At 42.2% G+C, this 120,994-nt stretch overlaps 4 protein-coding genes across 6 annotated transcripts; all 4 read right to left on the reverse strand.

The window, feature by feature from the left end:
- Positions 1-1,852: 1,852 nt before the first annotated feature.
- Positions 1,853-78,184, reverse strand: WTIP (WT1 interacting protein). Of its 2 annotated transcripts, XM_085234756.1 has the most exons (9): positions 75,595-78,184; positions 49,786-49,887; positions 22,670-22,737; positions 13,255-13,317; positions 10,747-10,877; positions 9,646-9,697; positions 7,701-7,769; positions 5,808-5,978; positions 1,853-5,652 (listed from the first exon to the last, which is right to left on the reverse strand). In XM_085234756.1, exons 1-8 carry the CDS (start codon positions 77,030-77,032, stop codon positions 5,826-5,828), a joined length of 2,076 nt encoding a protein of 691 aa, XP_085090882.1. In that variant the 5' UTR covers positions 77,033-78,184; the 3' UTR covers positions 1,853-5,652; positions 5,808-5,825. The 2 variants fall into 2 exon arrangements, with proteins under 2 accessions (XP_085090882.1, XP_085090881.1); XM_085234755.1 differs by having other exon boundaries at positions 1,853-5,978; positions 75,595-78,176.
- Positions 78,185-85,223: 7,039 nt separating this feature from the next.
- UBA2 (ubiquitin like modifier activating enzyme 2) lies at positions 85,224-103,375 on the reverse strand. Of its 2 annotated transcripts, XM_085234757.1 has the most exons (17): positions 103,116-103,375; positions 98,708-98,791; positions 98,372-98,442; positions 97,143-97,207; positions 96,569-96,669; positions 96,290-96,411; positions 95,710-95,777; positions 93,310-93,431; positions 92,393-92,492; positions 91,688-91,848; positions 90,747-90,840; positions 90,542-90,654; positions 89,914-90,069; positions 89,221-89,317; positions 88,527-88,632; positions 87,660-87,796; positions 85,224-86,300 (listed from the first exon to the last, which is right to left on the reverse strand). In XM_085234757.1, exons 1-17 carry the CDS (start codon positions 103,257-103,259, stop codon positions 86,122-86,124), a joined length of 1,920 nt encoding a protein of 639 aa, XP_085090883.1. In that variant the 5' UTR covers positions 103,260-103,375; the 3' UTR covers positions 85,224-86,121. The 2 variants fall into 2 exon arrangements, with proteins under 2 accessions (XP_085090883.1, XP_019475208.2); XM_019619663.3 differs by lacking the exons at positions 98,372-98,442; positions 103,116-103,375 and having other exon boundaries at positions 98,708-98,745.
- A 1,168-nt stretch (positions 103,376-104,543) lies between these two features.
- Positions 104,544-109,098, reverse strand: PDCD2L (programmed cell death 2 like). Its single transcript, XM_085234762.1, has 7 exons — positions 108,909-109,098; positions 108,649-108,812; positions 108,479-108,557; positions 107,389-107,783; positions 106,468-106,581; positions 105,298-105,446; positions 104,544-104,690 (listed from the first exon to the last, which is right to left on the reverse strand). Exons 1-7 carry the CDS (start codon positions 109,023-109,025, stop codon positions 104,560-104,562), a joined length of 1,149 nt encoding a protein of 382 aa, XP_085090888.1. The 5' UTR covers positions 109,026-109,098; the 3' UTR covers positions 104,544-104,559.
- A 1,747-nt stretch (positions 109,099-110,845) lies between these two features.
- Positions 110,846-119,349, reverse strand: LOC116217127 (fatty acyl-CoA hydrolase precursor, medium chain). Its single transcript, XM_031555425.2, has 13 exons — positions 119,124-119,349; positions 118,170-118,374; positions 117,283-117,427; positions 116,727-116,860; positions 116,237-116,390; positions 115,574-115,675; positions 114,520-114,624; positions 113,720-113,860; positions 113,548-113,634; positions 112,678-112,825; positions 112,323-112,454; positions 112,055-112,127; positions 110,846-111,656 (listed from the first exon to the last, which is right to left on the reverse strand). Exons 1-13 carry the CDS (start codon positions 119,191-119,193, stop codon positions 111,479-111,481), a joined length of 1,674 nt encoding a protein of 557 aa, XP_031411285.2. The 5' UTR covers positions 119,194-119,349; the 3' UTR covers positions 110,846-111,478.
- Between the last annotated feature and the right edge of the window lie 1,645 nt (positions 119,350-120,994).

Raw genomic sequence — 120,994 nt, forward strand, 5'->3', positions numbered from 1 at the left:
ATAAGTAAGTGTGTAATACTTAGTCTTTCTTTTGGGCCTTCTGGGAGGAATGCAAGTGTCACATCAGATGACTTCCTGATGTCTTGTCCAACCTCACTTATTTTGAGTCCTCGCTTATTTCTCAGCCTATGAATTAGCATGACTAAAAGTTGAGTAACAGTGACGTGAGATGAAGGCAGACACCAGACTAGTTCACACCGTGCCAGTGCTTCCCATCAGTAGCCAGTGTCCTTGGCTCAGTCTTGGGAGACCTGGAAAATCCTTGTTTACAGCTGCAAATTAAAGGTTGCAGACCTGGGAATGGCTGGTAAGGCGAAAAGCAGGGCTAGCAAAGCACTCTTGAATATTCTGCACGTCAGCAGATTAGCAGCCATGCATCATGTAGCAGTTTCCAGTGGTACACTGTCCTGTGGCTTAGATGCCAGAGAACTGCAGAGCTCTGTAGTGCTCCCCTCTGGGAACCAGGTCCTGACTCATGCGCTCTCTGCAGTGAATATATATTCATTTTCCAGCATGTGTTTCCTGCAAGGAGGCCCACAAGGGGCAGTAACTATTTTTTTAATGTTCTGTTCTTTTCAACCAGGCTAGTTAGGAGTTGGCATAAATACTTGCTGCATTATGAGTATGTCCTAGATTTTATTGACTACATTTGTGTCACTCGTGGTGATGTGCTGTTAAAATGCTTTATGAATTAGATGGTCTTTATATTTTTTATTTCTTCAAAGAGGGCGTGAATTGCTCACTTTGAATGATTTTTTAAGAATTGTGAGAAAACAGCATATATTTTCTAAGTCCTTATAGACATGCAGTACATCTGTTTCAAAGCGCAGAAGTGTAGACTGTGTCTCTAAAACATTTGTTTGTAACTCTTTCCATTCTGACTATGTGGAAGAAAAATTTACCAAAATAACTGTTGTATGAAACCCACCAATAAGTTTCATTTCTGAATTTGAAATCATTTGTATTTGGCAAAAGCCAACGTGGCTGAGCTGCAGCAGGCCTCCCTGGTGGACAGAGTGGCATCACACTTGAAGTAGCCACTTGTGAACACTTGATGCAAGTCACTGGAGGAAAGAGCATCCACAACGATGGGACCATGACAAGGTAAATTTAAAAGAAACTCAGTGAATGTAAGTATACAGAAACTAGGGAAAAAACCTCATTCTTCAATTCTTCCCCAGGCATCCACTCTTGGCCACAGTTGACAAGGAGATACCAGTGCTGACCGATCTTTTGCCTGACAGGTTGTAGCTGCTCTTGCAGGACTGCTCTGTGTGGTAAACATGCCCATCTGTGCTGTGAAGCTGGAGGCAGACCTTCGGAAAGGTAGAATGTGTACATACAGGCAAAAAAAAAAAAAAAAAAAAAATCTTTCTGATCCCATCAGAGCTTTGGCATGGATTCTTTGTTACTATGACTTTGCAAAAATTTGAGAAGCTTCCCAAAACCAGGGTGTTAGCACTTAAGACCTACACAAGTTCATTGCCCAGGACTGTACTACTCTTCTGGAATGCTCTGAGATCTCATGAAAGTCTTGAAAAGGAAGTGTTCCTTCATACTGACTGGCCTGCATGTGAGCTTTCCAGACTGGTTAAAGCTTAATTAAAAATTGCCAGAGTGGCTAAATTCTTTAAGTGCAGCTGCAAAATATTAGCTGTGGGCATGTTTTAGACCTTAATTAGTAACACTTGCACTAGAGGACCAAAATCTTTCATGCATGCATGCAGCTGCTATAAATTAATATCAGTTAGGCATTTCTTTAGGCAGTACAAAGGTCTCTTGAAAATGGTGGTAGAGCCCACCTAGATTAAGAAACATATATTACTTATGCAATGAACTGCAAAATCAAAGATAACTAGAAAATGTCTTTATTGAAAAAAGCAGATTATAGCATCTAAGGTTAAATGAAACGTCTGACTTTAATATTAAATAACTTAGGGTGATAGCAAGTAGCTTCTTCTTTAGATAAATAAATCTACATTTCCCAATTATTTTTCTTCAACAATCAAGGGAATCAAACACTGAAACACAAAACCACAAGTAATTCTAAAGACTAAAAGACAGAAGCACATTCAAAAGTTTTACAAGGATATATACAAAAATAGTTAAACTAATGTATATTTTCAGCATGTAAACTAGTTACATGATATACAAACAGGGAATTTATATATTTCCTACAAAATAAAAATCAATGTTGGTCCAAGTTCTTGGAAGAAAACTATATTCTTTTAAAGAAAATGAAAATATTTCTCAAATGAAAACTTAATTTAAGTCAAATTATACACTCTAGTTACGGCATTAGTTACAGGATGAATGACAAACTTTTATACTTTCCTTGAAACACAAGAAAGCAGCTTTTGTCTCCTTTAGAGCTTTGGTTTACTTAACTACTCCGGAATTTCTGGTCTTAAAGAGCTCCTCTAACCATGTTTTCTTTTTGAAGCTCCACCTTACAAAATATACATACACACACACGTGCACACAAGTGAAAAGAAACAGAAAGAAACCCAAACAAACTCCTTCTGAAAGCTCAATTATCTGATTGCATTCTTTTGTTTTGTTTTTCAGTTATTATTTTGGTCCTTTCTTTGGAACGCTTCCTCCAGCGCATGAGGGACTCTGAATCACCTAGAACAGCTCTGTGCTGCAGGGACTTGGTAAGACTACCTTACCAAAGAGGTAAGGTGCATTCCTGATGCAAATGAGAACAAGTTGGTATTGTTTTAACTTTATGGAAATATTCTGACAGTACAGAACATTAAAAGGCTGCTGATGAACAGCCACATCATAAAATGAGCTCCAGAAAGTTTACATCTGTACTGAACTGATTTAATTTAAGCGTATACTCCTTAAGAAAATAATTAAATGAAGTTTTCTCACTTACATAATTTGTCAGATAGGAGGTAAAATGTGCAGAAGCTGTTGCTAGCACTACAGCATGCATCATTATTTCAGATTAGCTTTTATTTTTTTCCTCTGTTCTTTGACTGAAAACTGGCAAATCTCACCCAACTGCCAGTTTTTATATTAAATGCTGGAAAAGCAAACTTTATTATCCAAAACCAAAATGCACCTGTCTCTAGGAAATGCTGGAACAACTGCTGCTTTCTGGTTTTAAACAAATCTCTTATTCTATACTGAAACTGTAACTTTCAACATAGCACTGTGAGGATACTTAACACATTGGTACTGAGCAGAACTACAAGCAGGACAAATTAACATGTGAAATTAAATATTATTCTGTTCTAAAGTACGATCATTAAAAAAAAAAAAAGGAAAAGGTAATGTTAAGTAATATGCTGACCCTTGAAAAGTAACGCTGAGCTGGAAACTTAGCCTTGCTGCTGACTGGAGGTGGAAGTGCTGGGGAAGGTGCTGGTGGATGGCCAAGCTAAATGCCAGAGTCACCTCCACCTCTGGCCACAGTGGTTTTTTAGGTTTTGCATCAGTGTACAGCATGTACTACTATGGGATGACTTGCTCACAGGAACAGACTCAAACATTCTCTGTATATTTTAATGATTGTTTTCTTAATTTGAATTCTTTAGTATGTAATTGTAAAGACAAGCAATTAGAAATACCTCAAAGATAGATGTGGGCCAAAGCAGCTTCCTTAAAAGGAAAAGTATTACATTGCAGCTCAGGCTAAAAGTTTATCCTGAAGCTCTATTTTCCATTTCCTATTGTTTGTAGTAACCTTAATGGAATTCACCTAGTTATATAACCCAACTGAAGACAATTTTTTCTTTTTCCAGAATTTGCTGTTTGGGCAAGAGGCACCTGTACTTCTGCTTCCCTCTTGAGGCTGGTTTGGTGGTGACTATGGGCACAGAGGTAATGCTTGTAAAGGCAAGTGTGCATGCAGCCAATGCCTATCCTTCTGCAAAGGAGGATTCCTAGCTCACACTGCAGAAACAGGACACTAGTTATACAGTAATTCCTACAAAACACGGCTCTCGCACTAACTCGTATATTAATTAGAAAATTACTTTTTAAAGGAGTATCTGACTTGCCAAAGAGCATTCAATACAACAGGTTCATCTAGGCCAGAGGAAGTTTGGTAGAAGTTCAGAAAACATAGCTTTTGTTCCTGCGTCCTTGCTCTTCCCCACCTCCCCTAGGTAATTCCAGACAGTCAAAAAATTCTGTTAAGGGAGTTAATTATTCCACTTAGGAATTAGTGTCCACTGAATGCCCTTTGTACTTTTTTCAAGAGCACCACAAATGGCTTTCAAAAAATCAGTGGAGCATAAGAAACTAAACTGCAATGGTGTTACCAAATAAGTCATTTCATCAGTCTGCATGCTGAATTTAACGTCATCATTTCTGAACGGACCAGTCAGATTCTTGCCATGTTGAGAGCTCGCACTGAAGTGTCCCAATTTACACATGCCGAGAATCTGGTCTGGTATTTCCGCTTCCTCTGGAGCAGAAGAGTTTTATTTTATTGTAATTTTGGATACAAAGACAGCAATGATGGATTTATTTAAAATATAAATTCAGGAAGGCTGGATAAATTCTCATGAGAATGCAAGGAATTTTTTAAACATACAGATGTGTGATTTGCATGTAAATCATCAACACATGGTCGAAAAACCATAAAAAAAAGATTCATCAAACTTCCTATATGGAAGACATACATTTCCCCAGAGCTCTGAGGTTACTGTAACAGCTTATGCAAAACATGAAAGTGTGTACATTCTATGTACATCTAATGCTTGTTATAAAATATCAGTGTTTCAATTGTCTGACTCTAGATTATTATTTCTGCTAAACTGTGTTTTGTTTTTCCAATGAAGATAACCACCATAATCTGTTGAAAAGTACATCTAGAAAAGAACACAAAGCTGAAAAGATAATACAAAAACCGCAGCCCCTGCATTTTAATAATTTTCAACATACACTCTTAAAGCAATTGGTAACAAATGAACAAATGGTAGCCTGCATAAAACAGGTAGTATAAAGACAAGTTTACCTTTGCACAGAAAGGGGCTGCTAACTCTATTAAACAAACAAAAAAATTTAAAGATGAATTGTTTACTAAGTGCCAAATCATCAATGTCATATGAATGCATTTTGAAGCTACAGCTACACTTGTACATAACAAGCAATTACAGAGCTCAGTACCTTCCTTCAATTGTTACAACCCTGCATGTACTGCTCTTTTGGATATACTCTTCTGTAACGTGTTTTTTATGAGACCCTTGACATTTTTCTTTAAAAAAGTTAGTCCTTAGATCACTGTGAAACCACGTAGGTTGAAAAGTTGTCCTGATATGTCTTCACAGAATGCCATTATCTAACCCATGCTGAAAGCTGTCATTGCTGAAGATGCTCGTTTGCTTCCTATTCACTAATTCTGGGAACATATGTTTTTCAAAATGTGAGACTTGTATTCTCTAAGACCAGATTTCAAGGAAACTAGTGAAAATGCTGGCATTTATCTTACCATGCCTGCTGCAATGTGAAAAAGGTGCTAAATTTTGGAAATTTATTCTGTACTCCTTACTTGGCCAAAACTTCCACTGAAGAAATGTGAGCAAGGAGTGCGGAACAGCCCTTTGTACCACTGTTTTTAAAAATGCTGCCACTTACAGTTATGACTTGATGGCGCATTATTTGTTCAAGTAGACAGTGCCTCAGTGAAAATGTCTAAATAAAAGAACACATATATACAAGATTAGAAAGAACCCCTTACCTCTGATTTAAAAAATAAATAGCTGGTTTAGATGGTTATTACTGGAATATCATCTTTAAAGGAACAGGAAAGTCACTTTTAAATCTGTCTTCTTTTTTAAATGGCTTACTGGCAATGGAAGTGTCTTTCAGAGTTCTGTGACGTGCATTGGATAGCTTGGTGGTGGATGCGATGGCAATTTAATATTAAGGCGCCTGATATGACAGCCGTGACAGAGCAAGTGGCCCTCTAATGGGTAACAACGATGGCCTTCCTCATCATTGAGCTGCAAGCCACAATCCTAGAAGAAAAATATACATCCCAGTTTTATGAGTGATTCAGGTAGGTCATCTTATATCAACATTGATTAACCCTGCAAGCTCCCTTTCATGCCACAAAAGACAGCAACATAGAGAGTTTATGGTAGATGGATCCTGTCTATCCTGCATTAAACAAAATGACATCACTAAAATCTACTAGAACTAGTAATTCTAGCCCAATTCTAACATTTTTTCCCCTCTCCTCTTCATCCTTTCAATGTTGATGCAAATCAAACAAAAACTCTCTAAAACCATATTCCTTTTTCTTTAATAAGAAAGTCCATTTCTTCAGTGGATTTCAGTTTTAGATTGAGAATCTATTGAGGTTTCACTGCAGCTGTTAAGCTGTCATACCAGGAAGAGACAACACAGAAAAGTAGAAAAGTTTCCAAGCTTGACTACTGACTTTGCCTGATGAACAGATGGTGGATGACAATTAAATGACATTTCATAGAAACTGGACATTTGCAAAGTGTCTGTGTACGCACCTCAGAATACTGCTACTGACTGAACTAGCATAGCTGGAGACAGCAGTGACCCAGTGTGTACAGTTTGAGAGCCTAATTTGAGGCTATTAGGCAGTAACCTAACCCTGCTAACACATAGCTAACCCCCTGATTACTGTACATAAGTATTCTCTGCCGTTCTCAGCAGATGTGGAAGCAGCTTAATTTGCCTCAAACTGGAAAGAGAATGGGGAAATGAATAATGAAACAGAACAGAAAATAAACCCCTATTGGGACATTCTAATATAATGTCAATAGGCTGAGAAAGAAGGGGAGGGAGCTGTCATCTTAAGTGAAGCCTGCACAAAGCAATAGTTGAGGGAAGAAGGGAGGGAAATACAGCTCTCCACATGCTGAAATGTTGTATGCCAATTTATCTTGAGTATCAACTACCTCTTTTGGAAGGAGCTGGCTAAGTGCATAGGCTCAGATGTAGGTTCACATACATTTCAGGATGCCCTGAATTTTGCTATCCTTCTCCCTCAGTTGGAAACCTCTCTGTAAAACCATTTTTGAGCTGGATTGCATGAAAGGTTGATCTCAAATTAAAGAGTTTGTCTCCTTCCTTGTATTCCTGGGCTGCACAGATGATAACGCTCAACTGAGCTCTCCTCCCTGTGAAGCAAGAGCACTAGTCCTAGATCTTGATCTGCTCCAATAAATGTTTAAATGTTCTGCACAAAAACAATGTCAGTGATACCGTCCTCTCTTACGTAGTAAACAAGTGTTCATCCAGCATGGAAATACACAAATCCCCCGGAAGAGCTTTCCAGTGCAGGATGAAGGTCTTTCCCTGCATAAGCAGATGTATTCAAACCTCCTCTTATCACAACCACCCAACCTGTATCCAAAAAGATCAGGAAAAAGAGACCCAGAACTTCTTCTATGCTCTCTCCCCATCTACAAGTTCAGAGGGAATTCCACCACAATGAAACTCAGCCTTTTAAATTAATATACTGAAGGAAAAAAAAGGAACCTTATTTGGTACTACTGGAAATAGCAGCACCACTTGCAGCCCAGCTAGCACTCATTTCTCTGACTCCCTTCAGGAGCCATGGTGCAGAGCCCTACCTGCCCAGGCATGCAGTAGTCAGTAAATGCACCCTGGGTTGCAAGTCATGCACCTACTGAGAGGAGAATGTTTGGTATAAGCAATCCTTGTCCAGTGCCTCTGCCCAGCTCCTCTGTGACACTCACCTCACAGTGATAACATTCCACATGGTAGTCTTTGTCCATTGACACTACTCTGATGGTTTCTTCAGATCCCTGTTGGAGAAGCACAGAAAAGGTAAGAGTGGGCTTTTAAGTGGTGTTTTCTCAATCTTCTTTCAGTGCCCAACATACAGCTTTGGAAAAGTGCTTCTGTGTGGGATATCCCTTCTCCTTTTGTAGAACAGAGCTCTGTAACTGCTGAGGGTCTTCCCCTTCATGCACTGCACTGCAGTACCAGTTTTCCTGTTAAGCAGCCCTGTGGATGTCTGAAATAGATCGTAAAGGTAATTTGGGAAGCATAGCTAAAATTTCATGCTCAAAGGAGAGTTTCCTCTTGAAATAAAATCATTTTCCAAGGGCACCCAGAATTTGAACAAATTGTAAGCCAAACACTATGACATAATGACTAGGTCACTGTTCCTAGTAGACATCCCAGCCTGACTTTTCTACGACTCAAACTAGCTGGTGCACAGCTATTCTGCATGTGCACATGGCAGTGTATGTACCCTACGGCCATTTACATAGCTGCCCAGCATGTAATTATGCACACAGACCAAAGCCTCAGTGTGATGGTGGATGCAGTGGAGCTGTGTAATACCTGGCAGAGCCCCAGGCTCTGCCAAGCTGCCCATACTCTTCCTGTAACCTCACAGCTTACAGGAACCTTTCCCTGAGCCACTTCCATGCCTCTGAAGACAGAGCTCATTAAATTTGCTGACCCACATTGTTTCCAGTTCCAGGTGTGGTTAGAGCATCAGATATGACGTAGACTATGTCTGAGAGAAGCCGCGAGCAGGTTAGCACCTGCACTGCTGGATTTGAACTAACCTATGAAACCTCCGTGGGAAAGAACATGGAGTCTATCCTGCTAACCATCAGATGAGTCAGCAGTAGGACTGCTTTTTTACCTTCTTTTAATTATTATTAATTTTTTAATCATTTTGTAAGACATAAAACTAGAAAAGCTCTATGGAAACTTCACTCCTTATACCACCATCAGCAGGGCATGAGGTTCTGGCTCCACTTCCATAAGGTTTTTAATTTTGTGAGACCTGGTCATTTAGCAAAAATAATAATGACAAGCGTAGGATAACATCGCATGGTAAAGGTGGGTACAAGAGGCTCCACTCACAGACTTTACTAGGGCACAGCAGCTTACAGGAGGCACGCTTTGGCTATATGCACCTGATGAGAGGACAAACAAGGTGCTAAGGGCCTTCCTTGTGATCAGGCTGGCCAGTGACATGAGCAGTGAGAACTCGGAGAGTCCTGCAGCTGCTCGAGTTTAATGGAACATCACTGTGGGCAGGCAGAAAGGGCTCGTCTTTTCCAGAGTCTTACTGTGCTAACAGTACCATCACAATGGTCTGAGGTTGCAAGCAGCAGTCATTCATCTGGCTTTCCTTTTAGGCAACTTTTCTACCTCCTTTTCCACTCTTTAACCACTTCATTTTCCTTTTCCTCCTTTTCCTTCATTAACCATTTCCAGGACAACAAGCTGTGTGGCCTTCTGAGGGTCAGGGTAACCCCTCAGCTGTCTTTTCAAGCTTGGGTATCATAACAGATGCACATCAGAAAAGCAAACATAGCGGACAAGGAAAATTGCTACTTGAGCTAATGGGAAATTCTAAAAATAAACAGAGCTTTACTCCTTGGATTGTTCTTGGAGCCCCAGTTAGGGCTTTCAATTAAACGAGATTTATAACAGCGCAATTAAGACCTGGAAAGCACCCTAATGATACAAAGTAATATGCTACATAAGCACTATGACTATTACAACCTCTGGGAATGTTTGGGAGTGACATTACTGCTGAAATGTATTTAATTTAATATCTGACATACATTGTGGAAGAAGGAGGAAAAGTTCTTGGAAAGTGTTCTTACGCCAACAGCTGTTTTCTGTAAAGAGTCTGTGCACATTAACACGTACCTGTGCTGGTAGAATCGGCTGGTTACAGGAAGCACATTTTGGTGCAAAAACCCTAGGGTGCAAGAAGAAATTTTCAAATTACATTTAAAGTTTCTTCAAAAAGTAGAACCAGGAGAACTATTCTAACCATGCCTTCTTTTAGTAAAATGTAAACCTGGGTTTGAAGGCATCTCTATGTTGTTGTTGTTGGTTTTTTTTACAATATTCAGGGAAAAGGAGATTTAGAAAGGCATATCTACCCCAGCTTTATTGCTTAGGTCTTCTTGACCTCTAAGTATTATCAATCCAACCCTCTTCTTATACGTGCCCTTTCTCTCACCTTTCTTTATTCATTAGGCCATTCAAATTCTGCAAAGTAGCTCCTGACCTGGGGCCTGTCACCAGCTCACATGCTAAATGGGAGAGGGACTGATCTCAGCTAGGATCTATGTAAACCAAATACATCAGCTGATTTTACCTGCAGCTGCATTTTATGGTAGTCACTGGGCCAACATCACTCCATCTCCACAATACAGTCAGACCAATACAAATGAATTTAAAGTGATTTCCTCTTGCTCCATGAGCTGAGTTACTAGTCGGCTGGAGCAAAGAGAGCATTTACATTGCCGTTGAGCAAGTGTAGAAAAGAGTCCAAAAGCAATCACTTAAACAGTAAAACTTCATCAGGTGAAGGTCAGATCATTCTAACACTGGCTGCTAATTCTATATCTACTGTCCCACCTAACTTGATGTAACTTATATTCCCAAGTATCACGCACCACTAGCATCTGGACACTAGCAGAACCTACCACCACTTGCAGAATTATCCACGTCTAATTCGTAATGGAAGTCCTGAAAGAAGTAGAGAAGCAGCCAGCAGAGAAATATATCCTCTGATACAACCTCACTTTCAACCTCGCTTAGCCCTTGAATTCCCCACAGGACCCACCAAGTGAGTTTTGGGATAACTTTAAAACACTTTACAAATGCAGCGTATGAGAAGAGCCCTAAGGGACAGCTGAACAAATAGGAATAACTCTTCATCTACTGCAAGACTCACAGCTATACCAGTAACTTAACCAGTATAAATCTTCCAAGCATGCAATAGATTTGTTTACTTACGTATGGTAGTCTTTGACACAGTAAATATTGTTCTCCACATCTACAGTGAAGGGGACTCCATCCAAACACTCATTACATACCACACAGCGGAAGCAGCCAGGGTGGTATGACTTCCCAAGGGCCTGTAAGATCTTAAGAAGCAAAGAGCAAAATAAATGGGTGTACAATTACATGAAATCCTTCCTCATATACTGCTGTGTCTGACTTTTAAAAATGACGCTTTGGGATGAAATTACCAATCTGGAGTTCTGTCAGCAAGGGGCCTTTTAAAACAACAAAGTTCCTGATTTCTGTGGGTTTCTATCAGGCTCCCAATAATTACAGAGATCTGTGAAAATCAGATTAAGTCCATCAGTATTAGCTCTGCATGGCTAATACTGTCCCACAGAAATTAAGAACAGCTTCAGAGACTACTTGGAAAATCTGTTGCAGTCAAATACAAGTGTGGGATATGGAGTTAATTCACAAAATGCATCAGACCATGACAGAAGGAGTCCAAACTAGCCATTGCTCACACCTACAACTGTAAAATAACAAAACTCCTGTTCCACCACACTTACTGACCAGTTATTACTCAGTTATAGGGGCCCATCAATTTTTGCTAAAATCTGTATCAACGGGTAATCAAAACTGCCCATGCTTCTGCCATGCTGACCTTCCCTACTGCCTATCTCCTATGGAGATACTCAAGACCTGCCTGAACATCTGCCTGTGTGTAGGGTACCTGCTTTAGCAGGGCTTTGGACTCAGTGATCTCTTGAGATCCCTTCTAATGCCTGTGATTCCGTTATTTTAAAGGCTTCACAGAAAGCCTTTATTATGCAGTCTTCTCAATACTGTTATAAAATCCCTTCCACTTAGTGGAGGTGGCATGGCACAGGGCCATCAAAGATAGCACACCAACTTCTGGGAAGGGCTAGAGAAGGTTCCATGTTCAGGCAACTCTCAAGAAGTTGTAGCACCAATTGTATACGTTTCACGTGCAACCACCACCTTTGGGAGGCAATTTCAAAAAGTTTCTGCTAGCAGTATCACTCAGCTACTAACAGACTGTAAGGCGAGAATCTCCACTGACAAAGCTCATGTGGCCTTGCAGCTCTTTCTACAGGTAAAGTTCAACAGGAACTAAGACATGAAGCATAGCTTTCTGTTCTGTGACTGGTATCAGACACTTTGATTTGCAAGACTGCTCCTACCCAGATGCAACTTGTCTTTAGGCATGCATTGGAATCCAAACAGCTACATAACGAGCACCATTAGCCTGGTGTGGTTGTGCACAGAACAACTGCACTTTCAGCCCTTGAAAGCTTCAGGCTGCACCCAAGCCTGTGGAGCTGCAGCACTATTCCTCAGTTGCACACCAGTAATGTGACTGTGCAGACATGTTTGCTGTCTGTGCACTCCTAAGGAGGAACACAAAGCAATTAGCCAAATAAGACTGCTTAATTCCTGGAGCTCCCAAAGCAGGCTCCTTTTTTTTTTTTTTTTTTTTCTTTTGGAGCATACTTGCTGATGGGAGAAAGGCAGACTTGCCAAGCTTCCGGCCACTGAACTCCACCAACAAGATATTATAGACTCTTGCCTGGCATCCTGCAATTAAAGGCCAGTTCAAAGTATGCAAGTTGTGATACCCTTCCCCCTCCCAGCATGACACAACTCTAGAAGTTTGCTCTTGGGCTAAAACGAACAATATCCTTGTCCAACCAGTGGTGCCAGGATATGCGCCAGAATTCTCATTAGTGAAGTCTCTGTTCCAGCTCCTACTGCACCTTTGTGTTTGCAGTGTAATTGCTACTTCTATTATGTGCACTGATAAACGTTCATATACACTTTAGAACAAGAGAAAAACACTGACATACATGTGATCTGCACTTCTTCAGTGTGCAAGCCATTTTACTTGGAATTCTGCTTAGAAAGAACAGATGAAATTTATCCTGTTTTCACCTAGAGAAGGATGCCAGCAGTATCTGGCTCAAACCACAGCTCTTTGTTTTCTTATAAAAGTAACTGACCACTGTCACCCTACAAATCACAGTAGCAAATAACAGATTTTAACAGATGTAGAGCAAGTGGCAGAAGGTAAATAAAGCAAGAAGCAACTCACGGAGCTGGCAACAAACCTCAAGACTATTGCTAGTGTTTCTCTCTTTTCTAGCCCAGACCTCGACCCCACTGAACGAGCTCTTGTCTTACAGAGCACAACCTGTTTTCCTTTACCATGCTCATACAAAGCTGTGGCCTATATTCTCCCTTTGTTATTTCTTTTTTTAACTGGCATGTGGAAGAAAAATAGCATCTCATGATCTCAGGTAGAAGAGAAGCCCAACTTCATGTACTTCAGAGCAATTAAGAAAGAATATACTTCAGGTTACAATACTGTCTCAATTTGAAAAATTACAGTAGTGGAAACACAATGATATTCTGACTAGGGAATAAGCATGATGTCTAACAGACCGCTATCCAAAATACATCAAAAAAGATATAAAACAGTTAGTTTAGGTCTCTTACCATTTCCATTATGAGGTGTCCACAAACAAAGCACTTATCTGCTGTTTGCTGGAAACCCGAATACTGTTGAAATAACAGAAAGAATGGAGTTATAAGTAGCCATTCTTTTAGCTGCAGAAATAGATAAACATCATGCTGTTTTCTATCCTGTGCTGTGTATGACAGCAAACTATACAATAGACCTGCTGCCATATGTTTTCTTTTTATTAGCATGAGGGGATTACATGTTATTTCAGATCAAGAGGTTGGAGGCAAAATTATTGCTGTTATGCAACAAAGTGATCATGAAGAAAAGGGTCTTGCAGACACTTCGATGGGCCTGAAAAAGTCACCAAATGATGCTGTGGCAGCTGTCACAGCTCCACACTAAGGAATATAGCTTATGCAATCTTCAACTTTGAAACTTGGCAAAAGAGACTGGAGTGTTGAGGAACACATACAGAGGTGGCTCTTTCTGCAAGATATTGCTCTGAATTGTGCAGTGAAACTGATGTGCAAGTCTGGATGAAACAGCTGAGTTCACCTCCCCACTTTCAAGTAGCAGCCTTTGTATCAAAATGCTTGCTTTTTTCTTCTGAGGTAGAAAAGGCCTCGCTGCTCGGGATGCTTCTTGGCTGTGCTGCATCTCAGTAACCATCTGGGTAGACTATTTCCTAAGGTTGCAAACTCAAGGGTTACTGGAAACAGGTGGGTAGGTCCTGGCAGCACAGACAGCAGAGGATTAACAATAATTCAAACCCAGCTAATTCTAAAATCCTGCTGGAATGAATTTACCAGTACCATCTGGCTGTTGTTCGATAAGGAATGCAAAGGAGCATTTACCCAACTATTGATTAAGAAATAACGGTATCCCTCAGGGAGAGAATGGCTTAATGGTCATGTTAATGTCATTTAGTGCTAACTAGATTGTCATAAATTACACTGTTTATCAGAAAGAAAGGTTTTGCTGACACAAGACCACTCTTTACTTACCCTACTGTATTAAAACCATGATTTGTTTTTAACAAGAGAATTGTTATTTGCCACATTCAGAACTACATTACTCTATTAAGAGAACTTCATAAAATGATAATAAGTCTAATATCAGTGATAAAATATTTCACAGGCTTGGGAAACTGTCCCTTTGCCACTACACTATTCTTTCTTTCTGATCACAGCATTGATCTCAGACAAATCTGAAACCTGACTGACTGACAGCTGGTAGATTAGGCTTTGCTTGTGCTTTACCTCTCTTTGGACTGGAAAACAATAATAGGCAGGGAAACCAGCAGCACCATTTTTCCATCTAATGGCAGTGCTGTTTAGAAGTAAACAATATATCATCATCTCTAAATTTTTTGTATCTCACCTATCAGTCAACTTCAGCTCTGCAGTTTGTTCTTAACTTTGAGAATTCAGACATGGCTGTTGTGCTAAGTTTACAATTTTAGAAGCAGAGCTTAAAATATTAATTAAAATTGTCAGCCTCTGTCTTTGGAACAGTTGATTACTATTAAGCTTCACAAGCCTTGTGTGTACAGGACAGAAATTGTGACTTGCTCCAGACAGCAGACAAGGGAGAATGGCTTCGTTATCATCTGTCAGCACACTAAGAAGTCTCCCAGATGACGGGTTCCCAGTCTGGCTGGTGGAAGCAACACTGGTCCCTCAGAGCTTGTAAATGATTTAACTCCATGAGAAGAGGGGTTTGGTTGTACAGAGTTGTACTCTTTTTCATTACTGCCATAGCTGGAGGTGGGAAAAGAAATTTTGGGTATACCAGCCCTTCCTCATAATCTAGAGACGTGAAAAGCAGATTGAGACAAGACAGTGAAATAATTAATGGATTGACAGGCAAGATCCTAGCTGAGAAACCCATATCCTAGCTATGTTTCTTGTACACAAAGTAGTTTATACATACAGTTTCATTCTAGATGCAGATAGAACAAGGCTTACTTTATGAAGTTCTGAAGTGTATTTTTTTTCTGAAGGTAACAAGTACAGACCAGCCTCAAACTAGACAAATGCATTCAAAAGGCTACAGAAGTACGAACCCAGGACAAGTAAGTGTATTTTTGAACTTTCCCAAATATTCACTATAGATGCTCATTAAGAATATACAAAAATATTCAAAGAATTTGTTATAAAATAATTGCTCTGAAATTCAAAGCTCAAAATGAAGCCTTATCCTTTACTGTCCCATCTGTGGATTAGAAGTAATATGCTAATTACCAAAATGCAAAGAAAACAAGTAAATGCTAAAGAGCTGGTAAAATATTTTTCCCGATTCCTTGGTTTGCTCCCAGATGTCTTCTCCCATATTTACCTTGTCCTTGATTTCTCACTCAGGATAACAAAATCTCAGTTTATGTGCAAGAATCAAGACCTTCATAATCCAACTCCCCAGTGATATTTATACTACAATAAGACTCTAGAAAACCTTGAGATATGATTAGTGTATACCAGAACGGAAGAGTGAAAATAAAGTAGAAGACTCAGCTGGCTGAACTTTTCTTTTGTTCGCTGTCCACTATACTTTGATTATCAAACAGACAAAAAGTGCCTAATCATCAAGCGCCTTTGTGTCAATGAAGAGAAAAACAAGTCCCCTTCTGTCTCAAATACTTAGGACTGATACTGTTCTTCTATGAAAATCTGACGGTTTATGAACCGTTCTGTCTAATATGCAAGAATTTAACAATGAATTTTGGACATATAATGGACAATTATGCATGGAGGTTAATCCCACCAAGTACTGTAGGAAAACATTTCTCCTGTCTGCCCTGAATCCTTCAACCAATGTTGGTTGTGTAGCCAGGGCCTTTTAAAGTTCAATATTCTCATCAGGATTTTCAGAAGCACAAACAAACAAAACAAAACAAAGCACGCCCAACAGAGGCATCAGGATCGTAAGTTTCTACCTTAGGCAACATCAGATCTTGGAAGGGCCATGTCGCTTCTACTCCTTCACGTGCCTAACCATGCCCAAGGAGAGACTTCCCTGCTGTTACGTACTCAATAAAACAAAACCCTCCTCCTGGAAACAGACCCTGGAATCTCATTCAGAGCCATTTTCTTCTGTGATGGGGATGTTCAAAATTGCTAAAGGTTTGTGCAAACAGATCCGTGAGTCACATTTCAGTAGGTGTGGCAGTTACTGCCAATGGTATGAAGCTGTAAAAACTCTTACAGCACTGCGAAGTCACTGAATGTGAATGTTAAGCCTAGAATTGAGATTCTTACCCTTTTATACTTCAAGGGCTTTTGAGAGGGATGATCAGGAGCTTTTGCCAAAATGCTGTAGGCATTTAATTTGGAAAACTAATTTCTGAATTGGGTGCCATGCTAATAATGTATTCCAACCCCAGGCTGCCTGTAATCCCTCACAGACTCTCTTCTCCTTGGTTTCCCATTAGCAGAGCATCTGTCTTCTCACTGCTCTATTGTTTACGCTCTGCATGGGACCCTTAGTACATGGGATACAACAATGCAAGAAATTCATGGGGTCACATTAAAAGAGGGAGAGAATATCAAATTTGGTTTCATGCAGATGGTTGGTTTTTTTTTTTGTTTAGTTTCTTTCTTTTTTTTTTGTTTTGTTTTGTTTTGCACACACATTTAAATGCAGCGATTAAACTGAACTGAACAAAATGGAGCCTTCACAGACTATCAAAGATACTGGAGCCTCAGAGCAGGTGGCAGAGATTAAAGCAAAATAGTCCAGAACTTTACCCTTCATCTTGCCGAAAAACCTTTCATATACCCTGTTGTTGTGCTCTGTCTTACTGCCAGTATGGAAACACTACCACAGCAGCATATCTTAGTGTTTCTGCATTTCCACTTAGTTGCAGCTGAAGGACATAGATTGGGCAAGGATGGACTTTACGTTCAGCACAGAGTTTGTTGGACTGTGAAAAACATTGACAAAACCCAGGAATTCAGCTGGTAACTAACTGCCTTTCAATGCACATGACTTGGATTTGTCCACTTCAGATTAATGGTATCAGCGTTATGGAACTTGAAAGTCCCTCCTGTCCCAACCTACAGCAGTCAGCACCTTGAAAATACAGACTTCCTCAAGCTTACATCTACCAGAAATACTGCACAGCAAATTCCTTTCCAAGCTTTCATTCCATTACTCTGTTAAACATATCGATAAACAGTGTTTGTTTGTTCTCTGACTGGAGAATGCATTTTAATCGCAAGTCTTCTAAATGCAACATCCTAGCAATTGTCTAGAATTACATTTGCTCTGTGACTTCCATTAGATATCAAATGGGCACAAGCTACAACTTAAATTGTTTACCTTTCAGCTGGATTCTCTTTTTTCTGAGACTCTCCGTCAGCAGCGATGGGCTCTCAGACTAACGCACTAGTCCCAGTGCTCATCTCCCAAACATTTATACTCTCTGAGATGGAAAATCAAACTTCAGACTCCAGCTGACACCAGCTTCCATGACACTAAATAAAAACAATCTTCCTAAGGATGCAGCAAGTGGAACAGGCTATTTCCCACACTGCCAGGTTTGGAAAACAGCATGTGTGCAAACTGAAAATAGCCTCATTATCATTAATATTTATATTTCAGCCATGTACGTTAGAGGCCCAAATTAAGGTCAGGGTCTCATTTTACTTGGTTCTACAGGAGATGAAGGTGCACATCACCCAGTTAGCCCTCCATTAATATCCCACTTCTTGCTCCTATGATCTTTGTCTCCTCCTTGCCAGTCTTGCACTCATTGCCCCTTTCATACCTTTAAAATTATTTAGTGTTTTACAGTTGTGGATATAAGATGAGGCCCAGTATGTTCTCTGTAACCAACTTCTGTGTTCAGTGGTCAGTTACAGAGCAGAGGCTAGGGCTGTGGCAAGGAAGAGGGTGTAAAGAAGAGGTGCCAGTTGCTGGTGGGAAGGAATGATTAGAAACCCTGGAGAACTAGAATGAGGGGGAGATCTGAGAGGCAGCACAGTTTCAAGGCACAGCTCTGTTAGCACTATAGGCTGATTACCCTCCATCTGCTCAGCCCTTGTGCCTCTGGAGTAGAAAGGCTGCAGGCAGCCAGGGCAGGAGCACACCATCATGGTGGGGCTGGCCATACTCGGGGACACAAAGGGCAGAAAGAGGACACCTTAAGGCCTCCCAACATCTTATGTCTCTCTGGTTGGTTGGCATCTGTAAAATGACATTTTTAGAGCTTTCTTTGAGGATTTATAGGCAAGGTGACAGATTTTCCTCCAATCTCATTCACTGAAATGGATGAACAGATTTAGATGAAACCTTCAGCAAAAACTGACAGCAAAGTTAGCCAGAGGCAAATCCCAGCACACAGAAGTTCAGCCTAAAAGATTAAACTTGGCAAAGTTGTAAGATGGGGGAAAAAAATCATCTTAAAAAGGGAAATTTTGTATGACCTTAATGCTATGCAGTGCAGCATGTAGTGTCTGTAATAGGTTATTTCCATAGCATCTGAGTGTCTTCCAGTAGTACATTAAGCAATGTAACTAACAGCTGTCACAAGGTTCATTTTCCCTCTGATTTCCTCTCTAGAGGGAAGTTCTCTCATTTCTTAACCTCTGCTGGACTCCCACTCAATAATGTTCATTACCTCAAGAGAAAAAATAAGAGTCCATAAAAAGTTTTTAAAAATGCAGTAACAGATCTAAGATTCAGGCCGCTTTGTGACATTTTAAAAGTTTTTTTCTCCAAGAAAAACAGTAATTTATTTTAGATTTCTTTACGTGATATTTAAGCATTGAACAGGAAAGACAAAATTATTGAGCTGTTTTTCCTTCATCAGTGATTAGGTAGCAATTTATCAACAAAATGGCAGACGCCATCTGACTGGGATTATTTACTATACTGTAAGGAATTTATTTTTTGTTCACCAGGAACAGTGTCCCTGTTATGGCTAGTTAGCCATCTGTGTCCTAAGAGCTTTCAGGGAAGGATTAAACTGTCATTTGTTTTCTTTCCTTTCATGAAATAAGTATCCTAACAGGGCTGAGGAAAGAGCTGGAAACTGCTGGACTTGCTACCTTAAGGTGGCATGAAGAAGAGTAACTGTATCTTCCCCGGAGCCCTAGCAAGCCAGTGAAAAGCTAGGGCTTTCTAGTTTTGTTCTTCTTACTGCTTCTATTCAGTACCGCCATCATAGTGCTCCTACCAGAAACTGTAGATGAGGAAATTTCTTCAGCGCACCAAGGCAGGATCAGCATTATCTGTCACTGTGATTTTTTTTTCCTAAATCTGATTCTTTCATTATATTTAGTCCATGTGGCTTGGATCTACACACTGGCAGAATTTGCAGCTGATCAGGACCAGGAGGCTGACAACAAATAAAAAGGAAGAGTAATGCCACGTCCCCTCCTTTAGGTGCGGTTCACCAGCCCTAACACTGATTCAGAATCGCTCGCACATCAAGGTTAGCACTATTGTCCAAGGATGATCCCAACAGCGCCATGTGGCATCTTCCCTCCGTCTACAATTCCACAAGTATGTCTAAAAACGTCTAGCATCTCTTTCTTGGAAAGAATGAGCAAAATAAACTGCCTGATTTGGAGAAAGATAATCTGTGCCCTCAATAAGAGCAAACATGTGGGAAAACTATTTGTTAGAAGAATGTACCTTGTGGCTACTGCCAAAGGTTTTTGATGGGTGTATCTGTGTTTTGGATAGTTTTATGGCTGCACAGTGGAAATTGCTCATAATGCAATTTTACAGTGCAGACAACATCTGCACTTCTATAACACCTCTGTCCAAAAATTAAAAGCACCTTTCAAAGAAAGGGTCAGATTTATATAATAAATAACCAGGTCACCAGCTGCAAGGTTGCAACTGTGATGACACTCCCATACATACAGGACCATGTAACTCATCCTCATCAGTTCTCAGGGAAACAAAAGCCAAGGGGGTAAGGACACCAACAGGAGACAGTATTTTCTTAACAGGAATACAATCACAATGTAGGTTAATTGCTATTATTTTCGTCTCCAATATTTATTTATTTTTCCATGTTCCATACCTAAGAATGAGACCAGAATCTGACCCAACTTGCATCTGACTGCATTTAATAGTCAGAAAGAAGCTGCAGTGAGACAAGAAGTCGCACAGAGCAACAGACGTAGGTAGGAGTATGTACTCTTCTTGCAGCTGCTATTGGCCAGGAGATGTTTGTGGGGGGAAGGCAGGTCTCTGTGGGGACTTGTGGATTCAGGACTACGGAGCCACTCCAGAGACTGTTACAATGCATAGCAGCTCCTATAGTTCTTCCAGCTTTCTTCTCATGTTCTCATGGTAGTGCTCACAGAACTGAGTGTAAGATTAGCCTAATACACCCTGAAGCAATTTTTTTTTTCTTTTTCTTTTTTTTTTTTTTTTTTACACAATCCACCTCCCCACCTCTTTGGCTAACATCATACTGTGGCACTGTCAGCAGCTCATCTATATATAAAGCTGTAATAAAGTTTGGAGTTTTAAATTTTCACTTATATTGAAAAAAATAATTGGCTCTCTGTTTTGGACAGAGAAACCTCTTTTTAGACAGCACTAGGGTTCTGCACTGCTTAGGAGCAAGATCTGGAGGCAAGAAGTAGTTAAAGTGATTTCCTTTTTGAATGCTGCTATGCAGCCTTTTCTTCTGACTGCTCTGTTCTGAGCTTGCTCAGTCCACAGGACTCTGAAGTCGGCAAAGTTGTTTTAATTAGAGAAACAAGGCAATTTCTGGTATTCTTGCTATGAGGTTTGCTCAAGGGAAAATGAAAGAGAGCAAAATCACTTTCTGAGAAGCAGCCAGTTTAATGCTGGCAGGATAACTTCAGAATTTCTTTTACTGCATTTTGCTGCAGTCCTTCAGTCTGTTTCTCCCTCATCTCCCCATGGTAGGAGAAATCTGTTACAAAGTGCCCACAGCAGGATTAGGCTTAAATATCTACACCTTAAACGTCCAAACAGCTCCCATTGTTGCAGAAAATGTATTCCTATCAGATCCATAACCTGTTTTATTGGGAAAATCACTGCATCTCCCTACAGAAGCCTACTACAGAACATGTCAATTCCTTTACTCAAGCTCTGAATGTTCTCCATAAAGATGTAGATTTTCAGATTTAAAATTGCCTGGTTTAGGCTGAGATTACAAGCTAATAGCAACAATCATGTCCACTGAGTCTCTAGGAAAGGTTTTGGTCGTGGAAAAAGTATATTCTGAAACAGTACAAAATAAAAATCTCAAAGGGTCAAAAGCCCCTCTATCTCACAGTCTATTTTTCCTCTGTCTTTCTACATTTCTCCGAAGCAGGGGCAAGGAGGAGTTGAAAAAAGCATGTTAGAAAATAACATTTTCACTGCAAAATACAGGCAAAGCAGTAACATATTTCAGTTACAACAAGTAACTTTTCTGCACAAAATATGACTAGCTCTTCTCGGGAGTTTCCAGCTGTGGTATGCTGAGAGTACAGGTACAACACAAAGGCAAACATGGCTTACATTCTAAGAATTTCCTTAGTTTTCATGGATTGCACTGATGAGAAACGCATTTGTGCAGTCTGAACTACCAGTAATACTTCTGCTGTGGGATATACTCTGAGTAATTCCCTTGCAAAAAGGATGGACATATTTTCATTAGAAATGGAAAGCTGTTCTGAAGACCCATGATTCTAAATGAACGTATTTCAGTGAACAACAAAGGTGCTGTAAATTCAACATACTGGTTTCTCCAATTCATCATCCTATAAGCTGAAATGCAGCAGTTCAATTCCCAGCCACACTGTTCACTCATTCTTAATTATAAATGGTGTGCCACTTATGAAATCAGTCTCTGTGTACTGCACAATCTGCACACTTAATTGCACAAATACTTTATTTTTGGAACAACGCAACCCAGCAATAAGCTTCCTTTTCCTTTTCATGACTCAGTTTCTATTAACATACAGCATTTATAAAAACTCTGGGTGCACGGAGAGAAAACTAGTTGCCCCTCTACAGCTCATGGTTTTTAGCTAATCACAGTAAAGCTCCACATCACTCCTAGCAGAGCTGTGATATTAAAACTGCACCTGCAACAAGGCAACAATGAACACAGCAATGATGTGCTCCAGACAGAAATGTCTTCCCTCTTGTTGTGACTTGCATTCCCCAGATATTTAACGTTGAGTTTGACAGGCTTTGTAGATGCAGTAAGACCCAAGCTTAAGCAGCTCCATTGTTTATTCTTGTAATTTATACTTTGTAATGCTTATGAACAGTTACATACTTGGTTTCATACTCACCTCTTCGAACTATGGGCCCAATCCTGTTATGGAATTAGTAGTAAAATGTTTCCCAATTACAGCACTGGCAGAAGGGTACTCCAGAAGACAAAATCAACTCTCAAAGCAAACACAATATAAAAGAACAACTTGGTCTAGAAACAATGAAAAAAATGCCTGAAGTCTTACTTACTAGGAAGTCTTCTTCACAGTACACCTTGCCATTGACATTGTAGAATGCTTTTCCTCGTAGTCTTCTCCCTGTTAAAATATTGCATTGTCAGAATTTTGTACTTTGTTCAGGATACGAAGTACAAAGCACATCCTGCTGCATGTGTTATCGTGGCCAGCTCCTGGTGTCTTTCCTCTTGGCAGCATCCACCCAGGTACATCCTGCATTAACAAACTCCTTATCAACCAAACATTAGTTTTGAGTGATAGAACCCAGCTGATACCAGTCCCTGGAAAATTTGAAATCTAAAACCAAAGAGAATTATTCTGTGGGGAAAGGCTCATTTGCAAATTGATACAATTTCCTTAGCAAGTGAAACCACACCACTCGAATCCACTGGATCACATTCACTGGAATCAACATCAGCAACACATTTGTTTCTGAAGGACTACAAACACAGAATACAGCATATGGCTGTTCCTGTCACTAAAGCATCCATCAATGTCAAAACAACTATGCACTGAACTACCTGTGATACTAAGGCAGTACTGGTCACATGTGAAGGCGCATACAGAAAATCACATTGAAAACACGAGATTTCATTAAATCTTACAGAACTCTACTGACAAAGCCTGTGATCATCATGAACTGACAGCACCTCTTACAGTCAAGAAGTACACAACAGACTATAGTGAGTCCCAACAAAATGGATACAAAAAAATGAACTCAGAAATAACTGAGCCCAGCCAGATTTTAGGTACCACACACAAGATCTCTGCCATACACCAGAACTGCTACACCAAATGGGAAGAAATTTTATCAGTGTAAAACCACCTAGTGGATGGAAACCAAACCAGTGCTGACTCACCTTATTTCCACTCCCTGTCAGGTTCCGAGTGGCCAAAGCTCCCAAATACTTGGATGTCTCACAAGCCACTTGCAGCTTAGGCAGGCAGATGGCACAGTACGTACTGCAGGCTGCATACCAGCTGCGGATGGGAATGCACAGCAGCAATACTGTCAGGCACACAAGAGTAATGAAGAGGGCAAAAGACTCTGTACTACAGGTCAATAGAAAACCTCTCCCAGGCCACTGTTGAAGCTTCTATTCCACAGAACAAGCTTGGACTTCTCCAAGACAGAGCAGCTGCCCCATAAACACCGCCTATCCGTGGTGGGTTCAACTCTCAGGGCCAGAGAGCTGAGCCAGTTGGCCAAGCACAGAGGGGCAGAAGCGTTCTTCACGGTTTCCATAAACAGTGTTGAGGAAAATGTGATTAATTTTCATTGCTTAAAAGTGCCTTTTACACATTGCCCCTGTGATCCAATCCTGGGAAACAGTGTGTGGCACAAAAAACTTAGGATCTGGACTGAAGCTTTTGGGAAATCACATGCTGCATGTGGTTGTCTGGCGGTTTTACTGTCGTGGCAGAGGGAAATGCTTCTTTTGTGTGCACATTCTTGGGCTGTTGATCTCACAGGCTGCTGTCTCCATACTGCTGGTAGGTGGAGTCAGCTCTTGTTTGTCTTTCCAGCTGCCTGGTAGCTCTGGTGGGGACCAGGAGCCTGGCGGCATGGACAATGCACTGAGACCATCAATCTTCTTTGAGACTCTTTGGTAAAACGGCTCTGTGCCATATATCACAGAAAAAAGACATGGGGCCAGGATAGCTCTCAGGGGGGTCACAGAGCCTCTCTAGGCTGGATCACGAGCAACCAGCTCTTGATCTCTGCTGCTTTGCCACTGTTCTTAAACCTCTCCACCAAAAGATTTGTCACTGCCCTTCCCAGTCCATTCCTGCTCTTAACTGCAGCACTGTTGTCATCTTTCAGAACACCTCTGAGTACAGAGCTTGTGCCAGCTTGCTGACGAGGTGTAGGGCCAACCAGGCACAGGATTGGGCAAGAGAACATTTGGCCAAGAAATAGACCTACTCCAGAAAAGAAACCAAGGACTGCTGTCCTTTGCCCTGATGTACTTACCTAAATGAAAATAAAGGAGCTAACAATAAAATTATGAGAAAGAGAAGGAGGAAAAGGACAGAGGTCAGAATAGCTTTTTGAAGGACATCTTGGCCTTTGTATGGGAAATGAAGGGGCCACACTCTGGCCACAGACTTGTCTTTGATGTGCTGATGCACTTCCAACTTGCTCACACACTGCCTTCACCAGTACAGAAAGAGGGCATTGGCTTCATGTGGTAGAGCTCTGTCCATCACCCTCACTGCACACCCATTATGATCAGAAGCAGCACAGATAATTAGGGGCAAATCCTGAACTATGTTGATTTCTCTACGAGAAATCAGTGCCCTCAGTGAGGGCAGGCACTGGCATATCCTGAGGCACTACAGAAGACACATGAGGGCTTGTACATCCTGCTTCTTGTTGTGGCGTGCAGACCCTGGCAGCTCTCAAGTTGGCAGAAGAGCCTCAAATTCTAATCCTGTGATTTCCTCAGCACAGCATCCTGGCAGAAGTCAATCAGGCCTGACTCTGCCCTGAATGAGAAGGGTGCAAAGTAAACATGGCAAAAAGGATGTTTTAGACTGACTCTCAGTGATGCTCATAATATCAAGGGTGTTTGGCAGCTGACTGCCCTAAGACATGAAACAACCTTACCTCACCCAAGCACAGCAAATCTACAAGCCCCAATCCCAGTCACTGCACAGCTTATGAGCTGCTGCTCCTCGATTCCTCATGGCTCTGTACCAGCTGGCAAACACAGGTAACTGACCTCCCTTCCTATACAGCTGATGCAGTCTGTTTCATACTGTTTTAGTTTCAGCTGAAACAGAGTTGTTTTTCTTCATAGTGTCTGGTACAATGCTTTGTTTTGGTTCTAGGAGAAATACAATGTTGATAACACTCTGATGCTTCCAGTTGTTGCTGAGCAGTGCTGTACAAAGCCAAGGACACTTCAGTTTTCCCAATTTCTTCTGCTGTCCTACCAACAAGAGGAGCAAAAGGAGCAGGGAGCCAGGCCTTATGGCCTCAAGTTGCACCAGGGAAGGTTCAGGTTGGATGTTAGGAAATATTTCTTCTCTGAGAGAGCGGTCAGGTGCAGGAACAGGATGCCCAGGGAGGTCATGGAGTTACCAACCCTGGAGGTGTTCAAAAAGCATTTAGATATTGTACTGAGGGACATAGTGGGAAATACTGGTGATAGGTGGACGATTGGACTGGATGATCTTACAGGTCTTTTCCAACCTTGGTGATTCTATGATTCTAAGGGGCCCAAGGTGCTGTGAAGAGACAGAATCAGGACAACTGACTTAAATTGGCCGACGAGATATTCCATACCATATGACATCACGTGGAAGGAAAGTTTAGAAAAGTTTAGTTTCTGCATGCTGGGGGGCTCGCCTGGGCATTGGTCGTGGGTAGTAAACAATTGCTTGTGCATCACTTGTTATAGACATTCATATACATACATACAGTCCTAACTATTATCCTTTACCTTTTCTCTATTTTAGTAGATAAGTTTTTGTTTTTTTTCTAATTCTTTCTCCCATCCCACTGGAAAAGAGGGAGTGAGCGAATGACTGTGTGGTGCTGAGCCACCTGCTAATTAAACCACAACACATGCAACACTCACACTGCATGCAAAACTGAGGAAAACTACTATTTTCCCTATTTCATAGCTGAAAAAAAAAAACAAGCTATTAAGAAAGTGACTTGCCTAAACTCACAAAACAAGCAAATAGCTTACTCACATGCTAATTACTATTATTAGCAATAATTAATATGATTGATATGTCTTCTACCTTAGAGGACATTCATTCAGGGATAGTACAATAATTATCTCATAAACAAGCAGCAGCAAGTTATCACACAAATAGTGCAGACTGCACTGCATTGGTTTCTACACACTGCATTTTAGAAATAAAGGCAAAAACCTAATTTCCACTTGCCTACTAGGAACAGCTGCTAAATGGCTGCATTGAGCACAGTCAAACGCCCAGTTCTGAGAGTGCCTGGCATCAAGTGAGCACCATCATCGACCCAAATCCTCCAGCAATTGCCACAGGGACACAAAGCAGAAGAGCCACAGCATGCTGTGTGACTGGCCAGCCAGCCAAGGATGCCCTGCACCAGGGTACAAGGCTTTGCAGGCTGGGACAGCTGACAGAGCTGCTGTCAGGGCAGCTTCTTCTCTTGAGGTACTGGAGCAGCTCTGGAGCCCACAGAGCACTAACCTGTCCCATGCAGCTGTAACCTGGTACTGTCAAGTAAAGTTTAAGAAAAGCTTTAGCCAAATTTGTTTTAGCCAGCCGAGTCAAGCATCTGGTCAAATAACCAGGTACATCTCCTGTCCACTGATAAAATGGGCCTGCTGCTCGGTTTTCCTTTAAGTGTCTGAGTGCAGCCAAGTCCAGGCTACTATTCGCTTTCATAATATTGAAGCAAATATCAGAATTTCTAACAAAACTTGAAGCAACCCGCAGATAGCTCATTATAATAATAATAAGCACTTATAATGAGCAGCCTAGCAGAGAGTTCACAAGTACAAGGTTTCACAAACACTGTGCTTCTTTCCTCTTTTAGCTGGATACCCACCTTGGCACATCCACCCCGTCAGACCAGTTTTCAACAGCAGCAAGGAAGAGGCTCAGTTTCATATCTGACCCAAATAGCAGCAGGTCAGCCAAGACCGTGTGAGGGGACCATGCAGGTCCAAAGACAAGGGCAGAACACTGTCCAGCCCGTAACCCAGGTGCAGACATGTAACATCAGCTGTTACAGGAAGCTCTTTTTTTAACTTGAGTGCTCTTTAGCCTTGTTTACTATAGAAAAAGCTTATGTACACAAAGTGACAATATATGCCCATCTACTGAGTTTTAAACTGACATCCACATGTTGATAAGGTAGAGAGGCTCCAGGATAAAAAGGTTCTGCTATATTAGGCCGAAGACAGACAGCTTGTAAATGTTCCAATTAAGAATGAGGCATTTCATATAGATATCTAAGCATTTAATAAAAAGTAAGCTAGAAATGAAGTTATCGCAAGGAATGATCACAACTGGTATTTGCAGCCAAGACAACAAATGCCCAAAGGAAAGCAGGCCCTTTGGAACTTTCTTTTAATACATAAGGTCAGAATCAGCTCTAGGTTTTTAACATCAATTTTTCATTTAACCAATTTGTGTGTTTCCTCTGTTTAAATGTATCTAATAATTACTTCCTGCAACATTTTTATGTTCTATGTGCCTCAAACGAAAAGGAAGGCATAAGAGAATGGTTCCTTTAGCAAAGGACTCAACTTCCAAAAGGAAAAATGACCCACCACTGACACATGCTGTCCACAACTATTCTCTCCAGTCTCCAAACACTTTGCCTGGTGGTGAAAATACATCAGTCAGGAAGCCAAGACGGGGTAGAACTTTTCCCAACAGTTTCAAAAGCTGCTCTGAGCCCTTATGGAACAAAATCGAATCAGATCAGGTTTTACAGTCTCAAGAAGGAGCTCCAAGTCCTGCCCCCTTCCCCAGGAGCACTGAAAACATCTTCAAAGCCCTTCTGGATGCTGTTAGCAGGAGGATGTTTGCCTATGGAGAGGTGAGTTTATCAAGTCACAGCCTTCAGTGGTAAATTTCCAGCCCCACACAGGATGATGCAACCAAATCAGGGACTGACCCCCCTCCTCTCCTTTGTAAAACAAGAGATAGCAATGTCTCACTGCCACAGCATGGTTATTAGACCTAATTACTGCTTGCAGCGCACTTTGAAGTTGAAAAGTGCCAAGCATTATTATAATATTTTAAGGACTTTGATGATTAAAAACATGCAACCGTTGGGTAATAACAATGATTTACTACCACTGTAGAGTAACCAAGTTCATGTGAGAAGTCTGTGTTGTCTCAGAGGCTACCGGTACTTAAAAACAAACAGCTCCCCACTGACATAATGGGAATGCTGCAGCCTCAGTCTGTAAGATAATGCCCGGCACAGCCCTGAGACTACTCGCGTGCTGCAAAATACACTGGCAAAGTTCCTCATCATCATTATCTCTGTCAGGATATTTTCAATACATGTGCCCCTTCTCATAACGTCATGCTGGAAGGTTTCAGTGGGAACAACAACCAAGATAACTAGTAATATCATTTTTATTTCTCATGTTACAGCTGTGTGGAACAAGAAGCCCATATTTTAGTCAGAAAATATAATGAAAACCTCCCAGTATGGACTGCAATTGAAGAGTTCGGCTGCACTGCTGCTAAAGATAAGGATGCTTCCTTCGATAAAGCAGAGCTAATTAAAAGCCTGCACAGCCAGAGCTATTGCCACGGAATACTATTTGAGTACCTGCCATTCCTGTTCGCTAGAAACATGCCTGGGTAGGTCTGACCACACACGAGCACAGACCTCAGCTTTGCCACTGCATCTCCCATGGAGGTGCGGCTCCTCCAGGGCTCTGCTCAGGCAGAAAAGGGTGGTTGTGTGAGGGCAGGTGGGATGGCTGGTGCTGCCCTGCTGCAGCACCTCTCCTCCAACTACAGGCACAGAGATGTGCCTGAGCCCCCAGCACAGCCCAGTGCTGCTCCAGGGGCACTTAGTGTGCATTTCCACACTCTCCAAGTTTTGGTCCAGAACTCATGCAGCTTTCTGAGCACGTCAGCCCCTGGCTCTTCATGCCTGACTGACCAACAAATTGTGCATATCTGTTTTATTTAGCAGTGTTAAACATGGACCTAATTGCTTGCTAACAGATTCAGATGCCAACTCTGCAGCAACTGATGCAGCAGCAGCATCATTACCAGTCTCATGCTAGTATCTTAAGCAAGTCTCTCAGAGAGTTGGACTAAAAGTGGCATGTAAATATACAGGAAGGATTCATTATACAGCAACATTTGCTTAAGTACTTCACAGCTATCAAAAGAGAGAAGGAAAATGCCTGTATGTTGCCCCAGAACCCCATTCAAGTGAAATCAGGCTAATCACAAGGTAGCCTGGACTGAGCAGAAGTTGCATTTGCTCGCCTGCTGTCCTGCAGCTGGAGCCAATGCTGCTTCAGGAAACTCAAAATTTAGCAGGGCGGACTCGGTAACTTAGTTTTACAAAAGCTCTTGACTGGGGATTTCTGTTTTAGAGCCATTCTGCAAAGATCATCTACAGGCTGCCCTTGTTCCCTGCACAGACAGAACCCCATGTGCACCATTCTATCCCACGTGCCACCCATGGCTGTGCCCTAGATGCCCATCACTGAGCCTGTGCCAGGCTGACTGGTACCCAAAGGATTGCAACAGGGGCTGCAGATACCACACAACAGTACAGAGCATCACAATAGAGACCAGCATCCCTAGTATTAAATTCTCCAGCATGGATGCTGCAGTTCTTCTTGCCATGCAATGTGCCAGATGTGTGCCATTGGAAAGCACAGAACCACTTAGTCTGCCTTCTGATAGCATGAGACAGATCCAGATTTCAAAAAACATTAGGTTAAAAATGTAGATACACATTTCAGCAGTTGAGAAGCAGCGACTAAGATAACTCAAACACTAAAAAGTGAATGCTATATTTGGAATACAATCTGCCAAACTAGAGGTCAGAACATCAGTATGTCTGAGAAGCAGAAGCTAAAACTGAAGTTAGAGGTTGATACTTTAAGGGAAATACCAAGTTTACAAACACAGAAGAAATCATTGAAAATGTTAAATTACAACTTGTTTCTGTTACCTCCTCTACCCACTTAGCACAGGACAAAACGGATGCTGAATTTCATCCAGATCTATTTTCTTTCACTACAGAGGGGACACTCGCTCGCCAGGCATTAAAGATGTGCCAAAAGAAAACAAAAGCTTCCAATGCTTTTAACTTATTTGTTATCATTTCTCCTCGACTGACACGTGAGTTTGAACCTTCAGTTCTCCACCCCTCACTCTGGCTTCTGACTGCATATCTGCAGAAAGGTTTCCTTTACTTGGGGTTTCTGTTACTCTGTTGAAAACAAGGAGCACCAAGGCTGCTCAGCCCCTCAATTAACAGTTGTTAATTACATTTTTCTTCTCCATCCCCTCCACAGGAGTGTAATTCCCTCGAGTAAGGTGGGACTGTCCATGTGGTGTCCGCAGCAGCAGGGTGCAGCCGTGCAGCATCTCATTGTACAGGGCAAGGAGCCACCGACAGACCTGCGGCCCAACCCCACGTCCCACAGCCGGAGTGGGTGACATTTCCATCCCCCACCACCACTGCCCGGTCCCCATCTCACAATGCTCAGCGCTGTGGCTTTGTGAGAGGAGGGATGAATTTCTAGGGCTTCCAGGGTTTTGAAGATAGAAAAAAAAATCAATGCCAAATTCCTTTGAATAGAAGATACTGCACGTTGGCAGAAGCCACTTTTCACAGACTGCAGCCGTTTGAAATCTGAAACACTAAAAAGTAGCTACTGTGGATGTGCTGTATTCTTCTTTTCAAAGCAATCTGGCACACAATTTTGGTTCCCCGTTTCAGGACCCAATCCTGCATTCCTTTCACGCTCAGACTCCCATTGACTTTAAGGAATGCAGGATTGGATCCTAAATGTGTGCTTTACTCACACAATAGCTCCTCATGGTTACGATCTATTGAGAAAGGCACACTTTTAAAAACCATTTGAAATTGCAGGCTCATCCACCGGGCCAGAATGCTTGTAAAGATCTTCCATTATTTCAGGAAAAATGCTCGGTGTGTGAATTACACACACACATACACTCACACATTTTTCTGGTTTCAAGCTGCGGGCACAGCTTAGCTTGAGATGCATCAAAATATTTTGAGCGGTGGCCCAATAGCTAATAAAGAAACCACACTAAATTTAGTTTCTGAAAACAAGCAAAACTCCAGAGAAAAACAAAACGCTGAGGCAAATACATAAGCTGCTGAATCTTTAGGATGGTTTTTCAGAGAACTCTTGTGAAAGCCTTTAAAAGACCAGCACCGGCTAAGACAAAACAGAGTCCAGCACTGCTATTTTTGAGGATGCCGTATATTGAGTTACGAGGCCATTACAATGCAAATCTCAAATGTACAAGCTTTTTACTTGGCCGTAAACACAAAACAGTATACATTGTCCTTTCAGAAGAAAAGGTTTGCTGCTAAAATAGCAGAAGCCCTACGTAAATAACCAACATTCTTTCTGACTGAGGTCACTGACTTGGCCTATTCAATTCCGGGCTAGTCTGGGATTTGACAATCTAAGCAGGGGAGAGGCCCTTTCCTTTTTTTCAAAAGAATGCTGGGATTTTATTTGAAATTTAAACTCTTGCAAACAAAAGGTGGCATCGTACGCTAGAGGCCTATGAAGGTGGAGTACAGGATGTGTATTGTTTTCTCCCTTTACATAGATTCTTTCAGGAAAGAGTATTCAGAGTCTCTGAACAAATTCTAATCGAATATTATTGTCAGATAGGTAGAAGTGGTACAACATGAATGGACGGTTTTAAGGATTAGGAAATTTACTCTTAAAAAATTTTGATCCACTGTATCTATTAAAATGTTTGTGCGATAACTTAAAATATCTTTTAAAAAAACATTAACTGAACGTTCCTCCACAGTTTAAGTTCCTATACTAACTCTTATTTGCATGTTAAAAAATACCCTCTCAATACAAATCAGGTGTGGCTGCAAAGCAGCATTCATTTTCAATCTCAAGTCTCAAGTTGATCTGTCCCGAAGAGGCAGATGGCAGCTTGCTGTTTTCCTCCCAGTTCCTGTTGCTCTACCGGGGCACTCGCTGACCCACCCTCTTCATAAAACAGTGGCCAATTCTTCGTCTGTGCTGCCACACCAAAGTACTGTACCCACACCTCGCATCACATACAACTGTATTAAGCTGAATTTGCAGCTGGTAGAAACTGCTCTGCCCCAACATACTGCGTCATTGCTGTGCGCTAGCTAAATGGTAAAATCCAGATGAAAACAAGGCACTTTATTAGTTTGACACATCCGTAGCTCAAGGTAAACTCTAGACTCTCCTCTGCAGTTTACCTTAATCTGCCACGACATCAAAATTTAAAGTTCATTACCTTCTCCTGGATTTTGCCTTGCGTCAACTAGTACACTGAAGAGATCACCTATCCAGAAAGTATGCCCTTGTTGCCAAGAAGCAGCTGCCCTTGCTGACCTTTGGTACTTGAGCAAAGCATTCCTGTGCAGACCATATTATAAACTCTGCAGATACTTTCAAGCTTCCATACAAATTGCAAAAAGTTAAAATCCAGCAGATGTTTCCGTTCTTTCCCCACTTATGTATTTATTCTATCCCATCACCCATCAATTCCAGGATAAAGGCATAAATTATTTCCATCGAGCTCTGATAGACAAACTTGCATTTAAAAGGAGTTTGTAAAAATGTATGCTAAGTATGTATTTAAAAACAGAAACACGAGAGCCTGCATTGATCTAATAGCTGTTTTTGACCTACATATATTAAGATTTCTCTTAAAATATAGTTTTTATGAGCTAGCAAACAGATGTACTAACAGGGAAATATAAAATAAAGCTCCAAATGTATTTGAATTAAGATTCCTTTTTTTTCCTGCAAAAAATTATAAAAAACAAAGGCAGAATAACACAAATAACCAAGTAGAAGCTGTAAGAGGACTTCCAACCGCTCAGCAAGCTGGAAGGGAAATAGGTATATCTCTCTCACCCCAAGGTAGCTTCCGCTGTGAGAGGCTTTCATGGCTCCATCACAGACCCAGCTTGTTATCAACAAAGAATGCAGCTTTCCCAGCTGCTGCCTGTGAGCTAGGATGTAAAAGAGGACTTGTCTTATCATACTCTCCCAGGGGTCCCAGCATCAGCCCATTCCATGGCAAAATACATCCATCACCAAACTGCAGTCAGTTCCAGCCCAAGCCTTCCTGACTCCACAGGACACAGCCTTCCCAAGCAGCCTCACTAGCTGTTACCTGTGGAACATGGTGGGTGGTTTTTATTCAAGCTCTATTAAGAACTACTGCAATGGCAGCACACCATTTAGCACAGTATCCTGTCTCCAGCTCCAGCCAAGAGTTGAAACTGAATGGGAAAGTGCATTAGAAATAGGGCTTGCACAGGCTGATGTGTTCCCAAGAACAACCTCTCTGCTTCCAGCAAGCAGCACTTTAGGCCTTCCTGCACTGCAGGTTGCATCAGAACTATTATGTTTTATAGCCTCGCTGGACCAATCCTTCTTTAATTTGTCTAATTCCTCTATGAGCTCATTTATACTTCTGGCATCCACACCGTCCCTATGGCAGCGAGTTCCACAGTTTCATTATGCATTGTATGAAGTGTTCCCCTTTTGTTTGTTTTAAACCTCTGCTGATCTCAGTTTCTGTTGCTTCCTACAGAATAAGGCAGCCTCTCCAGCCATCACCACAAGACTAGAGAAGAGTGTTGTAAATCAAAGCCTAAAACTTCATTCTTGAGCTGCACATGGCAATGAAAAAGATGCAGGTCACAGACACAGTTGGTGTTTTTAGTGAGTAGCTTTTTGACACTCTGCTCAGGTCTTTGCTGTATAACACAGAAGTGGACACCTACACATGACTCAAAAACTCCTTGCTCTCCATGTGAGCTCCCTATAGGGGCTGTAACAAAGCCACCAAACTCTGCACTGCCCCAACTTAACAAGCAGTCTTCATGAGAAGTGAAGTGCTATACTTCACACAGGATGTAATTCCTCTGAGAATACATTCAAAAGAAGCAGTTACTGTGTTCCAGTAAAATTGAAGGTGTGGGATTTTTGTTTGTTTAAGAAGGTCATTTAATTCTGACTGCTATTTGGACGTTTAGGACAAGAATCTCTGTGTCCACCAGAAACTCCACCTGACAAACTTAACTCGCAATTAGTTAGATGCTTTGGGCACTGAAAGTTGGCTGAGGGCACTGCATATCCCTCACCATTGCCACCAGTTCTTTTCTGCAAGTCATTGTTCTCCTTTCAAGTTCAGACTCAGCTCAAAATCATAGCTTAGTCTGAATGGAAACTTGATTAAAAGCTGGCACAGAGAAACAAGTCAGACTGCCAAATGTCACCTCTGCATAGAGTTAGCGGTAGCATCATCACCTTCTTTCCTAATACTTTGTACATAAAAGTACGTTGAACACAAGGAGTGGACACAGCCCAAACCTGTGGCAACATGCAGGAGTGCCTTAAGGGCAATGAGCAATTTCCCTAAACCATCTTCTGAGTTATCTCAGAGAAACAAGAATGGATTTGCACAGGAACAGCTTACTTTCTTCCTCCTAGCAGGACTGTATGCGTCAGCACCTCACTGTGAGTAGCATCAAAGGATGCTGCTGCTGAACCTAAACACGCTGGCAGTGCTTGAACTGAGTCACATCCAGAAAGTGTTGAGCAGCCAACACCAATGCACCCATGCATTTATGAAATCAAGCTCACAGTGCTAAGATTCTCATTCTGAGATAAACCTTTGCATTAACATGAGATTATTGAGAATTACAGTGCCTAGAAAGCAACAGCGAAGCTCTGAATTTGGTAATGCAAGTTCACCCTCTGGAAAAGGAGGTCTAAAATATGTTCTCTTTCAGCACCTACAATGCAAAAAAAAAAAAAAAAAACACCAACAAATTAGGTTAGGTTAGTAGTATACTGTGTGAAAAGTCTCAGGATGGCGAAGCACTACAATGTTCTGCCAGTTTTGAAGCAGAGTCTTTGGGTTTAGATCACTTAGCAAGAAACTCAAAAGAACTGAGATAACTCTTCTCTTATTCATGCTAGCAAATGATTACACTGATGTTAATAATGTTACTCTAGGTTTATTCCACACAGCTCCAAATAAACCTTGCTAGGATCTTAGATGTGTTTTAGCCGATAATCTAATATACTTTGCTGCTGATAAAATACAACTCAAAATTACAACTGTACTGAATTACTGAAATGAACTGAGGCTTGCTGACCCAACTCAAAATACAGTCAGAAAACAGCCCTGCCAAACAGTCCTTGGTATTTTGTGGCAGACTGACCACCGCTTCCTGCACCAGGTCCTTTTAAAACTAAAAGCACAAGCAGCTTCCAAGACATGGAGCTGAATAGGTAGGGCTTCTGATAGTTCACTCACTCCTCTTGGCACTCAGGTACAATAAGGATATTGTTCCTTTAGTGCTCAGCTTTCCTTTTAAGAAGTATGTGAGATTTCAGCCAATTCTCCCCAACGATTAGTTCAGGATGAATGTACTTAACTCAGGATTCAGCTGGAAAGAGCCCAAGTAGATGCAATCAATTTTCCACTAAGTCCACTTCCTTCTCCTCTTCCCTAACCAGCATGAGACATCAGCTTGCCACTAGAGCCAGTGGTGACTAAAACAATGTAAACCACTGCCTTCAGCCATGCTTATATCTAACCTAGTTATTCCTTCTTTTGGATTATTTCCCTGATGCTTTTTTTTTTTCCCCTCATATCCCATTCACAAAACTTTGGGCTAGAAAAACCTTCATGGAAAAGCAGCTGTACAGCAAACCACAAACACCAAATGCATTGGTTGCTATAAACTCCAAGGTTAACCATTCAAAACCGTACAGAATCAGTTGCAGAATTTCACTGATAAATTATAATTTCCCCTTCACGTATTTGAGTGGAACCTCCCCAAGACTCTAATGTGCTGATTCTGCACACCTGCACCTGCTAGCTTCTGAGCTGTACCATCTCTGTGTCCAACACCAAATTATCTTCACCATCATCATCATCTGAGCACCACAGTACTTCTTAGATACCAGCCACAGGTTGTTTTACTTGAGCCAACCCCACACACTGTTGCTTGAAAATCAACTTTTCTAACAGCAGAGATGATTTACTTCTCAAATTTAGCCAGGGTAATAAAGAAGTAACAATTTTTCCTTTTTCAAAAGACAAGGCTTAGAAAACGTGATCTCTGACTCTCACCTACATGTCGTCTTAATAATTTTAGTAGACAATTTCCAACCTAACTTCCCCAAATGTATGAACTCTTCTCTCTCAAATAACTTGTGGTGACAGCAAAACAAATCCTGGTGACTAGGAATTCTTTAGGCTTTCTTCCTCTAGAACAACCATCCTCAAACTTTTTTTTTTTATCACACTCCCCTCCCACTTGAATTTTTACAGCATCCTCAATATGCATACACTTGTTTATAAGTTACATATACATGTGCTATTGAAAATATTAAAGGTTTCTTCCTGCAGCCAATCATCAGTAGCATCCCCTGGGATACACACACCCTACTTTGCAGTTCACTGCTCTGAAAACCAGGGGGTTGTTAATACCAATCCAGCAAATTGTTTCCGTAAGTCTGAATTTACACTGCTGAAGTTCCCACTGTCAGAAACCCACTGACTCACTCTTAGCTACCTGCATTAATTCTAGGAAGAGCAACAGGGTAGAGTACCCAGGCAGCCAGCAATATAACTGAGGTCCAATAAATCTATCCAATTTAACATTAAGAAAATGCCATATTTATGATTTAAAATACATTGATAGGGAACAATTTAGACACAGCAGCCAGTAATAAAAACTGATTACTAAATACACACATGCTTTTATAGCAGTAATAAATCAGATCCCTCTAACTCCACACAGGTACAACTAAAGAGCTGGTAGACCTTGTTACCAACCATATTCTGCATGCATGCACACAAGCAATGTGAGTCATCAACATCAACACAGCCAGCTTTGCTGTCAGAAGCCAGCAGTATCTATTAGCTTTACTTCTTCCTACAGCAGATATTGTAAGAGTTTCTCTCGTCAGCTTCTTTGCCTATTATAAGCTAGTCAGCTCATCATTTGCTTTTACCGTTATTCTGAATGCTGTGGAAGTTTACAGGAGTGTGTCAAACTGAGTTGAGGTTTGATAGTTTCAGGCAAGAAAAATCAGTTTGAGGGCTGGTGTGGGAGGGAAGGGAGAAAGCAGCAAGCCTCAGGAGGAAACAGGGAACCAGAGTAAAGGGCAGTGCTGAAGACCAGGCTGCCTGCCCCACACCGAGTCTGGCCTGCAGGAGAGAGACAGAGAGTATGCAGAGAAGGGCAGTGCTAGGGACCAATCAGCAGATTGCAGGGGAAGCGGCAGTGAGAACAGATGGGGAAGTGAGCATGAAGTTATTTGTGGTCCTGAATATGAGAAGAAGGAATACAGCTGCTTTTGTGTATCAATAAAGAGAACTTGTGAAGATTAAACAGGGGAGTGCACAAAGCAGCAGAGGAACCCCTTCCAAGGTGTCCAACTCAGCTGCCTCCACACTACCTTCACTGCATGCAGTGAGCAGGCAGAAGGAAAACAGGACATCTGTGAGGCTTGCAACCTGTTTTTGTGAGCCCCCTGCTAACAGCATGAAACAGTGAGCACTCTCATAGGATTTCAGGAATGATTTCACAAGGACTCCGTAACCTCACTGACACTGAAGTTTACCAGGGGTGTGAACACATCTCAGAGGCCATGCCTGTCAGCAGCCTCTCCTACACTCTTCTCTCCCAACACACTCCTGGCACGAGACAACAGCAGTGCTTGCAAAACCACTTGGCAGAAAAAGCTCTGCAAGAATAACAATGCTTATATTCTGGTAGGAATCCACATCTCTGCCCCCGTCATACAAATTAAAGTTTAAATGCAAAAATCCAGAGCTACATCTTCACCTGTTATTTCACTTTGTAGGACAAAGTACAGAAAAGAGGGAACAGTCTTTGCCATTTCAGGTTGCAAAGCTGTCCTTTCATCGCCCAGAAACAGCAGTATCGCTGTCCCCACAGCAAAGGTAGCAGATTGTTCTGGCCGCAAATCTGTTCCTTGAGTACTAAACACCTGGAGGAAGAGGAGGACTAAGCATCCTGCAGATACTCAGTGATGTTCCCTAAGTAACACATCCTCACTCTTTGCATGCCCAAAGCCTGCCGGACATCTGTGCCAGGCAAGAAACACAGACTACACCTCAAACTATTGCATTTCCACTTCCTCCACTGCTTTAAGAAAATAATTCTCATTGACTTATTTTGAGCCAGGAGTGGTGGTGAGCTCTCATGAGAAAGAGCACCACTAAGGGATGACTGTCTGAAGAGACAGCACAGAGCAGTTCAGGAGCAGGTAATGGCCACAACCAAAATGCTTCCATCCTCAGCAGCCCCAGCACCACTTTCTAGACACACAGATACTGCAGTGTATCATGTTATCTCTGCTGGCTGCCAAAGCGCACTGGCTGTGCTCAATCAGATACCGGTCTTGAAAACTGCCAAATGGAGTCAATAATCCTACAAATGGAGGAATACTGAATACAGACTGGATGCTGGCCATGAGGGAGGCCACAGCGAGGTTCTGCTTCACGTCTATTTTTAGAAAGTATTTACCACACCTAATTCAACACCGTGGGATAGAGTTCGCAAGCATGAAGATTTCTTATTTTTGCATCAGTTCAATGCAGGGCACCCACACAGAGGGTCCACTCTAATAATATTTTTACTGAAAAAGTCCTATTTTAACTCATTATTTCTGGCATAGTGTTTGTAATCAAAATTCCTCGGTTTTCCCACAAGGACAGGGAATAGGCTCACCTAGGGAGAACCACACTGTAAAGCTGTTAGCATCAGTGTGATCAGAGCAGGCTCCTGCTGCTCAACAAAAAGCTCATGGCACTGCCCACAAAGTCAGAGGTATTTTAGACAGTAAATGGAAATGGATTTGGCCATGAACAATGACAGATCTAAAAAATCTCAGTAGAAGTTCTGGTCAAAGGAAGAATTTTCAGGAAATGAGATATTTATTGGAAGGGGAAAAATGTTTATTGCCTAAGATCTAATTTATTGATTTTATTCCTCATGTTTGGAGAAAAATAGATGAGCAGAGAAAAATTCCTACCTGCATATAACCAAGCTAAAATTTCCTGAGAAGTCTAAGAATGGAAGACAATATTCAGCCACTAGCAACTAAGTCTGGAAAGTGACCTGAAGAAGTCAGCATATCAGAACAAAATTGCTATTTTGTAACAGTAAGTTTATAGGGAAGCAAAACATTCAGCCCATGTCAAATACCAGAGGTCAGCAAAGCACTTTCCTTGGTCCCAAGGACAGCCCACTGCAGCTATAATCGGCCGATCCTCCCGAGTCCCATCATTTAAAGGAGGGAAAAAAAAAAAAGTATGGTTGTTTATGTGGGCTTTGCTCCAAGCCCATTTCTCTGATATGCTCCTCTGGTGTATTTGTGCCTCACATCCGATTTAGAGAGTTCTCTGAATACTGGAGACAGCATTCCTTGGATACTTAATATAAATTAAAAACACAACACTGGGCTTGGACAGAGGAATGGGAACATTATTCACATGGCCCATGCACTGAGGGCTCTAGGGAATGGTGCTGGGAAAGTAGTCTTTTAAAAATCTTACATTAGTCCATGTATTTAATGACATACAATCCTCAGAACGGTCCTTCGTAAACTGTAAATATACATTATTTGAGCAAGTAATTATTTTCAGTAGCATGCTGTAACAGCTGTAGGTCTTGACTGCCAGATACTGCTGTTTATTCCAGAAAATTCATCTATTTGTGATATAACAATTATTTAACGATTTACAAAACTTGTCACTCCTCTGGTACTTTCATCTCAGGATCTCTATTCTTTTCAAAATATTAGTGAAATCAGCACAGAATCACTTGTGTGAGGTAGGTGAGAATTAGCTGCATGGGAGAAGTCAGACTGGTTCAGTGATCTGCCACAATGACAAGTCCATAGCAGACTGAAGTAAAACCTCATCCTCTGATTCACAGGGCTGAGTTACCCCTTCAGGACCACCAGCTTAATAATTCATTCAGCTGAAAATGATTGTCTTTTGTTAATATTCTCAGCCAAAAGGAAACTGGAAAGACAATGTCAAACTTTTCCCGTCATTGTACATCCAGGGACAATACTACCAGGTCTGCTGCTGTTGTTTAATCAATTTCATAAATGTGAAGACAAAAGATCATCTATTTTGTTTCATATGTAGCTGAAGTCTTCAGACAAACAGCTTTCTTAGACCCATTTTTAAGGTGAGAAGTGATAGTGGAAGCCTTTGATCTGTAAAATTATTTTCAAATGTAAAACCCAGGCTGTTTTCTGGTGTGAAACATCAGTGAATTTTCAGACCATACAGATATCTCTCCCTTGAATTAAATACTAAACAAAAACTACCAGAGAGGATGAGTCAGTAATCTTGCTCAAGCAGGAGATATGGATGAAGTGCAAAGACAGACAGGCCTTTGTTATAAAGCACGTGAAGATAACAGAAGCAGTAAAAATACATTTTTGCTTCATACCATCTCTATCAACAGAAGCTTTACAAAACATTTCTCTGGTAGATGCTGTCCAACTTATGCAGGATTTGCAGGGCAGAAGAGAGAGGGGTGAGTGAGGCTAGAGAGGAGAGGTCCTGGCTCTGCAGTGCAGAGCATCACCAGGGGGATGGACAGCAAGAAGTCCATGTCTAGAAATGAAAAACAGGAAAACAGGCAAGAGGAACATGAACAAAACATGACTCAGTTGAAAAAGTACATGGAAGTCTGGAAGAGCAGTTTTGTTTGTGAGAAGGAACATACTGAAGCTTCCATGGCTGTGAACTGATATTAATTTTAACTCTGGTTAGGAAGATGATGGGCTGCCAACAGTCTCAAGTCGTATTCCCAGAGAATATACAGACCCAGGAAAAGCATAAATACACAACACTAGTCAAAACATGGAATGATCGGAGTACAATGAAATTTCAAGCAGAGCCAAGGACAAGCTGACAATTTTCAGGAGACAGTAACTGACAAGCAGCGAAGATCTCTACTAAAGAAATGCATTGTGCTGGTTTGAAATGGAGAACAAAAGATGCTCAAACAGAAATAGTGAAGTCTGAATTCTTCTGTTGCAGAGCAGACACATCAGAGCAAACATATTCAGAGAGAAGGAAGAGAATATTCAGAGAATCAAGGAAAAGTGAAAGTTGCTTTCCTTTTGAAAAAAAAACTATCCAAGAAAAACCACAGCCTGTTTCTTCAAAGACACTGGGGAAAGAATCGGGTAATGGTGGCTGCAGAGCACACCTCTAGTCAGCCCAGAGCAGGGGCAGTGAGGTCCACACATCCGAAGGGCAGGACAGAAGAATGAGAGATTCAGTTAAGCAATAGGAAAACATCTAGGAGACATACATTTAGAGAGAGATCAAACCCATGGATGTGGGTGTGTGTACATGGACAGGTTTGTAACTGAGGCCCACATTCACAGAAAAGAAACTGTCAGTCGTACTGGGTGCTGATGTGATCTAAGACAAAAATCAATTAACCGATATGTGTGAAGGTAAACCTCGCTTATTATGGAGTGACGATATATTGAGCTAGAAATGGTTTAAGAGAACTCCATGGCCTTTTGGGGCTTGGTTTTCAGACAGATTGATACTCTGAATGCTAAAGTAATGAAGAAGTATTTTGCAAAATACATAAGAACAACACATAGAAGAACCTGGACCAATAAAATTACATTCAGCAACTACTCTCCCCCCACATCTCCTTTTATCTGCTTTCTTTTACACTTTTTTTCCCTGTTTTTTCCTTTGTTTTTAGTTAATACTCAGAAATTATAGAACCTGGAAAAAGGAAGCAGAAACATCTGTCAATAATGTTGATGATTTCCCTGTGCTCTGTTCTGGATTATCTGGATATCTTCTCCTTTGAGAGATGATCTCAACAGTAGCACTAGGGAATAATCTTTTCTCTTGGAAAAGCAAGTATGTCTCCCAGAAAACATTTTAAAAGAACAGAGGAAGACAAGAAAGAAGGAGAGCAGAATAGGAAGATAGAAAAAATTGCAGCAGAGAGATGGATTACTAAGACAATCAAGAGTGGGATGTAATAGATATTGAGAAGGAAACTGGGATATTTTTGCAAACCTTGTTACAATAAACAAGACAAACACGGAATTACACAAGTGATTAGGCTTTCTGTAGTATTTACCATAGCTCTTAAAAATAAAAAACTAAGGCTGAGAGTATAATTTTTGCATTTTAGATTTCCAACCCCTGAAAAGATCACAAGTGCTGCCTATGATAGTTTCCATATTATTAATACAAAAATTTATTTGAAGAACTACATCTATAGTCAGTCAGTCAATACAGAAAAAGATTTGCATCATTAGTTGCCAAGCAACCTCCACCTATTAAAATAATGATCCAATGCATTTAATGCTAAAGTAATTAATGGGAGAATGCAATTAATACTTTCCAAGGAAACACAGATGAAGACAAACCACTGGGCAACTACTAATCACATGTTCTCTGCAAATCAGAAATAGAGGATGGTGGAAACATTTCTCATTTCTCTGCTGGACATTTGCTCAGAGAAGAGTGATATTCTTTGTTAAGATAATTAATAAGCACAAGTTTTTCTTTGCGCATCTGAGGTATCTCCCTGAAAGCAAGGGCGCAGGATTGGGATGTGTTGCCCCTAAAAAACAAATCGTACCACATCTCTTGACCAACTTGATTTAAAGCAGGCACAGAATTGAAAATCTTTCGTGACATAACATCTAGCAGAATTGTCTGCAGAGGGACACACATCTATACCTGAAACCAGTGCTGCATCAGACCACAGCATGGCTGGGCCTTAAAGCAATGCAGAATGCACTGCAAAACATCCTGAAAACCACAACCAAAAGACAAACAAGAGAACACACTATCAGCAACAAAAGAAAACAAGTCATAGCTAAATACACCTTGCATGAAGGAGTTTCCTTTGACAATTTCAACTCAGACATTTCTGACTACTCTTTCCCCATCCTTTCTCATTTTTCTGAAGCTAAGAATGCTATTGGATTCCAAATGGATTGAGATAAAGGAAATATTTTCTTACTAATTGGTACCTGAATGTACTTGGGCTCTTACCGGGGCTAGTATCCAAGTTTGACTTTTGAGAATCAAGAGACACGATTATATTCCTTTGCTAAGACACATTCATGCCAAATCTCAAGCCAGCTGTTATCTCTACAATCTGTCTCTTTTTAAAGCAAGTACCTCCCTTTTGGTGAGTTTCACATTTATAGATATTCCCGGGACTGCAGCTACACACATACCTTACATAACTTGTAATTGTCCATCTTGATAGGTGTTAAAACCAAAGATACAGAGCTAAGTGCAAGCTGTAGCTTTTCCCAAAGTCACAGAATGACTCAGGCAAAATTCTGCACTCCTGGAGCCGTGTTGCAAGTTAACTCAAATACACATCTCCACAGCCTTAGCTACCTATGCAGACACAGAGAGACCACTGCTTCACAAATCCTTCGGTACTTTTTCCTAACTGAACTTACACCTCTCTGAAGTGCTTAGGTTTTTCCATGAATCATTCGTCAAAATAACTGCCTTGCACACAGAGCATCAGGAGCTACTGCCAGCTCCATTTATGGCTTGGAAACCACCAAACATTCAGGTGGCCGTGAATTCAATCTGAACACAGGGTCTGAGTTGAGGATGAGTAACAGTCGCAGTTATGCAAGTTTGGGGCACCCAGCTCTCACGCTCCAGGCCACAGGGGTCAGCAAGGAATGTTCCCACATGTACAGTACTGAATCATCCGCCAGTTTGTCTTCCCCCAAGCACCAGGTATTAACCAATGGCTCTGACAGGATTACAGACCAAAAATCCCAAAATTCCAGTCTGCTCTAGTCTGACAGTACGTGGTTAAAAAACTGCAGAGGAAAGTGTGCAATGACGTGAACTACCTTTCACTGCTCAGCTCTGCACCCCTCAAAGCAGTATTCTTCTCTGCCTTCAGTGTTCTCACTGCGTTCCTCTGTGCTCAGAATAGTTGCACAAAACAGTGGTAGTCAGATGAACAGACACTGAAACTGAGTCACCTAAAACTTAGCCATGAAACACTAAAGAGTTAAAAGGTAACAACATGCACACACAAATTCACACCACCATGATTACCAACCCTACAGTAAGCGGACAAAGACCTCAGACTTGACACTGAATTTTATTTTACATGAACATGACTTTCATAGAGAATCTTGCTGAAGACTCTGAAGCAAACACTGGCAACATGCAATTTGGCAGTGACTCATACTAGACTTATGAATACGTGGGGACAGAACAAATATGAACTGGGAACAAATCTTTCACCAGGATTTTTATTTTATTCTATTAAAAACACAGCACAGCATCTAACCACCAAAACTCATCAACTGCTGATAAATATATGCTGAGGGGAAACATCCCCAAAGGGAAACATCCCTTAGGATGCTCTGTGCCTTACTACCATCAAGAGCAAACCAAAGTTCAACTCCAGGCAGCAAACATGGAAAAGAACTTTTCCAATGTCACAAGGAACTCATAGAAGTAGGGACAAAACCAGCTTCCTATTAATAGACATTTATATACAGCAGCACTCAGTGGCCTCAATAAGAAGGCAGTTGTTGCCTCTGAGACGTAATACAAGTCTACTGTCAAGTTGCAGATATAACTATGAATGGATTTCCCCTCTTAAACCAGTTGGAGGGCAGAGGCTAATACAGAACAGCACATCATACCTTCAGGGCAACAATACCTGCTGCTACAGTTGGCCCCCTTGGGCCTTTTAGAATGAATGTGCTGACAGCTTTCACTGTGATCTCTAAGAGATGCTTGAACCAATGAGCTTTGTACAGTCTGGACAAAGGCTAGAGCTGAGGCAGCAGCAGCACTGCCAGTAAGCAGCTGAACTGTGATACCTTTTTGTTCCATCCCTTGAAATGAAACAGTTGTACAAAACACCCAGTACTCCAGACTAATCAATACCTACTAGGTAAGAAATGAGCTGCATACCTTTGGGATTATACAGTTTACTTTAGACTTCTGATTGATCCTGCAGTGATTTCCTGTGCCTTAACACCAGTGGCAAAAGTGCAAATTAAAGACGAATGGCATGCTCAAACATTTCTCTTCATCAGGAACAGAATATGTCCCTGTTTTCCGTGGCAAAATACATCTCAGCTTTTAGAGTCTGGAGACTTCAAATCCCCCAGACTCTGCAAAGCTCACTCGCTACCACCTTCTACCACTCTGAAAGAAACAATGACCAAACTGATGTTTCTTCAGAGTAGAGATTTATTTTACTGTACTGCCTACAGCCAGTGGCATGGAATAAAATATTCAGCCTGAAAAGATGCTGTGGATGCAACTGTGACTTGAACACTATTGTGCCAACTGAAGCCTGGAGATGACAGGTAAGTTATTTTCTCCAAGAAGTAACAAACAGAGCCCATTTTTCCTCCAACCAATCACCTGCACTTACAGCACGCAACAGATTTGACATTATTGCAATTATCCTCCAAGACATCCTGTCATGTTCTGAAATACTATCAAGAGAGACTAGACGATGAGCTTTTCAGGCATACATTTTTTAGCAAAATTTGCAACTGAACTCTTGCCAAAATGAAAATCTTACACTTAACAGAAGGGACAGTATATGCTGTTGCCTAAATTAATCTCTTTGTTATCTGAGATTCAGCAAAGCGTGGTTACACATGAGTAACTGACATGTGCTTATATATAAGCATTTTGCTGAATCAAGGCCTAAAAGAAGTTTCAAAGGCATTACAGCTAACGGGGAATTTTAATCTACTGTTAAAAAGCATCCTAACAAACTTCGGTTGTTTTCTGTAAGAGACTGTGATGAAGATATGTGTTAACTATTGGATCCCAGCGAAACCAGACAGCTTGAACTTCTACATTACCTGAAAAGAATTATCTGACCTTTAAAAACTGCCTGTCTGAGGAACACGGCTTGTCAAAAAAGGCAATAGATATTTACAAAGAGAAATAAAAATGTAACTGAAAAAGCAAAGTTCTGAGATGCTGACATTGTTCAGGTACATACGTAAGGCTCAAATACCCAAAACTCACTGACGCATTTCTGCCTCTTTAATGTGTTCATTTTATTTTAAAACAGAATGTCTCTGCCTGCTGGATCATTGACTTTTCCTTTCCATTCTTCCTCTCATCTCTACTCACTAGAAACTTTTCAAACAATTCTGAATCAAGTCCTGCCCCAAAGTTCCTAGAAACAAGAAAGACAATGAAGAGACTTACCATATAAGCATATTAACAAAAATGTCTACAGGAGACAAATCACCACTTCTTTCCTGTTTATCTACTACACTTCTGAAGTATTTCCTAACCTTTCTGCACTCATGATCAGAAGAGATAAGCACGAGGGCTTCAGAAGAGTCCAAAGAGTCTATATCTGCATAACTGCTCACATTTCTGCTTCCTTGACAAGGGCACAGATAGTACTGGCCAGGAGAAGCATTAATCCGTGATGTATGACCTCTTGCTAAAAAAGGTCCTTAATTATTACCCAGGCACATATATAATAAAGCTTAACTTAATACACTTTCCAAAGGGACATTTGGTCTTAATCTGCAAACAGAAGAACAGACAATCTGCCACTTCTCTGTTGCTCTGTTCCAGTGATTAATGATCTTCATTGTATAAAAACTGTCTTTGATTCCCTACTTGAATTGCCTTGAGATCTGTCTTGTGTTTGTATCTCATACGTATGAAACCACTTTTTAATGCTGTTTCCTGGAAAAAGTTGATCACTAGTTCCAGCCAAGTCACATACTCCTGTCCCCACTATTTCTGATACTCAAAATACATTGGGCTCTAGTGATCATCTTTTCTCTAGTCTTCCATCATCCACATAATTCCTTCCAGATCCTTTCCAGATTCTCCTCACCTTTCTGGAGGCGTGCATCAAAACTAGAGCATGGAAGTCTAAACTGGGTATCACCAATGATATGGTAAAATGAACTCCCTGTTCATAAACTCCAGCACTGTGAGCAGTTTGTGTTCAGTTGCTCATACAAGATATCTGGTAAAGCTGTTTAAGCAGCACACTCCAGGATGCAACTCCCACACATTTGACCTGGATGCCTAAGGTCTGGATCTAGTGCATGAGATGCCCAAAATCAAATGTGCAGCTGAAAAACTAATGCAACATCTCTCTCGAGCTGTTCACTTTGATACTATTTAGAGGCTGAGTTGAGAGGGAAAGCTCTGCTTTTGCCTCATGTTTGCAGGCAACTGAATATAAATTTTGATCAAGTATTTCACTTGTACTTAGACCTGCTGCTGCATTACCAGCACAGACAGTTTTTCAGTGCCTAACATCAGAAAGGTCCAGACTACTCTCCTTTTGATAGGTTGTATCAGAAGCTGCAGGCAAAATCAAATCCAAGCACTTCTTGCTTGTGAAGTATCCTAGGAGATGGCATCTGGGCTCTCCAGCCCACCAACAGTACAGCAATAAGCTCAGATGGCAACTGTTTCCTCACACACATGGGCATGACTGACTCATGGAAAGTTGTACGAATCATGAAATTCTACAGCACAGTAGGGTGAGGCAAAACCACGCTCTGAAAGGACATGTCTCAAATTGCCCTCTGTTAGATGTACACTGGCCACACACACCTCACAGAATGGTCACAAAAGCTTGTTGTGCTTTTGGATAATTAAGCTGGGAGCGTGTTTCGCTGTTAATACGCTCTTCAACCCTTATATATATTCTTCGGAGGAACAAAGTAACTTGCATACTGACACCTGTGGTGACAAACGTGCATCTTAACTATTTAAATAAAAAGTCTGCCCCAAAGAGGAAGCTGGAACTCACCCATGCAATTAGGTTAGGTTAATGCTGGCGATGAGTGAATAGATATTATCCACTATCATATTTTGTAATCCTCTGCTAAGTGGGATGCTAGAGCACTTCATTCATTCTGGGAGCCAACAAGACAGCTACTTATTCACTGTCAGACTTGAACAAAGTTATGAGCAATCGCCTAAGATTTGAGACAAGTTTATTCTAGAGTCTGGTAATGGTTACAGTGATTTATAAAGGTCACTGAATTCTACATTCAGGTTGTAGGTTTCTTTAAACAAATATTTACTTATCTGTAGAAACCTCAAGAAAAAAGACAATACTTCTCCTTTCAGAAGTAAACTTCACAATGACTCTTTTCATTATCAATAATCCTTTCCTCTCTTTCTCTAATCCTTAATGATTATTTTAATAAACAATTTACACTCAGCATATTTTGTTCAATCTTTTGCTGTATATATGTATCACAAGATATTGATCTGGATATCGAATAAAAAAAAAAAAAAAAGCATGGATATATCAAGGAAAACTACCTGACTCCAGAAAACGAGTTCTCATCCTTCCCTTGAACTTGGTGGGAATTTGCGGGCACACAACAGTTTCAAACAAGACACCAAGGAAGCTTCCATCAAAAGTGCTTCACCCAGAGTGCAGTGAGACACTGGCACAGGCTGCCCAGAGAAGCTGTGGATGTCCTATCCCTGAAGGCTTTCAAGGTCAGACTGGATAAGACCATGGGCAGTGTGACCTACTGGGTGGCAAGCCTGCCATTGGCAGGGCATCGGCACCGGATGAGCTTTAACATCCCTTCCAACCCATGGCATCCTATGATTCCACAATACCTAGCTTCAAACAAACACAGTTGAAAGTGCTGTCTTGAATTTTCCAAAGCCTGTTATCCATGGCAAAGCCATGACTTCCCCAGGTGAAATACTAAGTGCATCACTGTTACATACATTCAGATTTAAAGAGAAACCTAAAGAATTTCTAAGAGTAGTAAGCAGATAGTGATTTACCTACAGTTCTTCTTTACAAAAGAGAAATATTGTGTAAGGTGTATCAACTTGTGATTTCTATTTGTTTTTATCACATTCAAGCAAAACAAAAACTGAGCACTACAAAAGCACAGAAGTGATTAATATATATATGCTTGGTTGGAGTTGCATTTACAAATAGTGAGGCAAAATGGCTTTGGCTACACAAATTTTATCATTTTTTTCCTGTAAAAACGCTAAATACACATTGCGGTTTCATAAACAAGTGATTTAAAGTTCATAGTGCTTATAAATGCCAAGCTGAAGCCATTTTATAAATGTAACCTTTAAAACAACCAAATACTATTTTTTGGGGCTGGTGCTTAAGAATAACACCATTGAAAACTTACATATGGCAAATTAAAAAAAACAAACTTCTGAAGCTGGAGTCTCACATAGGAATTTTGCCTCAGGAAACAAGCAAGATGAGGTCTCACTTTGCACGCTGGCTGCTATAGGACACAAAATTACAAAAGGAAGCCACTTGGAAAGGTTGCAGTAGGTCTGACTTACCACAAGAGCAACACGTGAAGCAGTTGGTATGATAGAGGTTACCCATTGCTTGGCAAGCTTGGCTCGCTCCATACACACCTTTTCCACATTTTATACAAATACCTACAAAGAAGAAAGAGAACGAATGTTAGAATTCCTTTCAGATCCTAAAATTAGCTCTGGGCCATTGAATCATAGCGCTCACAGTACCCCCAAATCAATGAGCTCCTCCACATCATTAGACTCAAATATGCAAGTCAGCAGCAGATAGTTTGTATGAAATAAATACACTGTAATTAACCCAAAATAAAAGGGTTGAAGCAGGCCTCTGCTGGCAATTCAACATATGGAGACTGAGGCTAACTAAAGACAGAAATTTTGCTCAAGAAACAATCTAATAAGACCTTGACCATTTTACATTCAGTAATCACAAATGACAACAATCACGTCTAAAATGAAATATTTTCTCTTTGCCTCTCTCCAGAAGCACAAACAGTACATCAGTAATGCTGGTCCAGGTGGAAGCAAGCACAGGGAAACAGGCCTTATTAGTTGCATTTCATAACTGTTTAACTGTCCACAATTAGCAATATGCAACCTAAAACATAACCTGGGAGCTCACGAAACAGAAGAGCAAAGCTTCCACCTTTCTTATGGTCTAAGGGCCAAACTCTGGCTAGCAGTTTCGCACTGGGGGCAGAAATTCACCTTCAATACCTAAAGCCTGCTCTTGGTGAAGCTGGGGATGTTTCTCATATACAGCCTGTATAAGATGAAAGTACAAAGAAGCACAGTGCCAGCAAACTCAGCTGTCAGTCTCACACAGCGCAGGCTCACTATGAAGTGGAAGCGAAACACTCACAAATCTGTATCCTTCTTTCATGTACTCCAGAGAACTGATTAAGTTCATCTGAGATGATCGCTGGTCTCTGACTGGAGCTGTACAGTGCATCTCAAAACTTCGAATTTGGAAACACTACAGTAGAAAATAGAAATAGAGTTTTCTACCTTGCACGGCTTTATAAGGAAGTTGTGATCTATGGGCTGTTTGACGCCCTATTTCTACAAATGCACGTACATTTGTAGAATGTAGTATTACTAGCATCAACAAAGCTTCTAATGTACTTAAAAGCCTAGGAACTCAAGAACAACAAAACCAATCTTTAATCACCCTGGTACACTATGAGCATTTTAATTTGTATACATATGCACACACAATAACTATAAATGCAAGCTGCTCAGAGAAAATTAGCATATTATGAATTAGTAGAAACCTACATAGCAGGAAAAAAAAAGGCTAACAAATCATTTGGTGCCTCAGTTCCCCTTCCACAAATTTTATACACTTCCAGCATATGAACTGGAAAGGAAAAAAAAATGCCACCTGTCTCTGGCAGATAGCAGCAAGGAGATGAGCAAAGTTGGCAGAAGAGCAGGACCTATCAACACAGCTGAGATTTAACCAGATCTCTCAGTAAAGAAACAATCAAACACAACAACCCAGAAATATTTCTGTCCCTTAAGCTACTCAAGACTTAAACACCACTTCTGAAACTGAACTGTGCATCTATATGGACTGTGAAGTATAAACTGTTTAAAAAGAGATATTTGAAAAAAAGCAACTTCCTATGCTACTAGTCCAAGTACTAAAATGGGAAGACCTTCCGTAAGTTATGGGTTTCTTGGTGTTTCTACATTTAACTACCTCTTTTCAAATCGTGAAAAGAAATGAGCTTTTCATTCATCTTGTTAAACAATGCTGTAATTTTGTACCATGAGAATATCTATCAATTGAGTGAAATTATAAACTTAGAGAAACCAGCAAATCTATTAACAGTAGTTTAAAAAAAAAAAATCTTGAACTTGAGCTTTGTGTTTCAGTGAAGCAGGAACTATGGTATTTAATATTATTAAAGCTAATGTCCTTAGGTAAACCTATAATACTGAACCAGATGCCACCTATATCCATCAGTTCACTATACTGCTGGTCCTTCCTTAGACAAGCTCAGTTCAGATACAGAAAATGGAAACTTCAGCGTATCTGTTGCCTTATCCAAGGCTGTTACATCTATTTATTTATGCACAGACAAAGGTTACGAAAAAAGTCTGCTATTAGCCACAAGTTAATGGTTAATTGCGGATAAAAGACCATTATTGATTACTGAGGACACTGATCAGAAAACAGGTCTGTCAGCCAGCAGCTGCAGGAGGAGCTAGCAGCAACAGCACTGCAACCAACAGCAGCCACAGCAACTCCCAAACCTGCTTGTTTCACCACAGGCTACAAGCCCTGAAATAACCGCTGTCCTTCCTGGCCTTTGGGGCAGAGGGGCTGCACACACAACAAAGAAAGCAACTGTTTCAGAAATCAGAAATCTTCTAACTTCAGCCTAAGACTGTTGTACCATATTTCAGTTTAACTCCAGGTAGAGGAGCCAGAGGAGAGCCCTCTGAGAGCTCCCCAGCTGCACTCTTCATTCCCATCTCTTCATGCCAATGGTGTACCTGAGGTGGATGGCTAACACTAGCCTGGTTGTGAGGTGACACACCTTTTTCTATTTATGCCTTCCTGTTTATCCAAAGAATAACAGAAATCCAGCCTGTAGTTCTGACATTACTGTCAATGAGCTCTCATATTCTCTACTACAGCTGTGAACTGCTCTGATAAATGAAGGTATTGGCTAATTTATTTGCCATTGCTCCAATGAAGCATTAACAGCAAAAGGATTTACTGTATGTGTTAATATTGGTCTCTGCAGCAAGTGATTTGTTAAGAGCAGCTGTCACTTTGTTAACTTATATTCTCTGAAAGAGCAGTCATTAGCTCCAGGAATAAATGACCACAGAGACCATCAGCATGCTAAAAAGGCATATGTATAATTCCAAAAGTGTATTTTGGAAAGTATATATGCAGCTGTGGTGTGAGCATAGTGTGAGCTCATAACTGCCTTGGAAAAGCACTGATCACATGGTTGTTCCAACATGTTTTCCACCAGTCACAGCCCAGACTGCACACTGCAAGCTTGTGTAAGCCCTGACATAACAGCTACATCACTTTTTCTTTTTCCAGATTTAATTTCAAAACTTGTTCAACTGCCTATGAAGAATGCACTGTTACAGAGCAAGCAGATCTCATTTCTGACTCCTCACTTTACCTGACTTCAGGTCAACTGTTTCAGCCCTCATTCAATTCCTTGTCCCTCCCAACACCTCTACACTAAGCTTCCGTCTGCACCTCCAGTTCTTCAACACATTAATGACTGCATTTTCACCCAGGTCCAAAGCTCTCCTACAGAGCTGCTCTCCCTCTTCAGCTAGGAAAAGATGTTACCAGATGTTGTATATAGGCTCAAAGTCTGCATGAAGTCTCCCTCAGCAGCAGCACGATTCCTGCATCCTTCCTTAGCTGAGGTAAAACAATGTCTGCATCTTTACACAGCATTTAATAGAACTGGGAGGAGAAACCACTCAACAAACGAGCTCTGTGGACCTCAGCTGAAGTCCATCATTAAAAGCAATGCTGGAAAGAGTCCCCTGAGAGGCTGCCAGAGTTAGCTGCAGCATGCTGCCAGCGCTCCCCCACTTTAACTTCATCGAGCTTGACAGCATCAGTCAGAATGGCATCTCCAGGTGTAGCCAGGGCAAGCTCCAGCACTGCACAGCAACAGACTATCAGAAAAGCAATGCTTCCCAGCTAACATGTGTATTAGTAAAATCTTAGTACAAGCATCACAGAAAATAGAAAAACTCTTATCAGCCTAGATATGTATTTTCTGTCATAGTCTGTTTTTGGTTTAGACCCAAGAAATCAAAGCAGACAGTGCGACAGAGCTACCAGCAGCTACCTAGAGAAGACATTAAAGCTATGCAGTGAAACTTGCTGTAACACTCCTGCAGTAGTCGTTGGAGTAAGGTCAGTTTGGGTCCTGTACATCCAGTTCTGGGATGATCTCTCTCCTGACAAGCCTGTGTCTTTTTGACCATGCAAGTACAAGCAGCAGACTGGTACTTCATCCAGATTTCACCAGTTATCCAGAATTAGGAAAAAGGTGGTAGTCAAAGATTAAATGCAGTAAGTATAACAGCAGATGTACGACCTTTTGGCCAGGCCTTGTCCTCAGGCACATGTGGAAATCAGCCTGCACCTAATTCTACCCTCACTTATCCTAAAGTCAATGGTTTAGCACGAATGCAAGAAAAATGGTACCATATGGCCTCAACTTCAGCAAGAAGCAGCTGTATGAGTCAGAATGAGAATCTGTCTATTGCACTTCTTGACAGCATGCCACAGCTCAGGGATGAGCTGCAGCTTTACTGTCTTACAGTCACACTGTATCTCCTGGATAACTGCTACATGCTGCCTACAGTAGGAAACAACCATGCCCTGTCGTCAAGAGTTATGGCAAAGCTAAAATTAACAACTAACACATGGCACAGATGATTCCCTCCCTGCCTCAGCAGTTCTGTTCACATTGCAGTGCAAGGAGGAGAGGGTGAGTGAATTTTACGTTAGGGTTACTGCAAAATCTCATTTTCTCTTCTCTGGCACAGAAAGACCATCTCCAGAAAACTCAATATCAAGCTTTCCACACCCCTTTGGTGTACTCAAGGTGCAGGGAATGAAAACCTACAGGCATGAAGCAAGAATTATAAAGGAGGAAGAAACTTTAGCTCAGAGAAAGTAAAATGCAGCATGAGGGGCTAACTGAGAAAGCACGAGGACTGCAGATGGGCTATGCCAGATCTCCACAAACAGGCCATACCACCAGAGGCATTCCTTCAGTGAAAGGTCTGCAGCCTCTTGCAGCTAAGCAAGTTTTAAACAGGGTGTTGTTACCACCTTTAAAAAATACTCTCCTAGGAAGCTGCATAAATAGGGAAGCAGCAAAGCTGTTTCAGGTGCAACCAATCAGGCTGTGCTGCAGCTGTACCTGCCTGAGCTGACAGCCGCTACTGTACTGACATCCTGGTCTGCAGCAGCTCCGGATGCTGTGACTTCAGGAGAGAAAAATGCTCCCCTCCTTCCAAAAAACACAGGAGGAGCAATGTTCTGATGTAAATGTCACGCCCCGGCAAGAGACTGTAGAAAAAAGCACTGCACCTATGAAGGACAAAGGAGCAGAGCCTTCTCCCAGCAGCCTCCTCCCAGGGAGGAGTGAGGGAACCCCTCTCAGCCCTTGTCACCACTGGTAGTTCTTACTGAATTTGTCACCTGACAGATACCTGGCAATTTTTCCAAGACTTCCGTACCCAACATAAAATGAAATCTGATACGTGCAAGTTATAAATAAGAAAAATATACTCTAGATGCTCTGAGCAGCAACATAACAACTGCAGTAAGAGTTGGCCATTGAGTTTTTGCAATAGGTACAACAAGGGGATCAGCTGGGTATGCTGCCTCCACTGCTCCCTCTCCCACTGGGAAGATGAAAAGACATCACAACTTTAAGATGAAAAATGACACTCAGAGAAGCAGACATGCTCCAATAAACACTTTAAACTCCCTCCCAAGACACAACCCATCCACACAGTCATGATTCCTGCTCTGGTGACAATGCTCTGGTTCACATGCACCCCACCTGAAGTAAGAGTAAGGTTAAACTGTGGGAAAGATAGGCACAACATCACATAACAGAAATAATGTCTTAAGCAAAGCAAGACCTGAAGATATTTTACCGTTATTAAATTTTTCTGACACACCACCCTGGCTTTCCTCCTCCTGGAGAGGCTAAAATGCCATCAATATACTACTTGGGCTACTCATCTGTCAATATGAAAAGATCTCAGTTGTTTCAGTGCCTGCATACTGAAGGAGGCATTATCACTCAATTAGCTTTAGCAAGGTTTGGAGGCATGCATGCTTAGAACTTACTCAGAAAACAGAAATTAAGCATGAATTTATGCAGCAAAGCTCACCTTCACTGAAAGTTTTGTAGAAGCAAGTTCTATGCTCAAACATTAACTCCTGAAAAAAACAAAAAAAACCAACCAACTATCTCGACTTTGTCTATTGCTAAACAAGGTCAAGGCTGCTGAAAGAAGATAAAGTCAGGAAAGGAGTCACTGGGACCAGTTCCAGGCATGGCACTGCTGATCAGGACACTGGAGCGGAGCTTTATCGGCCTGAAGAAATCTGTGCTGCCAACAAGCAGGTCAGCAGGGTTTGGCATCTGCCTATTCTGATTTGCTTAGTTGATACATGAGTTGTTTTGTTGGAAGCTTTCCAAAGTTTCAAATGTATTGTGAGACAACAGGTGCGAGTTTGAATAGACAGAAGGCTGTAGAAATGACACTCTGATACCACTTTCTCCTACTGTAATTTAGGAGCTATCAACTCAGCAAACATCTGTGCTGGTGAATTCAGGCAGCTTCAGGTCAGCATCACAGAGTGGGTAAAGTGGGAGCCAGTATCAGCTCTGATTAGCAGCTGCTGGACACTGGAAGGCTTTTGTTACTCTTAAAGTAGATTCACCCAATCACACACTGAAAGCCTGAAGCTAGAACAGAAAATGCTTATTGCTTCATACAGTAAGTGAAATTACTGCTCTGAACCATGAAATTACTGACACTATCTGCACAGAGTTCATCCTGCCTTGGCTACAGCCAGCGTGCCTCTACATAACTTTCTTTTGTGTGGATATCTAACTCTGCTGCAGAGCCTCACAACAGCACAAGGCATATCACAGGGCTATTGTTCTTCACAATATTTTAGTTACACTGACACTTGGTTTACAAATATTCATTCATTTCTCTGCTTCTTGATTTAGTGCATGGCAGTTCCAGGATGATTTATACTTCTCTCTTGGCATTTATAGAAAGATCTTTTGCTGCTGAGGCAATGAACTGGAAGACCGAATAGTTCTTGGGGGCTGCTCTATCGTCTTTGCTGCTTTGGGTTGCTTTGTTTGCGATTCACAGCTCAGCTGACTGCTCAAGCTTCATGACTAAGTTGACAATCACAGCTAGAAGCACAAGAGGACTTACAAATAACTTCAAAAACTGACTTGTTGGCAAAAAAAAAAAAAAAAAGAAAAAGACTAAGATCCTAAAAGCAACTCATTATTACTGAAATTATCAAAGGAAGGAAATGTACAACTGTTAGTAAAGCAGAGCACCAGTGAGAATTAATGACTTCTGGAGGGAAAAACAAGTCAATAAATGTCCATCCACATCGTACCCACCTTCCACTGCTGAACATCAGAAAATCTCACTGTGGGCATGCATCCTCACAGCTGCATTTACAATGACTATGTAGATGCCACATCACAGCCATCTCCAGCTGTTTGCCCCCACCCTCTGACCAGGGACTACGATCTCTTTAGTTCTGCCAGCAAAGCTGGCTGCATGCTCTATCACATTTCAGCCCAATAGGCGCAGGTCAACAAGGCCTTTCTGCCCAAAATCCTTAGCTTAGCTCCTTTTGCCTGGAATCACGCACAATTCAGACATTTGAGGAACAGCAATTTCTAGCACAGTGGCAGTAGCAATCAGGCTGATGCCTGTGAAAACAGGCTGACGCCACCAAGCCCTGAGTTTGTACAACTGCTGGTTGCAGAGGACACACCACTGCACCCAGAGGCTGCCTCTGGCCAAGTAAACTCAACAGAGACAGAAGTCATGCTTACAAGCAGAAATAATTCAGGCTCCCGAAAGCCCAGTCCAGTCCATCTAATATCAGCATCCAAAGCTCCCCTGGGTGAATTTTCTGTTGGGGAGGTGGTATATGAGCCTTGTGAGACAACATGGAAAAGACGACCAATTTTAACACTTTGGCTTTGAAGAATCCGTACAGCCAGGTAACAACAGTGACACTAAAGCACCAGCAATGCAGTGCAAATATCCTGAACTACACAGCACATCAGATCTGGAAACATCAGCTGCACTCAGGTCAAGTTGGAGAGATTTTTCACTACAGCCTTCTGACACTGCTTGTATGAGTCATCACTAATGTATGGCAGATAAAGGTCATATTACAGCTGCCTTCCCTAACATATTTAAAATGGGCTCATGATTAAACAGGGACACTCGTCAGAAAGATTCCAGGTACATTCTTCTTTTTTCTTAGATAACGGTCTATTTCCAGAACGAACATGACATCCTGGAAAAGGCATGACATTACATAACCACTGTGGTTATAAACTCAACCACTCCTTCCTCGAGCACTGCCCAAGTGTTTGAAGCTGATGTCAGTGCATAACTCCTACTACCTACCCTGCAATGGTGCCACAGTCATTAGCATGTGTTTCGGAGGTTTTTTATCATTTCCAGAAGTATAAACAGGTTTGCTTACATAAAAAGCAAGCACATAGGTAGGCATTATACAACAGTTAAAAAAGACATAACTAAATTGAAGCTGAAAATTACCTAAAAACCTCTGTGACCTCAAATCTCTGAGGTTATTTTTATTTAGTCACTGCAAGTAAAGCAAGTCAATGATGCTTTGGAAATGCAGCGGGGAGTGGAATATACCTTCATGTAAAGGGATCCTGCAGGGACAGCAATTTCAGAAAGTCATTTGCTGTAGGCCTCTCACACCTCCAGCTCATGAAACATTTTAATTCTACAATAACTACCCGGCAAACCCCTTTCCCTGCCTTAGCTTCACAAAAAAAAAAAACCAGTTTTCTCTGAGAAATTAGGCACAGGAAGGAGCTCCATGCTAGTGCAAACAATTAAGCTCTTCTTCCAACAGGACAGGAGGACTCTCAGACCATAAGAAAAGCCTGTCCTAATCTAGAAATATGAAAAATCTTGGGATGGGTGATGAAATATAACACTAGCATCATGTAAACAGGATATTCCAATTTTGCTTTCTTCACTTCCCTGTCCCCCTGGGAAACAGTAATACTAAATGCTACATAAGCAGGCTCATTTGCTTCCTATGGATCCAACTGGAAAAAAATAAAATTAGAAAATCAACACACTGCCAACTTCCAAAACAAGATGAGGCTTCTACAAACCTAGCCAGCTACACATTCAGCTGCTTTCCAACGCAGACCAAAGGCAGACATTAGTGATTGTTTCTGACAGTTTTCAGTTCACAATGGCTGCACTAGAAGACAACCTTAGGCTCTGCATAACCATGATGGGGCTTAGGCTCTATTTCCATCTTCAGTGGCTTGCTCTCAAAGGTGGTCATGGCCAAACAGCACTGCTGAGACTTAGTGGTGAGTAGATCTCACTTCACTCAACAGTGACACTTCCATTGAGACAGGCAGTGGTAGAGCAGCAGAATTAAACTAGCTTTGCAACTCTTACTATCATATAAAAGCATGCCATGCAGCATTAAGTACTGATGGTTAACTTCATACTGGCATGATTTCTGCTATGTCAGGTATCAGCTGTCTGGACTGCTTTGACTTTTTGTTGGATCAAGTATTGTCTGTTCTGGATCAGGTAACAGACTGCTCTCCAGCAGCTGGCATGAACTCTAGGGGTACGTGGCCTGTCTGGCTGGTTCAACAGAAACGTCACCACACACATGACATACATCTAGTTTAGTGCTGCTGAATGATCCAGAAATGCACAAACATCACACTTAGAAACATCCCTCTTCCCCCACTTTGTCCCTGAATGCCTCACTCAATTCAAAATGAGAGGAAAGTAGATATAAAAGGATAGAGGATTAAAATGATAACTGTACATAGCATTGGCAACCTGGTGCATAACAAGCATCACCTTTACAAAACAGAAGCAGCCAACCAGCCTTCAGCACCACAGTACCCAACCACAACCCATGTCTGTCCCCAAAATCAGCACACTCACCCTGCTAGCACAAAAACAGTAAGGCATCTTCATTTTAAGCTGAAATTAGGAACATGAACTCTGTTTTTTATGGAGTGGGATGACAGAATCAAGTCAAAAGTGGTGAGAAAGAGGCAAGACACTTTTCTCCCCCAGCACACACTGCAGCAACACACTGCCCAGGCAGCACTTTTAGGAAGGAGAGAATCAAGCTTCTGCCATAGTGGCCAGATAAGAAAAGAGCTGTGGCTCAACTGCACTTAAGAGTACTAGTGCTAAAGCATAGAAACAACAATTATTTATTAAAAATCTCTATATATTTAGTAAAAAGAAAATGCAAAACCTGCAAAACCAGGGAAAGAGCAAACTGACAGAAAGACTGGAGGGTTAAGAAAAACGATTTTCCACTTCATTAGTTACAGTAAACATCACCAAATGTGATCTTATGTAATTTATCAGGCAAGCTTCTCCTCTCCGTTTTGCAAGGTTACACAAAGTGGTGAAATGTTAGCAAATTTATGTCCTAGAGGACCAGCTAAAAAATAACAGAAATGTGTTATCCTCTCATAATTATAAAGTCAACACTTAACTGATATGAGAAACCTCTATTCATCGCAACTAAAAGGAACATTCATTCCTCCTTACATCATCCCTTCAACATTATGTCTTGATGCAATTTTCAACAGCAGGTGAAATCACTACAAATTGGAAACTGTGTGAAAAATTTTCCTCTATCTGGTTTTAATTAAAATACTCAGCAAAATGCAGAGGAGCCATAAAGAGAGCTAACCTCTTCCACCCCAACTGGGCTGCCTGTTCATCATGACAGAGCACAATGGAAACCCCATGTGCAACATCAGTGCCAAGTATTTCCCTACTACTCATGCAGTAGTTCAGGATTGTGACAAGAACAACAAAAGATAATTCACAACTGATTATGATCAGCATGGTATGTATCTGTAGCCTTTTAAATTTTAAAAGGTCCATAGCCACTGTTGAAAAGATGGGATGAGACTGCACTGCCCCAACATGCTCACATCCCAGCTGCCAGACCTTCCACCTGACACTGGCTGCAAGCTGCTGCCTCTCCCAGCCAAGACCATGTGGACACAACTTGCTCCCAACCTGCTACAGCACCAAGCCACAGCCAGAACAGACACCCATGACTGAGAACACCAAGTGGATTTGGGATCTTCCATTTAGACACGGCTGTCATGAGAACTGCCTAGACACTAGGGACACACACTGTGTAGACAGAGTATGGGGACACCTGGCTCCCCAGGTGGATGCACAGGGCATGCACTCAGATTCAGTATTCCTGTGATTCAACATGGCAGGAAATAAATGAACACCAGCTCAGGATGCTGTTGGCCATCTTTGCCACCAGGGAGCATGCTTGCTCATGTGTCACTTATTGTCCAGTAGGACCCCACATGGCCTTCCTACAAAGCTGCTTTCCAGTCAGTGGGCCCCAGCTTGTGCCAATGCACAAGGTTGTTGCTCCTCATACAGGACTTCACATTTCTCCATACTGAACTTTATGGAATTCTTCTGTTGGCCTCTTTTTTCAGTCTGTAAAGGTCCCACTGAATGGCAACACATCCATACAGTCTATCAACCACTCCTTCTGGTTTTTGTACAATCTGCAAACTTGATAGGGACCCATCACCCAGGGCACTAAAGACAGGAAACAGTATTAGCACAGGATAAAGTGCTGAGGAGCACCACTAATGGCTGTTCTTCTGCTTAACCTCACGGTGCTGGTCATAGCCCTTTGAGCCCAGAAGCTGAACAGTTTTAGCCTATTTCATAGTCTACTTACCTAGTCTGTACTTCATCAGTTAACCCGTAAGGTGTCACAGATGACAGTATGAAGCACTCTGAAGTCTAGATCAACACATCCACTGCTCTCCTCTTATTCACCTACTCCTTTCACCATAGAAGGCCATCCCAGTATAAAATCAGTAGGCCCACATTTTCCCTACACTTTCTTTTGGTTCACAGAATGATTAAGGTTGGAAAAGACCATTAAGACCATCTAGTACAACCATTAACTCATCATCACTACATCCCCTAAACCACATCCCTCAATGCCACATCCACTATTTTGTTGAACACCTCCAGAAACGGTGACTCCACCGCCTCCCCCATCATTCTGTTCCAGTATCTCAACACACCTTCCGAGAAGAAACATTTCCTAACATCCAACCTGAACCTCTCTCGGTGCAACTTAAGGCCACTGTACTTCTCATCATATTACTAGTTACTTGGCAAAAGAGGCTGACCCCTCACCTCACGACAACCATTTGTAGAGAGCCTGAGCCATCTCTTCTCCAGACTAAACAATCCCAGTTTCCTCAGCTGCTCCCCATAAGACATGAAGAACCTTCACTGCCTTTGATGCCCCAAACTTCATTGCCTCTGCCCACCAGCAGAAGTCTTTCTTGCTGACCATCACATCTTTCACCAGATTCAATACCAGATGAGTTTTTACTCTTCTAGCCTGAACGCCGCATGCTGAGATAGTTTTGTTTTGTTTTTTGTTTGTTTTTTTTACATTCCTTCCAGTTCTCCTATCCCTGCTTCCCACTCTTATATATTTCCTTCTCATTTCTTAGTTAGGAGCTCCTTGATCAGACATGATCCTCCTGCCACTCTTTCTTCAAGAGTCTTCCTACATGACAGAATGGACCATTCTTGAGCTTGGAGAAGACCAAGACTGAAAAAAATCCTTGAAAAATCAATTAGCTTTCCTGGACACCCTTTTCTCTTCTTCCTACCTACTTTTTAACTCCTTTCAGTGATATGCTAAGTCAAGACAGCCTACATAAATGCCTTCCTCTGCTGTACGTGCTACAAGGGCAGGACATTAATCTTCCAGTAAAACTTCTCCTAATGCTAAATTCACAACAACAAAATGAAAAGGGCAATGTAAGAGCTATAAGGATATTTCTATATCCAGCTTCTACTTAGAGATCTCATCCCCGGTGGTTTCTCTTCAGGCTTCCAAACAAGCATAAATGCATTTCTGAGTCTGACCTTTAATCAAAACATTCACGATCAGTGTGTAAATCACACAGTTGGGATTTTAATTCTTACTTGCTGAATCACTGCAGCACAAGTGAGTGCAACTATTTCTTTATTTTCAGAGAAGTCTTTCTGGAACCATTCCTTTTACTGTATCCACTAAGAAAGACATTTGTAAGTGTTCTCTTTAAAAAAAAAAAAAACCCACAAAAATTTTTCTGAAAACTAGCAAAAATAATTAGTGTATTTGGGTTTTGGTTTTTATTTTATTAATTAATTAATGGAGCTTTTGTTTCCATATGAATCCAGCCTCTTCTGTAATTACAACCATGGAAATAAGGGTAGCTTTTACTTAATGAAGAATCTCCTTACTGTGTCCTTTTCTTAAGGGCAGAGCACAGCACAGTCATTACCAAGCTAGCGACTACACAATTTCTTTTTCTCCAGATGGTACTTTTACAAGATGAAGGATTTTATCCTTTTGGGAGACAAGCTATCTGTCCAGTTTATAGAAGGAATCATTGGTTAGCCTCCATTAAGTGGATTCTGTTCAACCTAGTACCAGTCACAAAACATCTCCTCTAGTTGTCTCCTACAACAGCCCAGAAGAGAGAGATGTCACCTCATGCAAAACAAGAAAAATGAAGCAAACAGCACAAACAATTACTCCCAATTGGTTTTCATCTAATGGGAGCCCCAGGTTGTGTCTTGCAGTGACATCAATGGCTCATGCTAAGGCAATGGCTTGTACAAGTCTCTGGCAGAATGAATACAGGCTGAACACATATCTTTTCCCCTGTTTCTTTGCACCAACTGACAAGTTGCAAAGGTATGGGATGCCACATGAGAGTTAGGATAAGCAACTAACTTAGGACAAAAAAAAAAAAAGTATGTTCCTCTAAAATACTAGGTTTAAATCCTGGCAGATATCTCAATCCGCTACCCTGTGAAAGAGATCAAACACCTATTGACAGGCAAAGAACCTTTTATCTCAAACCTGAAATATTGGATGCACCCCAGCCAATGATTTCTTCAGCACCTTTTCCTGTACAGTGCTGCCCAGAGAACTACTTACTACTATTTCTTAGATGACCTAACCCAGTGGCCCCTGGAGGAAACAACAAATTACAACTATTATCATGCTACTTGAAACACTGAATGCCTATTTAGGATCATCATGTGGACTGCTCTCTGTTCAATTCTACACTTCAGCCTGTAAAGAACGTAACAGCCTTATCCCACCTTTTTTTTTTTTTCCCCCTAGGCTGAAGAGTCAGTGCCTGGGCCCTGAGCTGCAGAATGAAAACAAACATGGAACTATTTGGTATGAAGCAGTCACACTTGACTCTGGAGCCGCTCTTAACTCTAACTTCGACCCCTAAAACAACCCTTACTCTGTTAAATCAACTTCAATATTGGAATAAGCATCAAGCATATTACAAAAATTTGATTAACAAGCTACTTGCAGGCTTACTGGAGATAGTTTTTGGCTGGTTACAACCTTGTTCAGAACAGCAGTGCTAAAGGAGGAAGTGATATGAGGAGAACTAACTCTGCAAAAGTAGCATATCCTAGTCCTAGTTGCTGCTTATGCTCCTCAAATTAAAGATTCTCACTGATTTCGCTGCAGCTTGGCTGCACACAGTCCTAATCTAGTTTAAGATGAATATAGCAAAATACAGCTTATGGTCTAACATATCCCTCCATAATTAGGCTCTGAACTCAGACTGAAAATGGTTCAAAATGAATACAAAGTGATTCCAGCTACTTTCAGCTAAGCCACACTTGCTAGCAGCTCTGGATGAGCAAACAATGCTTTGCTATGGCAAAAGCCCAGAAAATGCAGGATGGGGCAAATGCACAGATATAAGCCTCATAAGTAAAGGTGAAATAACAGCTTTCTCAAAACTTTAAGCTATCATTGCTGCATACTTGCCAAAGTTCTCAGCAGCTTTCTCTCCTTTGAATCAAAGCCTTCCCTTGCGTTTCAAATATTAATAATACTTAAGCCCAGTTGGTGACCTGTTACGAGTGGTGTCCCCCAGGGGTCAGTACTGGAGCCCATCTTGTTTAATATATCTATTGACGACTTAGATGAGGGGATTGAGTGCACCCTCAGTAAGTTTGCAGATGACACCAAGTTGGGAGGTGGTGTGGATCTGTCTGAGGGTAGGAAGGCCCTACAGAGGGATCTAGATAAGCTGGATCGCTGGGCTGAGATGAATGGGATGAGGTTCAACAAGGCCAAGTGTCGGGTCCTGCACTTTGGCCGCAATAACCCCAAGCAGCGTTATAAGCTGAGGGATGAGTGGCTAGATGATTGTGAAGAAGAAAGGGACCTGGGGGTGCTGGCTGATGCTCGGCTGAACATGAGCCAACAGTGTGCCCAGGTGGCCAAGAGGGCCAACGCCATCCTGGCCTGCATTAGAAATAGTGTGGCCAGCAGGAGCAGGGAGGTGATCATCCCCCTCTGCTCAGCACTGGTGAGGCCGCACCTCAAGTACTGCGTTCAGTTTTGGGCCCTTCACTACAGGAAAGATGTTGAGGCCCTGGAGTATGTCCAGAGAAGGGCAACGAAACTGGTGAGGGGTCTGGAGCACAGTCTTATGAGGAGCAGCTGAGGGAGTTGGGATTGTTTAGTCTGGAGAAGAGGAGGCTCAGGGGAGACCTCATTGCACTCTACAACTTCCTGAAGGGAGGTTGGGGTGAAGAGGGGTTTGGCCCCTTCTCCCACGCAACGAACAGGACCCGCGGAAATGGCCTCCAGTTGTATCAGAGGAGGTTTAGGTTAGACACAAGGAAAAACTTTTTCTCTCAGAGAGTGGTCAGGCACTGGAACGGCCTGCCCAGAGATGTTGTGGAGTCAGCATCCCTGGAAGCGTTCAGGAGGCATGTGGACAAGGAGCTGTGAGATATGCTTTAGTAGCTTGTGGTAGCAGTGTTAGTGAGAAGACAGTTGGACTAGATGATCTTATAGGTCTTTTCCAACCTTGTGATTCTATGATTAAGTCTCCATCTGCACACGCTGGTGAGTTGCCCTGGTGCAGTGGGCACTCCCAGAGTGACTTACCCTCTAAAAAGCCATTTCTTACTGCTGCCCGCCTATTCCTCTTTGGCTTTAAATATCACAGCAAAAATAATGGCAACCGTAAGGGACTGGAGCAGCTACCTTCTTGCAGAACCCACAGTCCTTGGCCCTACAAGCTTTGTATTTGCAAGTTAAGGGAATGAAGGTATCATCAACACCCATCCAAAAGATCAGAAGAAAGCAGAAAGGAAATGTGGCTACCAGGACCAGCTAGCTGATGCATATCATCCTTGCCCAAGTGCACTGGCTGGAAGACTCAGAGAAAGAAACACTTCTAGAGAAAAAAGGAAAAACCCATAACCTGTATCATTTGTTAGCCTGACGCATGGCTTCAGACACAGCTTTCAGTGCACAATTGGGTGCCTCAGCAGCAACCCAGAGCCTCCCTTTTCACCACCACCACTGATAGAAGAGGGATTCAGCCCCATATTGAGAGTCCCGAGGCATGACACAGCACTCAGGTGAATGTGGCAACTGGGTTTGCAAGATCACTATTCTACCTTGACTCGGGCAGAGCAGCCTCAGCAGCTCTTCAGCTCATTTTCCCACTTGCAGATCAGGGTTAGAAATTCCCTTCACGGCACACTGTGTGGGGACTGACCTATTTGGAAATGAAAAGCTCTAAGCCAAAGTACTCATTATTCATGAGGTACTTCGTCAGAAAACCAAAAGAAACTCTACTTCTCCCCAGACCTTGTGACTCACCCCTTCTCTGACCCTGCAATAATGTACCACTGGACTTCCCAATTCTGCCAGTCTTTACCGAAGCAAAATGCCCAGTAATTTCAAAGGAAGTTCTGCCTGCGGAGTCCAAGTCTTGGCCTCAGCCTCAGGAGTTAGGATGTTCTCTCTTCTTTGTCTTACACAAACTTCGGAAATAAGTTAGGTGGGCACAAGCAAGCAGGGGTGGCCAGCCAGAGCCAGTCAGCACTACGGCCAGACAGGTCCAAACTGCTCCGTGCCCCCTGCCCCGCCCCCAAGGAAAGGAAGTCAGGCAAAACCCCCTGCAAGGTGGGAGCCGCGGCAGCAGCAAGAGCTTCACACACTTGGCACACCAGGAAGCTGACTTTCAAGTCTGCGCTTGGAGTGTCTTCAAAGTCTTTTCTTTGTGAACAAATGCAAATTAGCCTCTGGGGATCACCTCTTTCTGAGCCAGTTCTTCACCAGTCTAAATTCCTCCCAGGTGTGGAACACTGGCTGGGGAAGGACTTTCCCAAAAGAGTAATGTCAGTTTGCTCTTGTACACCATGTAAGGCTGTTCCAGCCAAAACTCTCTCTTTTCTCCCGTCCCTACTAAGTCTAGAAGCTGTTGTATACTGAGTTGTTTTGTTTGGTTTTTTTTTTTTTTTTTTTTTTTTTTTTTAAATTATCATTTTCTTCCAACAGCATGGTCTGGCACTTCTCTGTCTTTCCAGCACAAAGAGAGATTACAATGGCTCTCTAAAGTTGTAGGACTACATAGGACTTAATGAGTGAATTGCCATGCCTCCACCCTGACAGAAACTACAGCAAGGGACAAATTGCTTCGTACCTTCCTGTGCAGCAATCGCACAAAACTCCAAGCCCTGACAAGCACCAAACATGCAGTGGATTTGATTTCTCTCCTCTCAATTGGGCAGTGACCCATGTTGAAAGTACTGCTCATCGGTGCCAGGAAGCATTATGCCACTCTCACAGGCCTCGCACTTCTTCCCCTGAACTCTAGTACAAAAACAGTATTTAAGAGATTCTCCTTCCAGACCAAAATGAGGAGCTTTTCTCCAACTGTTTGTGAAATAGCATCTGAATCCACACCTAATAGCCTCCACAATTTCAGGAAAAACTAATTATCAGTGGGTAGGACTATTTTGCTGCCAAAACTGCAACCAAAGGAAGAAAGGTCAATTATACCCGGAGCCCCAGTATTTCATTCACAGCCCACACAGCATCAGGTGGCTCTATACAATCACCTACAAACCAGAGCCCAATGACTATCATGTACATCACCCATATTCACACCTATTCCTTCTACTCTGTACATGCTCTTCAGTTTTAAGTCTTTGTACCATTAAGCAAGGTGTTCTGTGCAAAAGAAAACAATGGAGAGGAAAAGCCAAGTACACAGAACACTTTGCTGGAAAGAGAAAAAAAATATCACATGAAAGCACTGGATGGAAATAGGAGTCTTGGCAAAGTCTTGACTTGGCGAGAAATCCTTTAATGGAAAGAAACCAAATTTCTCCTCCACAGAGGCACAGCCAAGTCAGCCCTGTGTGAACGCCATCCATCCACTGGAGCTCTGCTAAAAGAATCCTTGTGTTTTGCTAAGATACAGGGGGGAAACTTCAACCATGAAGGCATGGAGAGAGTGTGGAGCAATGGGGGATCACAGGTGGACGAAGTAGAAGCATTAATCAACTTTCCAACTGCCCATAGGCCAACACCTGGAGGAGCTGCTGTCACCCAACTTCAAAATATGGCCTCCAGCATTCTTAGGATTCACATTCTTCTTCAATAAAACCATCTCCTTGAAGTGCACAGAGTAATTTGGGGATCCTGTGCCTGTAGCCAATTTTGTACAAGCTGAAAGAGGTCAGCAGGACTTAAGAGAGCATTATAGTCCTCTTTCATACCATTAACTCTAGCTGATCATCTTTATTTACATCATAACTTCCAGAATTTTGTTCCCATTGGACAAGATATCTTTTCAGGAAAAATTGCGTATAGCTTTTACAATGAAAGCACAAAGTAGTCATATACTTTGCCCCTAGTCTGCTCTCATGAGACCCCACTTGGAGTACTGCATCCAGTTCTGAGGACCCCAAGTTGTCGGAGCAGTCCAGAGGAGGGCTATGAAGTTAACTGGAGAGCTGGAGCACCTCCCGTACATGGACAGGCTAAGAGTTGGGGGCTCTCAGCCTGGAGAAGAGAAAGCTCCAGAGAGACCTTATAGTGGCCTCCCTGGGGGCCTTCAGGGGCCCTACAGGAAAGCTGGGGAAGGACTTTTTGTAAGGCCATGTAGTGATAGAATGAGGGGAAACGGCTTTAAACCAGAAGAGGGTAAATTTAAGCTAGATATTAGGAAGAAATCTTTTACTGTGAGGGTGGTGACACTGGAACAGGTTGCCCAGAGAAACTGTGAATGCCCAATCCCTAGAGGCATTCAAGGCCAGGCTGGATGGATCTGTGAGCAACCTGGTCTAGATGGAGGTGTCTCTGCCTATAGCAGGGGGCTGGAACTCAGTGACCTTAAAGGCCCCTTCTAACCCAAATCATTCTATGATTCTACTCCACAGATACGTCCTGAGAGGTGCAGAAAAAGCTGGACGGGGCAGGCAGGGAAACATGGGAAGGGTAAAACAGATAAGGATTTACTTATTCTGTGGACCTTCACGGTGTAACTAAGAACAGCCAGAGAAACCTCCAAGCTGTCAGATACAGGTCAAACACAGCCCTTGGCATTAACAGATAAGCATTACATTTTTTAAATAAAAAGTTAGTACTTGTAAAGTTGTGTGGATTTTGAGAGCAGAACGTGCTCTGTTAAGTGAAATTCCACGTAGGATCCCTGTCAAGTGCAACTAATGTGGCATCTATTTTTCCATTAAACATTTAATTGTTATTTTTTCACCTTTTTATAGCGTTCAAGCATGACTATAAACTTCACATTTAGTACTATTTCCATGTTGTTTCAAATGTTCATGATAAAGCTACAACTCCCTCAAGTGCCACTGAAAACTTTCAAATGCTTCACAGACCATCTGCCAAAATACAGAGCTGGTGCAAGGATTCAAATTAGCACTGAGGATGACAAGGTACAATGAAAATGTATACACAGGAAAATGGAAGGTGTGATGTTCTGCTAGAAACTCCCATCCACCCCAGCAGCTGACACAGGACAACTGGACAGAAGGGCATGAGGATGCTTAGAGTGCCTTTTCTTATCACCTGTCAGGACTTGTTCTCTGCATCATCTCATATGCAGCCAGGCAGCACCATCCTACACTGTCCATGGGGGTTTGTCTTGTTAAACAATAGCACTAAGGAAAATCAGATGTATTAAGGTACCTTTTTTTTCCCCCCTGGAAGTTGAATCACTGATCTCTGCACTGATCCACAGCAGGTTTCAACTGCAGCAAGCACCACCACTTGATGTGAATCGCCGCTGCTTTACAGTGCTGCAGCACAGAGGCCCAGGCCTGCTCCAGCCTGGAACAGGTAGAACAAGCCAACATGCTTTCTAAGAATACCAGCTACTGACCTACACTTGAGGAAATTACTTGCTTATTTTTCAAACCAGATCAAAATCTGGATTCCAATGCACTTGATTGTTGTACAGCTCTGTTTTCCACTGAGTGTTTTGATCTGAGAAATATGGCTTTGATTAAAAATGGGCAACAAACCAATTACAGAGAATTTTCACATAACTGTTAGGCAAAAAAAAAAAAAAGCTACGGCGTTATTAGCCATTAATTAAAACTCTTCCTTTGACTGAGGATTTTCTAGTTTCTTCCCAACTATACCTGAGTGTTAGGTCAGCACATGATTACACTTAAATAAGTAAATACTTTTTTTTTTAAAAATCATACTTATCCTCACCAAAACCCCTTTCTACACGTGTACTGCAGTGCAAATGCAAAGGCCACACCTGGGTTCTGCACTCAAAGATGCATCTCAGAGGACCTGCAGTTTGATTTGGGCTTTATGCAAACAGTTTCCCAGCCCTATGTTTCAAGTCCAACAACACCTCACGATGACCCTGCCAGCAACCTACATTCAGTACTGGCCTTTCTCAATGTTTCTTGCAACTCTGTGAATTGGGACCACCAGTACTGAGGTAACATTCAGGGAGATGGAGAAAGAGCAGCAGAACCAGTGACCTTCCACCTCAGGAGCTTTACTCATGGGAATCCAGTTCTCTGCAAAGCACGTGCCCTGGGACAAGGCTGCAGCACAGAAGAAAGGTTTAGGCAATGACCGTCAGAATGAAATGGTATTTCCCATGCCTGGGAGAGGCCACAAGGTCTCCATGTCTCCATGGACCACAAGAAATATGATCCAAGTGAGCTGGAGCAATGCAAGAGCATCTAAATCTGCACAACTGTCAAACTGCATTTAGGAATGGCTTTTATTTTCTCTTTATTTTAACTTAGAAAATATTTTCTTTTTCAAGTTGCCACATTAAAAGGGAGAAAGCATCTTGTTTTCACTTTCCAGAAGTTCTGTGGCATTGCAAGTAAAACTGTTCACCAATTAACCAAATGTTTGGATGGCCAGAAAAATATCCGAGAATCCCCAGCAGTTCTTCCACAATAGCTGTCTACTTCTCACAAAGACTAAATATGTTTTGAACTGAAACCCATCTTGTTAGGACAAACTCATAAAAGAGCAATGGTATCTACTCAGGCATGACCTTTAGTAACCTGTTAAATGCCTCATCATTGTTCACTTAATCCCCTCCTTGGCTATTCGGTGACAATACATATTATTATTCTTTACATTTCAATGCTTCTTTCCCCACACTTCTCTTGGTATTTGTGAATGTACATTTTTACCCTCACAATAAACTACATCCATAGGAGTTCTGCTGTCTGCAATTAACTGCATTACAATTCATCATCTTCCCCCAAATACAGTCTTAAGTATTTGTGTTTTTTCCAACCACATCATAGCCCTGTTCAGAGATATCTGACTTCCCTACAATTTGCTTATCTTCACTATTAACTCCTCAAAAGTCAGTGCTAGAAGCCACAGTCAGGCCAACTTTAGCTTTCTTATGAATCCAAGCGCTGGGTGACCAACCCAGGCTATCCTGACCTGGAGGCACCTGTAGGTAACTCAACTCCTAAAAATGAATTACAAGGGAAACTCTGAGCACACCTGCACATGCATCCTGCATGCTACCAAGCAGACCCTGCACCAGACCAAATCCTGCAGCATGGATCACAGCAGGGTGAGCAGCCACGCTCAGCACAGAGAGGGACTGGAGGTGCTACCTCTGCTTTGCCATGTGTGAGGGAACAATCTTCTCCTAAGAAGAGTTCATCACCGCTGGGTACAGCGTGTACATCACACACACAGGAGTTCTCTAAGCCATGTGCTTAAATAACCAAGCCAGAACTGCCATACAGCACCTCACAGCCCACTCTCTCAGGATTTCACACAGGAGCCAAAGCCTTTCCTACAACAGCCACGTCAGCTCCAGGAGACCTACTCTTTAAAGCCACGCAGTAGTTGCCATTGTGGCCCCCATCTCAGCAGTGAAGAGAGCCAGGACTCATGGCCATGCTGGCCAATACAGCTGAGCTGAACTTGTCAGAGCATGCACACCACAACAACCTGAGCAATGCAGAGGTTTAAACCCAACTGCCTACAAGCCTTTGTGCAAAACCTGCTCAGAGGAACTTTTCCAGGATCACAAATTTGGAAACAGGTGTCAATGGCAGTAAGTCCTTACTCCCTTTTCAGTCTCCCAGTGTAAGTCTCCACATGTTTTATAGGAGCAGTTCACAGTTGAGCATTAAATGAGTGTTTGGGCTATGCTGTGCTGTTGGTTTTTTCCAGTTTTTTTTTTTTTTCCCTTCTCCTCCTTAATGAGTCATAGGTCTTTTCTTAAAAGTTTCGTGGAATACATAAATGTAATGTTAGAGATATGCAAGAAATAAAGTTTCAGATGATGTGAAATATTCCTGTTGGAAGAGATACGATGCATCTGGCCACCTCCTTGTGCTCCTCTGCCTCACTGTGCAGCCACAAACTAGCCTAGACTGACGGTAAGCTAAAAAAACATGGTGAGGTTAACAGAAAGAGGTAACAGGTCAAAACAGAAATACCCACATCAGTGTAGAAGGTGGAACAAAATCCACTTCCAGAGACAGGATCTACATGGTGAAAAATCACTTAAAAACACAACCAAAAGCAAACATCTACCAAATGATTATTAGCGTAGCTGCTAATTTTGTTAAGAGCTAGAGGCTGTTTCTGCTTCCAAGTAAATGATCAGGACACCTACTGCTAGCCTGGAAGCAAGTGATACCATGCCATAGTCCCAGGCACCACTGTCTTGGCAGGACTTGAACCTTTTCAGGCTGTTGAACACAGCCCCTCAAAATAAGCTAATAATAAAGCTTGCTGATACCATGCATGTTCCTTTATTTCTTCCTCTTTTACTGCTTCAGTTTCACTTGACATCATATATTCGCAGCCCTGACAGAAAAGCAGCACTTTGTCCAGGACAGACACGCATCAAGGACTGTACTGTATTCCAGGAGATACTCCATTTTTCCAGCCATGAATTAAGAATTGATTTTGGGCAGAGCTGATAGCAGAAGTGCTCCACTTCGGCACACTGCAAGACAAAACAGACACGACTTCAAGGCACCACTGGAGTAGCTGCACCCCTGAAGTGTAAGTGCCTAGAGAGGGGACATACGGGGAGTCAGCAAAGATGAAACAGTTTGGGAAGAGGCTGCAGAGAAAGTGGGTACAGCTACAGAGCATTCTTCCTCCTAACAGGACTAGTTAGTCACTTGACCTCAAAGTAACTCACTGTTCACATCTTCAAAGTCATATGTGGACTAAAACAAGAGTGGCATGAAGACAGCAGTACCACATAGATTAGCTCTCATACTGAATGGACAAAATAGAGATTACTGTTTCCTTTCCTGGAGGTAGGGAAAATGCAGAGAACACAGCAAAATTACAGTCACCATATGAACTTTTACTCATAGGGCAATGGAGCTCATCCAATTAAGGAGTATTAAACCATCTGCTGTTATACAATTAGCTTAACATTTCTTTTCTCCATAGGCATCACAGGACACTCTGCAATTGCCTTTAGAGTGTGTCAGATACAAATATGCATGAATCACAATGCAAATCAAAACATTTCTGTTGGCCTCCTTTTATTAAGACCTTCTCCAATACATCTGAGTGGATTATTTATAAGATGATCTGTCAATAAGTGGACTTTTCCCTCGCTGGTTCTTTCTCCTTGTCTCCGACATATCTGCCTGCAGTCATACCAGACTCGCCCCTCACATGCTCATTCAGCCAAAGTTTAGCATTCACCCCATGAGTGAAGCAGACACGCAGGACCAAGGCCCACCAGGACTTGTTAAAACCTTGATGATTTAGAAATCAGCCTTCTTTTACAGTAACCATGTTTTCCGGATTTCATCTGCTTCTAGGGTGCAAGACACAGCAATGCTTCTCTCTACCAGCGCAACAAATACACACAGGGCAGCTGGCACTTATGTTCCCTAAACATAAAGGCACAAACTCCCTCCTGATCTGAGACAGGACACATCTGCCAGAGCTTAGGGCTTGCTGCAACACGTTCCTACACATGCAAATACTGACACAACGGGTAAGCTCTTACAAATAAGAACGAACTATCCACAACACCCATTCCTGCGGCTGCTCCTGGAGCCCCTGATCACACCCAGCTCTTCTGGCCACGGGAGAAACCTCTCAGAGTGTCAGGATAGCAATAAGTTACATTTCCTACCCTAAGCATATTTCAGCTCTCAGCTCTGGACACTGCTGATATTTTGAAGATAACACTTTTTAGCACATTAACTACCTTCCCCCACAATCCTGCTTCTGTAGATACTCACACCTGAACTGTTATCAACCTCAGCTGGTGATGTTCCAGCAATCATCTGAACCCTGCACCAGGTGCATGACACTGGAAAGTTTTCCTTGCAGGAGAGGGCACCACTCGCTCAACAACCTCATCTATCAGTCCAGGTCTGTCTCACTACAAGCACCGCACGAAGTCCTGTACTTCCTCTCTTTTGCTCAGGGCACGCTAATGTTAACACTGAAAGCAGCTTGAATCTTCATTTAAGTCAAGGACCAAGGTAATACGTGTCTCTGTCCCAAGCAAGGCTTCTATTGGTCAGATCGCACGCTGCCAGAAAGTCTCTCCCTTTGCACGCAGCCAGTGCAGGAAGGCACAGAGGTTGCCTCAGAAGGCCACAGACTCCACAGCCCCGATGCACAGGGTCACTGCTGCAGGCTGGCTCACCCCAACCACTCATCTGCCCGGGCCTCGCTGTCCCTTCTCTCCCACAAGCTCCTCCATGCAGAGCCCTCATCCCCACAGTAAGCTGGGAACAAGCCACCTGCCACCAAGGGTGCCCAGCCCAGCTACCACCCAGCTCATCGGTCCCCAGGGCACTACTTGCACGCTCCAGGATTATCTTTCAAAGGCATTTTGGCCTTTCCTACTCAGTACAAAATAAAAGGAGACCTATCTGAACTTCGGTGTGACTACAAAGCATATTTACGTGCTTAAAGTTACTTCTGTTCTATAAAGAACAAAGACATTCAGGATATTGCCAACAGGCTGACAGTCTCAGCAAAGACAAGGAGATCTCTTCCGTCCTCCCTCCCACACCCCACAAGCAACACCAGCCCCTGCCCGACTCAGCACATTGCAGGCCCCATGAGGCCACAAGGGGCTGTGACAACACTGGGGCTTCCAGGAGCACTGTGGCATAGGACGTCACTGAATGAGACACTGACAATTGCCCTAACGATCAAGCTGTCCAGAAGCATCAGAACGTAGTACATGACCTGAAAGTATGATCGCAGATGCCACAACCTCGGGGACACTGAGCCTTACTGACAAAGACAGAAACATAAATCGCTGTGAACTCCAACAATACCTCAGACAAGTCTCCTACCAGCCCCATGAAGGGAAAGCATCACAGGTCCTGACAAGCTACACAGAACAGAGACCAAGCATCAGTTGGGAAGTAAGGTGCAAACACTGGTGTCACCAGTAAGAAAGTTAGTACTTGCTGCAAACTGGCTTTCTCCTGCAATAACCAGAAGTTTCAGCAGATAACTGGCCCAGAGCAGCCCTGGGCATTATGCACCCTTCTCTAATGCCAAAGCCACGGCTGCTTGCAGGCCCTACACCTTCACCATCTCGAACCGCCTGTCCTGGGCCCTGCACCCTACCCCTGCGGCAAGTCACTCACCGAAGTACTCCTTCTTCATGTGCATCTCCAGCTCCTTCTCCAGCTCCAGCGTCAGCGCCTCCAGCCGCCTCTCCGCCTGGCTGGGGCCGCTGTCCCGGCACGGCGTCACCTGGTACGGCAGCTTGAACTTGGGCGCCGAAGCGGAGCCCTTGGTGGGGCTGTAGGCGTAGGGGGGCGCGGCGTCGGGCCCGGCGGCCGCCGGGTGCTGCGGGTCGTGCCGCTGCGGAGACTGGGCACGGACCTTGCGGTAGACGTCCCCCAGCTCGGGCGCGGCGCAGTCCTCCTGCGGGCCGGGCCCCAGCAGGGAGGAGCGGGGCGAGGGCAGCTGCAGCTCGGGGTAGGCGCTCATGGAGCCGCGGGAGCTCCGCGAGCTCTGGCTGGAGATGCTGGAGCGGGGGCTAACCACGGCGGCGCCCGGCCCGCCGCGGCCCTCGGGACTGCAGAGGCTGGAGCGAGGGCTGGCCACGGAGAGCCCGGCGGCGGCCGCCCCGTCCAGCTCGGCGCCGCCCGGCGGCCCGTACCTAGAGTCCGAGTAGCTGGAGCGCGGGCTGGTGGTGCACGAGTACTGGCTGGCGGTGCTGGAGCGGGGGCTGGCGTGCCGCTGGTCGTAGCCCATGCTGATGCCGCTGGTGCGGTTGCTGCTGGGTTTGCTGCCGCCGTCGTAGCTAGTGAGGCTGGCGCGGGGGCTGGAGTGCTTGCTAGTGTCGCTGGCCGTGCTGGCGTAGCTGGAGCGAGGGCTGAGAGCGGCCCCGTCGTACTGCACCAGACTGCCGCGGGGGCTGCCGTACTTCTCCTGGCCGGGCACCACCAGGCTGGAGCGGGGACTGGAGAACTTTTCGTAGGGAGGCACGGCCGCACCGCCGAGGCTGGAGCGCGGGCTGGAGAACTTGCCGTGCTCGGCGCCGGGGCCCGGGCCCGGCGGGGCGGCCAGGCTGGCCCGGGGGCTGGCGTTGCCATACTTGGCGTCCGGGCCGCCGGGAGCCCGCCCGCCGCCCTTGGCCACGTAGCCGCCCTCGTAGGCGCTGCCCGCGGCGTAGCGGTAGCCCTCGGCCGAGTAGCGTTTGCCCTTGTCGGGGAAGCCGCTGTAGCAGGGCAGCGCCACCTCGGAGCGAGTGCACAGCCCGTCCTCGCAGCACGGCGGCTCGGCGGCGGGGCGCCCGTTGGCGGCGCGGAGCGGGGCGGCTTTGCCGCAGGGGGCGGCGGCGGGGAAGGCTTCGGCGGGCGGCGGCGGCGCGGCGGTGCCGTTCATCTTCCGGCCCCGCTGCTCCGCCGTCATGTGGGCGGCGATGACCCGCTTGGTCTCCTCCAGGTCGGCGTGCAGCGTTAGGTCCCGGCGGCCACCCCGGCCATAAGGAGCGTCCGGGCAGGGCTCATAGAGGGACAGGTCCTCCATGAACTTGGTGGCCTTCAGTGCCATGTTCTCCTCGTACTTCTCCATGCTCGGCCGGTGCCTGGCGGCTCGGGTTAGGTCGGGGAGCTCTCTATGAAAATACAGTCCGCAGTAGGAAAAGGGAAAAAGAAAAAAAAAAAAATACAAGCCAAAGGAAAAAAAAAAATCAAAAAAAAAAAATCACCCCAAAAGTTCCTTCCCGCGGCGCACCGGCAGATGCTATCAGCAGGACGCGGCTCTCTCCCGGCACAGTGGCCCGGCTGCGGCAGGCGCACACCCCGGCGGCATCCCCACGCCGCGCCGCTCGCCTCGGTACGGCGGCGCTGCCCGGCGGAAAGCGGCGAGCGGAGACGAGAAGCCCCTGTGTCACTTTCCAGCCTTAAATAAGTTGCTCGGTCCAGTCAATGGCGCGCCGCGCGGAGGAATTTGCGCTCGGCGGCTCCCTGCCCCCGCCGCCCCCGGCCGGCCGACCCGCAGCGGGGCCCCGGCCCAGCCCGCACCCCCGGGCGGGGGGCGAAGGCAGCGGCCGCTCCGGAGGGGCTTCGCGGCGCGGCGAGCGGAGCGCAGGGCTCGGCGAGGCAGGGACTCCTTTGTGTAGGGCAGGAATGCGAGGAAGGAGACTGGGCGCTGCGTCCCGCTGGAATGTAGTTAATGCCGGAGCCAAACAATGATTTTCACCGAGTCAGTCAGGGAGAGGGCGGCCGCGGCGCTGCTCGGCCGCGGGGCCGGCAGCCTTGCCTCCGGTCGCCGAGAGCCGCTCGGGGCCGCGGACGCGACTGTTCGCCGAGGGCCGGGGCTGTCACCGCATCCAGGGCGCGGAGCCGGGCCGAGGGGAGTCCCCGCGCCGGCGTTCGGCGGGCGGAGCGCGCCCGGAGGAGCCGTACCCCGGTGGGCTCTGTCAGGAGAGCGGCGGTTTAACGGCCGCCGGGGCTCGAGCCGCCGCGCGCGGGAGCGCCGTGCCGGGCTGGGGTCGCGTGCGCCCGGTTTCCCGCTCTCGCCGCTGACTACAGCTGGACGTGGAACTTCCCGCCGCGCCGCTCGGGCGCGGGGCGGCCCTACCTGTGCGAGACTCCCGGGGGGGACGGCACGGTGGGGAGCCGCGCTGCAGCAGCAGTTATTTACGTACGGTTCTCAAAGAAACAAAAACACGATGCTGAAACTGAGCACCCTGCGCCCAGGAATGGCCGCAGGTCAGGGCTGCAGGTGCTCTGTCCGCGCCAGGGGCGTGTTGTCCTGTTAGTGCTCCTAATTAAACATTGAATGCAACTGTGTACTCGGAACCCTTCCCAGCTGCAGAGGGCGACTGATGGGCAACCTGTGTGTAGGGTAGCAGGCAATAAATAAATAAATGAATAAATCCTGCAAGCCAACAAACTAAGCAGAACCGGTCCTGAAAAGCAGACCTGTGGGGCATGGAGGACACCACTCATAAGTCGATGTATGTGTGCTAATGCAGCCCACCTGGGAGCCAGGCTCTCCTTTCTTCTGCGTGGCAGCTTGGACCATCAGAGCCTTATACAATAAGCTGATGGACAATGTTCCAGGAGTTTTTGTTTTTCACTTCTCAATTAACTGAGCAGGGCATAGGGTCTGCACCTGTGTGCGCACGCAGGAAAACATTCCGAGTGGCTTTGTTCGGACTGCAGAGCTGTGAGGCTGAGGCACAGGCTATGGTCCTGCCGGCTCTGTGCTGAGCTCCAGCCAGCCAGTGCCAGGCAGCACAGCACAATGCTGCCAGCAGGCAGCAAGCTCCTCAGTGTGCCTTTGGAACCTCAGCAGTTCAAGCACGTGCTTTCTTTGGTATTAACTCATGGGAAAGCACACTGGATTCTGAGAGAGGCTGGGGAATCAGAGGAAATAGCCCTTTTTAGCAAGCAGTTTGGATCAAATGATATGAATTACTCACGTTCACTGTTGAAAGCTTATGTTGGATAAGTAACTCCTCAAAGCAAGGCCCAGTCAGGTCTGCTGCAGCCCGGGGCCGGGGTTGTTCCTGCACAGCACTCCGTCCCTACTGCATGCCTGCTCTCCAGCAAATCATCCTCCTGTCACACACGTAATGAACATAGTGCTTATCCATGCTGCAGCCACAGATGTAGCCCACATGGGTGAGATAAATATGTTTGCAAGGTACACAATGCACTCGAGCAGCGCTGTGTTTCTCACAGAGGACCATATGTGCAGTGCTGTGCAAACAAGACGCATAGAGTTAGAGCTGCAGTTGCTTTAATAAGCGCTCCTACCATGCTCCTTACTGCTGTATAAAAGAAAAAATTATTGGCAATTACAGTGTGACAATGCTGACAAGTTTTTCTCCCCAATTTGTTTTAAATACGTGTGTTTAATTTTAACAACCTGAAATAAAATGTTTATATGGCAAAAAGACTCGTGCAACTCAGAACACAAGAGCTGTCACGGAATATTAAAAGAGGAGAACTTCACTTCGTAATTTGTTGTGGCAATCCTTGTGTCTGCTGTTAAGTTATATCAGCACATCAGATATGAAGGAAAGCCAGCTGCTTCTGCTAAATAAACTCCTTTGTGTGAGATTTAGAGGGAGCAAAAAAGCCAGGTGGAGTTATTGATCTGTGAATATTGGCCGGCTGGGCCTCACAGGCAGCACACTCCTGTTTCTTCTAATTGCCAGTGCCTTCAGCAAAACCCTGGCCAAGCCAGCAGGCAGGGAAAATTAATGGTCTGCTGGGGATTCTGTCTCCCTGAGCTGCAACAAAGCAGGGAATCTGCAGATTTAAGAATTCGCTGGTGAAACTTTGGCCCTCCTTAAGACTGTGGCAAAAATCTGCCTGACTTGCACTGTAGCATGTTTTACAATGTATCTCTTTACTGATACAGCACAGGAGGCAGTTAATTTTCTCATTTCATCCATTTATCAACGTGAAGCTGCTTGTCAGATTTGTGTGTTGAACTGGATGCTACCTGATTTTTTTTGCATTTTCCTTCTTTCTCTCCCTTATCAAGAAAACAACAAAATTACACTCTGAAGTCCACAGGTAAATAAGACTTAGCGCTACTTCAGTTCACTTTTATCTCCATTTATAAAATTGATTTGTTTCTTGGTAAAGAATATCACTATTATCCCTGTTCCTCCCTCTGTTCCAAAGCCTGATTTAAAAAGAAATACTTGTGAAATTTATATAAAAAATATTAAGAGGAATATTTTGATTTGGAGCTTTTATTTTTTATTAATTTAAGTTCTAGTTGTATTGTTTTATATTGCTTTATCTTGCTTGAGTCCTGTATGTTCATTTGTATTGTGATGAATTTAATCATAAGCAAGCCTTTCAGAATATAAGGTCTGGATATGAATATGCATTAATATTTGAGTAATTAGTTGGAATTACAGTCAATTAAGGTCATTCTAGTTCTCCAAAATACTTCAGATCTAGATAGCCACTTCACTGAAAGCAGCAGACCATGCAACTATTTTTACACTACTTCAGGATATGAATGAAGATACAAGCATCACAAAGGCTGCACTGTTTTGTTTTTAGGACTGTAGCTTAGTGTGGTTTTGTTGTTTTTGTTTGTTTTTAAATACTCATTCACAAATCACTGCTTTTAAAAATTGCAATTACCGAATGTATTCTAGGGCACCATCTTCTGGTGGACAGAAGGCATTGTAGCTCAGCGGCTACCTTCGACTGCGGGACACAACTATCTTTCAGTAACGCTACTCTGCAGGTTTGCGGGTCATTTCTCATTCTCAATCTGCAATAAAACACTGTTTAACATTTTTTACATTCTTCTTATTCATTGCGAATGCAGCTATTCACCATGCTGCACAAATGTAACTTGGGACAGACCCTGAAAAGTTCTAGTCACAACGGCCACTTTGTGAACGTGCTACATTAGACAGACAACATATGTCTAAGTACTTATGATTAATACACCATTTATGTATCTTATTTCTTTTATAGCTTTATCTTCCACTTCTCTTACATATTTCTGCTTTTGGCATTCCTGGCCAAAGCAGTTAATTGGCTCATACTTGGGAGACTGTGCACAGCCTTAGTCATACTTCCCTGCAATCAGAGGACATAATACCATAAATTCAAACACAATCAATTAGCTTAATAGCAGCCACTACATATGCATAAATGCATGGTTTAGTTGGCTGGCTTGGTTAACAGTGCAGCCATTTAATATGCTTGAATTCTTATTCAAAGACATTCAAAGAAGTGAAAATATAAAAAAAGGAGAGTACATAGGTTTAAAATTTATACTAACGTGATAAAAAGGCTTGTTTACAGCAGTGCAAACCATCATCCATTAAAAAAGATCAGATTGCATTAACACATTTTATTTTAAAAAAGAAAACAACAGAAACACTGCATATACAGGTCCTGCTATATATGTCTTGTTCCGTGCTGGTGAAGAATACCAGACTAACCATGCCTTGTTATACCAGTCCAAGAAAGATGGCAAACTACAAGCACTGGCCTCCCACCCTGACAACACAATGCACTTCAGCTCTGATGAGAAGAATCTTTTTAGAAGAAATGGGATATCCTTTTGTTGAGAATATGAATTATATTTACTTTTTACGGTATTTTCCATAATGTAATAGATTTAACACTCCTTGAATGAAAATAATCAAACAATTTGCAAGAAGGAGCTGTTCCACAAACAATGGAACCAATGAAAGCTGGTCTTATACATGTCTGCTTTCTGCATTCTTTGCATTCTCCAGCTTTTAACTTCTCCAAATTCCCAGTACTGTTGCAGCAGTGGCACCCTCTTTGTATCAGAAGAACAGTCTTCAGAATTTACCCAAGCTTTAAGCTGCTACATGCAATACCTTAAGGTTTCTCCATGGCATTTGCCTGCTTTCTTCAAAAGACTTGTCAGCACTCTTGTCTCTGGCACTCCTCCTCTACAACACATTCACCAATGTACAGCCTTCTTGTTCCCTTGATAGCTACAGCTCCAGGCAGCTTCTCAAGCTTCTAGGTTAAATGCCTTAGTCACCCTCCTTCCCAACACACTCCTGCTGCCTTCAGTCCATACTTAGATGGACAAAAAACAGCAAAGGCCCATGTGCAGCCGTGTAAGGTACCAAAGGCTGAATGCTATTACAGAAGCACTTGTGTGGGTCTCTATCTACAGCCACTTACTTGTAGAATTACAGTATGTTTGAGATGTAGTTGCTCAATAGAAGTAGCTTCAAATGCTGAAGAGGACTGGTGGAGCAATTCCCTAAGTTTCTTTTCTCTAGGAAGCCATGCTGAAAATGTCTCACTTTTCTCATGTGAGTGAAGTAGTATGCTGATGAGAAAGACAAATGTCATGGCAAGTAACCAAACGGCAATTTAGTATATACAGTTAATAAACTGTATTTACTATATCAACCTGTATCTAGAAGTACATTTATTTCCTTCATCCTATGCCTCTTTAAAAAGAATCAAAGCCTCTAAATCATTAAGTTGCATCTTCCTATCCCTTTGTCTGTTCATAAAGGCTCTCCATAATCGTTCTGCTTAAGACAGTAACCCAGAAATAATCTCAGACGAGCAACAAATAAATGACTGACTTGTGTAAAATTTGTTATATTACTTTCATCCTAGTTTCTGCTTTCTTCTAAATTCAACATTTTAGATATGCACAATTGAAGATTTCTATAATAGATGCAAAAAGAAGAAAATACCTCCACTTAAAGGGAAGAAAACAGAACAGAGTAGAGAAGAGGGGACTGTTTTCCTTAATTCAGTGTTTGTTCAGTTTTCAAATGCAGATTTAAACTTTGTTACAGTGGAGATAAAGCTTGACACATACAATATCTATATATTCTCACTGAACATGGGCTTATTTTATCTTTTGCGATCCAACAAATGGCTAGCAAGAGCTCTTTGTCGTAAAGGTCACAGTCTGAAGTGGCACATCAATCTGCTTGCCAGCTGTCACAGTCTAAAAGCCAGAAAATCATGCACCATCTCCCTGCCATTCAACAACGAAATAGTTTTATAAAGCAAAACTAAAACCTCACTACTACAGACATCTTACTGGTATCTCCATGTTAAAGTTGCTTTTCAGGAAATGGACTGGTTAATAGACCATCACATCATCACCCAAAAAGTTGCCCTGACTCGAACAGTCATCATCTGCCCCTTAAAGAATGATTCTCTGTATGCTTTGAGAATCAGACAGGTTTTTAAAACAATAAGATTTTGGGAAAATTGTTACGTGCTTCTTCACAATGAGTCAGAACAACGTAATGGATCCCTAGTAACTGTTGTATATCAGTAGTGCTCGATACTCCTTTCTGTGCTCCAGTAGACAACAAGGATATTGAACTAATAGCATACAAAGGCAGATACTAGATACGCTCACAGCTGCAATCAACTACACTAAAATATCACTGTTTGTCTCGTTCTTTTTATATACAGCACTCAAATTCACCACACATAAAAAATACAAACATTAAGAACAAATTAATATGAAAACCAGCCAGAAAGGATTACTTGTCTCACAGAAATTAGCATCAATATAAGCAAACAAATAGAAAAAGCTGCATGTCAGAAAGGCCACTTTGTATCACTGCAAATAGCAATTTGTAGACTGATTTAATGAGCCTGGCTCAGAAACCCTTAGTGGAGACAGAGCTTGCATCAAGGTTGCAAAGCTAAGGAACTAGGGAATATTTTATTCATTTTAACTTCTGAGTGTTGTGTTGTTTCCTCCCATATTAATATTACTGCTGTGAGGGCTTTAACAAATTGTCCGTTGAAAAGCTGCTTGTTTTTTTAAGAACAAACAAAAACCTAAAAGCTTAGTAAATGCATCCAAGTACAATTTGCTTATACATTTATATATTATACAATGTATAATTTGCTTTTGCAAGAGCAAGTTTAGTTTGGAACCTTCTACACCACTACGTTAGTGGCCAGTAGCCACTTAAGGATGCTCATGCTTCCATCAGTTCTGAAGAGCCATTTTCATCCAGCATAGAACCATTCTGCATTTTTACTGATTCATTCAGTATTACCAAACTTAAGAACCCAAGAGAACAAAGACTGTATGAACATCCTGTCATGTTTACAGAAGCTGCTGGTATACAGAAAAAATATACTGAAGAATTAATTCACTTTAGATTATTTTACAGGAAGGAGAGCCTTTTTTTGCTATGTAACTACGTAATCCCAAAAAAAAAGCAGTACAAACATATCTCCTAAATATGTCAGCTTGTAATTGCTTATATAAATGCTAAATTACCTTTTATGCTGCAAATCACACGATGATGCATATCTTAAGTTTTTCAGTACTTCTCTAAAACTCATCCTGCAGTAAGACCACTCCTTCGCACATTATGATGCCAGCAGCTTAGATACAGCATTGTCACGCCACAGTGAGAATCACATCCTATTACACAGATAACAAGCCATTTGACAACTTATTTAATAAACCAATAATTTTATTTTTAGTGAAGCTAAGAGAGAAGATGCTGATCTTTGTTATTGGAAAATGTCAGACATTAAATTCTAGTACTTTAACTGTTTATAGTGAGAACTATAAAAGCTTCCCATTATAGTGCTGAAATTTGTTTCTCTATCTCTTATTTACATCTTTACCTCTCAGTCTTCACTGATGCTGGCCAAGAAGTAACTAACTCAAAGGTTTAATTTAGAGTATTATGTCTTCAAACAAGCTGTTATGTGTGAATATTACTTCCTAAAAGTAGAGAAAAAACATTAATTGCATTGTAGTTTTATACTGCATTGGCAATTCAATACGGATGAGAACCTGGTCTTCTATTAGACAGAACCGGATACAGAAACTAAGAAGTGCCATGTTTGGTTTTTACATTCATTACATGGTTAACATCTTGTTAAAAATGCACAGTTTATAAACTGCAACGAAATAAATCCAGCCCACTCTATTTCTCTACTTCATAAGGCTGCGGCTGAGTACTCATCTATGAATAGGAGCTGTTCTGGTTCATTAACACAAAGCTAGCAAGAAATTTCAGTGCAGTGACAGAAACGGCAGATTACCATGTTTTAAGAATCAACACTGATAGAACAGAGAGCTACTAAAACATGTCAACAAATGCAGTAGGCTTTAAGACACTGTTCCTAAACGCTGCACTTTTGCCATAAGCACAAAGTAGAGCACATAAAAGCCCAGCGCTTTCTCCTTCTGAAGGCATGAGGTGCTGAAAGCATGCGTGTGGTGATGCAAGTGCTCCAACTTAAAAAGCCAGTAAGTGTCCAAGGGAAAAAAAAACATTCACAAAGGTTTTATTAAAAAAATTCCCCTTGCACCTCAAGCAAGTGAAACTTAAGTTCTGTACTACTAGGTTATGTTTAGAAAAATGAAAACAGTACAGTAATTTTTGAAGGCTATACATTTTAAAATCCCATAGATCAGCATAAACTTGGACTGTGCAAGCGTATATAGCAAGTACTTCAGATGTCATTTATTTGGTCCGTCAGATGTACAGTATAGTAGTAGTATCTGAGTTTACAAAACATCAAATATAAATAACCAGAAACTGTAACAATACACAAAAAATTTGCTTCTTACATTGACATACCAGGCAGTACGAGCTGAAAAACTTGAGTAAATTAACAGTTTTACAGTAATGTACACAGTGCCAGTTAAAGTTTAAGAACACTGTTAAAACATGGCACTAATTTGCTTTAGTGAATTCTCTCCTTGTTCAGGATATGAAAAATGTTTAGGACTGGACTAAAAATACTTTTCTTCAAGCAAAAGAAAAATTTCGGTACTTACAAATCTGGGCATCAAGTGATGACCCTTTACTAAACCAGAGTAGGTTTTTTTTTGTCCTACTGAATTATAAGGTATTTACACAAAAATAACATGCTTATTTTCATGACTGTTTAAGTAAATACTTATCTGCAAGTATTTAAAAACTATGTTTCTACTACATTTAATATATGGAATTCAATATGTAAAAACTTCTAGAAGACTCTATTGAGATGACAGCTTTATCATCAAGAGAAACAGACAAAAATTATTTAAGCCAATGGTTTGGTGTTTCCTCAGAACAAAAGCCTTACAATTAGTCTAGTTCTGGACATTTTTCACATCCCCAAATAATATGCTGTTGCTGCATTACATTAACTCAATCATTTTGTCAAACATCATCTGCGTGTTCAGTCTAATGCTATAATTTCATCTTGCTCTTCTGTCTGCTCCATACGCACTCTCTTTGTACTGACGCACTCTTTATCTTCTAGTTTTCTCTTGCGGCTCTTATTTTCCGTATCATCAGCATTACTTGAATGGCCTTCATCTTCAGAATCAATAATAAATAGATCATCTTGATCTGGAGCTGCAAAATACATATTTTTAATTCCAGTAGGTACTGTAAGGACAGTCTGCTCTCAAAACAAAGCACATACAGAATGCCCTGAACAAATACATCTCAGATCATTCTTTATCCATAATCTCTGTCAACAAACAGCAAGAATCTTTTGAATTTCTCCAAAACCTGTGAAATATGTTTTTCATATGGCTATTCCCTTTTCATTAGAGGTATGGAAAACATTTCAATAACACAAATATTCCCATATTTTTAGGAATTCCCACATTAGTTTTTTGCATATATGAAGTAGAAGAATTGCACACTATCTGCTAGAGTCCTTAAGAACCTTTAAACAAACACAAAGCTGTAGTCCAGCCTCACCTCTGGCTACTGCATTCAATAACATTCTCCACTAGAAACCAAGCTCTACGAGAGAGAAAACATGTACAGAGAGGGTGGAGTGGCAGACTTGAAAGAGCTAAGGATAACAATGGATGGTGTAAAGAAGGGAAACTAGAACCAAACATGAACTTTCAGGACATCTGGTGGACTTCAAGAAGAAACTCATCTTAAAAATTAATTTTGTGCTAGTTTCTAATGCTATCTGGGGCAGAGGGGTTGTTTTGTACATAAGTTGAACCTATACCAGTACTCATAACATTAATCATTCATGAAACAAAACACAAGATGCAACTGACTACGCTCTTCTGTGTCTTAAGTAGGACTCTGACAGGTAAATGAACATAATCCAAAAGCTTAGGATGGAGCTACAGATATCACTAAAACACTACAATGTTCCCAGTACATTAGCTTTTACTGCCTACACATCTCGTATTTGAGTTCAGCAATTCTGGGCATATTCAAAAGAATACCCTGTATTAAAAAAGTCATGGTGATGCTTTTTAAGTAGCAAATACTTTTTTTTTTTTTTTTGCCATGCCTTACTCAGCAGGTGAAAAATAATTATTGTTAAGCAGATTTAAAAAGACATCATAAATTAACAGAATAAAATGTGATAAAAGAGATCCACAAAGTAACTTTTAATCTGTAGGGAGAAAGCAACAAACTTGATTCTTTTTTGTCACACAATAGGGTGACCATGAGATAGAATGGATTTTACTTTATTTGAATCACCATGCAAATAGTGTGTTTCAGTTGACAACTTCCCTCAAGCACCTCCAAGTTAAATAACATAATAATATTATAAGTTGTATTTACTATAAACCTTTAAAACAGTCTATGCATTTTTACTATTTAATATTATATTTATACAAGGGCAACTCGAGTGTCTTTCACTTCATACTGGCAAAGTTAAGTCATAAAATTCAAGTATTTTAATTGGACTGAAAGACTATTTCACTTTCTTTAATATTGACTGCTATTTACCTGTTGATGTTGAAGGTTGTGCTCCGTCATCGCTACCATTGGTAATGTTTTTGGATGTTGGTTCTGATGGTTTAGGGCCAACTTTTTCAGGGGTGTCGCCCACAACTTCAAATTCTACATCTTTTTCTAGGTCTTCACTGTAGAAAAAACGTATACAGTTTTGAACAACAAAAACATTGCCTTTTCCACAAACAAAATGTATCATTCAAATTATCAGAGTCCCTCCAACTGGGACAAAGTAAGGAAAGTACTTAAAAGAAGGAAAATCTGTTCATCCCTCCTCTATAATTTGTGCTTTGTCTGTTCATGAATCTGTTCCCCTGCCAATGCCATGCCATAAAATGCTTAGGAAAGAAAGGAAATCATTACTCTGGATTACTTTTCCTCCTCAATCTCACATTTTTATTTGCACCGAAACTGCAGTGTGTTGATTTACTCTACATAATAAGTGTATTACTTACCCAAAGTTAAATGCACACACCAATTATTTCAAAGTGACTTCTCTTTACATTACCATATCTGAACACAGATAGATGAATTACTACTTCAGCAGGGCTTTATCCGTTTTTACGCAGCTGTTTCTCATCTTTTAGCTGCTCTAAAAGCAAATTTAGTTTTGCACGATTTTTATGTTACTTACTGAGCAAATTGTTCAGATAAATCTTACCAATTACTTTTGTAATAAAATAGAAATTAAGAAATCTAACACACTGAACTATATCCATTTATTTAAAAAAAATCTTTACTTTCATTATATAAGCAACTAAATGTTTTAGCCTTATTCACAAATTTAAAATTCGTAACTGGAAACTCCCTGTGGAATTATTCTATACATATACACAAAAATAATTATTTCAGAATTCTTACCTATGAAGCACATTGATTAACAAAGTATAATCCTGAAGGAAATCATCTGCTTGTAGTCGAGTGCCATTTCGAATTCCAAAGTCTGATAATTTCCTGTGGTTATTTGCTAGAAAAACAGTGAAACACAGTGGTGTGTACAGCTATTCATATAAAGACTGTTTTTACTATTAAAAATAAGTATTCCAGAAGTTCAACCTATAAACTGAACATTAATACTTAAAACTGAATTGAAGTAAAAGCTGACATTTAAACCTGAAGTTAAAACTACAGATTCTGATTTATCTATGTCTCAAGTGTCATGTTCACTTAACTATTATTACATTTAGGAGTATCTTTTGGAGATAATATGTGTACTACAATAGGGCTTACAAGGAACATGAAAATAACACAAATAAGAAAGTGAAAAGGACTACCAGCAGGGGTAGATAACTGCTGCATTTTTATATCTGAATACCTGATTCCTGAGTGGAATCCTGATGCTCCAGGTGAAAGTAATTGATATGGGAAAGCAGAACAGTATATACAGCTAGACAACACCAATAGCTGCTCTTAAGCCACTTACATACCTGCAAATCCAGTTCTCTTCAATTATTAGTCTACAGGCTGAGCACTAAACCACTTCCTACAATTCCTTGTATTTTAGGTTCTTTCTAGTTTTTATCTACTTTCATCTAAAAAGCTTCAGTACACATACCTTCTGTTTCTCCTTCTTCTGAAGAGATAAGAATGGTTCCCTTTCCATCATCTATCTGTACATCCGGTGCTACCATAGCAAATTTTTCTTTCACTATCTGAAAAGATTGATTACATAATCAATATCTGCTTTTATAATGATCATAAGACAAATAACCTTGAATTACGCTGTTTTTCCTATCCTGGCCCCTATTTGCTAAAAGCCTAAACTTTGTTTTTTCTTTCTTATGAAAGAAAAAAACAAAAACAAAACCCCTATCATTTTGTTACCTGAAATCTCAGGATCTAAAAAAATAATGTCTACACCACCTGTGATCTCACCTTTACAAGTTCAGATGATGCGCTGATTTGATTTTTTAAATACTTCTTTCATAAAATGGTAGTTTTAGAAATCTGTTGCTACTACAGAACTGTAATATAGCTACTGAACTATTCAAATGAAATGTTTTTATCGTTTTTCCTGTTAGTTATGAATAGAAATTTAAAAGACAAAATACATTTTTCACAAGATACACAAGGACACACAAATAAGATGCATACTGGCTAATCTAGCTTTTCTTTTACCTGAGAAAAACACAAGGAGCAGAGCAAATATGGCAAAGCTAAAATTCAGTCAAAATATATTGAACAAAATCTTTAATAACGTACAATACTGGAATCAAAGCAAAAGCCATAGCTAACATTCAAGATTTACCTTGTCCTGGAGTGTTAGCACAGTAACTTTGTGTACATTAAGTCTCACGGTCACTTCTGGCTTACTTGCACATACGTAACAGTTAGGATTTGGTGGATCCAAAGCACAAGGAACCAATAGCTTTTTTTTGGGATTTGGCTGCTTGTTCAAAAAAATCTTGAAGACAGACAAGAATGAAACAAGTTATTCTGTAAGTAAAGCTCTCATAAAATCTGCTTCCCTACAGATTTGTTCTCTTAAGAATCCCAGGTTGTCTTGTTCCCTAACCCTCTTTGACATGCCTACTAAACAGGAGAAAGTGTGTATTACAGCCAGCCCACAATGACACCTGTGCTGACTAACCAGCTACTGCCAAACAGAGCTGTAACATGAAAATAGTATGTTTCGAGTGATGTCAGTCTGTTCTCTCTCTTATCCAGCAGCCAATTTTCATGAAAGCAGATGAAACTCCACAATCCTCAAGACTTCCACTTTTCTTTCTGTGGTGAGTGAACATTCCTAACACATTCAGAATTACTGAAACAAAAAGTGATACGGAGTAAAACTACGTACTAGTAAAAGAAGGTTAAACATGACTGTTGAATAAATAATGAATAACAAGAAATAGAAGTGTCTTATTCCCACTTACCGTTCTACACTGATCTATTTTTCCCGATAAAATCTTCAAACCCTCCAACACTATCAGACCAGCTATTATTGCATTAGTAGTAGCTATAGCTGGGATAATATTTCCTGCCATTGCTGCAAAAGAAGCAAGAGTGCATGTATTTTTAACAGCAAATGAAATGTAGAAGTTTAGGTTATTAAATAAAGCATTATATTTTAACTCTTACACTTGATATCAAATCTGCTCTTCATATTCATACTGAAAACATGCATCCTGAGGTTTGCAGCAGAAGTGACAAAATCCATTGCAGAAGGGTCATCCTGACAAGAAGTTAATGGAAAGTGCATTTAAAAATTAGATTACACACTGGAAAAACTTTGCAACATAAAAAAGTCTGTAATTTCAAAGTATGTATACTTCCTCATTTAAATACTATGTTTAGACAGAGCAGCAGTACTTTAAAAACATGTTTAGAAAATGTATTTAGTATTTTAAAACTGCATTAGTGTGTTAATAAAATGCCTTTTCATGTTCAAAATAATGTCTAAATACTAAACCTTACAGTGTCTTATGCTTGGTTTCAAACACTGGTATTTTAAAACAAGAAGTATTTTCATCAGCTGTTGCAATACTACTTTTCTATTTTGGTTGTCACTCCCTCCCTACTGACACACTGCATTTTTTTCTTATGTCAGGTGACAACTGAGCACAGGCAGATCACACTGTCTCTGGAGCTGAAGAAGAATTCCTTGCTTCTTGTTTTTCTTCTGCAGAACTTGTAATATGCCTCATATCTACTGTCAGAACTAATTGTGTCCAACTCTAGTTACAAACTACTGTACAAGAACATGTTTTAGAGAAAGCTACAGCAAAGGAAAAATGGAATGGCATTATTAAAATATTTTCAAAATGAAAACATGGCACCTGCTTCTTAACTTGTGCTTTTCAAAGTTAGTAAATCATTTTACATCACAATACTTAATTGATACATTCAATGACATATGAAGTACCTAAGGTATGTATTTGTTTACTTACAGAAAGTGCTTTTAGTGCTGTGTCAGCCATTTTTGTCCTTAATAGCACTACGTTGTAATTAAACTTAATGACTCTAACATTTGTATTAAGTACACAGAATATAAGAGTTTCTTATCTATGAGGTAAACTAACCTTATCCCATATAAGCTCTGCTCCATCACCTTTCTCAGCCAGATGAAGTCTCAGGGTTTCAACACTCTTTGAGAATAAGTGTGCATAGCTCTTGACATCGAGAACCTGCTGATCTTTCAAAACTGAGGAGGATTCATTTTGTTGGTCAGGTACATTTTTCTCTTCAGGAAAAGAAAAAAATAATACCAGGAATATTTATAAATTCAAAAAAAATTCTCTCGAAGAGCTAAGAATTTGCTGATTTAACAAAACTAAATGCTTTCTAAACTGAAGAACAGTATTCTTAAGCTACAGCAGCCCCTACTTTTTTTTTTTTTTTTAAAGTCTGCATTTTAAACTGCAACTAATAGCTATACTTCAGGGCATCAACAGATGTGCACAAGTTAAAACAAATGTAGGTTTTCAGCTGTTAGATAAAATGTATCAGTGTGTGCCCTAAGGTCCCCTAGAATAAACTGCCATGTAATTCTGTGAAACAGGAATTTTCCATAACCAATACTGATTACTCAAAATAAGAATTCCAAAACAGTTTTTAGAAAAAAATGTTTTCTATATAGAAAAAAAATATCATCAGGAGTTATGAAGTAGTAGTGTGTTCAGCATCAGTACCCAATTGTGAAAGTGAGAAAACATACACGTCACAGAGCTGCATTAACAAACAAGAAATGTGACTTACAAGTATGTATCAGGAGAATGAACAATTACCTTGATTTTGTACTTCAGCCCAATCCAGTGGCACTGGAGGCTTTCTTTTCCTCCACAGCTTATCCATTGTCAGCAAATATCTAATGTCATCCTTGAAAAGCTAGGCAACATTAAAAAAAAAAAAAAAAAAAAAAAAAGGAGGAAGAAGAGAAAAAAAGATGTATTTTATTTTTTCATCTCCTTTGAAACTGAAAGAAACAGCATTAGATTTATGGGTTTTTGCTTTTCTTCTTGATAGTATTTCAAACAATACATATAAACTCAAACTCCACAATAAAAAAAACTCTCAATGCTTTGTGCAGAAAGTAGACAGTTCTCATTAATTTGGGAGGCACCAAAATCAAGAAACAGTCATCCAAACAGTGGATCCACGTGAAGCTATCACTACAGCTATTTGTATAGTAACCCCCTGCATTGCTGTTACCTATATGCCAATTAATCTCATGAGGAAAATTACTACTATCTATCAACACTACATCCTATACTCATTTCCTCTCTATAAACACTTTTTGCAACTACTTAGAAGCAAAACTCCTAAGAGTTTATGTTTTCTTATACCAGCATCTGTTTACATTGAGGGCATGAACTATACATTTCTGATCCTCAGACTGGTTCTGACAAGGCGCAGTGAAATTTCCACAGAATTCAAGAGACTACCTTCTCATATTAGAACAACTCAATCATTTTTTTTTTCTCTACAATATGGACAAGCTGCTGAAGTTGTCCTTATAGACACAAACAGAATGCCGTAAGACAAGCAAATGTTGCAAAAGACCAACACAACAGCAAATTGATCAAGTCATAATACAGTTGCATGACTGATGTTCAATGTTTAGTGTTCAAACTGGATTTTGATCAAACTTTTGAACTTCTCATACACTTCAAATAAAGACATTTTAGTGGGGTAAAAAATGTACCTTGGTAAAAAGCTTAACTGGATCATATCCAGTTGATTTAGCCCACTCCTTAGTTGAAACACGTTTAATCTCACCATCTTCATTTGATGCTCGTGCTCTGGCTTCTGCTTCTGCTGGCTCCCCTATAAAGAAAGCATTAACAAAATGTTAGTTAACAGGAAAAAAAAAAAGGAAATCATATCAAATATTTCCTATAGTGTCAATGATAAAATTATTCAAGCACCATAAAATGGCTTTAGTATTCCCAGTAAAAGCTAAATTAGACACAGTGCAACTGTGACTGTTCATTTCTACAACTACAGTTCACTAGTTCAACTTAATGCCATCAAATTCTTTTACTGGCAGAAACAATGAGCAATTGTTATCTATTTCTTTTCTTCTCACTGTGTTGTGAGTTCATAAATCTCTAACAATCTCCTTTTAGTAGTCTTTTTTCCTGGCTTAAGAGTTTTAGTCTCATTAGAACTTTAAGACAGATTATCAGCTTCCTACCTGTGATCATCCCTATATGATAATATTCTATCCATAGAGGTGCTTTTCATTTTCATTTTTTCTCCTAGTCACTTCCAGCAATTGTTATCTTGGCTACTAGTAAGCAGCAAGTTGATATTTTCAGACAACTACTAAAATCTTGACTGAATGCAGAAAATCAACTCAGAAAATCATCATTTCACATGCAAACTTGTGAATGTTCTCCTTTCCCTTCCCCAATGCATCATTTTATTTATCCACACCAAAATCTACCTAGCATTTCATTGTCTAGTCATTTTGTGAAGCTTTCTTCTACTTTTAATTCTTAACCATCATCTTTATTATTCACATCTGCTGAACAGCACTGGGAGACTCCTCTAATCACCATTTATCTCTATCATCTAAGTAGTTTATCCACTTCAGGATTCTTCATCCTTTTTCCCACAATACACCTTAGTTTCTTCAGTTTCCTTACAACCAGAGTGCCACCTGCAGATTCATAATGGAGTAAACCAGATATGCCTGTCCACAGGTTTGCCAATGCTTTCAAAGGACCCTAACAGACACATGATACGGTTTCCTTTCCCTTGCTTTTCCTCAACATACCATAGAAGGTCCCTGATTCTTAGCAGCAGTAGAGCAACTGACAGTTTGATCACTACAGAGATGAGGCCACAGCTCAGTCCTCCCCATAACTGCCCTGGTATCCTTCAAGTTAGCAGCAGCATGTTTGCTGCCTTCAAGTACTCCCTCAGCTGTTGCTGTAGATGAGTTTATGCACCACTCTCTTAAGAGTCAGCCATTCATTAAGAATGCCCCATAGGAACCATTCATTACATGAACATTATCTGATGTTCAGAGATTCTGAGGCTCTTCTTAAGCTCCCTCTCCCAAGTTCACCATTTAAAAGGATCCAAGAGGAGAAGCAGTAAAGATGCTTATTCACCACTGCAGTGACTACGGCCACTGTCCATATAAAAAAAAAAGCAGAATAGCCACAAAAACATCACACAAAATGGGCATCTTTCCTATGCAGATGAACATGGAAGTGTCTCAAACTAGAAGAGTTCAGACTTGACCCCTGTTTTCCAGTTTGGCAATCCCTCAGCTAGGAGTGGAAAATGCAGTGCGACTACATACAGTACTGTTTTCAGTCCTTGGTTCAGAAACCAAGGCTCCCATCTGCAGGGAAGGAAGTACTCCATTAAATTTAATACACAGGAAAATATGTTGTCCTGCAAAGACCAGTAATATTTAATTTTCACTTCAAGTTCACTTCATTTCTCCATGCAGATGGGGAAGAGAGTTTGCTCTGGAGGGAATAGGAGTCTCTGAATATATATAAACTTACTCATCTAAATCATCTATCACAATGGGTGTATGACCTGGAACTTCATGATTACAAAGCATACTGACTGCTCCTCACAGCTGCTCTACCCACACTCTCACCAAAGACAACTAATGAATGACAAAGGCCTATCTCACACTGTATGAAAAGGTTTTTACAACAGCTGAAGTAATCATTTCATTAACGTTTTAGCTGCCCACAAGGACTACAATTCTGCCAACTGAAACTATCAAAACATTGGCATTTTGAAGAGTGTTTTTTGCATGCTGGCCACACAAAGCTCTCAGTATACACTGTGCATCAACCTAAAAACAAACAAACAAACAAAAACCAACCAAAACCAAAACAAAACCCAATGACACTGAAATTATTACAAACTTTTAATACGTAGTAGTAGGTATGACGCACACAAAGGGGACCTGCTGCTTGCACATCCTAAATTCATGTTGTTCGTGAGTGCTTTAAGTGGAACCCTCTCAGAAGAAAATGGGGCTGAACTATAACTTTAAGAAATGGACAGAAGGAAGTCAATTTCTGACACATCTCAGTAAGAAGGTAAGTACAATCTAAATCACACTCACAGGCAGCTTCAGGATCAGCTCTGTCAGGAGAGACTTCTTGATCAGCATCTTCTTCTCCAAACAACTGACTGTACAGCAATTAAGAACAACAACACAACACTAGATTTTACTCATATCTTATTGAATACTGAAATATTTGGTAACTGGTATATGCTCACTTTACAATCCTTGCTATCAGAGTGCTACTTCATCCATAGCATTTTAAATTGTTGGAATTCATCACATGCAGTCTTAACATGGACTGTACAGAAAATTCAACAGAAAAATGAATTTAGTAAAAGAGATGCATATAACTCCCTCAATAGTTCATCTATCTCCACGATCCCAGCAAACCTTACTCTATTTTAAAGTCATTCTGCCCTATTTTCAGTGATACCAGAACAAGGCTTAAGTACTAACTGACATGCTATCTGTGTATTTTAAAAAACAGAAAAAAGTCAAACAAGTGGAGGTTCATGCTGTTATCCACATTACTTTTCAAATTGTGTCCTTAATTTCTCAATCTGTAGTTTTAGAAACCAACACAAAGAGAGTGAGTTACAGTCCCCATTTTGAAAGAAAAAAAGGAAAAAAAACTTACTTAAACAAGTACTTGGCCCACACAATGCAATGGATAGGTTCTGATGGAGTGTTACGGATGGTGCAGCCTGGAAAAGTCTTCTGAGTTGGTTTAGGATGACATTCATAACACTCTGTCACTCCCTGGTGAAAAGTGAAATATTTACTCGTCACGCCGTGAGGCTACTAACAGAATACACTACTATCAACGAACTGTAACTTTATCTCACAGCACCCAACTCTGTTGTCTAAAATAGCCAATGATTTAAACTTAAAGTGACAGGAGTAGAACACAACTGACCTTCTTAATAACTGTTACTTGACCAAGGTAGCCTGCGGTTCCGCTCTCTATAAGAGGAACATCGGCAGCCAGACACATCCTGTTCACATGGTTACGGGCAGCTGCAAAGCAAGAGGTTTTACAGAAATTTCAGTAAGTCGAAATAAGTTTGATTTCTACAAACATAAGCTGGACTCCTACACACACATTTGTCCTGAATTTGCCTTATTTCACTGTAGATAGCATTATGCCTCTTTCACAAAGCCCACTGTCCAACTGATACAAAATATACTGATGCTATCAAACACAGCAGACAATTTAATAGCGTTATGCGTTTACACAAAATATGGATCAGTTTCCACAAAGCAGTAACACGGCAGACTTGTTTACTTTCAAAGCACCTGTAACATTTCTGACTGTGATCTCAACGTTTTAACAGTGCACAAAAGCATTAGTTAAACTACAGCTGGGTTAGGAGGATACTTATTTAACTGACACTGCTCAACAACTAGTAGTAGAACACATTAGAGTTCTGTTCCCATGAACAAGCAACAGCACTTTCACCTTCAATACAAAATCATAATGAAAACTTCACCTCTGTTATCCAGAGCATTCATAACCAACGTAAACTGGCGGAAGAACTCTACGTTATAGTCAGGGCTACAGAAAAGAAAAACAATATTCAAAATGGTACATCAAAGTTATTGGTTATTATGCCACAACAGAAACACACACAGAAAGGGCAGACTGAGGTTCACGTATGGATTACACACACTACAGATTTACCAACAGCCCTTAAGCAACCCATTTGTCTTCAGCCCATTTTAAAACTGGGCAGAAGCATGTCTGTTCTGTCACTGGAAGGATGCTATTCCAATCGCTGTCACTTTGACCAATGAAATATGCAGGCAATAAAGTGTTTACACTGCTCTGACCTAATGAGTAAATTGGATGATCTCTGATAACTGACCTTAAAAACCACCAGGTGAGGGTAAGGTGTGCACACTGTAATTATCACAGTTCAGCAGATATCTCATTACAGTGGGAAAGCTCAATTGGTTTTGATTGTGCCTGCATACCCTTAGAAGCCAACAAGAGGGACTTGAAAATCCGGACACCTTAGCATCTTCACATTGCATTTTTCTGACTTAAATAAGGCAGCAGCAAAGATGACAGAGAAGCAAGTGAACAGGATTAATGTTTTTATGGTTTTAGGAGGAGTATGCAGTGAGCGAATGTTTCAGTGGCTGACTGCAACATCAGAGCTGAAACCTTAATATTACTTGAGAATGTGACCTTTGTAAAAACTGACAAATGCACATTAATAGCTGGGAAATAACTAATGAAAAGCTACATGATCTTGCACTTCACTGACTTGTTATGGACCATAAAGACTAGATTTCAACAGTTTGGTAACTGAGCAATATTTACACCTGCCTTTCAACCCCAACCATTCCATGATTCTATGCCCTATGCACGACAAAGGCTTTGGATGTTTTTTAATTTTTTTTAATCAAGTACTCAACATTCACACTTATTTTCCTCTAATTATCACTCATGACGTCAAGAAATCGTACAGCGTAGAATCTCAAGTAGCAATGTTGCTAATAAAGTGAGAATGAGACATAAGCAAATAACTACAGCTACCAGAATTTAATAAAATTCATGCAAAATCCACACTCCCATTCAGTGCAATGCAGTCTCGTATTTACAGCTACCTTATTGCGGAAGGTTTGTGAAGTACCTTAAAGCACACCACTGCAGCATTTAAATAACAGTACTTGCAAATCAGAACATGTAATTAGAGCTTAAAAACAAACATACTTCATGATGCTATCATGGTAAGCTATAATATTAGCTTCTGGATAAAACTGTAACACGCTTTCCTTGGCAACCTAGAAATAAAAACAAAACAAAACAAAAACAAAAACAACACTTATTATTTCTTCCTTCTTTCTCAAGAGACTCAGTACCAGTTGAGTACTGAGTAAATTGACTACCTTAGAGATTTTAATACTTTTAAATGAAACTTGGCAGACAGCCACAAGCAACCAACCTCCACTTACCTCTCAGCAGCATCAACAAAACTGTGACAGGTTTCTAACAATGTTCACAAAATAACACCAAACGAGTAAAACGTGAGCTTTGACTTTTCCTCACCTGTGCTTTTGATCTTCCAACATGTTTCTTTTGAAACAAAAACTGCCTGTTGAGATTGCTGACATCAATAGTATCCAAATCAATCTACAAACACACAAAAAGAGCCATTTCACTTCTGCAGAAATAAAAGGAACAAAGCCATCAAATGTGATTAACTAAATCACAAAAGCTGTACAGACTCCTTTTTGGACCTCCATGCTCGTATTACATTTGCACAACTGTAGAAGCACCACCATCTTCAGGGATAAATGATCTTCATTTAAACGTTTATTAACAGTGGAACCACATCTCAAATACTGAGAGCTATCTGACAACAACCTTTCTTTGGAGAGTCCCTACTAAAAATGTACCTCAATTTTGAGATGCAGAGACAGAACATTCGGTGGAATGTCAATAACTGACTCTTCTAACTCTTGCTGGATGAAGATTTTAGTGAGAAAGCATTAAGAGCACAGCGGGCGCCAGACGAAATGCCACAGGGCTCGGTGGCATCACACAGGAAGGCCCCTGCATGTGCTTCCCCGGGGCCAGGAAGGCCGACTCGCAAACCAGTGGGAGTGTCCAGCTTCACGTGAAGTGGCTGGGAGGACATGAGGCTGCACTGTCACCTAATGCACACAGCACAAGGCAAGCTTTTACTGCCTGCCACCAGGCAAGGGCGTATGAAAAAATATAAAATTCACCTAGAAAAGAAAATAAATTGAATCACGTGACAAGATGTTTAAAAACATACACCACAAAATATTCATGCTGCACGACCTGTATGTCATAACTTTAATTCCCCTGAGAGCCACGTTTCTAATTATTGATGCACGCACAAGAACACCATAATCACAAACGTATTTGCCCCACAGGAACTCAGATTTACATCCAACAGTGAGAGGACTGATTCCTACCTGTGCTGTCACCACTCGTCACTTACACTCACGTTAGATCTGCCCGTGTCCCTCACGTGTTTAAACAGGAGCAGGGAGATGAGCTGACAGCTCTGCTGATCCTGCAGTACCCCCCCAAACTCCCACTGCTAACGCTGTCGTACTCAGCACAGAACACTTTCAGCTCTATGGAGGTACTGCTCAGTGCTCAGGTTACACACCAGCTACTGGAGGTGTTCTCATTTGCTTTTAATTTTATGATTTAATATATTTATATCTATTTAATATATTTAGTTTTAATTTTATAATTCAAATTTATCAAATTTGAATAAATGTAAAAGTACGTCACGCATTTCCCATGAAGGACTCTGCATACAAGCTCAAAGTTCCAACTGATGTTATCTGAAGGAAGTATTTATTTAAATATTTAATTGTTTAATTTAAGGATTAAAATTTGACATGCTGCACACTCTACCAGCCGAAGACTTTTAGTTAAATGCTGTATAAAAGCACCCGTGGATACTGAGCACACAGAAAATATAAGCTGTTTCAGAAAGATATGAGGAGGTAGAGGTTGTCAATCTGTATTACCCATTGTGCCCCCCAACCACTCGTGCTCTTGTAACCTCCATCAAAAGGGTATCTGCCCAAAAGCACACTTCCACCTCCCTACCCATACAACAGCCACAAGGCCTGCTTAGTCCAAAGCCATGAAGGTTGGGAACTTCAAGAGAAACTGAGTGCATTCATCTGCTGATGTCCAACTGCCTAGAAAGCCTTCAGCCCTTTAACTGGAGACTTAACTGACATAAGCTGCAAATGAAAACTGATCTCAAACAGTACTGCCAAGACAGAAAAGGTAATGGAAATTTTTCTCCAAAGAGAGTACTTGACACCACTGGACTCCAACCAAAGCTACAATTCAGCTGAGAATGATCTGAATTTGACAGTCCTCAAGCTGAAGCAACTTTACACTGCTCTCATTTTTGAAAGTTAGAAGGAAAGGAACTTCCTAAGAATAAACTTTTGTGTTCTGAATACAGACTTGCATTTTGCCATTTAATTTAGTTCTACTTTCAACAAAGTATATTTAGTTAGGCTTTGTGTTTCTGAAGTGCTCCGGTTCAAAACTGTTTTTCTTTTTTAGTGTTAATGCTGTGATAAATCAATCAATAAATAACCCCACAGCTTACTTACACAAACAAGTATTCTCAGACATTTGAGTTCATTGATCTGTAACAATCAAAGGAAATCCCCAATAATACCACAGACAATGACAAACAGTTTTTTTTCAACTGACATCAAATTGCCTGCTTGCACAATTCTGTTCCTGCTCTCACCTTGACTTCTGCCTATCCAATCCATACGCTATCAAAATGTTACTCCATTATATAAGACAGTCATATTTTTAAATGAAGATGGCTCTGATCCAACACATACTTAAGGTAATGGAATCCAATCGAGGCAGACTCCAACGACAATCAAAAAAAAGATCTAACTAAAGGAAACAACAAGCACACTCCAATAGGATCTGTGCTCAACGACTACCTGGAGGAGATACTAAACTGTATGGTAGGGGACTGTGGGAGCACACAAGTGGCAGAATAAGGTAGAAAAGAAAAAAGGAGGCACAGAAAACAGCACAGAAATCAGCACAGAAATCATGTTTCCACTCTTGTGTTCGTTTCACTCGTGCCGTGTTGAAATTTGGTAGGCTCCCACTAGCAGACTCAAATCAAAAGGACAATCTGGAATTACACTTCAGCACACCCTACAAATCCATTTTAGTGCAAAGCCTGAGCTGTACAAACGAGAGGCAGCTGAGCTCTGCTACTGGCTGGCAGTGCTGAGAGAAGCTGCTTCTGATAAGCTCCGCTCCACAGGTCTGAATGCAGGGACGAACTCCTCACGTGTCATAAGAACCGCTCAGAAGCGGCTCCCAGCAAAGCAGCGATGAGCTAAAACACAGACAGCAGAACAGCCCTGCACCTGCACTCTCATGGCCTCTTAATGCGAACTTCTGAACGTGGTTCTCTCAACTTCTATAAGACCCAAATAAAGAATCATAGAATCACAAGGTTGGAATAGACCTATTAGATCATCTAGTCCAACTGTCTTCTCACTAACACTGCTACCACAAGCTACTAAAGCATATCTCGCAGCTCCTTGTCCACATGCCTCCTGAACACTTCCAGGGATGCTGACTCCACAACATCTCTGGGCAGGCCGTTCCAGTGCCTGACCACTCTCTGAGAGAAAAAGTTTTTCCTTGTGTCTAACCTAAACCTCCTCTGATACAACTGGAGGCCATTTCCACGGGTCCTGTTCGTTGCGTGGGAGAAGGGGCCAAACCCCTCTTCACCCCAACCTCCCTTCAGGAAGTTGTAGAGTGCAATGAGGTCTCCCCTGAGCCTCCTCTTCTCCAGACTAAACAATCCCAACTCCCTCAGCTGCTCCTCGTAAGACTTGTGCTCCAGACCCCTCACCAGTTTCGTTGCCCTTCTCTGGACATACTCCAGGGCCTCAACATCTTTCCTGTAGTGAAGGGCCCAAAACTGAACGCAGTACTTGAGGTGCAGCCTCACCAGTGCTGAGTAGAGGGGGATGATCACCTCCCTGCTCCTGCTGGCCACACTATTTCTAATGCAGGCCAGGATGGCATTGGCCCTCTTGGCCACCTGGGCACACTGTTGGCTCATGTTCAGCCGAGCATCAGCCAGCACCCCCAGGTCCCTTTCTTCTTCACAATCATCTAGCCACTCATCTCCCAGCTTATAACACTGCTTGGGGTTATTGCGGCCAAAGTGCAGGACCCGACACTTGGCCGCATCCCATTCATCTCAGCCCAGCGATCCAGCACGAGGCCGGGCCATTTCTCTCCGTCCCGCGCCATCCTCAGCTGAGTTACGCCCTTCCTACGCTCACAGAGCTTCAGGAAGCAAAAGCGAAAGCATCGGCGCGCGGGAAGCACTCGCACGGGCGGCTTTACAGCTCAGCGTCTAAAGGCACGGCTCCATCCAGCGCCGGCCCGCTAAGCTCCGCGTCCATTAAGCCGCACGAAGCCAGCCCAGGGCCCGGCGGGGCAGTGCATCGCCGCTTCCAGCCTGTACCTCCGGCCCCAGGAGAGGCGCGGCCGCTCCTTCGCCGAGCGGCGGCCGGGGAGGGCAGGGCGGCCCGAGCTCCGCGGCGAAGAAGGCCCGTTCGGCCGCCGCGGCGTTCGCTCCGCCGAGGAAGGCGGGCTCGGGGCCGAGGCGGCTCGGGCCGCGTCCCTTTGTGCGGAGCCCGGCCCCCGCGGCGCGAGGCCCGGCCCGGCCCGGCCGCTTTGGCGGGCGCGCAGCAGTTTGAAAACACGCAGACAATGCGGGCGGGGAGGGGCAGCGCCGCACACAGCGCAGCGCCACAGCGCCCCCGCGCCCGCCGAGGGGCGCCCCCGGCCCCGCCCGCCCGGCCCGGCCCCGGCCCCCGCCCGCCCCCCGCCGCGGCGGCCCTCCTCGCGCCGCCGACCCCGCACCCGGCCCGGCCCCGGCCCGCACCACGTCGATGTTGCCGAAGCCGGTGAGCACCAGGTCCTTGAGGAGCTCGCAGCCGATGCCTCCGGCCCCCACCACCAAGAGCCGCGCTTGGGCCACGGCCTCCGCCAGCTCGCTGCCCAGGGGGCCGGACGCGGGCGCGGACATGACGGCGGGCGAAAAACGGCGACGGGCGGAAAGAGCGGCGCCGCGCGGCTCCCCTCAGCCGGGCCGCGCTCCGGACAGCGAGCCCGCGCGAGACCAGAGCGGCGGCCGCCCGCCCGTCCCGCGGCGCCCCCTGGCGGCTTGGAGGGCCGCGGCCGGCCGAGGCCCGCCGCGGCGAGCGGCACAGATAGGCGGCGGCAAGCGCCGCAGCTCGGGAGAGCCGGGAGACCTGCGGGTTCGAGCCCCGGTCCCGCCGTTCCCCGGGCGGAGCGCCAACGGGACCCGGGAGCGACTCGAGGCGGTACCGCGGTCTGGCGACGCAGGGTCTCGCAGAAGGTCCGCCCCGTCTGGCCGTGGCACCCACAAATAAGGTACCCAGCTCCTGGGCTGCAGCTGGGAAATGCCTAGTGCCCAGGGGGAATCAGGAAGCTTTGACAAGTATGAAGTGAGATTTTTACATAGATTGACCTAAATTCTCCAACTCAGCTCTAAAAGCTGGCATGGGAAGCTGTATTTTATCTCTGAAAAACTGTTTTGCAAACAACATTTGATCAGCTTCCCCCCTCCCACCCCAAAATAAAAACCAACCAACCAACCAACCAAAACACTTCCAGTAGATTGATTTGTACTGTGACATTAAAGCCTGAGCAAAAAGCTTTAAGGATGCTTACTTAAATTACTCCCCCATTAAGACTCCATTAAAACTGCAAGAACAGGAGTGCTTGCAGAAACTTTCACCTTTTCTCCACTCATTGCAATGTGATCTCCATCAGAACTCGTTTAGTCAAGCAAATGTAACATCCTTCACTGTAAAAGCATACAGAAAATCTTCATCGCTGGAAGACTGCAAGGCCCTCCATCCTCTGTCCACTGAATTTTCAATCTGTCACCAATACAAACGAAGTAATTTGTTTTTAAATACTTATATTAAGCTTCTCACTACTAGTAGTTTCTAATAACTGGATCCTACTTGATTGACGATCACCAGCAGGATAACTAAGTGCAATTAGGCAGCCTTTTTCCTTTATTTTCTTCCCCAAGCTTTCAAAAATGTAACAATAATCCCAAACTAGCCTCCACTTAGAACTGCCTCTTTACACAAAGCAAGTTTTTTGTTGCCACATTTTGCAGCCATGCTAATATACGTCAGTTATTCTAGGAAATAAGCACCATACCAACAAATGAATGTCATTTTTCACCACATTTGAGGAAACTGTTGCATAATCACGTACTTTCAACTGCAGCAAAAAAACAAAACAAAACAATAAACAACAGACTTTCCACCTATGAAGAGAAACACAATTTATTTAAATAATTTCTGGTCAGGGTCTTCTTGTACAAATATAAACTCTTCCAGAGGGGTTTGATGATTTGTTGGCCAACAGCTTCGCTCACATGTATAAACTATAACAGTCCCAAATTCCACAGACAGATCTAAAAACAAAACAATAAAAGTACATAACGTATTAGAAGAATGCTTCAGTTAGTGGCCATTGCTTAACACTGCAGTTCAATCTTCCAATCCAGAACGCATTTGTCCATATTCAGCCTCCTGTATACATTTTCTTATTTCACAGATTTTAAAGCAGCATGATTGAGAATTTTCAAAGAGTTTCTTAGGTGCCTGCAATCCTATATGGCAATAGTTATTACTTTCTGAGGCCTTATTTCATAGGACCATAGAATGGCTTGGATTGGAAGGGACCTCAAGGATCATCAAGTTCCAATGCTCCCTTTCTCCTTAATCTTTAGCAGGGGAAAGTCACACCATTATCTACACTGCTGTTATAAAAGTACACCAGGAAGCACATGAAGTCCAATGGAAGAGCTCCCGTTTGCTTAGTGAAATCTATAATGGAAACATTATTACATCCATAATCTAGATGCATATATGCATCTATTTGTAACCTACATAATCCTATGACCACTATAGTTAAGCACACCAGTGCCTATGGTTAGCAAAAAAACAATCCAAATTACACTTTAGTGAACCTTACCAATATATTTCTAATACTCATTCAGCTAAGTCCAAAGTCAATACCTGCATCACCCCGCAGCATGCTGACCAGTGCTGGCATAAGCTGAAACTCGAATATTCTGTTGCTTCCACAGTTACTGCAGGCTGGAATACTGCTGCCAAAGTTGGCTGGAGGACAAGATATGAACAAAGGCTGACCACCCCAAGAGTATCTAAGAGAAAAAAAGAAAAATTTAGTTTTTGTATCTCAAGTAACTAGGAAAAAAACCCACAAACATTGTTAGCAGCCAGTCATCTGCCTATGCTTCAGATGAGTCACTCAACAGAAATTAGATAGGAAAGGGGACACTGAAAGGTCAACACTTGGAAAGTCTTAAGGAAAGAGATGGATCTAAGGGGGTAAATGGTTTAAACTGACATCTCCGAAGCTTGCTAAACTTGACTCAATTGTACCAACTACACCTGCAGAGGATTCTTAAAAAAAAGTTGTCTTAAAATGTTACTTGCACATTTACGTGTATTAGTAAATGTTCTGTATAATATTTGATAGTTAACTAATGGGTGTTTCTAATGTTTCCTGTCTGCATAACCAACCCCTCAAACTTTACCTCCTCATCAAAAAGCTGCCAGTTCCTTCTGGAAACTGACAGACAAAGGTTCTGCCTCTATACTGCAATAGCTCGAGCAGGTAGGTTAGATCCAACTCTCTGGATTAAAGTTGAAGTTACAAACTAATGCCTTGTACGACTCATGAAAATGACGGGTATTATCTGGTATTACAAATAAGTTAGGATTTGAACACTTTGATACACTCTCACTCAGAAACAGCTTCTCCTTTTTGGAGGAGTTTTCTCTGAGATTAAACTTACTTTTGTTCTAAGAAGAGCAAGCCATTCTGCATGGTCACTGGGTGCAGTCACAAGCTGCAAAGGACCTCAGACTTTAAAAAGAGTAATTTCTTACTTCACTAACATCCCAAAGACTGAGCCATAAGCAGTAACAATAAGATTACAAAACTTCAGAGGAGGAGATAGCGTTGGAAGTATGTCATCAAAACTTAGCAAATTTTTCAATTAAGAAAAATAAATTAAATAAATATATTATTTATATATTTATATTTATATATAATTAAAAAATAAAGTAAATATATTCAATTAAATTCTTTATTTTTATTTACTGACAGCCTCCATCTATGTGCTGTCTCTGCCTGTTACTACCAGCTGATCAACATACCTTAAAATCTGCTCTGGACAAACAGATATTCTTTTCATAAATTTATGGAACGTGTGGTCCCCACTTCTAACTTCACTCTTCTCATATTTCTCATTATTACCTTCACCAGCAAAACTACGAGAGAAAAAGGAACAAAACAAAAATTCAAATTTAGTACAATAGGCATGCTTTAAATATGTTCCAATTAATAGATACTCATGTTAAATTATAGTATGTACACACACACACAAAAAATAGCTAAACATTAAATTAAGATGTAGTCACTGTTCCAGCTTGCAGCTGAACATTTGCCTCTAGGTCCACTATCATAGTTGCCAACTATAATAAGACATTCATATCCATCAGATACCTGCTTATACTTAAGGCTCGGTGTGATCACCTATGTTAAAATCAGAAATACTTTCAGTACCTACACCCAGAAATCGTTTTCCTGACCCTTCTTTATCAAAAACCCTGAATCTAACTGCAGTCATCATCCCAGTCTCTAGCTGAAACCCCTGAGCTCCTCAGCTCTTAAAAATGCAACCAGAATAACAAAATCCGTAGCATTATAAAGGAAAAAAAATCAAATACTCAAATGTCACAATATGAACTCATAAAACATAGCATAAGAATTTGTTCAAACTACACTGGTTTGGTTTCGTAGACTGAAGGTACACTGCTCTGTCTGGATCCCAAGGGGATTCCAGCTGCTCAATCACTCAGAAATAGATGCAGCACTATATAACTCAAAATTTCCAAACTGGAGAAAACAGGTGCAATGTTATACGTTTCCTGCAATGTCCTACATACAATTGCTTCCTGAAGGAGTCAGTTATGAACGTATTCAGATCTAGTGAGAGCTAGACTTAGTTCATCACTCAGTACAAATTGAACTACACAATCCCTTCAGCTTCAGCATGAGGTTCAAACAGTTCTCACCTTTCTGACATCAAATGTTCCAGATCAACACCCTCTCTCTGCTGATACTCTTTCAATAGTTTATTTGCATGATCTGTATCAAGGAAACCAGCATAGTCTGCCTCATCCACAACACTAATGTAATAGGAGTGGAACACGGGAACTGAAGTGGCCATCACCATCTCCTCCCTGAGTAGGAGGTCTGTATTTAGGGAACCTGACACGTCTGCAGCTTCAGACAAGCGAAGCTCTTGGAGCTGTGACACACACTGTGCTTCTCCAGATGCAGAGCTGCTCATCCCTGCATTTAGGCCCAACATCTGAAGGGCACATGTGGAAGACTCTGCTCCATCGCAGCCTCCCCAGTCGTCTGCCTCAGCACACCAGTCCTTTGCAGAAAACTTACATTCTTCTTTCTGCAAGGGAAGGAGAAGAGAAACATTTTCAAACTGACCACAGTGATGTGGTGTCACTGCTATAAAGAGTAAGAGAAAGAAAACCTTAACCTCATGCTTACTGTTATGTCGCCCATCCCCTGTCAACACCAGGTACCAGCATATCCATGTTTGCTTCTCACAGCAGCACACTTATGGCAAGAAACCACGTCAGACTGGGGAAACGGTGCAATAATGCAATGGCTGTTTGCTTGACGCGCTGCAACGCCATTCCCCTGTTGCTGGCATGACTGCAGAGAACCAGCTTGCACGTATTTCTCTGACCCAGTTACTGTGCCGCACTAGGCTCAAAGAGTGGAATATGGAGAAATAAAACAAATTTCTCCCATTTTAACTGGAATATAAAGCCATTGTCACAAACTATCCCAGTGTAAATATCCCGGCCGAATCAGCACTATCCCTGCCTGACAGCACTCGTGTGGAAGCAACGCTCCTCCTCCAATCACCCTGAGCCGACGCTCTAGTAAGGCTTCAAAAGCGGAAATTCCCGAAATTCTGACAAGCAAATACCCGCTGTAACCGCGACCACCGCCCTGACCACGGAGCCCCGAGCACAGGTACGGGCAGCGCCACGCACGCGGCGCGTTCAGAGCCCCCGAGCCCTGCACCTCACGCTGCCCACCGTTAGCCAGGCCCCAGGGCAGCGCCGGCCGTACCTGGCCAGCCGGCTTCGAGCCGCAGCCCCGCGCCTCCCGTCCTCGTGCCTCCAAGCTCTGGGAGCGCAGTACCTTCCAGCTTCGACCCGACATGTGAGAGAGGACACAGACAAACGCGCTGGGTTACGGCGCTTCCCGGCCGCCCCGCGCTCGCGGCCCCGCGCCCTCACCTCTGGGGCCGCCCCCAGCAGCCGCTCCCGGCGCAGGCGAAGACGTTGGCGAGGCGGTGAAAGGGAGACTCGCCCAGCGGGCAGTACACCTGCACCAGGTGCGCCAGCGCCGCGCCGCACGCCCCGCAGCGGGGGCAGCCCGGGCGCACGGAGGGCAGCGCGTCCTGAAACACACACAGCGCTCAGCGCCGCGGGAGGGCCGGGCCGCGGAGCCCCATCGGGGCCAGCACCCGTCCGGGCCAACACCCCCCGCCCCGTACCGCGCGACCGCCCAGCTTGTTGGTGGCCCAGCCCGGCTGCCCGCCGTCCCGGCACGGCCCCACTATGGCGGCGTCGCAGAGCCCCAGCAGCACCGGCGGCCCCGTCGCTGCCGCCATGGCGGCGCCGCTCCGCGCCCTACGGCGGCCGCTGGCGGACACGCGTCCCGGCGGAGAGCGCCTCCCGCTGAGGGGCGGCGCGGGGCCACGCCGGGCGGCAGGGGGCGCGCGCGCCCTCCCGAGGCGGCCGCCGTCTCGCGGCGCGTGCCCGCGGGCAGCGTGGAAGCCATCGTGTTCGGCGCCGAAGCTGCGGCTGCGCGCAGAGAACGGCGCGGCCCTCCGGCCGTGATTTCCGTCGCCTGCGAGTGACCCGCCTACCCGCACCCGCTTAATCTAAGGCGATCCTGCACGGTATCTCCTTGATAATCATTAAAACTGTACATCCTTCGAATTATCTCAGGCTACGTGAAGCAATTAGAACTTTGCAAGTTATGTAGACACCTGCAGTCGAGCACAAGCAGACTTTGCCAACATTCATGTTTTTAAAGCCATTAAATACCTTAGTTACTTGAAAGCAGGATTTTACATAATGCACCCATCTAGTCGTACTGTTGGACATGGCGTATCTCCTCTACACTGCTTCCGTGCTCCAAGAACCAGCTTACTTACGCTGTGATGTGATTAAATCTGGAGGGAAAGAAACGAGACCTCACGTTAGTCTCAGTGCAGATGAGGACACAGGCACGGCTATCGGACTGCAGTGAGGCTCACTCCTTCGCAGCTGAGCTGCTGTAACTATCACTCCTTACCGGGGCAAAAGAAAACAGGTTTTTCTAGAATTGGGTAAGGCCTTGATTGAGCGGAACAAAAAGGAAACCCAAGGAAAAGGTACTCCAGGGCCAGACTTAGGCTGATGTAACAAATCCTCTCTTTATGTATCAGCAAACGCTGCTGACGAGAGCTAGTTAACCTGCAAAAGTGTTTTGTGGTATTGCAAGCAGACCTAAAGAAACGTTCTAACCACCAACTGTCTCCTGACAGCGCCGCCCTGTTGCACAACTTTTTACACCTTGTAGTAGGGACAGGACAAGGGGGAACGGCTTTAAACTACAATAGCGGAGATTTAGGTTAGGTGTTAGGAAGAAATTCTTTACTCAGAGGGTGGTGAGGAACTGGCACAGGCTGCCCAGAGAAGCTGGAGGCATTGAAAGCCTGGCTGGATGGGGTCCTGGCAGCCTGATCTGGTGGGTGGCAACCCTACTGACAGGGGAGCAGGAATGAGGTGATCTTTAAGGTCCAACTTTAGCCATTCTATGATCTACGAACTGCTCGAGTGATCTTCATCCACACCACTGCCAGGCCAGACAGCTTTGAACAGCTGTTGCTCTGCTGCATCACAGGCTCAGTTTTTGTTCTCCTCTTTCTTCTTCCATGCTTTGGGGCAGCAAATCCAGGTGACCAGCCAGCTCTCACTCGGAAGGTGTGTAACCTTGGCCAGCACTGATGCCAAAAGACGTCATGCAAATCAGCAGGGAAGCCCTCACGATTATGCAAGCTGTTCCTTTAACAAACAGCACACGTATGCTTGGGTCCTGAACTCAGTGGAAGGTTTTTGTGTGCAGACCATACATCCTCTGCAGCTTAGCCTCCTAACCCTGTCTGGAATTGGGCAGCTTGAAAGCAGAGGCCACCTTGCTGCACAGAGCTGCTTGGTCTTCCATGTCACTCACTGGACAGCTGAGAAATAATAAATTACAGAAATAGAGAAGTGCCTGTCTTCTTTGCAGCCCAGTGCCTCCATCACATACAGATTTTATGCCCATGACAGGCAGCCCCATGGCTGAGCAGGCCCCAGCTACTGCAGACTTCAAAGAGAGGCATCCCAAGCCTGCCAGTCCCATCCTGTCCAGTCTACACATGGGAAGAAAGAATCCACATGGTTATCAGTTTGCACTTTAATAGAATTTCTTTGTTCAGACTTGATAGTGCCTTTGAAAACACTCTCTTGGAATCAGTCTAAATTATGTGAAAGAAAATATATTCCAAAAATCAGAAGTACAATGTATGTGTAACAATTTACAGAAGAGGAAAACACATGTGATCTCACGGCACTTTTTGATGGATGCTCTCCTCCTCTCAAGCTATTTCCACTAAAAGTAACTGGAAAGAGGTGATAGCAGTGTCAGACTTAATCTTCTTGATAAAAAGAGTGGAATGAATATACAATATATTTTGACACCTATGATATATTCTGAATAACTTCTTATCGATTTCAATGTATTTAATAATATTCCCCATCTTCTCCCTATTCAAAGGAACACCATTCAATTTTGATATCCACTGAGAAGATAGTAGTCTGTTTGAGCTTGAAGGATTGTTTATTTTTACCTGCTCCCTTCATCATTGATTTTTATTTCCGTGAGCATTTTGCACTTCCCCTGATACTCTCTTTTCATTGGGATCATGACAAAAATTTACATATTAGTGAGTTAGAAAGTCAAGGTTAAAATCTGCATTCTGACAAATTAATTTTGACTTCAGATTGTAAAAGGAAAATGTATCCCCTGCAGCTCTCACAAATCTGTGTGTTCTCTCCTTCTTTCACTTCTCATCTGTTTTGTGAGCTGTACCCAAAACTCCATTTTGTCTTCTTTCAGTTTCTTTGCTGCCTTTTGTATGAGGTCTATTTCCAGGTATCTTTCATCCAGATCATACTGAGGCCAATGTACCAAGCCTTCCCCATTGGGATTTCTGGAAACACAAAAATGAGAAGTTACCTCTCCATTTGTGCGCTGACTTCTCAACCTGAGATCGTTTCAGAAGACTAACAGGAGCTCAGATTGCACGATTCTAGAGCCTGAACAGATGGATGTTTTTATCAAAATGCTCATCACTGGAACAGCAAACATGTAATAATGATTGCCATTACACTGGGATCTAATCCTCCACTGCAGATACAAATAGCTCTTGGATTTTATTTTGGATTGCGCGTTCATTTCCAGAGTTTTTCTTGCAATTGTTAAGAAGAGAAACTATTTGTTTCAGTACTCATCTTAAACTCTGCCACATTTGCAGGAGCTACCAAGCTGCTGCTATGCTTCAGGCAGCACAGACAAAACTTGAGCTGCAGTTAGCACTGCGGATCTCACCCGTTTCTAGCAAAGTTAGTCCAGTACTTCATAACAGTTCTGCTAAGTTTATTTTCTTCTTCTGTAGCATTCCCTGCAAAGTGAGAGAAGAAGTGGCAATATTCAAAGATCAATAATCAAAAAAACAGCAGTCCAAACAATTCCATGGCAAAGGAGCTATGGATTCTATTATTTCTAAACAAAATTCTATTCTGAATGTGCTCAGGTGAGTAAAATTGATAACAATGTAGATTTTAAAAGAATTGTTTAGCAAGCCCAGATAACTCACCAGCTAAGAATGGCTTTCCAAAGACAAAGGCAATCTCACTTCCATGATCTGCTTTTACAAACTCTGGTACGACACCTGAGGCTGAGCTTGGTCGATGTTGAAATTCATAGAAGTAGACTGGGTGGCCAGCATCTAACAGAAAATAAATTTAAAAACGAGAATGCTAGTATTGCAAATGCCACCAAATGCCAAATGCATTTGCATTGATGATAAACGTTCACCAAAGCTAAACTGATAAAATGAAAACACTAATAGTTCTTCTGCTAACAAAATGTGATACATACATAAAGTCCGAAGACACGCTCAAGAATGGAAGACAACGTTTGTTTGAATAGATGCTGAATTAGAGACTCACCTCTATGGTATCTAGCCACTTCAATGGCAGACAAAACAAACAAGTGATCTCCTATTGCATCAAGAAGGCCATCTCGCACCTGAGCACGGCTCTCTGCTTTCCCTATGTATTCATTGAATACAAGGTCAATGATGTCTGAAGTAAAACCCTGAAATGAACAAGAAAGGTACTTTTTATAATGAGAACCCACCCTAAAAGGAGTAACAGTGTAAACAGAGAGTGCCACCTGCATGTCTCTGGCTAGACTCCAAACATCACCATCTTTCAGAAAAAATCCCCTGCTGCGTCCAAGCAGAGCTCACAGTTCACAGTGGAGCACCTTTACCTAACCTAGATGTTCTTAGGGAGAAGGGATTTGCAAGATCAAAAAGGATGCCCTCAAATGCCTTTAGATAAATACCAATTGGTGATGCTAAGAGATAGATACGGTACTCTGTTCTTCCTTTGGTGGAAACAACCCTTGTAAGAGAAATGAAATCCTGCTGGATTTCATAAGATCCATTTCTTGCTGCAGACGGCCATAACTTACTCCCCTTCAGAAAAACCCTGGGCTCTGCCATTCCCAGACTATGATAGATTCCTATGGCTCTACATGATCCTTTACTGGCTATGTTTATCAACTTCTCAATTCTAACCTATTAATCTGCAATTTTTCAAGTTTCCTAGTTTCAGGAGAGCACAAAACAACCAGAAAGCTGAGAGCTTTGTAAATCACAATGAAGCAAAACCTCCCATGTCTACACGCAGGTCTCCTGGTGCTACGCATCCCACGGTGTCCTTTCTGGTCTCCAAGTGAAGCTTCAGAAACATGAATACTGAATTATTCCACTAAAGAAGTAGCTATGGGTTGATCTGGAAATGGTCTCTTACCTCAAATGATGACTCTAATATGTTCTTTAACACTTGATACGCAACTTCTTTGTCCAGACCGTCTGTAAAATCAGGAAATTTCATTACCTGCATAACAAAGAGATTACATATTTTAGGGCCAATCTTATATTCACAAACTTATATCTGAATAAAGCCATTATAAGTTTCTTACTTTAGGAAGGCCCCATCCAAATTCACTGTTAGTGATTCCTACTATATATGGGATTGCACTGATTGCTTTTTCAGACAGTAATTGCCTGGGACTCTTTGGAAAAAATACACCATCCACACATGAACCGATGAACATAGCTGGCTGGAAAAAAAAAATAAACAAACAAAAGGCAGAATGATTTACATAAGTTTTGCTTCTGAGAAACATTTTTACATTTTTACAGTATTTTCAAAGCAAAACAAACTAAGTACTAAGTGAAAATATAGGTAATTTTCCTCAATAGATATTTGAACCAGAGAAGATTTGTGCATATTGGCATTATATCTGAAGTATTCACGAAATGTAGGTTACATTTAGTTTACATCTCTCTTAGCAAGCGCAATGCTATTCTGAATGTGTGATGCTGTGAGAGGATAACCAAGTTTTGAGTTGAATATGCAAAGTAACAGGAAAGCTAGCACTGTGATATGAAATTTAGAGAAGGACATAGTCACGATGTTAAGTAATGTTCAGGCTCTTCAGAGAAACTGTGACTCTCACACTTTTGTCTCTTCCCTTGACAGAACCTGACAGTGAAACATGTGTAGCTCAATGTCCATACAAAGTTAAAGAGAAGGAACCTGTTCACAATTCTCAGGTGAGGTATAGCATAGCTGAAATACTGTCCTATCTCAAAACGTAAAGAATGGACAGATGTTAGATAGACTTCAAGTTCTCTTAATATTACAGGACATGTACAGCATGCTCTGTTATGATCAAATTTGAAATGCCGCTCATATACAAGGTATAATTTCACCTACCATTTTTAGAGTTATCTGTTCTATCTCTTCCTCTGTTTTTTCTCTTAAGCATTCAACCAGAGCAGCAGAACTGGATTTTTCACAGCCAGATGCAGCAGCAATTCTCTGCAATCAATAGAAACGAGTCACATTCAATTACTAATTATCCATATACTTCCCATACATGGGCTCTGTGTGCCACTGAGTCTGGTGTCCAGAGTAGGAAGAGTTGGGGGGGGGGGTGTCAAAATTTCTCAGAAAGGACCATCAAAGCCAGAAGTATTTCAGCTGTAAATGCCAAGATAGGAAGCTTTCATAACCCTTCATCTTGTGGGCTGAACAGAAAGACAAAACCCACTCCTCCAAAATATCTCCATTCACTAACAGACCAAGGTAGTTCTGGGATGTAACAAACAGGGCTGAGAAGTCTGGATGGCATAAGTAGTTAGAGTAATGCATACATAGAATATAATCATGTAGATGATAAAAAAAAATAGCACATTGCACCCTTCTCAATGATGCATAGTCTTTTTGAATGAAGTAAGGCTATTTCTCAGCTGTCATTACACAGATAGACCTCAGTGCAGTGCTGCCTCTTTTACATCCCAGATGAGCAAAACAAGCTCTTGGAGCTTGTTTCTTACAGATGACAAATTGGGTTGAATTGGGCTCTTCTTTTTAATTATAACTAGGCAGAATAAAGTTTTGTTCCTTTGAGCACCATCAGGCACCAGGCGGGAGGGAAAGAGAACAGTATTTGGATCTGGTGCCATTTTCCTGTCAAATAGCAGCTCAACTTTTTCTGAAGGCAGTATACTCCTGTACATTTCATACTCATTCACTGCCTTCTCTCTCTGCTTCCTTGATCTACTGCTTTCACTCAGATATTTGTGGATATTTGGGTATTTGGAAAGCAAAGTTTCACTCAACGTGCATTACTGCAAAGAGGAATATTGTCTCTAATGAAGGTGGTTGAAATTCCACAAGAAAAAAATAATCGAGATCCACTTTTTGGAATAAACCATTTAGGATGTTCAAAACTATCTGAGAATTAAATATGCCACAAAATACCCACCTGTGCTTCTTCCTCGGGCTTATCAGTGAATAAAATCCTAATTGCAGTACCACTCTCTGAAATGGCCTTATGGAACAAGCCCTCTGCCAGTGGAGATAAGACCTGGAAAAAAAAAGCACCATCCAGAAAGAAGAACAAGCATTACTGGAAATGGACTCTGATCACTGACACAGGATTTCAATATCAGAATCTGCTTTTCTTGAAAAAATGTCATCCAAGTGTTACTCTGCAGCCTCTGATCAGATTTCTGCCATGGAAAGGTCTCCGGCAGGGATAAGTTCATGCCTGCCTTTCCCCGCCCATAGGGCTTTGCTTACAAGACTTCATGGAACAACACTGCAAACCAGATATGAATCAGGTATAAATATGTCCAACAGACAGGCTGTGCTGCAGAAGGGGAAAAATCAGGAGCAAACGGACATTCAAATTTGAAGATGACAACATTCAAGGTTCTAAACAACATCATCTGAGTAGAAAAAGAACACTTGCAACAGCCAGAAGCTGCACTGGTATCATGTTGTATAACAGACTGAGGTGATGTGTGGTTTACCCGAAAGCTACCCATGTTTTCTCACTGATTTTTCTTTAATGTACTAACAGTGACCATGGACAGTGGGGGTTTTTTTCTCAAATAATAAACATTCATGTCTATGGTGAACTTACCAGAGCAGATACACTGACTCCCCCTGCAGACTCTCCACAGATGGTGACAGATCCCGGGTCCCCTCCAAAGTGTATGATATTTTCCTGTATCCACTGAAGAGCTGCCACTTGGTCCAAATATCCCCAGTTACCACGAGCATGCCTATCACCAGTGCTAGAAAGAAAAACAGATTTCTTTAAATGCTTGATGTAGAAATAAAACAACACTGAGATAAATACAATGTGCAGGATAAGGAACCAGCTGTGAAGGAGCCTCTCTACATAATTTAAAACGAATTGGCTTCAAAAGGGGTGAGATCAGGCCAGCAGTCAAGCCACAACAGTCTCTGAAGCAGATCTGGGACTTGCATGTTGCTCCCAACTGCAGCATGTGTAATTAAGAAACAGAGAGTTTACTTGCCAAAGCAAGTATTCTACAGGCCTTTCCACAAAGGATTTGCACACATCATTTTGGAAATCGTTTATCAAAATCGAAGACAGCACATCTTACCTAAAGTATCCAACTATTCCCAATCTGTACTGAATTGCCACAACAACCACGCTGTCGAAGGCTGCTAATGCTGAGCCATCGTAGGATGATGCTGCTCCAAGAACTAATCCACCTCCATGGATCCATACAAAGACCTGGAAGGGGAAAAAACAGAAACAGTTCAGCACAGGGAAGAGCTCCATGTGATACACACTGAATATCCTTGTTTCTGCTGCTTAACACATGAGTCCTTCAGATTACATTTCACAAATGGTCAATGTCTTTCAAATTGGAGGCTGGCAGCCTCACAACAGGCACTGATTTCATTAAATTCTTGAATTTTACCAGTCCCATGCAGGAAATCAAACACTGCCTAAGTAAAAAACCAGTAAGGTTTTATTTGTTAATTGTTAAAAACTGTGCCAGTAAGTCCACATACTGTACAGGTTGCAAGTTTGCAGTACAAGTACTGTAGTCCTCAGGAAGCTGTTTGAAGATTCAAGGTCAGGCTCAATCTGTCACATCAAATCACAGAATTCATCAAGCCTGCTAGGGGTTTTGTAATGATTTTCCTTACCGGCAGCTTCTCCTGTTTTTCTGTAGAAACAGGTGTATATATATTCAGGTATAAGCAGTCTTCAGACATCTGGAGACGAACTTTTTCTTTTCTATTAGCAATAACATCTGATACAAACTGTCCTGTTACTTTGTCCTGCAGACACCTGAAAAAATAAGAGAAATATCAATGTAAATCTCAAAGCTATAGCATGAAGTTTTTTTGCAAAGTACAAACCTCTGATATATTTCTCAATTGCTGGCAACAGAAAACATACAGTAAAATTTTAATTCTCAGTGTGATTTCATCCATTGAGTGGGCATGGTAAGGCCTGTTAAAAGGGGCCACAGTCCAGAGCAGTACAATTTGACACCAAACGCGGTTTTGCATGTTTCAGAGCATTCCAGAAGTGTAGTTGCAGATGGGTACAGCTATAAGTCACTTCAAATAAAATGCATAATAATTAGTTTGCAACTTCCATAGCTTTTTGTATTGCAGTTATTAGGCTAGAGTTATCAAAGAAAGGCAGCACTACAACTGAGTTTCTTACATGTCCTATTAACCATGTGGCTCATCAGCATTTTATTCCAACATTTCCTCAGCTTCTTTCTGCTTCAAAGCTACACAGCTTAAAAACATAACCAAATGCTCGCAAAAGAGCACACTGTCAGTCAGCTGTTGGTCCATGGTAGCTCAGCTATGATGCCTACTAGAGAGCACTCAATAAAACAGCAGCTTATAAAGATTTCCTCAGAAATGCATTCACTGTAGCAGATGTGAGAGTAGGTGAGACGACACCAAGGAGTTTACCCTTGTGGCTTTTGATCAGCCTGCGTATCAGCGTCCTCAAACTGCAGGTAATACGAAATCATTGAGAACATAAAAGCTTTTCTTCCTGCTTTACTTACATTGGTGGGTAGGAAGTGGCATCTCTGACACCTTTCCATGGCTCAGGAGGCTGGGGTTCAGAAAACCTCAGTGGTCCAACAGGAGGCTTAGCAAAAGGAAGTCCCAGAAAGACATTTACGCTCCTCTCAGCCGCATCTACTTTGATTTGGAATCCTCGGGCAGTCCCATATTTGGTCACCACTTCTGGCTGCTCTGCTTTTTGCCCTGGGGGTTGCGTGCACAACATCACATCACGGATTGGTCTCCTGGTGAGCAACTGACAGCTTTCTAAGAGCTTTGGTTACCTGAATGTGCACCTTCTGTTTGCTTCAACAAGTCGTTTTCAAACACAAGCCTTCAACAAACGCTAATCACTAGAGCTGACTTAAGTTCAGCCTTCATTCTGATAGTGTTCCCAGGTATGATCTCCCTCAGCCATACCGTGCCTGCAGCATATAACGTGCTTACTCTCCACACACATCAGTAACCGTGCATAGATTGCCCTCATAAAGAAAAGGCATTTCCTGATTTAGAAAAGCATCTGTGAGTGCACAAAACACATTTGGGTATCTGGATAGAACCAACCCACAAACAAAAACACCTTCTACCATACCTGAAAACAGTCAGGCACGCGCAAACGGTGCAAACATTCAGGTAAGATTTACTTTAATCTCAGTGTGAAATTTATCAGAAGAAACAACAAACATGGCATATTGGAGGCTCTGACTCAGCAGACAAAATTTCACAATAGGAATTTAGTTTTGCTGGCTGCACATGAAAAAAACCGAGACAAATGCCTGAAAGCAGACCAGAGAAAGAAACAGAGAGCTCTTTGCTGTTCAGACCTCAGTTCTATGCAGCAGGATTGGGACTTCAGGGCCTCCTTTAAGCTGGGGCTCCCACGGGTAAGCAAACTGCGCACGCACTCTAACTCCTCACAGCAGGCAACAGTGAAAAACATTTTGGAAGCTTACCAGTAGCTACGAGTGCTGTGAGCCCGGCGATGAGGATCAAGGACAGCAGCGTGTTCTTTTCGGTTGCCATTCTGCAGCCTACTCACACACTTACTGACTCTGTGCACTGCCTTTAGTACTCTGTCAGTATAGCTGTTGTGCAACACAAACACTGATAAGGAAAAGCAGTGCTCAAGCTGTGAACCGAATCGGCCCGGACCAGCCTTCAACAACTGTCATGACGGAATGGCACTGCTCCAAGGGGAGCGTAAGGCAGCTTATCCGTACATGGGAATAGGGGAACCTTCAGCTGTGCAGAACGGCCCCACAATTTCATAGCAGCTGCCTAGGGCTCCTTATAACTGCTCTTCACAGAACTTCAGGCAGCAGGGATTTGCTTAAAAATGCACTGGAAACAGTTCTCAGAACACCAGGAGATTCTTCCTGCTGCAGAACCGTTACCTTTACTGTCTTTAACAATTAAGTCAGGACTTACTTTCACTACACAGAGAACAAATCAGGAAAACTCTCCTACTAATGCATACTTTTTGACAAAAGCAATACAGGAAAAATCCTGGCTTTTCCTGCAGGGTCAACGCTCCACTCACCACTCAGTTCTGTGCCTTCAGAAATGTTTGGCTGGTATCTCACCATGCACGAGTTTTGCAACAGCTAAGAGAGGTTTTCTCCACTACTGCAGTACAGGAGCTGTATGCAAGGATTTGAGTGGTAAGAGCACTTGTAATCCCTGTGAAACATCAGGAGGGTGTGCTTGCATGTGAACTCGCATCTATCTGTAAGAAAGTGCTGAATAGAAGTAGTCTGCCATTCTGTAACTAGGTGGCCCACTTTGATTTTTGTTTCCAGGCTCTGACTTTGTTCTCCTGGCTCTTTTTTTTTTTTCCTCTTTCTCTTCTCCTTTTTCTTTTTTTTTTGGCCAATGTCAATAGATCTTACCCTTATAGCCTGTTCTGTAATCACATGTCATGACAACAATTCTCAATTGTCACAGACAGCATTTCTGTAGATTATTTTAGTGACTCACTTTTTTTTCAGCTGTGTGTGCCCCAAATCCAGTGATTCGATTAGTTCTACACAATGTATTCAGCACATAGTAATCCTGTGTGCCAAAGCTCTGTTCATATATTGAGAAAAGATGCTTTACTCCACACCCAACTCATGTGGGCAAGCCTGGGAAACTGAACTGGAACGCTCAGGGAGTGACTGGTCACAGTTCATAAACAGTGTAGACAGGAGCTTCTTGGTAGACTTTTGCAGGCCGTATAGATGTTCCTGGAGAGCCTTTTTCTTCTTGTATTGTTTCTCAAAAGTAAAGGTCGTGCCATGAAAACTGGGCTGTCTTTATTCTGCACGTTTCGTCATAAAGTTATTGTCTGATCCACGTATGCACGGAGAAAGGCAACAACTGGAAACAGGAGCCTGGAACTCAAATACTGGTGTACAGCATAAACCACCTTCTACTTACTCGTGTGATAAACGTTTCCTGGAAGCAAAGGGCAGTACTCCAGAGCAGTAAACTCTGCACTCCCGTTTGCCTGGTTGTTGTATACCACTGCAAATTCTCTTAGGATGGCCACTTACATTAGACTGCTGTAGTTCCCTGCATTAGTAAGCTGGCTCTACGCAAGGTGACACTACAGGAATCCCTGCTTGTGACGGCTGGCTTCCATCCTGATGGGCATGCATGCCCCAACTAGCCTGTAACCCACAAACAACAGGAGGAACCCTGTGCTATAAGGCCAAATAAGCTGTACTCCACTCATTGCTCTCTCCTTTTGCTGAAGCAAACCTGATTGATTGCCATAAGCATTCTTTTTTTCTATTTTCTGATCTTTCTGGTTTTCCAAAACTCCACCCACTCCAATCTGCTT

This window comes from Meleagris gallopavo, chromosome 13, assembly GCF_905368555.1.
Source record: "Meleagris gallopavo chromosome 13, MGAL_WU_HG_1.1, whole genome shotgun sequence".
NCBI classification, from domain to species: domain Eukaryota; kingdom Metazoa; phylum Chordata; class Aves; order Galliformes; family Phasianidae; genus Meleagris; species Meleagris gallopavo.

What these genes read in the sequence shown, in the direction of transcription:
- WTIP (XM_085234756.1), bottom strand. Translation starts at nt 77,032, where the DNA reads ATGGAGAAGTACGAGGAGAACATGGCACTGAAGGCCACCAAGTTCATG. An exon ending in CATGAAGAAGGAGTACTTCG is followed by an intron (nt 49,888 to 75,594) that starts GTGAGTGACTTG and finishes TCTTCTTTGTAG; the next exon opens with GTATTTGTATAAAATGTGGA. An exon ending in TGTGTCAAAGACTACCATAC is followed by an intron (nt 9,698 to 10,746) that starts GTAAGTAAACAA and finishes CTTGCACCCTAG; the next exon opens with GGTTTTTGCACCAAAATGTG.
- UBA2 (XM_085234757.1), bottom strand. Translation starts at nt 103,259, where the DNA reads ATGTCCGCGCCCGCGTCCGGCCCCCTGGGCAGCGAGCTGGCGGAGGCC. An exon ending in GCTTCGGCAACATCGACGTG is followed by an intron (nt 98,792 to 103,115) that starts GTGCGGGCCGGG and finishes GTGTGTTTGTAG; the next exon opens with ATTGATTTGGATACTATTGA. An exon ending in TGGGCCAAGTACTTGTTTAA is followed by an intron (nt 95,778 to 96,289) that starts GTAAGTTTTTTT and finishes ATTGCTGTACAG; the next exon opens with TCAGTTGTTTGGAGAAGAAG.
- PDCD2L (XM_085234762.1), bottom strand. Translation starts at nt 109,025, where the DNA reads ATGGCGGCAGCGACGGGGCCGCCGGTGCTGCTGGGGCTCTGCGACGCC. An exon ending in TGTCCAGAGCAGATTTTAAG is followed by an intron (nt 105,447 to 106,467) that starts GTATGTTGATCA and finishes TTTTTCTCTTAG; the next exon opens with ATACTCTTGGGGTGGTCAGC. An exon ending in CATGCTGCGGGGTGATGCAG is followed by an intron (nt 104,691 to 105,297) that starts GTATTGACTTTG and finishes TTTTGTTTTTAG; the next exon opens with ATCTGTCTGTGGAATTTGGG.
- LOC116217127 (XM_031555425.2), bottom strand. Translation starts at nt 119,193, where the DNA reads ATGGCAACCGAAAAGAACACGCTGCTGTCCTTGATCCTCATCGCCGGG. An exon ending in GAGTCAGTGTATCTGCTCTG is followed by an intron (nt 115,676 to 116,236) that starts GTAAGTTCACCA and finishes TTTTTTTTCCAG; the next exon opens with GTCTTATCTCCACTGGCAGA. An exon ending in TATTAGAGTCATCATTTGAG is followed by an intron (nt 112,826 to 113,547) that starts GTAAGAGACCAT and finishes TGTTCATTTCAG; the next exon opens with GGTTTTACTTCAGACATCAT.